The 125,754-nt window shown below is 42.7% G+C and overlaps 7 protein-coding genes across 10 annotated transcripts in view; all 7 read right to left on the bottom strand.

Moving 5' to 3' along the window:
• Positions 1–28,429: 28,429 nt before the first annotated feature.
• On the bottom strand, positions 28,430–33,598 carry LOC115404729 (angiopoietin-related protein 5-like). The gene is made up of 6 exons (XM_030114118.1): positions 33,593–33,598; positions 33,341–33,500; positions 31,350–31,441; positions 30,294–30,411; positions 30,006–30,185; positions 28,430–28,707 (listed from the first exon to the last, which is right to left on the bottom strand). The coding sequence occupies exons 1-6, from the start codon at positions 33,596–33,598 to the stop codon at positions 28,430–28,432; spliced, it is 834 nt and encodes a 277-aa protein (XP_029969978.1).
• A 1,078-nt stretch (positions 33,599–34,676) lies between these two features.
• LOC115404728 (angiopoietin-related protein 5-like) lies at positions 34,677–39,954 on the bottom strand. Its single transcript, XM_030114117.1, has 5 exons — positions 39,816–39,954; positions 36,545–36,636; positions 35,485–35,602; positions 35,092–35,271; positions 34,677–34,969 (listed from the first exon to the last, which is right to left on the bottom strand). The coding sequence occupies exons 1-5, from the start codon at positions 39,952–39,954 to the stop codon at positions 34,677–34,679; spliced, it is 822 nt and encodes a 273-aa protein (XP_029969977.1).
• Positions 39,955–44,010: 4,056 nt separating this feature from the next.
• Positions 44,011–62,506, bottom strand: LOC115404726 (NXPE family member 3-like). The gene is made up of 7 exons (XM_030114116.1): positions 62,339–62,506; positions 61,939–62,109; positions 47,182–47,622; positions 46,630–46,922; positions 46,216–46,291; positions 44,651–44,843; positions 44,011–44,564 (listed from the first exon to the last, which is right to left on the bottom strand). The coding sequence occupies exons 1-7, from the start codon at positions 62,504–62,506 to the stop codon at positions 44,011–44,013; spliced, it is 1,896 nt and encodes a 631-aa protein (XP_029969976.1).
• A 5,644-nt stretch (positions 62,507–68,150) lies between these two features.
• LOC115404725 (NXPE family member 3-like) lies at positions 68,151–74,669 on the bottom strand. Its single transcript, XM_030114115.1, has 6 exons — positions 74,646–74,669; positions 73,203–73,637; positions 72,010–72,302; positions 69,271–69,341; positions 68,783–68,986; positions 68,151–68,701 (listed from the first exon to the last, which is right to left on the bottom strand). Exons 1-6 carry the CDS (start codon positions 74,667–74,669, stop codon positions 68,151–68,153), a joined length of 1,578 nt encoding a protein of 525 aa, XP_029969975.1.
• Positions 74,670–87,035: 12,366 nt separating this feature from the next.
• LOC115404560 (NXPE family member 3-like) lies at positions 87,036–99,074 on the bottom strand. 4 transcript variants are annotated; one of them, XM_030113952.1, is made up of 12 exons: positions 99,005–99,074; positions 98,769–98,860; positions 98,471–98,545; positions 97,714–97,748; positions 97,502–97,613; positions 97,340–97,410; positions 95,336–95,475; positions 93,557–94,000; positions 93,022–93,314; positions 88,994–89,064; positions 88,540–88,743; positions 87,036–88,456 (listed from the first exon to the last, which is right to left on the bottom strand). In XM_030113952.1, exons 5-12 carry the CDS (start codon positions 97,561–97,563, stop codon positions 87,906–87,908), a joined length of 1,836 nt encoding a protein of 611 aa, XP_029969812.1. In that variant the 5' UTR covers positions 97,564–97,613; positions 97,714–97,748; positions 98,471–98,545; positions 98,769–98,860; positions 99,005–99,074; the 3' UTR covers positions 87,036–87,905. The 4 variants fall into 4 exon arrangements, with proteins under 4 accessions (XP_029969812.1, XP_029969811.1, XP_029969814.1 ...); XM_030113951.1 differs by lacking the exons at positions 98,769–98,860; positions 99,005–99,074 and having other exon boundaries at positions 98,424–98,557; XM_030113954.1 differs by lacking the exons at positions 97,502–97,613; positions 97,714–97,748; positions 98,471–98,545; positions 98,769–98,860; positions 99,005–99,074 and adding an exon at positions 96,181–96,223 and having other exon boundaries at positions 97,340–97,403.
• Positions 99,075–104,688: 5,614 nt separating this feature from the next.
• On the bottom strand, positions 104,689–109,380 carry LOC115404724 (NXPE family member 3-like). The gene is made up of 5 exons (XM_030114114.1): positions 108,994–109,380; positions 108,435–108,727; positions 108,138–108,208; positions 105,316–105,510; positions 104,689–105,233 (listed from the first exon to the last, which is right to left on the bottom strand). The coding sequence occupies exons 1-5, from the start codon at positions 109,378–109,380 to the stop codon at positions 104,689–104,691; spliced, it is 1,491 nt and encodes a 496-aa protein (XP_029969974.1).
• Positions 109,381–124,992: 15,612 nt separating this feature from the next.
• The window catches only part of LOC115404723 (NXPE family member 3-like), a 13,294-nt gene continuing 12,532 nt past the window's right edge, over positions 124,993–125,754 (bottom strand). Inside the window, exons 5-6 of the mRNA XM_030114113.1 lie at positions 125,617–125,754; positions 124,993–125,537 (exon numbers count right to left, since the gene is read on the bottom strand). The exon at positions 125,617–125,754 is cut by the window's right edge and continues 57 nt beyond it. Of these exons, the coding sequence (XP_029969973.1) occupies positions 124,993–125,537; positions 125,617–125,754 (683 nt within the window). The remainder of the gene's footprint in view (positions 125,538–125,616) is intronic.

Here is a 125,754-nt window from a genome sequence, read left to right as displayed (position 1 = left end):
GGTCATTCCTTTGTGTGTTTTTGACACTGTTTGTGTCACAAGATGCCACTGTTAACATTGTAGATTCGACTGAAAGAAAAAACCTAAACATACATCCTCCATATCAACAGTGTACCGACAAGAAGCCAAAGTTGATCTTTTGTTGTTGAACTGTACAATATTCAAGTTCAGAAAAAAGTGAATTCATCCAAGGAATTCCTTTTTGTCTTTGTTGCTGTGAACATAATATCCCGATAGATATTTTCAGTTCATTTTAACATATCGATTCATCAATAAATAATACTTCTGATCCTGCATAGAGAAATATTAATGACTCCCAACTAGTATTTAGACTCTGTATTGGGTTACACTGACCAGTTACCTAATAGCAGACTTTTTTTTTTTATGAACAAACAATACAGATAGACAGAGACATGCAACACGACAAGCCACACAACAGAAAACAGAGAGGAAGCAAAACTAAACAAAACAACAACAAAACAAAAAAAAAAAGAAACTAAACAACTAATGAGTAAGCTATTTGGTGTGTATGAAATGTGTGTGTGTGTGTGTGTGTGTGTGTGTGTGTGTGTGTGTGTGTGTGTGTGTGTGTGTATGATATGTGTGTGTGTGTGTGTGTGTGTGTGTGTGTGTGTGTGTGCATAACAGAAAAACATATGCGGTCCACCCCTTTTTTTCACATATAAATATATATAAAGATATACATACACATTCATACCCGCATACATACATACATTCACACATGTGCACAATACATACATACACAAACAATTGTAAGGAAAATAACACCCAAATAATCAAAACAACAATAATAACAGCAACAGAGCTCTGCCACCAAGAACAACCACAATATAACAACAACAATCACAACAATAACAACAACAATGATAACAACAATAGGAACAACAATAACAATAATAATGACAACAACAATCAATCACCATCACTGCTACCACAACACCGACACCACTGCACCCTCTGCCACCCCCAGTAATAATGATGACAACAACAACAACAACAATAACAACAATAACAATAACAACAACAACAATAAGTATGCTATGTGAGAGTGGTTTGCTGTGGGTCATGACTGCAGAAAGTTCATGAATGTTTGCCAGATGGGGTTGTGGGGGATATCAGAGGAGTTTGTATTTTCTAGAGAGATGTAGTCAATGAGGAGGTTTTTCCAGTCTGTAATATGTATGGAGTTCCGTGATTTCCAGTTCATGAGGAGAGGTTTCTTGGCAACAGCTAGCGCCACGAGAAGTCAACGGTTTGGTGTATGATCAAGTTTTGATGTCGATAGGTCTCCTAATAAACAGAGGGTGGGGGAAAGTGGGATGTGGCAGCCCATGATTTGTGACAGGATGTCTGTAATGTTTCTCCAGAAGTGGTGGACAGGTGTGCAGTGCCAGGTTGCATGAATGTAGGTATCTGTGCAGTTTTCTGTGCAGTGTGAACAGTTATCGGATGATGAGAAGCCCATTTTTCGCATTTTTTGTCCAGTCAGATGTGTTCTATGAATGATTTTGTATTGGATGAGTTGTAAGTTGGCATTTGTTGCCATGAAGAAAATGTTCTTGCAGATCTGGGGCCAGAAGTCGGCATCGGGAGCAATTGTGAGACCTGTTTGCCATTTTTCTGAAGGTATGGATGATATTGTATCGGTCTGTGAAATTAACTTGGATATTTTAGATCAGAGTTTTTTTGAAGAGGAGATATTAATGAGGGTAGAAGCTGAAGGGGGGAGGTCTAGGTTTATGTTTCTGTTTTTCATTGCTGATTGGATGGATGATGAAACCTGTAGGTATTGTAAAAACTGTTGGCTCCTGATGCCGAACTTCCGGACCAGGAGCGGGAATGGGACCAGGGTGTTATTGTTGAAGATGTGTTTGAGGTGAGTGATCCCGTGAATAGTTCGTGAATAGTGGTGAAAATGTGGTGCATTGAGTCCGCCTAATGTTTTTGTTTTCTGAAGTGTGGTCAGTTTTATTCTTGGGGGTTTATTTTTCCAATAGAATTTATTGATGGATGAATCAAGAGAGTGAAACCAGATGAGAGGTGGGTGAGTGGGGATCATTGAAAGGAGATAGTTACTTTTTGGGAGGATTGTCATCTTTATTGTTGCTATTCTGCCTAATAGTGATAGTGGTATGTTCATCCATCGTTGGAGATCATCGTTTATTGTGTTGAGTAATGGAGTGAAATTTCAAGTCATCAACTCTGACAGCCTGGGAGAAATATGGATTCCTAAGTAAGTGATGTGACTTACCAGCACCACGCCAGAAAAAGTGGCATGATCTTTATGTCAAGGTACGTTGGACATAATAACCAGCATTCAGTGTGCACTTATTAAGAATAAACTTAATTTAAAAAAGTGTGAGGCATTAAGATATATTCAGATTGTATTGTAGATTGAGAAATGCCCAATGCAGCGGAGGGGACAATCGTCTTTATTTGGCCAGACGCAAACTTGTAGCTGCGGTTTCCATGCAAATAAGGTATGTTGGTATCTCGAGAAATGAATGTGTGCAGGTGTTTTATTGTGTATGAATGAATTCCTTTTCCTTCCCGGTGCTCTTGCAGCCTTCCAGCAGTGTCCCGGTCACATCCCCCAGCGCTCCAGATCATCCAGGTCCATCAGCAGCAGCATCTGGACAGACTGCTCCCAGAGCCCCTTTGACTTTGGCATCGGTAAATATTAATGATGTTACAGGTGTTGGTAATTGCAAAAATATTTAGAGAAAACATGTTGAAGGAAACACTATCAAAACTTTTTCTGCAGTTTACAAAGTCAAGGTTTGCCACGTCTCATGGTGCTGCCTTTACACCAAACCTGAGTTTGGCGAGAAAACATGTCAGCGAGGTAATGTAGCAGCAGCACGGTGTTGTCCGGCTCATTTCAATGGATGATGTTTTTAGCTGTTCTCTCTCCCTCTCTCATCAGGCCTCCAGCTCTTCTGTGTCCTCCAGCACCCCTGCAAGTGCCACGACAAGCAGAGCACAGTCACCTGCCCGCAGTCCCAGGACATTTATTCAGACGGTCTCTCCTCTGTCTCTTCCTCCCTCACCTGTGGCAAAGCGGCCCTCTGCCACCTCCATCCCACCAGCGACTGAGAGAGCGCTGAGGAAGTTTTCACTCCAGTTATTTTCTTTCCATTGATGTTTTACAAAAGTCCTGTCCTCACCTGATGTGTCCAGCCCCAAGAGAGAAGACACAGCACCCAGAGCTATTTACCACATCACCAAATACAAAAATGGTTCAACGCTAACAAACTATCTTTGAACATCACTAAGACCAAATATATGATTTTCAGTTACAGAAGGACAGACGTTGACACAACACTGACAGTGGAAGGTATAGAGATCGAGAGAACAAACGAAATTAAGTTTTTAGGTGTACTGCTGGATGAACAACTAACATGGAAATCCCATATAGAGTACGTTAAAACTAAGATTTCTCAAACCATTGCTGTTCTGTACAAATTGAAAGAGTCACTTCACAATAATTCTTTGTTTCTGTTGTACAATTCATTGATTATACCATATCTGACCTACTGTGTTGAAGTCTGGGGAAATGCTTGTAAGACCTACATTGAACCACTCTTCCTCTTACAGAAACGAGCGATTCGTGTGGTGAATGGAAGTGGTTACAGGGACCCACTAACCCAATATTTATAAAATTGAAATCCTTAAAAATGAAAGAATTGGTAGAACTCAACCTTCTTAAAACAATGTATAAAGCTCACCGGAAAAAATTACCATTTAATTTACAGAATAGATTTGCAAAGCGAGACAGTCAATATAGATTAAGAGGCACTGAAGTTTTCAAACGACCGGAATCAAGAACCAAATTGAAAGAAAGATGCATCACAACAAAAGGAATCAATTTATGGAATAAACTTGACAGTGAAATTAAGAGGTCTCAGTCCATTCACATCTTCAAGAAATGTTTAAAAGCACAGTTATTGGGAGGGTACGACTCTGTTTTAAAGAATGGTCAAACTTAGAATGATTGTTTCTTTTGAAAATATTTCATTAAGGTTTTTTTTTTTTTTTTTCTTTTGTATTTACACTTGGGAAATGGTTGTATTTGATCTGCAATTATTTGTGAAATTTTCGTATTTATATTTTGATTAAGTGAAATGGTTGTATTGAATTGTGCTTTTTTTTTGTGATATGTTAACAAATCTTGACAAATTGTCATTTATTTTATGTTGATAGGGGCAGACATCATAAGTCTCACTTCTTTCTGTTCCTTTTCATTTCTTTCTTTTAAAAAAGAATGAAACAAATAAAATCAATCAATCAATCAAAAAATACATGGCATCATTTGACATGCTTTTTCTTTTTCCTGTCAATAATGATAACTTTTCATCAATAAGATTTGTGCGTATTCTTTTATTCAGACCACAATCCCCTGTTGTCTCGTCCGCAGCCCTGCCTTCCATCGCTGGATGGGAAGTTGATGAAGAGGAGGACCCAGAGCTGGAGTTTCTTCAATAGAAAAATCAATCACAATGCACACCAGCAACCAGGAACGTTTAAAAAGGAAACTCTGTAGCCGATGTATCCCCATGATGATCCACCATGGACATGTCACAAAATAAATACCGTGTTGGCCCAAATGTAGGCATTGTTTTTTTCCAAAAGTTGAATTCTCCAAATGGGGTCTCACTATCATCGAGGACCAGATTGTTGTTACACATCAGCGCCGCTAGATGGAGCCAAAATACCAGTGAGCAGGAAGCAAATGGAGAGTTCTGCAGTGATCTGATGAAAAATGGAGGAAGGTGACCATCTGGAACGAAGGGGCTGGAACGCTGGACAAGTGAGCAAACAACAGAGGAGAAGTTTAAACTGATGGTTCAACACAGCAGAGTCAACAAACAACTGCCAAGCAGCCAAGATATATTAGACTGAATTATTAATGCTCATGAAGTTGAATAGAACTTGAATTTGATGCTTATAAAGTTTTTTACATCATTAATGCAGTTGTTGAACCTTTGAGGAACTTATTTGTTGCTTATTCACTGAGTCACAGCCTCAGATTTTGAGAAAGGGAATGTAGTTTATTTAATACTGCAGGAATATTTCTTGATCTTTTGTTAAATTGATTGATAGACAGATGAAGGAAGGAGAGTCTGTGACTCTTGGCCAAGAACTTGAAATTGATGCAGGCGAACAAATGTTTTTCACCTCATTTATTGCAACACGTTCTCCATTGGTTGTCCACACACACACACACACACACACACACACACACACACACACACACACACACACACACACACACACACACACACACACACACACACACACACACACACAGAAAGCAGCTGCTTTCTTCTGACCAAATATGAGAAATGTAGAAATGCTTTCGGGTGACTGGGAGACTTCCCTCTTTCCATGTGGAGAATAAACACAGCTCTCCCCCGGTCTCAGATCAGCGTGACTTGTGGTCTGGTGGCGCCCCCTTGTGGGAAAAGGGAAGACGTGTGAATTGATTGAAACTCACACAGTCCAAACTGTACAAATGAGGATTGTTGTTCATGTAACAGATGATCAATGATCCACCTCAATATCTGAGGCCCTTACACCAACTTTGAAAACACCATGTTGTTTGTAGGTCACTTCAAATGCCATTTGAATTTCAGAGCAACATCAGAAAGTTGGTCAAACAGTGCTGTGGAGAAGTGATTTTGGCATTGAAGGGGATGAAATGCTTGACAGACACAGACAAAAGAAGAGTGGAGGTGGTGTGGCGTTGTTCACTCACACCACTGTGGAGTTTCAGGTGCTGGAACACATGTGAAGCATAGATTACAATGGATTTCTGATGTACCCTCTTCTTAACCGTCCCTTTTTACCGTCTGGAGTAATAGTCTAGTGGTAGAGCGTACGCCTCTCACCCGAGAGCTCGTGGGTTCGCGTCCCGGCTCTGTCCTGTTGTTTTTTTCACTCATTGAAATTCTGGAATTTACTAAAACATTCTTCAAGTCAGCTTCATCAAGAAAGCACAACACTTATTTTAAGTCAACATTTCTTACACCACAACGTTTCTTTGCTTGTTACAAGCAAATGTTCCCACATTTTGGACTATTTTTTTCTAGCTTTAAATGGGGCTGTATCATGCAAAATTCACTTTTTCTATGTTTTAACCTTGTTATATAGTTATGTACTCACCAAAAACACCCCCAAAGCGTTTTTTCTTTTTCCTTCATGCCTGCCTGTTTGAGCTTTGCTCGTTGCTGTGCTGCTCAGAGAGGCAGCCCCTCCCCTACCCGTGAAAACGCTCTGTTTCCCATGTTGACGTGGCACGGAGAAGATGGCTCCCCTGAGCCCCCCTCCCGCAGGCCCTCGGTCATCATTTGTAACTGGGATTACGGATGAAAGCAACAATGAAGCAAGAGCAAGAGTCTGAAGGGTCTGCGCTTGGTGAGTTTCTAACAGGAAAAGACGTTTTCGTGTGTCTTTGGGTGAAGAGAAGCTCGAGCAAAAGAGCTAAAGCTAGCCAGCGTTTTTGTTTTGAACGAGCAAAGCTCAAACAGGCAGGCATGAAGGAAAGAGAAAAAACGCTTTGGGGGTGTTTTTGGTGAGTTTTAGTTAATTAATTTTAGTTAATTCCAGAATTTCAATGAGTGAAAAAAACAACAGGACAGAGCCGGGACGCGAACCCACGAGCTCTCGGGTGAGAGGCGTACGCTCTACCACTAGACTATTACTCCAGACGGTAAAAAGGGACGGTTAAGAAGAGGGTACATCAGAAATCCATTGTAATCTATGCTTCACATGTGTTCCAGCACCTGAAACTCCACAGTGGTGTGAGTGAACAACGCCACACCACCTCCACTCTTCTTTTGTCTGTGTCTGTCAAGCATTTCATCCCCTTCAATGCCAAAATCACTTCTCCACAGCACTGTTTGACCAACTTTCTGATGTTGCTCTGAAATTCAAATGGCATTTGAAGTGACCTACAAACAACATGGTGTTTTCAAAGTTGGTGTAAGGGCCTCAGATATTGAGGTGGATCATTGATCATCTGTTACATTAACAACAATCCTCATTTGTACAGTTTGGACTGTGTGAGTTTCAATCAATTCACGCGTCTTCCCTTTTCCCACAAGGGGGCGCCACCAGACCACAAGTCACGCTGATCTGAGACCGGGGAGAGCTGTGTTTATTCTCCACATGGAAAGAGGGAAGTCTCCCAGTCACCCGAAAGCATTTCAACATTTCTCATATTTGGTCAGAAGAAAGCACAATGTGCTGCTTTGTGTGTGTGTGTGTGTGTGTGTGTGTGTGTGTGTGTGTGTGTGTGTGTGTGTGTGTGTGTGTGTGTGTGTTCTTGTATTTCTATCCTTGTTGGGGCCAAATGTCCCCACAAGGATAGCAAAACGTGGAACGACGTGCCTTGTGGGGACCTTTTTCCGGTCCTAAGTAGGAGAAACAGTGTTTTCTTGACCATGTTGTTGTTACTGAAAAAAGTAAAAGTGCAAAAACATTTCTTTAGGGTTAGGCTTTGTTGTGGTGTGGGTTAGGGTTAGGGTAAGGGTCAGGGTTAGGGGCTAGACATGAATGGGAGTCAATGGACGGTCCCCACAAGGATAGAAATACAAGACTGAGCGTGTGTGTGTGTGTGTGTGTGTGTGTGTGTGTGTGGACAACCAATGGAGAACGTGTTGCAATAAATGAGGTGAAAAACATTTGTTCGCCTGCATCAATTTCAAGTTCTTGGCCAAGAGTCACAGACTCTCCTTCCTTCATCTGTCTATCAATCAATTTAACAAAAGATCAAGAAATATTCCTGCAGTATTAAATAAACTACATTCCCTTTCTCAAAATCTGAGGCTGTGATTCAGTGAATAAGCAACAAATAAGTTCCTCAAAGGTTCAACAACTGCATTAATCATGTAAAAAACTTTATAAGCATCAAATTCAAGTTCTATTCAACTTCATGAGCATTAATAATTCAGTCTAATATATCTTGGCTGCTTGGCAGTTGTTTGTTGACTCTGCTGTGTTGAACCATCAGTTTAAACTTCTCCTCTGTTGTTTGCTCACTTGTCCAGCGTTCCAGCCCCTTCGTTCCACATGGTCACCTTCCTCCATTGTTCATCAGATCACTGCAGAACTCTCCATTTGCTTCCTGCTCACTGGTACTTTGGCTCCATCTAGCGGCGCTGATGTGTAACAACAATCTGGTCCTCGATGATAGTGAGACCCCATTTTGGAGAATTCAATTTTTGGGAAAAAAACAATGCCTACATCCTTCTGCTCCACAGTTTAGTAGGTGGAAAGAAAATATGCAGAAAATTGTAACATATGAAAAATTATTGGCGAGAGTTAATAATGACATGGATAAGTTTGTTGAATCCTGGGCTCAGATATTTGAAACATCTTAACCATTTTAGATACGGTGAATTAAAGTAGAGTACTCATTTTGTATGTTAGTTTGGCCACATTTTGTATTGTTCATTGCTGTCTGTTTTTGTTTGTCTTGTTCTAAGTTGTGAAAAAAATAAAAACTTGAATTACAAAAAAATACAGTCCAGAGCTGACCAATAACTGATGACCAAAATGGCAAAATATGTGGGCAGGCCCACAAACAATGGAAGAAGATACCAACATCAGAATGACATTTGTTACACATTTCAGAAAGTGAAGAATACATTTTGTGCCTCCTCTCAGGAGAAATAAAAAGCCAATGCAGAATTTTGAATTGTCTTTCCCAGATGGAATTAGAAACAAGAGCTTTGAAAGGCCGGTTACATAATTCGTCTCAGGATTCATATATTTCTTGCTCTTAAATCACATGAAATGTTATGTCTGTTGTGAGTTTTCCTACAATAATTGTACAATAAAACAATAAAAAAACATTTTATGAGTAACCTTATTGTCTTCAACATATTTTTATTTTCACAAAATGACATTTGAAAAATCGGGGTCGTCTTATAATCAGCATCGTACTATACGGTGCTCTCACTCAAGACTTTGGAACTTGTGAAACATATTTGGAAGGCAAAATGGAAGAAGTGTGTGTGTGCCTGTGTGTGCGTGTGCGTGTGTGTGTGCGTGTGTGTGTGTAACCTTCAGTGACTCTAAATTGTCTCTGTCAATCACCAATATATTTTATGTGAAAGGCTTTAAGTCTCACAAATCTCATTGTGTAAAAACAGGTGGAGACACATTTGTGGATATGAGTTGCTTTTGTTTGACGCTCCTTTCCAAATATAATGTCACTACACCATCACTCAAGGCAACTTGTTAGAAACTGTTTCTTCCAGCTGCGCAATATCGCTAAGCTCAGACCCATGGTGTCAAAGAACGAGCTTGAAATGATCCTTCATGCGTTCATATCCTCGCGGCTGGACGACTGCAGCAGCCTGTTCACTGCCTCAACCAGAAAGAGCTGCTCGTCTTCAGTACGTCCAAAACTCAGCTGCCAGGCTGCTGACCAGCGCCAACAGGAGGTCCCACATCACGCCTGTTTGAAAATCTCTCCACTGGCTCCCTGTTATTCCACAATGCATTAACAGACACATCTTCATCGCTTCATCTGCTTTCATCCCTGTAGAAAAAGACAAATGTGTTGTGAGCAACTGAGCTTCACAATTCCACAGCCACACAATGAAAGACCAACAATGCCAGTGTAGGGGCATTCCATCAAGAATGAGCCAAAACTACATCAAGAGATCGACACACATCTGTCCAAAATTGTTCCCAACAAACTGATACTGAACTACTAAATGACATGAACATTGGACTGATTGCAGGACTGCTGTAATATCCTATAGTTTCAGCTCATCAACTATGACATACAATCTAAAACACACAACGACAGAAACGTTTGAGTAACTTACTACAACAATGTTGACTCGGTCAACGTGGCAGCATCTGCAGAGTCAGAGGTAGAGTCCAGATGTTTGGAAGCTGCTGCTGAAGAGCTTTCCTCTAATGGATCATCGCCCTGCTCCAGATCCTCCTCCAGGTCCACAACACATCTCTCTGAAGGTCTCTTTACTGCTGTTGCTGAGGAACACAAAAGCTCTGCAGCGGATGGCCCAACACTAAATCCTTGCAGGACGCCGTGGCCTGGACACCTGTAAGCAGATAGAATCTTCACTACAGAAAGTCCACCCATGTGACACACAAAGACAGCCATAAATTACACTGCAAGTGAAAAGTATTACAACACAAAAATGATTCCAAATGATTCCACTTCATCACAAAGAACTGTAGTCAGGGTGGCTCCAGACCTGCTCCTCTCAAATGAGGCTGAAGAATCCTCAAGGATAGCTGTGTGCTCACAGAGGGGGTCTGCAGGGGGCCGGTCTGCCGTGAAACATCCCTGGATGCTGGAAACTGTGTGGATGCACCGCTTCGGCTGGCCTACAAAGAGAGGACAGAGCTGACACCAACATCTTCTCAAATATGGACTCACAACAGCTACCAGCAGGGCAACAATGAGGAAAACAAACAGACACAATTGTAAAAAGTGAAGGGTTACAAAGACTGTTTCACTCCCAGTGTAAATCATATTGTAACATAGCCAAAGCTTGTTCGTCCAATAAACGTCACCAGTGCAAAATGTGTATTGTATCAACCTTCCACTTATTTGCTGCTGTGACCTATAAGTGAGACTCCAAAGCCCTATTCACATGGCAGTATGAAGACCTCAGGACCAATGATGATTTGTAAGCATTGAGAAAGATGTTTGTGATCTTGAGCCCAATGCGCAAAGTGTGTCATTTGTAAAGTCAGAACACCGTAAATGACCTGTCATATTTCACCAAACACCAACGTGAGAATGTGCGTATCAGTGACTGGGGCTGGTCGTTGCCACCATAGACATAATAAAGAGTAGACCCCGCTTGGGGCGCTGCGCAACGAGAAATACGGCCGCCATCTTGGTCCGGTCCAGAGGCGCATACGCTCCAGTCATTTGTGTGGAGATTCAGCCGGAGCTCTGCTGTGACACCTGTGTGTGGGACGGTAGCGAGCAGGGCTCAAGGAATAACTTTTCACAGACAGGATTTAACGTTTTTTCAACATCACACCTGACTGTAGAGTCATTTGCAAACAGCTCGCTCATTAACAATTATAGCAACTTTTAGGAACAGATTTGCATTAACTTGAAAAATGAGAATGAGAGGTTCTAAGAAACTTTAAGGAATAAAATAGAATGAAAAAAGAAGAAAGTGAACTCTTGGATGATTTTGTGTTGATCTCCTGTTTCATTTTGCATATTTTCTAAAGACAGAAACGTGAGGAAGAAGTGAGAGATCGCTCTAAGGAGGGAGAATTTCCCAGCAAGAGACTCGTCTGTGCTGTATAGTGAGACTTCAGAGAGCAGGATTTCCACAGGACAGGACAAGGTTGTCCGCCTTAGAGATGGCGTTATTCCATCCATCTTTTTTTTTTTGTACATATAGTCAAAACAATATGACTATGTGCATAGGAACGAATAAAAAGCCAAAAGGCTTGTACAAATGCTGCTCCTGCACAAATTCAAAGCGAAAAAAAGAAATGACCATGTAAAAGTCGTACATAAGAAGATGACTTAAAATCCAGCACAAAAACAGAAAAAGAAAGAGAAAAGAAAAGAAAAAAAAGAGAAATCTTACAAAAATATAAACAAAGAATAAAAGAAAACAGACAATCTAAAGCAATTCCCATGTATGTCATGTGTTGTGTTTGGATTAGGTCAGATATTGCGATATTAAATTGTTCTTTAAGTTGCTTTTGTAGTTGAACATAGACGAAGCAGGGACAGGCACATTAATATAGATTGTCTCCCATTGGTGACAGAGAAATAACTGATTCCAGCGTTCACAATGATCACGACAGAGAGAATCTGTCCAAACAGATGATCTCCCCTACCCCCACCCCCCAAAAACAAAAACAAAAAGACACAAAATGAGTAGGAAAAAAGCCAAAACAACAACAAAACAAAAGAAAAGGGAAAAACAAGCAAAAAGACAACACGGAAAACATGCTTTAAGTGTGTTCCAAGTCTTTAAGTTTCCAGATCTCCTCCAAAGAGTAGGAGCATCACAATAAGGCTGTTAGCAAACAAACAAACCAAACCAAACTACAGTAAACCAAACTAAACTAAACTAAACTAAACTAAAACAAACCAAACTAAAGTAAACCAAACCAAACTACAGTAAACCAAACTACAGTAAACCAAACTAAACCAAACCAAACTAAACTAAACTAAACTAAATTAAATTAAACTAAACCAAACCAAATTACACTAAACAAAATTAAACTAAACCAAACTAAATTAAACTAAACTAAACTATACTAACTAAATACTAGTTTAAACAGTTAAGTATCCACAAAGCTGCCCCAGGAGCTAGAATGCTGTGGGAAGTACGGTGCACTGAGCCCTGTCCTCTAATGTCTGAATGTTATTCCCTTTAGTCCGTTCATTGCTTTTCACCTGCTGTCCCCCCCTTCGAGGGGGAGTCTTCTCCAGTTTCAGTTGCTGACTCCACTATTACGAAGGCCTATGAACAAGCTCCGTCCGGACCGGGAGGACACCCCTGTCGGTCCTGCCCGTGGACTGGCTTCGGTTCTACTGCTGGGATCCGTGGTTCTTGTGCTGGACCGTCCAACGAACTGTCCTCAACATTGTCCTAGGCTTTACTTCTTGTTGTCTCATGCTAGCTGTTGCCAAAGCTGTCCGTCCCTGGGAGAGGGATCCCTCCATACTGTGGTTCTCCCCAAGATTTCTTCTTTTCCCACTGGGTTTTTGGAGTTTTTTCTTGACGGATGTGAGGGTCTAAGGCGGTGGTTGCTTCGTTCTGTCTCGTTACTGTAAATATTGACATATTACCATTATGCTTATTCACTGTTTTTACTTTTACCGACAAATGTAACATCTTGAAGCCCTCTGAGGCAACTGTTGTTGTGATACTGGGCTATACAAAAATAAATTGATTGATTGATTGATTGATAGCATTGTTGAAGGGAAATATTCTATTGATTACATGGCATACATTACTTACTTATGACTTTATATTATATTATTATATTATATTTTGACATGTGTATATAAATAGATAAAGATATATAAAATTAAACAAAATAATTACAAATATTAAATTAGTCTATTAAAACCGCCAGTTATTAATAATTATTGAGACATAGCAGGAACCTAGCTCTAAACCTAGATATATCCCTGATTAATTATTATACTACGGCATACAGCTCTGCCAGCATCTTCTAAAATATTATTTTATTCATTATAAACATTTGAAAACGCCAAAAATTGTGGCCTCTATCATGCCTCTTTGAATGACGTTTGCAGATGAAAAAAATGCGCAGTATTGAGCGAACTATGATTGATTTAATGTGCAAATAAAGTTGTGTTGAAGTCCCCCTGATATGATTTAGTGTTGAGTATTCCAGTTTTTCTCCAGTGGTTTTTCGCTCATTTGTTGAAAGAGAAATGAGTTTGTGAAAATAAAATGTAGAAATGTCCAAAGTAACAGAGTATAATGAAGCGATGCTAGCAAGAGTAGCTAACATTAGCTGGCATGCTAAAAGCACATTGAACAGGTTACGGTGGTGGAAAGCTGGCAAACAGGATGGTGTAAAGAATGTGGGCAAAAGTAGCCCCCGCAGAGTAACTCTGCGGTTCTAAGGTGGTTCATGTGTGTCTCGATCGTATTGCAGTGGATCAGTATGTATGCTAATGCGGGAACCGAACTCGCTACCCTGCAGTCCCAGGCCTGTGTTGCTAACCGCAAGGCTACACTACGGGGGCCCAGTAGAACAACGACAGAGGGCGTATTTAACCCTACTGACGTCACGAGGATGCGTTAGCCTCCAGTGCGCATGCGCCAAATCTCACTTCATTTCAACACACTGTTTGCTGCATCAAACTCCACGTTCAGCTTCATATGAAAACACACCGAAAACCAACTAACAAATGTCACCTACACTTTCACAGCACAAACATGTCAAACACACCTGAAAAAGGGCCCAATCCTTTGCTCTCTGTGCCACCGACTCACCGGGATCAGCTCCTCTTCTCTGCAGACCCAACTAATCAATAGCGACTGGCTTTTCACAGGCTCAACAGGTAGATGGCAGAGTCCAGGCAGAAAGGCCAGATTTTTTTTTCATTGAAGAAAAAAGAAAAAAAGAAACATTTTCACAATGAACTTGAACAACAACGGGCTGGATGTGGGCCAGCCCAGCTCTGTGGTCACGCTAGTGAGGCTAAATGCGCATGCTCCCGAGAGCTTGGCAATACGTTCCAGCAATTTAAAGCCCCGTTTCAGCCCATTGATGGCAAATCAATGTGCTGGCTGATAAATTGTGGCCCGTTTTTGGCCAATCAGAACGTTTGTTTGGTTTTACATCGATCTCCAGCGCGCATGCGCGAAACTGGGTACATTTGCGCATTTAAAGTGAAAACCTGCCAAATGAAAGTTTTGAAATGTGAAAGCTGAAGCAGTATTGTGATGTGGGAAGCCTAATCTTTTATCTTTTCAATATTTTTTCCCAAACATCTCTGTAAATTGTTCAAGTGCAGTTCATGACATTTTCAAAATAAAATATGCAAACATGAAAAAGATGTTCTTTCCCTGTAGAACTTATCTCCAACAACTAATGTGTATCATAAGTTTGAGTTCTAAATGTGACATGTTGATGTGAAATGTGTATGTGTACTATTAAACCATCCTTTGACTTTGGCCAATATAAAACTGTGTCGTAAAAGCGTAAAGACATGATTTTGTGGAGATTGGAAGTTTTCCTGTGACCAGTATTTAGTAAATATTAGAATGAATCATCCAGGCCACTCATTTCTCTCATTCAGATGGCAAATATGGCAGTGTCATTTGTTGTAATAATCATGATTTCATTTGCTTATTTCCATCTTGTAATTGGAGAGAGTGCAGTATTCCCTGTTCACCCTGAAGGGAGAGTGCTGGTGCCCACCGCTGAGGCCAAGCAGAAGGAGAGGACCCGTTTGCACATGGACCAAACTACAGAACTTGTCAGAACTTGTGAATTTGTGCATTCCCGAGGTGGAGATCTATCTGACAGGACGCAGCTTCTGGCCAGCTGCAAGCTGCAGTTTGGCAAATACCAAGGGCCAGCCTTCATGTGGCTGCTGGAGAATGCCCTTGGTTTCAGCCACATACCTGGCCAGCAGCATAAATAAGGACTCGGAGAAAGTCCAGAAGGACAGCAACCTTTCTGCTGACAAACTGTTGTTCCTGGAAGATGCTGAAGAACTTCCAGAGATGCAGGAAGAAATAAACCGCTATCATTTGAATTTTACTCATATGTTTGATGTTGTCAATACAGGTGAAAGAACTCTGTCCTCACCTGATGTGTCCAGCCCCAAGAGAGAAGACACAGCACCCACAGCTATTTACCACATCACCAAATACATGGCATCAATTGACATGCTTTTTCTTTTTCCTGTCAATAATGATAACTTTTCATCAATAAGATTTGTGCGTATTCTTTTATTCAGACCACAATCCCCTGTTGTCTCGTCCGCAGCCCTGCCTTCCATCGCTGCATGGGAAGTTGATGAAGAGGAGGACCCAGAGCTGGAGTTTCTTCAATAGAAAAATCAATCACAATGCACACCAGCAACCAGGAACGTTTAAAAAGGAAACTCTGTAGCCGATGTATCCCCATGATGATCCACCATGGACATGTCACAAAATAAATACCGTGTTGGCCCAAATGTAGGCATTGTTTTTTTCCAAAAGTTGAATTCTCCAAATGGGGTCTCACTATCATCGAGGACCAGATTGTTGTTACACATCAGCGCCGCTAGATGGAGCCAAAGTACCAGTGAGCAGGAAGCAAATGGAGAGTTCTGCAGTGATCTGATGAAAAATGGAGGAAGGTGACCATCTGGAACGAAGGGGCTGGAACGCTGGACAAGTGAGCAAACAACAGAGGAGAAGTTTAAACTGATGGTTCAACACAGCAGAGTCAACAAACAACTGCCAAGCAGCCAAGATATATTAGACTGAATTATTAATGCTCATGAAGTTGAATAGAACTTGAATTTGATGCTTATAAAGTTTTTTACATCATTAATGCAGTTGTTGAACCTTTGAGGAACTTATTTGTTGCTTATTCACTGAGTCACAGCCTCAGATTTTGAGAAAGGGAATGTAGTTTATTTAATACTGCAGGAATATTTCTTGATCTTTTGTTAAATTGATTGATAGACAGATGAAGGAAGGAGAGTCTGTGACTCTTGGCCAAGAACTTGAAATTGATGCAGGCGAACAAATGTTTTTCACCTCATTTATTGCAACACGTTCTCCATTGGTTGTCCACACACACACACACACACACACACACACACACACACACACACGCTCAGTCTTGTATTTCTATCCTTGTGGGGACCATCCATTGACTCCCATTCATGTCTAGCCCCTAACCCTGACCCTTACCCTAACCCTAACCCACACCACAACAAAGCCTAACCCTAAAGAAATGTTTTTGCACTTTTACTTTTTTCAGTAACAACAACATGGTCAAGAAAACACTGTTTCTCCTACTTAGGACCGGAAAAAGGTCCCCACAAGGCACGTCGTTCCACGTTTTGCTATCCTTGTGGGGACATTTGGCCCCAACAAGGATAGAAATACAAGAACACACACACACACACACACACACACACACACACACACACACACACACACACACACAAAGCAGCACATTGTGCTTTCTTCTGACCAAATATGAGAAATGTTGAAATGCTTTCGGGTGACTGGGAGACTTCCCTCTTTCCATGTGGAGAATAAACACAGCTCTCCCCGGTCTCAGATCAGCGTGACTTGTGGTCTGGTGGCGCCCCCTTGTGGGAAAAGGGAAGACGCGTGAATTGATTGAAACTCACACAGTCCAAACTGTACAAATGAGGATTGTTGTTAATGTAACAGATGATCAATGATCCACCTCAATATCTGAGGCCCTTACACCAACTTTGAAAACACCATGTTGTTTGTAGGTCACTTCAAATGCCATTTGAATTTCAGAGCAACATCAGAAAGTTGGTCAAACAGTGCTGTGGAGAAGTGATTTTGGCATTGAAGGGGATGAAATGCTTGACAGACACAGACAAAAGAAGAGTGGAGGTGGTGTGGCGTTGTTCACTCACACCACTGTGGAGTTTCAGGTGCTGGAACACATGTGAAGCATAGATTACAATGGATTTCTGATGTACCCTCTTCTTAACCGTCCCTTTTTACCGTCTGGAGTAATAGTCTAGTGGTAGAGCGTACGCCTCTCACCCGAGAGCTCGTGGGTTCGCGTCCCGGCTCTGTCCTGTTGTTTTTTTCACTCATTGAAATTCTGGAATTAACTAAAATTAATTAACTAAAACTCACCAAAAACACCCCCAAAGCGTTTTTTCTCTTTCCTTCATGCCTGCCTGTTTGAGCTTTGCTCGTTCAAAACAAAAACGCTGGCTAGCTTTAGCTCTTTTGCTCGAGCTTCTCTTCACCCAAAGACACACGAAAACGTCTTTTCCTGTTAGAAACTCACCAAGCGCAGACCCTTCAGACTCTTGCTCTTGCTTCATTGTTGCTTTCATCCGTAATCCCAGTTACAAATGATGACCGAGGGCCTGCGGGAGGGGGGCTCAGGGGAGCCATCTTCTCCGTGCCACGTCAACATGGGAAACAGAGCGTTTTCACGGGTAGGGGAGGGGCTGCCTCTCTGAGCAGCACAGCAACGAGCAAAGCTCAAACAGGCAGGCATGAAGGAAAAAGAAAAAACGCTTTGGGGGTGTTTTTGGTGAGTACATAACTATATAACAAGGTTAAAACATAGAAAAAGTGAATTTTGCATGATACAGCCCCATTTAAAGCTAGAAAAAAATAGTCCAAAATGTGGGAACATTTGCTTGTAACAAGCAAAGAAACGTTGTGGTGTAAGAAATGTTGACTTAAAATAAGTGTTGTGCTTTCTTGATGAAGCTGACTTGAAGAATGTTTTAGTAAATTCCAGAATTTCAATGAGTGAAAAAAACAACAGGACAGAGCCAGGACGCGAACCCACGAGCTCTCGGGTGAGAGGCGTACGCTCTACCACTAGACTATTACTCCAGACGGTAAAAAGGGACGGTTAAGAAGAGGGTACATCAGAAATCCATTGTAATCTATGCTTCACATGTGTTCCAGCACCTGAAACTCCACAGTGGTGTGAGTGAACAACGCCACACCACCTCCACTCTTCTTTTGTCTGTGTCTGTCAAGCATTTCATCCCCTTCAATGCCAAAATCACTTCTCCACAGCACTGTTTGACCAACTTTCTGATGTTGCTCTGAAATTCAAATGGCATTTGAAGTGACCTACAAACAACATGGTGTTTTCAAAGTTGGTGTAAGGGCCTCAGATATTGAGGTGGATCATTGATCATCTGTTACATTAACAACAATCCTCATTTGTACAGTTTGGACTGTGTGTTTCAGTCAATTCACACGTCTTCCCTTTTCCCACAAGGGGGCGCCACCAGACCACAAGTCACGCTGATCTGAGACCGGGGGAGAGCTGTGTTTATTCTCCACATGGAAAGAGGGAAGTCTCCCAGTCACCCGAAAGCATTTCTACATTTCTCATATTTGGTCAGAAGAAAGCACAATGTGCTGCGTTGTGTGTGTGTGTGTGTGTGTGTGTGTGTGTGTGTGTGTGTGTGTGTGTGTGTGTGTGTGCGCGTGTGTGCGTGTGTGTGCGCCTGTGCCCGTGTCCGTGCGTGCGCACCTGTCTGTCTGTCAACCTGTCATTTCCCAGCATCCTTGTATTCCCACAGCTGAGCAGCCACACTTAGAGGAGGAGGAGACTGGAGACTGACTGTGAAGCAGCTTTGTCTGGAACTCCAGCTTCTAAGGTGTATGTCAGGTTCAGAGGTCATTCATGAACATGTTACTTGAAGTTGTTGTGTAATTATCTCCTACTTGAGTTCATTTACTGTAAAAAAACAATGTAAAAAAAGATTGTCCTATTGTGTTTGATATTTATATGAGAATATATAGAAAACCCCAGACCTAAACACAGAAAATCTCAATACAAAATCAGTTTCAATTATGTAACACAAAATGTTTTTCAGGAGCTTTTCCGTCTGTGCAAGATAGCCAGAGCCTTCCCAGTGAGCAGTGCAGCATGTGAGCGAGCGACCTGGGTGTCCTCAGCATGTCCAAGCCTCTTCTTGGGAGAGTTTCAGCGCGGGTGACACTGTAGCTGAGGTGGATAAGTGTTCATTTCTACTTGAACACTTTTAAGGTTTGAGCACCTGTGGAAGCACCATTTGTAGTTGTGTCAATTAAATTATTGAACAAGTTTTGAGCACTTATGAAAGCAGAACGTGAACCTGTGTATTGTCCCAGGAGTTAAGCTGATGTATTTACATCACATCTGTAAATAGACAAAAAAGACAAACTATGCATTTACATAGTTTTATGTTGTTTCTTTTTTTGACTGAAAATGTGACGTACTGCACCTTTAAACGCTGGAGTTTCATCTCCTGACATGTGACGGCCGTCTGTCCAGCAGAACATGACTCTGATCGGCGAAATCAACCAGCTGCGTCTGGCCAGGACCCAGATCAAGGACTACAAGACTCAGGTCTCCACGTTCAGAAGGTCCAGCAGGCTCCGGCCCGCCTCGGATCAAGGAGCAGCGGGGGGGCCGAAGGAGGACGACCTCTGACCCCGTCAGCTCGGGGATCGGCTGAAGAACCAGCCTCGGTTCTTTTCTCTTCGTCGTCATGCAGCAGCATCAGCTTTACAGTGAAATCAGAGTGGAAATGTGTTTCTAGATTGAAGTCCAAAGAGGCGGGGCTGATCAGGAAAACAGAAGAGTCGGCATGTCGTCAAACTTTTCATGAGAAAAATATGAAGACAAGTGATAAAGAATTTTTCCAAACACATGGTTGACTTGGTTTGTCTTTATGAATCATTAAACAGAAGACAAAACAGCATGAAACAGATGAGCTGTCAGACTGTGGAACCCCCCTGGTCTGATCAGGCTCTGAAAGTGAGAAGATATGAGAACAGTAAACAGGCTCAGATGTTTGCAGACATCTTGGCGGCGGCGAGCTTCAGGTCTCTGGAGTGAGCCTGGATGCGCTGGTGGAGCTTGTCCACGGCGGCGGACAGGGTGTTGTAGATGGCCTGGAGGGGACAGGAGGAAGGCGTCAGCGTGGGAACAGGAAGTGGCCTGCCGCTGCTGCGGGAGGCCGCCGGTACCTGGGCTTTCTCCGTCTCCTCGCCGCAGACGTCCCTCAGGCTCTTGATCTCGGCCCTCAGCTGCTGCGTCTGGCCGGAGATCTTCTGGATCTTGTCGGCCATCTCCTCGCGCCTCTGGTGGATGTGGGTGCACTGGCTGAAAGAGCGGCTCGGGTCAGCGGGGGTGTGAGCGCGGTGGACGGCGTGCGGCGCGGAGGAGCGCAGGCCCGTACCCGAGCACCTCCTTCACGTGCTGCTCCTTCACCTCCTTCTTCTGCCGCCGGATGTTCAGCTTCATGTCCAGAGCTCGCTTCAGCTGGCCCTCCTCCACACACAGGTTCTTCAGATCCTTCTGCAGCTTCGCACGCACCCATGCACGCACACACACACACACATACACACAACTGATAAACACAAGAAACTCATTTCCTTCAAAGAAAGCTGAGAAAAGAGCCACGCTCACACGCCTGCGTGTGTGTTTCAGTTTAACTATCCTTCCTAACCCTGTTGGAACCAGAGACCGGGAGACCATTTCCAGGACCAGGAGGTTGGTCCTGATGGCAATGACCACCTGGAGTAGGACGTGAATCTAGGATTTGTGGACCTGCACTGACCCAAGAGGGGGTGGACAGAGGCATGTTGGGACGGAGCGTTCCAAGTGACAGCCCGGACGACCCATGCTGTCTGACTGAAGGAGAAAGCAGCCAAGTGGTATCACATCTGTCACACTCGCCTCTCTAGGTTGAAGAGCTCCATACCTGGAGGAGAGGACACACCGGCCTCCTAACCTGAAGAGAGGACTGTGGGAAGTCAGTTGTCCACCGAGGCAGTTGAGTATCAACACTCATCTCACCATTTTGTTTTAAACTGTTGCTTGTCTGAACATTGCTTTATTTATTCATTAATTGATGTACTTATTTATTTATGTACTTGGAGACATGCTTGAGACCATGCAGAAATGTATGTTTTGCAGGAATGTTAATTTTGTGGTCCTAAAATCTGTTTTTGGCCAAGAGGGGGATTTGTGGGAAATCTTACATTTTATTTGAGTGCTTGCTTGCTTACATATAGTCTAGTGGAAATGGACTATAATATGAATGCATATAATGTGGCTTGTAAAACTGCTTGTGTAGCTTTAATCATAACCGGACGAGCCCCCAGAAACTGGGGACTGACTGAGCCACGAGGCTGGGAGTGAGGATGGCAAGGTCTGATGATCAAGGTTTTGTCCACTGTAGGGACGTTACTGTTGTGTTTCTGTGTGTTTGTCTGCTGTGTTGTCCCATGTTTGAGGAGGATGGTAACGAGAACGATTTCACAAAACACTGTGTTGCTTCCATCATCTCCAGCTGCAATCTGATGTCAGCGTACATGCAGGCAGTATCAAAATAACATATTGTGTAGTGGAAGCCAAAATGACCTTTCACAGTAAATGTCTCTTCTTATATTAACTATGTTATGCATTGTATGACATATAACAATCATCGTGAATTTCTTCAAATGAAATTAAGCATATTTTACCACAGAAAATGGACAGAAACAATAAGATCAGAGGGTGTTTAAGATTGTGGTTACGAGTGTCATTCAGTGTTCAGTGAACCTTCACAAAGCAATCAGGAAGCAGCCATGAGCAGTCAGTCCCGCTCTCTCACCAGCACTCTGAAACATGTCCGCAGAAAAAAGGGATCTGCATCCAGAGCTTCTCAGGTTTACAGTCATGCCCTCCTGAAGACACACACTCACACTGCAAAAAGGATTTCTAAGAAAGTAAAAATAATCTTATTTCAGGGATATTGTTCTTATTTTTTGTCTAAAAAGTCAAATAATCTTGACAAGCAAGTTTTGTTCTAGAAAATTATTCTTGTTTTAAGAAAGTATATCTAACATTTTCTCAATAAGACACTACAGCTAATATTGAGCTAGAATTACTAGTAATAAGCTACAACAATGGTATACATGAAATGCGTTGGATGCCATCATCCAGCCAATCACGAAATTCAAATGTAGTAAAGCTGTTCAACCACTTCGGTTTTTGTCACAAAAATAGGATTTTAAACAAGTTTGCACTAAATTGTAAAAGTAATGTCAGAAACGAGTAGACAGCAATATAAAACATGCATTTATACAGTTTATCAGCAAAAAAAAGAGTGATTTTAAGTAAATATTTCTTACACGACAAAGTTTCTTTGCTTGTTAGAAGCAAATTTTCTTACATTTTGGACTCTTTTTTCTAGTTTTAAGACACATTATGGTCTTAAAGTGGCTAGATTTATAGTCTAGTTTAAAGAATTCTAGCCAAGTAAATTTTGCTTACCCCATCAGCAGATTTTTTTGCTCAAAACAAGAAAATTGGCCCAGATTTAAGAATATTTAGCTTATTTCTAGTAGGGCGTTATTAAGGAGGAGTGACAGTGGAGCAGAGCTGGACTACTCTCTCTGATCAGAGCTGATAATATATGAAGTGTATCCTCCAGACAAATACAAACTGACCATTTCTAAGTACTGTGAATACTATCACTACCAGCGGAAGTGAAAGATTGTGGAAGATCTTACTTTGCGAAGTCCAGATAAGCCATGTGGCCGTGGTAGAAGCCGGGCTTCTTCTCTTTCCATGAGGTGATGTTTTTCACAACACGAATCTGGAGATGACAGATTAAAACAAGCTTAATGTGGGAAAGAGTAGCTGCAGTTTGGTGCTTGAGATGAATGTAAAAGTTCTGAAGTCACTGAAAGCTTCTACCAGATTGACATTTCAGTGAGACCGAGTCAGCTCAGCTGTCTTTCCCCAAAGGAAACAGAAAGCAATGTGGGCCCAACAGTGACTGAGGAGGACTTCTGTAGACAAATTAAAGTTTTCCAGATCAGTGATGTTCAAAAACAGAGAGTTGAGCGCTGTGTATCCAGGCAGTCAAGATTAAGACTAATAATACTGGCTCACAGTCGCACATCTCAACAAACCAGTCCAAGCTAAAAACAACAAATGAGAGGTTATTTGATTGTCATTATAAAATTAAAAAAATGAAAATTCAAAGTTCTCTCTCAGGGTCAAGAAGGGATAAAAGCCGGCTGAATTTCAGTTTGTGTTTCGAGAGTTTTGGGAGATTGGTTGGCATCGCTGGGCGGAGTGCGGTCGCAGCTTCCTGGACGGTGGAGGGAAGACTGGAGCACAGTGAGAGCAGGACAGGTCGTCCCCCCACTGCTGGGGTCCACGGCTGCAGCAGGCCGGCTGCTCCTCGGCATGGCTCTATTCCAGACACATGATCGGTTCAGCAGGGAGCAGCTCTTTGTCATTATCCGTCAAAACATTGAAATATGGAATCTATCCAAAAGCTTATTGGCCGTGTTTCATATGTCTACGGAGGAAAAGTTATTTAGTGATCAGTATCTACGGTATATAGTTTTATTACCCAGCCCTACTCAGGGCGTGGTTAAAGCTTTGTCATCTGAAAGCAGAACTTTTCTGAAGCAGCACAGCAGCGTGCAACCACGCCAGAGAATGTGTTATTGAACCCTTTGTCTCTGCTGCATCAGAAGCACCAGGGTGAATGGAAACCAGCTGGTGTGGGAGCTGGAGTCCTGCTTGTCCTGCTCACTCACCTGGTCCTGCAGAGAGAGGACAGGGTTGTTTGGGGAGATGTTGACGTGCAGGACGTGGAACTGGTTTTTCCTGCAGAGGTCGTAGGCGATGTTGGTGAAGGACGTGCTGGCCGTCTGGGGCACTCTGTTGTAAATGATGACCGTGTTGTGTCTCCTCTGGCCGGCGGCGGCTGGTCCTCACCGACACGCCGCTCAGTCTCAGCCACCTCTGGCTTGAGGAGGACGCTCTCTGAGAGGGACGGAGAGCAGGACATGTGAGGACTCCTCAGAGACTGATGGCAGACACCATTATATTCTTGAAGAAAGTTGTGACTAGCGTTTTGAAATGGTAACAAATTTAGCAGGAAGGTTATTATTAATGAACCGCCTCCCCCTATATCACTGCTGGCCAGTTAGCTGTTAATCATGTCAGTAAAAAGTTGAATTGACGTTTGTCTCATGGTACATGGCAGAAGCGGACCCCCCTGGGAGATGTCTGCCTGGATCTACTGAGAAGCTCCCGGGAGGCCCAGAATCAGACTCCTCGCTGCGATCAGGTGTGGTGAAGCAGGACCGAAGTTCTCCAGACCGAACACCACCCGCTGTGTTTCTGCGACGCCTCTCAGAACGACTGCTCCACGGCCGGGAGCGTCTCACCGAGCTTCGCTCTCCACTCGTCCAGTTTCTGGATCTGCTTCTCGATCAGCATCACGGACACCCCGAACACCAGGACCGCCAGGAGGAGCAGAACAAAACAACATCAACCAGCATGTTACACCAACGCTGTTTGTGTCCATATATGGGAAGAGCACCTGAGGCCCAGTCTGCATGTCCGCCCGCGGACAATCAATCCCTGAAGTCCTGCATGGAGATTTATTATTATGAGAATAAAGTCAGAATTCTGAGTAACCTGTGGCAATCAATACTGGTACAGTAGAAAGGTCAAACTTTGTGAAATAGAACCAAGTTTATGAGGGTAACACATGATGGAATTACTTATTGCTTCAAAGGCCTGACATCTGAAAAGGCCACAAACTGAAAAACAAAAACTACCCAGTCATACTTGATTCATTCCCATTGGGAAATTGCTTTTTTCACATTGACCCATCCAGGATTCTGGGGTCACAGTGAGGGAGCACAGGGAGCTTATGGGGGTCAAAGTTCAGGGCCAGAGACCCACAGTGTCTGCGCCTCCTCCACTCCTGCCCAGCTCCATCGTCCCTCTTCTTCCCTACAGGGCCTGTGGTGCCTGAGCTGAAACCCGCTGCTGTCAGAATGGGCAGCAACACACACTGTACACCTGCTTCCATCGTTTGGTCCCTCCGGATGGAACCACTGCTCCACAGCAGGGCTGTCAAACACACAACCTGCAGGCCAGAACATTCAAACCACAATGAGGCATTGACTTTTTTTAGTTGTCAGCTGTTTTCACTGAGCCAAGCCTGCTGATGAGGGGCGGGTGGGCAGGACGGGGCCCTCATGAAGTTATCCAGTATTTAAAAACAAATTCAAACACTAACTGAGAAAATCATACATATTCAAATAATACATAGAAGCTCCTAAAATACCTTATTTTTCTTGGCATCAATGCACTGCTCCCGTGAAGTCCAGAAAAAGTCAAGCAGTGCACTAAATTGTACAGATGGGGTCAAAATAACCAATACGAAATCCTGAGGGTGGGTGTCAAACCGTTTTACAAGGAATTATCGCCATCTACTGTTCAGCTATGTGAATAGACGTTCAGCTTTTTCCCCCTGGACTCTATTTTCACTGGCAAACACCCACGTTGTCCGTGGCCCACCAGGTAGGGCTGCACAATATTGGAAAAAACTGACATTGCGATTTTTTGGGGGCTTGCGATATATTGCGATATATATTGCGATATTAAAAATAGAAGAATTTTCATCAGATGACCTGAATAGCTCTATTTGGGGAGATGGCCACTTGAGAGAAATACGTGGTGCTTCATACCGCTTGTCGAGCATGCGGATCATTTTTTAAAATCCCTCTTTAACGATCCACGGTGTTCAATGGCACCATGTCTTTTGCTAGGTAAAAAGTTATTGCATCCGTGATTTGTCGATGCTGTTTGGAGTTCCTATCATACGGTGTTATGCCGGCAAAGGCTTCTGTAATTGTTTTTTGAGAAGATGAAGTTTCACCTGGGGTCTTTGGTTTTGCACTGGAAATACAGGAGCTTGTGATGGCGTTTCAAATAGTCCAACAGGTTTGACGTATTACCTCGTGTTGAGGCAACCACGACGAGGCACTGTCGACAGAGGACGTTGTTTTGCTCCGTATCGTCTTTTTTTAATAGCCGAAATATATCCAAATTTCACATGTTGGCCTTCTCTTGGGGACTAAATCCTCTGTCGCTTCCTCCTGCATGTCGCCTGTGTTCAGAGTGTAGCCCGAACCCCCCTCTCTCTCTGCTGTGGAGGAGGGAGGGAGGCGGTGAGTGCTGAGCAGGAGGGAGGGAGAGAGTGGCTGTGCGGAGCATGGAGCAGCTTGCTGCTTTTATGAAGCAAAACCAAAGTTAAAAGTAATAATAATAATAATAAAAATATTGCACATCCTGCGATGTGACTATTGCACATGCGCACATTGCGATGGCAATGTTCAAACGATATATTGTGCAGGCCTATTATATACGTATGCATAAATCTAACTAAAAGCTGACCTGACAGTGTCCAGATTGATCTCAATGCGATGCAGTCAGCAAATGGCAAGCAACTTTGTATTTTTCACTGAGTTTTTTGCGAACAAGAAAAGATACTCGTGATTAACAATCTAAAAATGAGTGCTCATGTTTGCAAGAGTCACCATGACAAGTCAGTGAAATATAAAATTCATCAAGACTTACCCTGATGTTTCTGACAGGACATTTCTTACTTACTGCACCTTTAGATAGATAGATAGATAGATAGATAGATAGATTGACTTTATTGTCTGTCTCAAGTGGTGACAGAAATTTTTCTTAGACAGGCTCCAACAATAACACATATAAACATACTGAGATGGAAGCTTCGCAGGTGAAACATCTCAAGAGGTGTTAAAAGAAACAGCAGCTGATAAAAATAAATATGTAGTTCTCAGTGTCTTATTTTATTTTGATCAGGGTGGTCAATGCAAGATCTTTACGGCCAGTGTTGCACGTGCACAAGGATGACACCAGATGTCCACGTGCCAATGGAATTTATTTTCCATATAGGGGCTCTGCAAGTACAATACAAACAATAAATGTTTGGAGAAACATGCTGCTCTCTGCCCCGAGTCCGCTCCTGTACTGGCTTCTTTGAGGGTTTGAGTTTTCTAACACAAATAATGCAAAACTAAACAATAATACTACAAAGCATAACATGTGCAGCCTCTACTATTAACTATTAACATATACTCAATGAACTCACAATACTGTCACATTTCCGTAGTGGCTCACATATACTTAAGCTTATGTATCACTATATTGATTCACTATATCAAAATCCATTAGAAAAAGAAAGGTTCTCACTGATCTCGGGTCAAATATCGATATGCGATTAATTGAGATTAATTAATTACAAAGGCCCTAATTAATTAGATAAATTTTTTTAATCGAGTCCCACCCCTAGTAACTACTAATTATGATGGTGGATGGAAGGTCATTCATTAACGCACTGGAGATATGATACTTCCCATTCTGTGGTAGGCGGAGTATTCCTGCAAGAACATTGGTAGTTCATCTAAAGTAAGGGATAAACATGCATACAAAAACCTGTCTGGTACAGATGTAGGAACTGTCTAAAATGTTTTGAAACAGCTCTTTGACAGAGGATTGTGATGAGGAGGAACCTGACTTTGAGGCATTCTCAACTGATGGGAATGAAGGTGCTGACTGTCCAGGTGTCACTCAACTGGCTGCAGACACCATCCCTCTAAAAAGTGGAAAGAAACTATGTTCCCTGTCCCCACTGCAAGAGCACGGTAGACCTAGCGCTGCTCATATTATCAAAATAATTCCAGGCTCTTACAGAATGTTAGTTGTGACGTGACTGAGTTCAATTTTGACTGAGCATCGACTCCAGGAAGAATAGTTCTTGGGTTCTCTGCTGAAAGGACATCCTATTTCTGGCTGATTTGGAACGTCTGACACCAACCATTCATTCATTTTCTCACCACCAGGATACTGCTGGCAGGGCCAGCACATAAAGACAACCACTCACCCCTCGGGGCAATTTAAGGTCACCAATTAACCTGACATGCATGTTTTTTTGTCTAATTCCAAAATGTAAAACAAGTAAAGCACTATATTCCAAATACATATTTATTATCTTCACTTGAAATGTATTAACTATGTATTTTCTGGTTTTTATTGTCTTTTATTGCCTCTTTTGTTGCCCTTATCTGTTGATCATTTCAACGTAATTGCTTTTTTGCTTCTCTCTGTTTGTGACACACTTTGAATTGCTTGCTGCACACCTCAACTTGCCTCCTCACAAAATATTAACATGAATGTAGGGTGAACAAAAAAATCTTTTTATTCAATGCACAGATTATGAGTTATCAGTTATCGATTAATGTCACTCTGCTCTTCTTGATTTTTGACTTTGTTTAATTAGGAAAAAAAAATCAGATGAAATACAAGGCTCCTCTCACTCAGATTTTATCATCATTCTGGTGGCCGCGATCGGTGGAATCCATGTCCTCCACTGGAGTCTTGTTCCACCGAAGATAGGATGGTAAAAACCATTCAGATTCGCGGAGCCACAGTCGCTCAACCACCAGCCGCCGCCAAAGAATTGTGTACATATGTCAAAAGGAATGTGGCCGAAGGGGTTGCAATTGTCGCAGCCGTCATTGTCTCTGTCGGACGTACTGAAGCCAAAGCCATTCTGGGATTTTTCAGATTTGGCACCATGGATGGCATCACCTGTAGACAGGAAGGTAAAAATTTTTTTTTAATAAGTTTAGATTTAAGTCTTGATTATAGCTTTCTTGATTAGGAAATGAGATTAACTGTATATGTTAATATCATGACAGGTATAAATACACTCTCCATTTCTTAGCCTTAGGAGGATAGGAAACCATTTGTTAAGATGGGAGACTGTCTCTCTGAACATCTGCATATAGTGTGTGGATTCCCCCAGGGCTCACTGTTGGGACCTAAACTGTTTGCATTGTACATCAAGGACATTTATATTATTTGCTGATGATACAAGTGTTTTAGGAACTGGTGGGAATTTAGAGCAACTTTTTGGGGAAAAAAATGGTTTGATAGAAATAACTTACCATCAAATCTTTTAATCCTAAACCTAACACTATTTTAGGAGTATTGATTAATGGGAAAAAATAGCTACAAACATCACATAAAACAAGTTAAAAACTAAATATCCAGAAACATGTTGGTCCTGGCCAAAGCCAAGTAGTTCATAGAACAAAAATCTCTCTATATTCTGTAAAAGTCACTGATACGACCCTATCTAACTTAAAGTGTGGAAGATTGGGGAAATATTTATTCAGGTTCCTTGAAAAGACTTATTATACTATTGCAAAACAGAGCAAAAAAATTGTACAAAAGGTTTCGAGAACACACCATTCCAATACTCTTGCAATGAAAAACTTAAACATTCATGGATCTTGTTTAGTTTAAAAAATTAAAATAATTAATAAAGGAAAGATAATATCAATTATCTAATATTCAAAGATTGTTCTGTAACAGACAAAATGGTTATTCATAAAAAGCTCTAAAAACTTTTAGTGTCACATATTGTGGTATAAATTTGTTGAATAAATTATATGTGGAGACGAGATGCTTACCAAATGTGCTTAAATTCAAAAAGAGCCCATCATTGTGGGGAGGCACACAGCTTGGTGGACAGGAGGTTTGTTTATTTATGGTGCTGTTTGAGTGATGGGTTTGTTTTAACTGTTCACATTATAGTATATTTGTAGGATTATATATATTAAAATGGATGATAATTATAAAAGTATATCGTTTGGTAAATTAAGATAACAACAATGATGTGAAGGGGTATTATTAAAAAAGTACTTCTTACTCCTTTTTGGACATGTGAAAGACAGGAACATATGGCGGTGACATTTTTATGTTATTTATATAATCAATGATCTGGTCTTTCATATTTTCATTAACTGATCAAATGTATTTTTTGATTCCAAATTCAAAGTAAAGCTTCTAAACTTGTTTTGATTTTAAAGTTCAGCCATTACCTGCAGTTCCTGAGTATCTCCCGATGTTGAGTTTATAAGCTGTACTTGGACTCCCCAGACTGAAGTCCTCATACTCGGCATAAGCAGTTTCCCTTCCATAGTCCCACAGGTCCACCCTCAAGCTCATCCTCTTGGACTGGGTCAGCCAATAAATTTTCCTCAAACCAAGCCAGTGGTCCCCTGAATTCACCAGAAAGCACAAAGAGTTGACGGCGCCTTTCTCTCACTCGCTGCGTTTGAAATCATCTTCAATTGTTTGTCCTCAATTTTTGTGCATCCTTAACTTACACGTCAGGTGACCAAAACCATGGTCATATGAAGCCCAGTTTTGATCAAAAGAAACTGCAGGTCCGGTGCGTTTTTGAATCACCGTCCAGCCGCCATCTGGACGCATCTCACAGTACACCTGAGCAGAAGGTCCAGAGAGAGAAACCAAGAGTGTTTAGCTGTTTGAACTGAACCTCTAATTCTGTTATTACACAAATACTCACATGTGGAGCTTAAATGTTCCGCCCCATACATCGGCGTCCTCTTGGAGGTGCTGTAACCTACTATGCTCTGTTTCTGCTTCACAGATGGGCGGTGCTGGGGAGGCTATTGACAGAAGTGCTGGTCTGCCTCATCACTGGGATGGCTTTCGGCTGTGTATCGTTCGCCCACTATTTAAGAGCCGTCCTGTCTTCACGGATAGTGGCTCACTACTCAGTCAGTTTGATGCGATTATCTTCTGCGCTCAGTTCTTGTGCACTTGCTAACTCTGAGATTCTCTGTTCCTAGTTTTATGGCCAGCCTTGTCCTCGGGGGAAACAGATCAGATGCCTGAACCAAGCTCCGAGCATTAAAGGAACTCGTTCCTCACTTGTCCTCTCTTCTGGAGAGAATTAAATCTGCTCATCCATCTCACCTCCATTTCCTCTTTGCTGTCTGCTCCTGAGCCTCTGACTTAGCCATGACACAAAACAGAGCAAACACACTCATATATCCTTCTCTCACAAAATCATTTCATGAAATTTGCTCATTTAATTTCACTATTATTATTGTATATTAGTGTATATAAATAGTGTGTATTATTATCACTGCTTTACCTGAATTTATTTATTTACCTGAATGTACATTAAAAAAGTCTCAACAAGTTATTGCTGCTAAAATGAATGAAAATGGTTGAGATAGTGAAATATAGTGAAGTATAGTGAAATATGATAAAGAGTGCTAACAGCCCATACGTGTTAAAGATTAAGGTTGAAAACATAAAATGTGATTAAATTGTGCAAAATCAGCTAAATGAAGTAAAACTGCCGAAGTAACTAAAAACCTGTTTGATCTTGCTGAAATGTGGTTTGATACCTTGAAGGGGATTCTGCTTGCAGCAGGATGGATCATATAAACTCCGCTGCGTGACTCTGGCAGGAGCCTCTTAATCTCAGTGCAGTCCGATCCTGATGTTTCACAATGAAAGACAGGGAGAAAGAAAATAACAATTATTCCAAAGATTTCTGGTGTTTGGAGCTTACAAGAGGAAATCAGGACATGTGCCATACCGTGAGGAAACACATCAACCGGATGTTTCTAGGAAGAGAAGAAAACAGCTTTAGAGAGAAGTTTGATTGTGTGTGAAGACAGCAGAAGAAAGCAGTTTCCAGAGTTTACCTGCGGTTGTGCTGTGACGCTGGAAAGAAGGACCAAGATCAGTCCACAAAGTCCAATCAGCATCTTCATTCTGACCTGAGGAGCAGCGACCGGTTGGTCTGAATAGTCTGATGTCTTCCTGACCTGATCCCTCAGGAAGAGTGTGTCCGTCCTGCTGTTGCCTCAGAATATATAGCAGAGCTGGAACCAGGATGCTCCTCTGTATTATTCACTGAATGTTGCTCATCTGGTTGCGTCTTTCTGCACCGACAGCATTCCAATATGGACAAAGGATTTCTGGAGAGGACTGACCAGTGCAACTATGAAAGGTGAAAGTCATAAATCTTGTTCAGGTCAAATATCTCCTGCAGACTAAAAGAGTCCAGTCAGTAAAATTAAGAACTCCCAACGAGTTGATTATTAAGAATACAGACCTGTTGAACTGCACATATCACTCCTCTTCCTCGTTAATGTCCGAGTATTTTAATCAACATGTCAGTGGGAATCTGACAACAACACAGAAGGATTTAAGGTCTGTTCCTAAACTTAATTTTCTCATTAGATTCAGGTTGGATTAATTTTCATTTTCAGGAGGCAATTTTCTGCATCGCTTAGAAAGAAAAGCAGCGGTCACTGGAAGGGGAAAATGCAAGATGAAGGAAAGAGAAAGTATGTTGAATATTTCTGAAGTAGCAGAACAACAACATGTCTGCTACTCATTACCAAAGGCTGGACTGAATGTCCACCTGCACATAAAGGGACAAAAGGTTGCAACATTTACCCTGAAGTGAGGAAAGGGGAAAAATGCTCCTCGTCCAGCGTGATCATCTTGTTTCTCACTTGAGGGCAAGGTTTAACTTGGAAAAAAGGTCTGCACGTCATGATGTGGTCGATTAAGAGGTGAGCGTTTTACAAAGGTTGTTGTTCTTCACCCAAACCTTTTCATTGCATTCAATTGTTTTTCTCCCGCTATCCCTCTCTCTCTCTGTTTTCCATCACATTTATCAATAAAAATGTATTTTCCAAAGTTCAGTGAACAGTCAAAGCTAAACTTAATAGTGAACATTGAAAACAGAACAATATCTTTTTGATTTTAGGATTACGATTCTTGCACATGTACAAGTACAGAGTTAACAACAAAACTGCCATGTAGGAGTAACAATCATAATCAGGTACAATCAGAAGATGAATTTCCAGCTTAGCTATTATAGAGATGTGTTCCCTTTGCTCCCTACTTGGCTTTTGCTTTTTTTTAACACTGTTTTTTTGTTTTTCCTTCTTAAGAGAGCTTTTCAAAGTATACTCGCATTGAGAGAAAAATTCCTCATGAAACTGATAAGAGGAACAAAACTTCACTTTGGGAGATGGGACTTTCTCAACCAGCTGCCTGAAGAGTGCAACAAACTGACCAGTGAAAGAATGTCATCCAGCTGGAAGAACTGAGAGAAAATGGCTGATTCGATAAAACAGCTTTAACAGAAGACTGACTTACTGTCTGAAATGTGTGAAAGTTATGATCATTGAGTCTATAGTCGCCAGTGTACATGGAGGCAATGTGAATGACCACACACAGCTTGGACTGCATCGGAATTCATTTGATGCTGAGAAACCCACCAAGGACATGACAGCAACTCCATGAATTTACCTTCCCCTGGCCAGCTGCGATTAGATGGCACTGTCGCCGGAAGCCCAGGGTGCACCAGCAGCACCTCGTGGCCCTGGCCCGTGGGAGGACAGGTCCGTCTGGTTGTTGCAGGCCTTCCAGTGGCGTCTCAGGCGGGGTGTGACCTTTCTGGCCAGCCTGCGGGTCTTGTATCGGCAGCGGCCTGAACTCGCTGGCGGACTTCCTCTCACACCAGAATCCTCCACCTGGTGGTTTTCCACACACGGGTGGTGCGCAAAATTGGGGTCGCTTCAGAGGAACCGACCCACAGTTTGCCTTGGTTCCCTTGGACCCTTACCCCCATTTTACCATATTTATCTGTTTCATGTCACAATCCAACTGTTAGGGAGGACTGTTTGACTCATGTAAACGTGGCCACTGACAGATTCATATGCGACAGATTCTTCAGACTGAGGCAATCATTAAAAGTTCTAATTGATGATGATGTGCATTGTGTGATCTGCAAGGTGTTCTTGTGGCTCTTGCAATTGTTAAATTCCCTTTCATACTTAGGTGCATACCTGTTCCTAAAGAAAAGGGAATTCCTTGTTTTTTTCTTCACATTGCCAATGCAAAATGCTTTGAATGTTTTATAGTTTGCTACAGGCATATCATGTCTTCCTGTAATTGTGACTGTCCAAAAGGGACAAAAAAATGTGACTTATACCCTTTTCCCACTGCAACTAGCAGGTTGAACTGTGCTTTTGACCCAGTACTCAAACAGGAACATGACGACAGGCATCAAGGACAACAGCGAACAGGCTGACTGTGACAGTGTGTTTAAAGATTTCAGCATAAAATGTGTCAAGCAGGCACAGTTCATCCAGAGTCTCAGAATATGAACCATCCAGACCCCTGAGGACCTCAGGAACAGGTTAACTAAGTGTTCTGAGAGTCAGAAGAAACAAGGTGAAGCAGCTTTTAGCTCCAAAAATCCTCAACTGTGGAGCAAACTTCCTGAACACCTGAGGACTGCTGACACACTCTTCTTTGAAATCAGGACTTGAAACATTTTTCACTTGCAGAAGCTTTTCAGCAAACAAGACTTTACTTGTTTTGAAAATCGCTCATTGAGAACAGTTTTGGGTTGGCCGTGATTTGTTTAAATGGATTTATGATCATTTTGTTTATTTCTTTCTCATTGTGACCCACTCTGAATTTTTTTGTGTATCAAAGGTGCGATAAAAACACACAAAAAAAACAACAACAAAAACTTGGCTTATCTTCTTAACACTGACTTGAGGAATTTGGGGGATTTAGTGGGAATTCAAGAATTCAGTGCTCAGACAACAATTATCAACCAGTATCACTCTGCTCTTTATTTTTGACTTTGTTTAATGAAATAAACACACTTTTTCTTCACATGGAATAAAAGGCTGCTCTCACTCAGATTTTATCATCATCCTGGTAGCATGGATCCAGGAAACGCCCTCCCAGGTGTTCCAGTGCAGTCTCTTAGCATCAGCAATATTGTGAAAACCATTGAGATTGGCAGAGCCACAGTCACTGAACCACCAGCCGCCGCCGCCACCATTGCCATCAAAACCACCGCATTTTTTTACAATATTGCCATAGTAGCTGACGCAACTCTCGCAGCCGTCATTGTCTCTGTCGACCGTGCTGAAGCCAAAGCCATTCTGGCTTGTGTCAGAGTTGGCACCACGGATGGCATCACCTGCAGACAGGAAGGTACAAAACATTTCAGGAAGTTTTGATCTAACTCTTGAATGTAGCTTTCATAATTGCTGAGAATGAGATCAACTTGCTTTGATGTTAGAGTCTGAGAGTGACCATTACCTGCAGTTCCTGAGTATCTGCCAACATGGAGTTTATAAGCCGTACTTGGACTCCCCAGATTGAACTTCTTATACTCGGCGTAAGCAGTGTTCCTTTGATTTTCCCACAGGTCCACCCTCAAGGTCATCCTCTTGGACTGGGTCAGCCAGTAAATCTTCCTCAAACCAAGCCAGTGGTCCCCTGAATTAACCAACAAAGCACAAAGAGTTGATCGACACAAATACTTTATTTCAATTAATTTTTAATCATTTGTCCTTGATTTTTGTGCATCTGATGCTGTGGCAACCGTGAAATGAAAATAGATGGATTTACACATTTATAATTTCATTACTATTTCAGCAAGTTAGTTTATTCATCATCTCACATGCAGGTATTACTTCAGCCTGTACTTACATGTCAGGTGACCAAAGCCATGGTCATATGAAGCCCAGTTTCGTTCAAAAGAAACTTTATCTCCGGTGCGTTTTTGAATCACCGTCCAGCCGCCATCTGGATGCATCTCACAGTACACCTGAGCAGAAGGTCCAGAGAGAGAAAACGAGAGTGTTTAGCTGTTTGAACTGAACCTCTAATTCTGTTATTACACAGATATTCACATGTGGAGCCTAAATGTTCCGCCCCACACATCGGCGTCCTCTTGGAGGTGCTGTAACCTACTATGCTCTGTTTCTGCTTCACAGATGGGCGGTGCTGGGGAGGCTATTGACAGAAGTGCTGGTCTGCCTCATCACTGGGATGGCTTTCGGCTGTGTATCGTTCGCCCACTATTTAAGAGCCGTCCTGTCTTCACGGATAGTGGCTCACTACTCAGTCAGTTTGATGCGATTATCTTCTGCGCTCAGTTCTTGTGCACTTGCTAACTCTGAGATTTTCTGTTCCTAGTTTTATGGCCAGCCTTGTCCTCGGGGAAACAGATCTGATGCCTGAACCAAGCTCAGAGGATTAAAGGAACTCGTTCCTCACTTGTCCTCTCTTCTGGTCAGAATTAAATCTGCTCATCCATCTCACCTCCATTTCCTCTTTGCTGTCTGCTCCTGAGCCTCTGACTTAGCCATGACACAAAACAGAGCAAACACACTCATATATCCTTCTCTCACAAAATCATTTCATGAAATTTGCTCATTTAATTTCACTATTATTATTGTATATTAGTGTATATAAATAGTGTGTATTATTATCACTGCTTTACCTGAATTTATTTATTTATTTACCTGAATGTACATTAAAAAAAGTCTCAACAAGTTATTGCTGCTAAAATGAATAAAAATGGTTGAGATAGTGAAATATAGTGAAGTATAGTGAGATATGATAAAGAGTGCTAACAGCCCATACGTGTTAAAGATTAAGGTTGAAAACATAAAATGTGATTAAATTGTGCAAAATCAGCTAAATGGAGTAAAACTGTTAAAATGACTAAAAACCTGTTTGATCTTGTTGAAACTTGGTTTGATACCTTGAAGGGGATTCTGCTTGCAGCAGGATGGATCATATAAACTCCGCTGCGTGACTCTGGCAGGCGCCTCTTAATCTCAGTGCAGTCCGATCCTGATGTTTCACATTGAAAGACAGGGAGAAAGAACATAACAATTATTCCAAAGATTTCTGGTGTTTGGAGCTTACAAGAGGAAATCAGGACATGTGCCATACCGTGAGGAAACACATCAACCGGATGTTTCTAGGAAGAGAAGAAAACAGCTTTAGAGAGAAGTTTGATTGTGTGTGAAGACAGCAGAAGAAAGCAGTTTCCAGAGTTTACCTGCGGTTGTGCTGTGACGCTGGAAAGAAGGACCAAGATCAGTCCACAAAGTCCAATCAGCATCTTCATTCTGACCTGAGGAGCAGCGACAGGTTGGTCTGAACACTGATGTCTTCCAAACATGACCTGATCCCTCAAGAAGAGTGTGTCCGTCCTGCTTTGGCCTCAGAATATATAGCAGAGCTGGAACCAGGATGCTCCTCTGTATTATTCACTGAATGTTGCTCATCTGGTTGCATCTTTCTGCACCGACAGCATTCCAATATTGACAAAGGATTTCTGGAGAGGACTGACCAGTGCAACTATGAAAGGTTAAAGTCATAAATCTTGTTCAGGTCAAATATCTCCTGCAGACTAAAAGAGTCCAGTCAGTAAAATTAAAAATTCCCAGCGAGTTGATTGTTAAGAATACAGACCTGTTGTATTGCACATATCACTCCTCTTCCTCATTCATGTGAGTGTTTTAATAAAAACATGATAACGACACATTTCCAGGCTGCTGGTTTCAGGATCCATCAACACAGACAGACTCTGTACCTGAAAAGCCTGTTTGAGCAAATATTCAGAGGAAAGCTTTCTGTCACTGGTTCTTCGTGTTTGAAATAAAATCAACTTAATTCTTTAAAATTCCAGAATCCAGTTTCATTTCCATATTGGTTCATAAACGACCACAAAGAATGAAGACTTTTAACTTTTCCCAAAGCACACCAACAGGAACCATGGACTTTCATCTACCGGTAATACAGTTTTATAGAAATCTCACCTCTGCTGTTTGTATAAATTGTAGATTGTGGCTGACAAACTTTTAATTTGTGTCAGGAAATATAAATTTTGACCATTTTATATTAATTGATTTAATCAGCAGCGCTGCAAAAAAAAAAAAAAAAAAAAATCAGTTTCTGACATTTGCTCACCTGCAGCACTGATTTTTCACACTTCTCTCTTCATATCTCCCCTTCTACTATTAACCCACAGTTCCAGATTATATTAGAATCTCACCAGATCAATTTAATCCAGATGTTTGAGTTCGGAGGATCCCAGCAGTGAAGGTCGGAGATCTGGGCGGATTTTCAGGCCCAGGATGAACAATCAAACTTTGAATCAGGAGATGTTGAAGAAATGTCTGGCTTGTGTCTTTATGCCTGCAGAGAAGGGAAAATACAACCAACCTGAACCAAGCACATCCAAAGAACTAGCTGGAGAACACATTTATATCCAGTCAGGTGTTATCACTGCAGATATGAGATGATGGAAACACGTCCGCCATGTTGATCAGCTCGGGGTTAAAGCAGCCAACAACTGGTACAAGCTGCGTTGTCTGGAACAGAATGTGAGAGCTGCAGGCAGATGAGCTGACAACACAGTTATCGTCATGTGTCGGGATCATTCCAGTAAAACATCAGACTGACACGAACCCAGGGTATCTTCAGTGTGTAATGTGTTTGCATGTTTTGCATTCCACAGTGGGAAATTAGACTGTGTACGTTTAATCATCAGATATAGATGTGTTCAAACAATATAGCAGTGAGTTGTTATCAGCAGGGCCGAGTGATAAAGTGTGCCTTTCATTGTAGGTCAGTTCATCCAGATGAAACTGGTGACATTATAATGTGTTTATTTAATCACTGGAGTGTTATAACACTGAAAGGGCATCCTGATTCCCTGAATGGCTCCAAAGGGAACATCCACAACAACTAAAAGTAAATGAGTTATTCATGATTTCATAATGACCTAATGTTTGAAAGACCGGCGCAGCGCGCCATTTAGCTCATTTTCTCAATCCCATCTCATCTTCTATAAACATCTTCAGCAGTCAGGACCCAACCTGCACTCTTTATGTGGAAACAAATGCTCTTTTTGCTCTTGATTTCACGAATCTGGACTCCTCCTTGCAATTTCTTTTTAAGACAACATTTCAAGTGAAAACGCACCGTTTTCATGTATTTGTTTCAGAAAACTTTAAAATTTACACATATATTTTCACAGAAGGCTCAGAAATACTTAAAGCCATAATTTTTCATGTTGGGTGGTTGCTGTTTTCTTTTTTTTTTTTCTTTTAATAAAAACAACCCACATAAGAGCAGAGAACAATTTGTCATAAGCATTAACAACGGTGAGATCAGTGACATTCGAATGAGCCCACAGCAACGTTGGATTGTCATTATGGGTGACTCTCAAAAATACCGAGCCCCAGTAGAATACGGACTGGGAGTCGTTACACTCTGGACTCCACTGTTGCTGTTATTGCATTTACACCTGCTCAGAAGAATGATTTACTGGTGCAATTAATTTATTTAATGAAGCTAAGCACTCATGTTAGTTATTTCACCAGTAAGCAGCTGTGTAACATGTAAAGTTAGCTATTAAATTATGGACAGAACCTGTAGACAGAGCAGAGGGACTCAATCTGTCCTGTTTATTTAAAAACCAGCTGTCCTCATATTATTCTTTACAAACAAGTCAGTGAGTCCACGGGATCTGGTCTGTATGTTCTGCTCATTAGAACAACCATAACAGGAACAAAAATCCAGCATCTTTTCCACTTATATTGTACTTTTATGGTTATATATGAAAAACAGGTATGATTACTTTGAATGAGGTTTGTCAGTTGCTGAGCAGTGTAAAAGCAATTGGCATCTACTCATGTATTACTATGTGTCACGCCCTGTGCCCCTGCGACCTCGTGGGGGCGCTCGGGTCCTGTTCTGTGTTTGTCTGCCCTCATGTTCTCCTGCCTGGTCACCTGCCTGCTCCTCTTGTTCTCCTGTCTGGTCTCTATCTCGTTAACTACCTAATGTGCTGCACCTGTCCTGCCCCGTTGATTAAGCCCCGATGTCCTGGTGTGTCTTGTCGACTCCTTGTGGGTCTGTCCGTGTGTTCGCGTGTCCTGGCCTGCACCTGCTGTGTTTTTTGAGTTTCCAGAGTTCCTGGTTCCCTGCCCTCCTGAGTTCCTTTTGGAAACAAAGACCCTTTTTGTACTCTGCCTGCTGCCTGCGCCTGGGTCCTTCCACCTCGCACCCGTGACAGAAGGAGCCGACCATCTCTGGACCCAGCAGGCAGTAAGTCTCCAGCCCTTCGGTGGCGGTGCTCCACCCGCCCCAGATCATCTGCCTCTGGCCGCCGCCAAAGCTGCTCGCCCCCGGACCGTGTGCCTATGGCCCCCTGCCGACGACAGAAGCCTGCGCCCCCCTCTGGGGCGTGTGGCGGCGAGGCTGCTCACCCCGGCGAAAGAAGCCCGCAGGGGCACAGGGCGTGACACTATGTGTATCTACTAGCTGTTTGTGTTCATCATACCAAATTTAGATATTAGTTACATTTCTCTGGATGTTACAGTTACCACAATATATCTGTTCATCCCTTATTGCTCCACCTCGCCAAAAATCAGCACCATGGACAGCTCCTACCGTAACGCGTCTTCCTTGATGAGCCAAACATTCATGGAAGTGTCTCACAAGAAGGGTGGCAATGTGGCTGCCAGAAGGGATGATCAGAGGGTGCTTTTTATTGTGTGAGTTCAGCAAAAGAGAGACGTCCACTGAGTTGTAATAGACTATCTTTGTCCACAACTGGACTGAGCCTTCTGAGTGTGCCATTTTTGGACTTGATCCTTTTTCCTTCTTTAATTTGTTGAATGTCTCTAGATATGCTTTCTGTTAGACTGAATGAATGATGAGCTTTCGGCTTGTGTGCGTTGTTTCATATTTGTACATTCTTTCAGACCTTTACATCCTTTTTGTCTTTGACTTTTTTTTTTTTTTAAAGATGCAGAGACAAGAACTAGTCTGGCGACTGCTCTGCATAGTGTTGGTCAGCTTGAGAATCTTTTCAAATGTTCTGCAGTCAGCTATGACTCCAATACTGCAGTTTCAGGACACATGACTGAATGTCCACCTGCACATAAAGGGACAAAAGGTTGCAACATTTACCCTGCAGTGAGGACAACTGAAAAATGTTACTTGTCCAGTGTGGCCATCTTTTTTCTCACCTAAAAGCAAGGCTTAACTTGAAAAGGAAGTCTGCATGTCATGATGTGGAGGTGAGAGTTTCACAAAGGTTCTTTTATCACAAACATTTTCAATGCATTCCATTGTTGTTTTTCTCCATTTCTTTCTGTTTTCCACATCAGATTCATAAATAAACATACATCCATAAATATACACCAGTCAGTGATAATCATCAAATTAAACACTGAAAACAGAACAATATATTTTTGGTATTAGGATTCTTGCACATGCACAAGTACAGAGCAACATTAGTGTCATACAAACTGCCATAAAGGAGTTAGATTGGCAATCAGGTACAATCAGAAGATGACTTTCCAGTAGCTACTGTGGAGTTGTGTCCTCTTTTCTCTTTTTTAATACTGTTTTTTTATTTTCCTTCCTTTCAAATAGTAAGTAAATTTTATTTGTATAGTGCTTTTCACCGAGCAGCCATCACAAAGGTCTTCACAGTGGTAGAGAATCATGTAAGGATCAAGAAATAGGGATAAAAGAAAAGATCATATAAACAGAGCTTTATTCATAATACATAAGATAAGAGTATCATATAAACAGTGCAGAGTACATAAGATACTGAGAGATATCATATAAACAGTGCATAATACATCGTACAGCCAAGACAACGCTCTGCCAGTTTGGACTAAAATGCTTTTTGGAACAGATATGTTTTCAAAAGGTTTTTGAAAGCATCCACTGAGTCCAGGGAGTGCAAGCCTAGAGGAGGTTCTTTCCAAAGGTGAGGCATGAGCTATGAATGAGCTGTCCCACCTAGTTTTTAAGCAAGTCCGGGGAACTCTCTGCAGGTTCTGCTCAGATGATCTCAGGCTTCGGGCTGAGCTGTCGGGCTTGATAGTGATATACATGGGAGCCTGGCCATGTAGGGCTCCAAAGATCAGCACCAGGATTTTAAACTGGACATGAAATACAACAAGGAGCCAATGGAGAGATTTTAAAACTGGTGTGATGTGGGACTCCTTTTGGAGCTGCTTAACAGCCTCGTAGTTGAGTTTTGGACATACTGGAAGCAAGCAGGCACTTTCTTGTTGAGGCAAGTGAACAGGCTGTTGCAGTATAGCCACTAGGATATGACAGCATGCATGATCATTTCAATACCTTTACAAGAGAGCTCTCTAAAGAAACACGTTTGTTGACAGAAACATTCCTCATAAAACTGACAACTGAGTGATATGAAGGGAGAGAAAATAGTGCAAAGCGTTTATGAGGTCTGACTTTTTTCTGGACAACGGTTTTGTGATTCAAATATATCACTCTTTCCAACACATATTGGTTTGAGAAGAAAAACGCTTTATATTCGTGACCTCAGCAAAGTTGGAACACATTGTCTTTCTCTGTGCGGTCTGCAGACAGCCTCTTTAATTTCAAAACCCAGCTAAAAACATACTTTTTCCCTCTGGCCTTCGGCCGAACACAGTAACCGCTAAATGTTGCGATCTGCTTTTTCACTGTTTTGCTGCCTTGTTTTTTTGTTCTGTTCATGTTTTGAGGGTTTTAATTGTCTTGAAAAGCACTGTGGTTGGCCTCAGGCCTAATTTAAATGTGCTCTATAAGTAAAGTTAGCATTGACATTGACATTAACTGTACAGATAGCCTTAGCAGAAAACAAAACAAAACAAAAAACTGGAGTTGAAAACTTGATTCACATAGTGTCAAACATAGCAGGAATTTTCTGTTAGACTTAATTCTTCAGGGTGAAGGTTTTTTTTCTTTTTTAGAGAAGTTCTAAGAATATCTGTCACATTTTATCAGACACACCTGTTGGGCAAGACTCAAGTTTGAAAGAAGACGAGGTAAAATTTGAAAGAGTCCTAAAACTGATTATCTTGGTGTTCGGTGAGAAATCGTCCTGTTCTGCTGTGTCGCCCATGAAGTCTCAATACTTTAATAAAAAAGGCAAGAAAGCCCCAAACAAACTGCAGAAGCAGCTGCTGGCTGATTTGTACATTAGCATCTGTTTGGCAAGATGTCTCACAAGAATGGCATCTTAATAGCCGGGATGGACACGATGCGCACAATGGTTTAAAAATAACCATTTAATTGATGAAGGAACTGCATAATATTTCCAACCTTTTCGGGAAGTATAAACCTTTTTTGGACAATCACATGAAATGTTTTCAAGCATAAAATCTGAATTCTATGGTCCGTCTGTCTTCACCTCAAACATGAAACTGCTCGTCATGGCCGCGAGAAAGAAAATACAATAAAACTAAAATCAAACAATGTCTCCATAACACACAGCATTTTGAACAATTCCTTAATGACAAACTGTGCTCACTTTCCTTTTCATAGAAACAAAAACATTGATTGTCTTTAATGTTAAAGTTAAAAGTGCTTTATTAATCCCCAGAGGGGAAATTCAGGTGTCCAGCCGCACACAGCGTAGCATACACATCAATACGCATTACAGACACATGAGTTAAACAGAAAACAGACCATCATTTAAATACACCTTAGCAGGATCGATTTAATGCGGTCGGTACAAATTACCTCCTGAACCTCTCAGTTGTGCACCGCACCAACAGGAGGCGTGCACTGTGGTTGCTTTGCTGAGCATAGCTTCATACAGGGGGTGCCTGTTGTTACTGAGGACGGACTTCATCATCCTCCTCATTCTGTTCTCCACCAGTTCACCAACGGAGTCCACCCCCCTCCCCATCACCGACACACACCTTTGGACCAGCTTGTCCAACGGATTACCAGGTTTGACAGCCATGCAGTTTCCCCAGCACACCACAACAAAAGAATACCGCAACGGCAACGCTTGAAAAAAGGAACAGCATCAAAAGATATTAATCTCCTGAGGAAGTCCAGTCTGCTCGGACTCTTTTTATATGCTGCATCAGCACCAACCAGTGCAGTCTGCGGTCCAGGTGGGCACACAGACATTTATAGGTAGTGACCACCTCAATATTGAAGAATAAGGACATTGAATGCTGATCCAAGAACTGATATATAATGCCCTGTCCACCACACTGGCCTGCTCCACATGATTTTTCACTCAGTAACTCGAGTGATTTCCACTGTAACTCAGCAAAATACTTTGATCAAAATGTACTTGAGTAAAAGTATTTGAAAATTGCCAATTCCTCAAAATGCTACTTAGTGACAGTAACATGAGTACTTGTCACCTCTGTTCAACAGATGCTAACTGCTATTTCCAGGGCATATGGAGGAAAAAACAGCATTCATCATATTGCTGATAATGGGAGGTTCAGGGTGGGTGTTGTGAGGCAGCCAGTGGGCCAGAGTCATTTCCCAGGCATCCACCAGGTGAACGTTTATTCCTTTGAATATGGTACGAAGAACCTTGTCATGCTGCATTATGTACCAGTCACTGGCAAAAATCTCCTCAAATCGTGCTAAATCTTTGGGGTTTGCAGTTCTGATGATGATCAGAGTGTCTGGAGCCCTGGTCAACAGGCGCAACACTGCCTTCCGAATGGTCATCAGCCGCCGGATGTACATCTCAACAGGGAAAGTGATGACATGTGCCCAGATGCCAATAATGATGACAGTGTTGGGACCTCCAGCTACTTCGTTGAGTTCATTGGCAATGTAATGCATCTCAATGGTTGAAACACTAAAACGGATTGGAGGACCATGGCAGCGGAAAGTCACTTTGATGTTGTTCTCACTGTCCAGAGCAAAGAATGGACCGGACTTCGGGTAACTTGACTGGAAGTCAAGCTTCTGGAGATCTAGATGTAATTGAGACAGGGGGGGAAAAAAAATCAAGTTGGAAAGAAAATGAATACAATACAAGAGATTCTCACAGAGTGAATACCTGGTTGTGCTTTGAGGAGGTATTGAAACCACTGCCTGATGGTGGAGTCTCCATACATGTGGATCTCCTTGTTTTTCAGACACTCAGTGATGGCTGATGTTGTGTTGAACTGGTGAACTGGAGTGTCGCGCAGTGATCGCCAAACACCTTTGTAGTAATAACCTGCTGCTCCAGACACACTTCTGCTTCTTGCCTCTGGTTGATCTGTGGTAGTCAAACCCAAGTCAATTTTTGAACGTATAAAAAAAATAAATAAATCGACCAGAATCTCTTTCTTTACTTTAACTGAACAGAGTATAGCACTGTAGTATTTTTTAAACTTTTCTTACATGTAATTATAGGGCTCTATTTTCGTAGACCAGAAGCAAGTGTGGGTACCTGCCCTGCACCTCCTTTTTAGCTGTGCCAATCTGGTGGTCCAGGGCATTTTGCAATTTTTGAACACGGCGCGATGCATCTCTGCCTGTGTTCCTCCAACCAGGGCAAGTGGTCAAGTGGCAGGAGTGAAGGCATGACTGGGTTTAACACAGCCGATCTACAATACATCTGAGTGACCACTTGTGTTGTCAGTCACACATTTGCATGTGCAATTTTGCATGTGTGGCTGACTGCAATTTGTGTCGCCCATTCGCTTGCCTGGTAGGCCCCGATCCTGGTTCCTTTGGTAGGTTGAGTTCACCCACGATTGTAGTAGATTTGGATTTTACTTTGTCTTCCCTCATTTATGGTAAACCCCCTTTTTTTTGTTGTGATAAAATTATTTATATATTTTTTGGGAAATCACATTGCTGGCACTCTTTGTACATGTGAGAACGGATCTGTGTGACCCAGATTGGTTTTCCTTGAGAACATTCCTCTTCAACTATGTCCTGGGGCAAAATTCCCCAGGTGGCATTGTCTGCAGCCCCAATCTAAAATGCCATCGCCACGCCACATTTGCATGTCTTTTGAGATGTGGAGAGGCAGCCAAATGCCTGCTCCTCCCCTTCTGTCTCAGGTGGGCATTGAGACCACGGACCAGGAAAGAAGGCTCTCCTCAGGCCATCCAGCAGTCCAAAAGGAGGATGAGGAAGGAGACGTATTTAAATGAAAAGCATTTGTTTCATGAACATTTGTGTCATGAGTGATTTTGTGTATCTTTAATGTGACTGAGTAAAAATGTATAAATATTAGGCTAATACTCACATTTAAGTACAGAACTACACAGCCAGGTGGATTGTTCTCTCCCATGCACACTGCATAGCTGTCACCTAAATTATGACAGCCCCAGGCGTGCTTCACATGGGCCAAAAATAGACGAGGCTGAAGATGGCAAGCTTTTAGCGCACCTTCCGCATAGTATTTTGGCACTAAATTGTCACTGCGTCAAGCTGAATCTGTCAAAACCTCCATCTGGTGCATGGCTACACCCATCCTAGCCGTGTCTAATCACTACTGTGTGGGTTATGCTACGGTCTGCCACCCTGCACCACCCTGTGTTGTGCTACCAAATTAGAGCCTTTAGTCAATGCTTTGGTGCTGTTTATATCCCCTTGTAAGGAACAATCTTTTTTTTTTCTTTGCACATTACCTTCCTTTTTTGACAGCACAGTGACTTGAGCAGGTCCTGATGTTCCAATGAAGACTTTTAGGTTGACGTCTCTGAGGGAAGAAACACAATATCAAATGCCTGACAGCACATGTGCATGTACAAAACTTCGACCTACAACCAATATTAGTTTGCATCACACGTTTTCTGTATGAAATACTGAGATACACAGCAGCTGTTGGCAATAAAATCAAATGTTTCAACTAAAAACTATTAAAAGTGGCTTAAAAGAAGGAAACAAGATTTTTGCATGTGTTACAACACAAACGTGGTGACTGTTGGTCAGACTTGTTCATGTTTCTCAGGCATTCAGGTCATTCAATTCAATCTTCACTGTTCCAAAAAATGGCAGACAGATATCTCACAATGCTCATAAAAAGTGAACACACACCTTTGAAAAAAATCTCTGTTTACAAAGCTTGTTTCTTTGATTGGGCCTGCTGACTGGCTGATTTTATGATCACAGCTCAGCGTCTTTGGCTTGTAGCAGAACCACGGTTCACCTGTACGGACATCAGTGTAGTCACAGATGGGTTCCTGGGTTGGAGGCAGGCAGATGTTGCAGATGGTGGTTTCTCTGACTGAACCTGACCGGAACTGGGTGTTGTAATCAAGTCGATCAGGCTGGTAATAGGTCAGCCAGTGGAGTACAGCGACTGCCTCACTGGGGTGAACCAGAGTCATCTGACGAGATGGAGAAAGAAGCTCTCACAATTTTAAAATAAATCAATGTTGCCATCCCTTTCATTCCTCCATCTGTCAATATACACCTTCAGAAAAATCTATAAGATGGTTTTTCATTTGACCATTAAATAAATTATTCAACAGACTTTCAGGTCGGTCAGTTAAAAAAAAAAAAAAAAAGTAATTTTGCCGTTAGCCTTAGTTGCTAAACATCACATCATGTACGAGGTGGTTTTAACATCATCCCAACAGCACTTACCTCCACCTGTGCAGATCCTTCCCAGAGTAAAGGGAAAACTACGGAGTAGGTGCCGTTGAGATGGTCCAACACTTGACCTGCAACACCTGCATCAAGAGCAGGGCTGTGCAGTCGAGCAAGTATGAAGTCTCCTCCGTATTTCTTGGGATGACCGTGGTAGTCAAACATTTTGATCCTGACCTTCAGCTGATCCCCAACGATCCACTGACCACCTCCCTTCTTTGGAAGAATGATGAAGCTGCTGTGGGCCGGATCGCTGGTGTCGTTTATTGAACGAGGAGGCAGCAGAGGCGGAATTTTAGGCCAAGCAATAGAGTTTAATATGAGGTTTTCCTCAACAGCCTCTTCTGGAGAAAGATGTCGGAAGGAGCAGAAACTGAGATTCCTCTGATGTTTACTGGTAACTTGTAAGGTAGTGATGGGGTCAAGTTCATCCTCAACCTGAAAAAGCCAAAGTTTGATTGCCGAATTATACAGACTGGCCCACAGTTTGTGCTTTCACAAATAAAACAGGATATTTTCAGTAGTATTGTTGCTTTCTGATGGCATTTTCAGTGATGGGATATCAAAAAATGATGCATATCGAATACATGTCACAGAACCCAAAAGCCAACCAGAGCCAGTTCAGAGGCAGAAGCAGGTTTATTGAGGCAAATAAGGCCAATGGGTTGATCCAAGCTAGAGTCAAAGTCTGAAAACAGAGTCCAAATAAACCAAAGAATCAAATGAAATAGGTAGACAAAGAAGGACCTGGATGTCCAAACATACAGGATACATCAGAGTATCTTGTCTTGGGTAAGTCACATCAGATGACCCGACGCAGACAAACGAGGGAGACAGGACTGAACACATTCAGGAGGAAAGGAACTGCAAGGGGATTGGCTAATAAGATGATTGGAGCAAGAGGCGAGTCAGACAGACACAGACAGTAGATGGGACTGACTGGGTACTCAGGAGAGATGGAGGGAAATAGTGTGGGACATGGACATCAGGCAGAGGTGGAATACACAGAGAGGGTGCTGGACTAGACGCAGACAACAGGTGGGCCAGACAAACACAGACCTGCCACTATTGGAGCTTTTCCAAGCTTTTTTTTGATTGTTTTTTGCAGCAAAAATGTGCAACACCTAGTACATTAATACTGGAAATGCCTTGTTCCCAGTCCAGGTGGGGCATGTAACCTTGTGTAGATGACTTTATGTATTTTTTTCAGCTCCAGTAACATTTTCCACTTTAAAACAGTTTTATATTTCACTACTAATTATTCAGTAAATTCTCACCTTCTGAACATTCTTAGTAAACTTTATGAAGACGAGGAGGCACATAGTCAGAAATAGGAAAGTGATGGCAGATTTCCAGACGAACTTCATGGTGACCAGCCCTGATCACAACTTCATTTGAAACTGTTCTGCAAAGTAGAAAAACAAAACAAAAAAACAATCAAACATGAAAGCATAAGACAAAGACACTACCCAAATTCCACATCCTTCATGTGCGCTCCAGTCAGGCTTTCTGACAGGAAGCTTTCATCACTCAAGCCAGCCTTATGTTTGAGCTGCAGCCTCAAGCATATACAGCAGACAGGTCACATATCGTTTATCTCATCTGACTCCTTTCTGGATCAGCAGAAACCTGGGGAACAGCCGTGTGGAAGAGCCAATCTGCCAGTCCTATCAGGTTGTCACTCAAGAAATGAAGAACAACTTTGTTTAACTTTGTTCAACTTTGTTCAACTTTGTTCAACTTTGCTCAACTTTGTTGAAGGGAAAGACGCCTTCCATTGTCCAGGCAGTGTGGCCGAGCACGCCATCAAGTTCTGGACCATTTCTGTCACCAGTTCTGTTGGAAACGGCTGGAATGACTGCCCTCTCCAGGGCATTTCGTATTGGGGACTCCATCATCTAAAGGATGAGCTAGCCACATGTTAGTGACTTCCCGATCTGCAGAACCTCATTTCCCTATGCGTCAGCATATTTAACAAGCCCAGCTGTCTATGCAGGAGAGAAGACATTGCGGAGCCACCAATGCCTGACTTCACTGCAGTGGTCTGGGGCATTACATTTCGACTCCCCCAAGTGTCCATTAAAAATTGGACTCCCCAGTAGATGAAGGGCTGTGGGTGAGCTGAACCAACTCTCTTCATTGCTGTCAGGTAACCGGAACTCTCTGTTGACTCAGTCTGTCCGTGTGGTGGTGGGGTGTGGTTTGGGCACAGCTGTGGAAGACAGCCAAGCAGGGACACCTGTGATCAATAATCAGTGGTTCTTTCTCCCACTGTCTCCCAGTAGCTGGTGGGGTTTAAAAGGATCAACCACTCCAGGTGGGGGCTGTTGCATTGTTGGGCACTATGGTGGTCATGCGAGTCAGTGGAGAAAGTTCTCCTGCCCTGTGAAGTTGCTAAATGGATCCATCGAGCTGAGGTCAGCCGTAACACCAGGCCAGGTACTCTGGTGCTCGCTGGTAACCATCAGGAAACTATTACATTCAATCTAATTGAGCACTCTCAGCCTCCGTTGGTGCTGTGTTATCCCCGGCTGCGTAAACACAACCCCCATATTGAGCGGATCAGGGAGGAGGTTAATTCCTGGAACACATTCTGCTTGAATCACTGTTTACGATCGGTGCTCACTCCTGGTGTATCTCTGCAGTCACCTCCACCTGAGCCTATTGATCTGTCAGCTGTTCCTGAAGCGTACCATGACCTGGCACCAGTATTCAGTAAGTTCAAGGCTCTGTCTCTTCCACCAAACCATCCTCATGACTGTGCTGCTATGGAGTCTTACATTCAAGAGTCCCTGGTGGCTGGAACTGCATGTCCGTCTTTATCTCCACATCTAACATTTGGAGGCATTTCTTTCAGCATTGGGGGCTAAGGTACGCCTCTCCTCTGGTTTCCATCCTCAGTCCAATGGCCAGATGGAGCATCCAAGAGATGGAGACTCTACTCCAATGTGTAACTTCTGAAGAACCTTCAGTCTGGAGCACTCTCCTTTTGTGGTTGGGTTAGGCACATAATTATTTGGTCTGTTCTTCTGGTCTGTCTCCATTCCAGTGCTCTCTGGGATACCAGCCCACAGGATTTGGCTGTGCTGTCAGTTGTGGTGATCATGAAGAGGTGTGAGAAGGTCTGGAAGAGAGCGTGTGCTGCTTTACTCAAGTCCTTCCAGAGGATGGAGCGGCAGGATAACTGGAGATGCAAGACCACCCACTCTTATTCTCCTCATCAGAAGGACTGGTTGAGGGCGAAGGATCTTCCCCTTAAACTTGAATTCAGGAAGTTGGCCCCTCACTTTGTGGGCCCTTTCAAAATAGAAAAGATCATCAACCCTTGTGTGGTACGTCTCAAGCTTCCCTCTTCCATACATATCCATCCCACCTTTCATGGAAGTCAGGTCAAACCAGTGAGGGAAAGTGATCTGGCCCCCCTGGTTAGTACCCCACCACCACGCAGGACACTGGATGACAGACTTGCTTACACTATGTTGGCTTGTGGATATTTGTCACCGGAGTCGGGGAGTTCAGTATCTGGTGGACTGGGTGGGTTATGATACAGGGAACATTCCTGGGTTCCTCATGGACACATTGTGGACCCTGGTCTCATTCAGGAGTTTCACCAACTGAACTGTCACACGCTATGCACAGCGTCCACTTAAGGGCGTTGTGGTCTGCCCTCTTCTCTTTAATGCTTCTCAGGTGGGCGGTGCAGGGGTGGCTGTTGATGGAAGTGTGGGACTGCCTCATCACTGAGATGGCTTTCAGCTGTGTCCTCACTATTAAAGTGGCGTTCTTTCTTCATGTTGACAATGGATAGTAGCACTTTACACAGTCAGTTGTATTCTCGTTCTCAGCTCCGCTGCGCTATTCAACTCTTGAGTTCTGTGCTCCTATTTCATGACCTATTCACCAGTTGAAAGGACTAGCCTTGTCCAGCCTCCCGGCTGCCTCCGACCCACTCTCGACTGCATCCTTGAGGAAACTGATCTGATCTTTGCCGCCTTCATTCCTCAAAACTGTCTACGAGCTCTCTCAGGATCCAAGGAACATTCATCTCTCTCTGTTCATCTTGGATGAAAATAAGTCAGCCAATCACTCTCACCTCTGTCTCCTCTTTGCTGCCTGAAAAGAACAGGATATGTTTGAAGGTACTGAGTTGAAGGAACAGTTGGAACAGATCTGCAGGGTCAGAGATGATGTGATCCCCATAGTAGTAGGAGCACTTTTGGCAGTGACCACAAAACTGGAAGAGTGGCTGCAGCAGATCACAGAAACAACACGTGAAGCCTCAGTTCAAAAGAATGCAGTCCCAGGAACACCCAAGATATTGCACAGTTGCCCTTCTCAGCAGTATTTTATGAATTCCTGGATCCAAGAGAATGTTTTAGAGCTCAACCAGGACAAAACTGAAATTTTAGTAATTGTTCCTAAGGCTGAGAGAGAAACACCTTTTGAAACTACACAAATTGTCAATCAATACATCTGAAGAAGTCCGAAACCTGGCTGTTATATTGAAATCTCAGCTGAGTTATATTGCACTTCTTAAACACTTTGTGAAAACAGGTTTTTGATCATTGAAAGAACATAGCTAGAGTCTGCTGGTTCAGTTCACTGCAGTTTTAATTATATGGCATCAACAAAGAACGACTCCCTGCTAAAGAATTTTAACAGGACGAAACCTGCAGAACCAGAACTGAAAGCTGCAGCCTTTTTACTTTTCTGGTTCTGATTACAGAATGAAAATAGACAAAAGAATAGAACAGAGACAGAGAGAAACAATCGACTGATTGACAGAAAAAAGTCAGTTGCAGATTGTGGGAAGGGTTTTTATGACATATAGGAATGAGCTGTACTTCTAGAAGGCTAAAGTATACATTAATTTTCTTGCAGTATTGGAAGAAGTGTAATTTCAGGCCGTTTTTGTCCTCCACGTTGCATCAACTTTCTCACACAGAGTCATCTATCAATTTGCCCGTCACAGACAGTAAATCTTATCAATAAAATTCCTTTACATTTGTGATCTCTCCTATTTCAGATATTTAATAACAATTGATATGTAAATTCAAGCCATCTGTTTATTCAAGCATTACCCCAAGAAAATTAAAATTTTAAGTGTATTTATATGAAATTATTTTCAATGCAAGGCCATTTCAGTACTCCCACTTATAGTTGTTTTTCATAATAAACACATTTTCTTATCTTCAGGTCTGGGGGGAAAAAAACCCTATTGTTTGTAAAAGAAATTTGGGTCAGTCCAACTTTTATCAGAATAATAAAAAAATAAATTCACTTTGTTTTCACTTTTTTTTCGTGGGGATTTGAGGACCCCCTCGAAAACGATATGGTTCATCTCAAGGAGTTTATCTTCTCAAGAAAAAAAAAAAAAACTGTCATAAGAGAATCTCTGTGGTTCAAGAGATTATTTTTCAACTGCTATTTCTTTTTATGGAGTATCTATATAGGGCAAACAAGAAGAAACAAACCTCTAACAATATTCAGTTTGAAAGATCTTTGATTTTTAGCTTATTTACAACACATCTGAAGCAAGTTTAATGTGTCTTACCTCATTGGAGACTGAGTTACTGAAGAAGTGAACACTGAAAGAATCCTGATACTGATTGTCTTCATGTACGATGAGAGAAACACATTATTGACAGGGAGGAATGTGAAAACCATCCAGCAATGCAGTGACGAATGTTAATCTGGCTGCATCAGTGACATATCTTTCATACCATCCATTCAACAGGTTGAGCCGACAATGGTTCACACAATTTAGCTTTATCATGGAACGCCCTTTAATTGGAAACAGAAGTGGTGCAGCTGGATGGATCAGCTGTCAGCAAAAACCACCTGACAGAGACAGCCTCGTTAAAAAGAAGAAATGAGATCAGGTGCAATGCAGGCACAGTCTTTAACACAGAAGATTATTAGAAGATACAGAAGTTTTTCGTGAAGGACCGAAATTTTTCCCATTGTGAAGTTAAAGGCTTGCCCATGCTTCACATGTCCGCGTCCCTGCACCACCAATGTGCACGCACTCGCTCCCATTCTACATTTCTGAACGCATGACGACATGCGTTCCACGCATGCGCACTGATGCCTGCACCCTCTCAGAGAAAACAAGCTGTGCGCATGCACACAATCAAAATGGCGACCAAGGGAAAGCAGACGGGGACGCAGCTCCTGTGTCTGCTGTATTTAGCTAAAGAAGAGGATAAAAAACAAGTGTCAGCAAAGTGTTCGGTGGCGGTACTGGAGAAAACTCTGGCTGGCGCATGTGCGATGGTCTCCGGCGCATGCGCGACGGATAAAGCCACTCGGCGCATGCCCGACTGCGGTCACAAAATCTGGGTGCAGCGTGGACGTCCACGGATTGATCCGCACAGACCCTCGCGGACACGTGACGCATGGACGGGCCTTAAGTGACCCCACCTAGTTCATGTCCTGAACAAGAACATGTGAAATACAGTTCTGGAACAACATGTTCCTTTTCTCAGGGGATGAACTCTTTGGGTTAAGACACCATCTCATTGTGTTTAGTTGGTGCTGCTTCAGATTTTAAACTTTTTTTCACTAGGTTTTCACCAGAAAAAAAATGCTTTACATTTGACCATTGCTTCAATCAAGCTATATTCTCTATAACTTTGTTTGTTCCATCTCTTTGTTTTTGACAGATCTTAGATATCTTTCTGTTCAGTCAGACTCACCACCATTTTTTTTTTCCTGCTGTTTATTTTGCCTGGCAAGATGGCTGCACACGTAGACAAACTGACCCGGTTCTTCTTTTGTCAGCTACACATTGACAAGAACTTACACTCTACTGAACTTTTAAGTCTGAAACCACTCTGGACTGACTGGACCCTCCCACAAGGGTTCGACTCATTCCTGGAGAGGATAAGATGGCGAGAACGGATAGAAAAGAGGTGACAGCGGCTCTGAAAAAGATGCTGGAAATGAGGCAAACGAGCCGGCATTAGAGCTTGGCTTACCATGACTCAGTATAAACTAACAGTTTCAAGTGTCTTTCTCACCAACATCCCCTACTTTTTTTTTTTTTTTTTTAGTGGAGCAGTAGTTTTTCAAAGTACCAAATTTCTTAATTCATTCATTTGCACTGTGGAGGTTGTGGTGGAGAGGAAGACGCTTAGAAACTGTAACCCCGCCCACCCTCTCCAAACTGTGGAGCTCCTTCTCCAACAGACTGTTGCAGCTCCGCTGTCTCAGGGACAGATACTGGAAATCATTCCTGCCACAAGTCATCACACTGCACACGATCTCACACCTGTCTGCTGTATGGTTGTTTTTTCTGGACTGTTCTTTTTTCAACACTCCACCATACAGCACCTTATTTACTATCCATTATTCAGCACCTTAACTGTTCACTTATATTAGCTCCTGGGTTCATATACAGCCTTACTGTTTTTCATATTGGCTGTAGGGAAGGAGTGATTCCTTTAGGGAGGAATCTAGACCGACCAGTCTAACTCTGTTCCATACCATCAGTAGATTTCATATTTCTTTACCATCTGTGTATTTTAACATCCCATATCTTTATCTCTATTCATAGGTCAGTACTTTTTGTATATATAGTCTTAATTGTACATAATTCAACTTAATTTTATGTCCATATTTCTATTGATGCTGCTGTAATATAAGAATTTCCCACTTTGAAATCAATAAAGTAAATCTATCTATCTATCTATCTATCTATCTATCTATCTATCTATCTATCTATCTATCTATCTATCTATCTATCTATCTATCCATCTTTTTTTTTGTTGAAGATTAGATCAGAATCAAAACATTTTTTGTGTGGAATACTCAAAATGGCCTGCCATACGCCAGTCTCACTCTGAGCTGTCATGAAAAGGTGAGAACCATGAAATAGTAAAAAGAAGAAATGCAAGACAACAGGATGCTGGAGTCTGTGGCATTAGATGCTTGCGCTACAAAAGACAGCCTGAAGAGGGTGCCAGAGTAAACAGAAAAAGGCCCGTTTGCAGAGAGAAATCAGTTTGAAAAGAGCAAAGCTTTCTGAGGTGACTGCAAAACTGAATAGAATAAGTGGATTGAAGACAAACAGTGATGATCCAGATACTGTTGATGAACATTTGAAGGAGTTAGTAAAGCTCATGAGTCATGGGTCGGAACGATGCTAATCAGACATATTGGCATCAAGCTATAAAAAGAAAAAATAAGCAGTTTCATGATGGATGCTGAAAAATGGAAAATTGATGCCACACAGCAACAACAGAACAACGTGGGACCAGGTGACAGCACATCTTCGACAGGGCGATGGAAAGGGAAGCGGCCAGGATCCTGCATGTCGGGGGCCATGTCCAGCCACGGCAGTTCAGCTACATTATAATCATCATCATCATCATCATCATCATCTGCACCTCCTAAGGAACAAGCTGAAAGAGCTTCTCTGATTGAAAGGGCACTGAAATTAAAAGAGAAACAAACCCTGGAGAAGGAAGAACAACAGTTAATGCAACCAATAACAAATACAACAAAAACAATATGACATGACAAGAACGTTTGGGCTGAATGCGCTAGCGTAGAGTTTCGACTGTCTATAGTAAAGGTGAAGAATCCTACCAGAAGGTTGTGGGTCATCCAAGAGCCACCCCTGAAATTTCCACCACACCAACACAATGGGCTGCTCCACATTTTTCACTCAGTAACTTGAGGGATTTCCTATGTTAGTCAGCAAAATATTTTGATCAAAATGTACTTGAGTAAAAGAAACATTACATTTTTCAAAAAGTCCTTGAAAATTACAAATGACTCAAACTATTACTCAGTTACAGCAACAAAAGTAAATACTCTTCACAACCTTCCGTCTCTGCTCACCAGACACTAATTGCTTTTTCCAGAGAATATGTAGGACAATATAACATTCATCATATTCTTAACAATGGGAGGTTCAGGGTGGGTGTTGTGAGGCAGCCAGTGGGACAGAGTCATTTCCCAGGCATCCACCAGATGAACGTTTATTCCTTTGAATACGGCACGAAGAACCTTGTCTTGTTGGATTGAGTACCAGTCAGTGGCAGAAAACTGCTCAAATCCACGTACACTCTTGGGGTTTGAAGTTCTGATGATGATCAGAGTGTCTGGAGCCCTGGTCAACAGGCGCAACACTGCTTTCCGAATGCTCATCAGCCGCCGGATGTAGATCTCAATGGGGAAAGTTTCATAATGTGCCCAGATGCCAAAAATGATGAGTGTTGGCTCTTCCGGCGACTCCGTCCAGTTCGTTGGCAATGTAATGTAATGTTTTTCAGAACATGTATGGGGCACTCAGTTAACAATATTACAAACTGACAAAAAATTGGATTACCTAAACTGTTATACATGTAATTATATTTGAAATTACCCAATCTTATTGGTAGGAATCACTGGTAATAGTAATCCAACTTGACTTGTGTTTTGAAATTTGTGCATCTTTTGCAACTGCAGGTGGAGAATGCAGAAGAAAGCTACATGCAGTGAGTGACACTGCTGAGGCCCACAAGAAAAACAAATGCTGAGGAGATTATCAAGTGAAACTGCTTTTTCATTTACTTTGAGTGTCCATTTGTTTTTGTTTTGTTTTTTTTTCTCTGATGTTTAACAGTAATAACTTTTTGTCTCCTCTCTTTCTTTTTTGGTCTTGGTAGGCCAGAAATGTATCACTGCAAGCACTGTTCCCATGAGAGTAGAACTATCATAGGTTTTACTTATATGAAACTTCAGCAAACTGCCTTTTTACCTGTGGTGCACCTAAGTGTGCCCGTGCATTTAGAAAATCTCCACCATTCAAGTCTCACTTGTACAGAGATCATAAAGGGTACAGATTTGACAAAGGTACTACAGATGAACATACCAGTATAACACTGATTTGTGAGATTAAATTTTGTCAGAGTAAATTTACAAACCTGAAGGAGTTGCTTAATCATCTGAAAGGCCATATAACCTGTCCCTTCAAGGCTTGTGAGAAAACATTTGGTGTAAAATCCACATTTGCATCTCACATTTCAAGAACACACAAAACAAGTTTGACAAGATATGTAAGTGAAGTGCTGTCTCAACACCCAGCTCAAAAAATGCAGCCTGAAACCCTGCGCCATCTTGTGAGTCAGCTCTCAACCTCTCACCAAAAATGCTGAACAGCCTGATAGACAACTTGATGATATTGTGGATGAAGACCTTTTTTTCGAAGAAATTGTCTGTTTTACTTGAAGCTTCAGGCTAACTTAGTTTTACCAGCATCAGTAATTCAAACTATCATTGAGGAAGTCAAGGACATCCATGATTCTGCTCAGTTGCACATCTTTTCTAAACTGAAAGAGAAATGGTCTGTTTGGTGTACCTGACGCTGGTATTACCATAGAGGGGCTCACAAAACATGACATATTTAAAAAAAAGGCAACAACATTTTGTGTACAGATCAACGTCACAAGTCAGTGTTCAAAAACCATTTCAACTACGTTGAACCTCTGCCTTTGTATTTAGGTACAAATGTTACGGAACGTGAAACGGAGGCTCGGCGCAGAGGGCAGCCAGACACAGAAAGTGAGTGGAAACAGGTTTATTTAACAACTGGGTTATCAGAAGTAGTCCGAAGGCTGAGTCCGAGGGCCGAGGAGACGCACACCAGCAACTGTGAACGGGTCAGAGGCGAGGGGCTGCTTCTGTTGCAGCCAGGTGAGCAGGTGGCAGGCGAGGGAAGGACAGGGGTGGACCAGGCTGCAGCAGAGAAGGTACGGAGTCAGTGGCAGCATGAACAGAAGGCTAGACATACAGGAACTCTGGTAGTACTCAATCAATCAATCAATTTATTTTTGTATAGCCCAGTATCACAACAACAGTTGCCTCAGAGGGCTCCAAGATGTTACATTGATTGGTAAAAATAAAAACAGTGAATAAGCATAATGTTAATATGTCAAATCCACAGTAACAAGACAAAACGAAGCAACCACCGCCTTAGACCCTCACATCCGGCAAGAAAAAACTCCAAAAACCCAGTGGGAAAAGAAGAAATCTTGGGGAGAACCACAGTATGGAGTGATCCCTCTCCCAGGGGCGGACAGCTTTGGCAACAGCTGGCATGAGACAACAAGAAGTAAAGCCTAGCACTATGTTGAGTATAGTCCGTTGGACGGTCCAGCACAGGAACTACGGATCCCAGAAGTAGAACTGAAGCCAGTCCGCGGGCAGCACCGACAGGAGTGTCCTCCCGGTCCGGACGGAGCTTGTTTGTAGGCCCTCGTGATAGTGGAGTCAGCAACTGAAACTGGAGAAGACTCCCCCTCGAAGGGGGGGGACAGCAGGTGAAAAGCAATGAACGGACTAAAGGGAAGAACATTCAGACATTAGAGGATAGGGCTCAGTGCACCGTACTTCCCACAGCATTCTAGCTCCTAGGGCAGCTTTGTGGATAGTTTAGAATAGTTTAGTAATTTAGTATTTAAACTAGTATTTAGTTAGTATAGTTTAGATAGTTTAATTTAGTTTGGTTTAGTTTGGTTTAGTACTGACCTGGGGTAGTTCAACGGTCCAGCATCGGAGAGCGGACTGCAGCCAGCTTAAGTAGGCAGCAGCGCTAATGAAACAGACGAGGCCACTCTCCGGACAGGCGACTCCAATTCGCTGATGAGCTGCTCACACAGCCTGCTCACCTACAGGTAGAAGGGAGAGAGAGAGAGAGAGCAGAAAACAGACCCGCTCCATAGTGGCAATGGAGCGGGCATGACAACAAATGACTCAGGAAAAGAATGCTTTTGCACAGTATAACCGAAACTATTACTTCTCTCTTTGAATCTGAGGGTTTCAAAAAAACAGTATGAAGAATCCCACTCACGACTCTCATCCTGTGATGTGTTGGAAGATGTATGGGATGGACAGAATGTGACTGATAATGCCTTACTTCAAACGGAAACCTCATGTTTGGCCTTGATTCTCTATCAAGATTCCTTTGAGGTCGTCAATCCTTTAGGATCAGGACGAAAAAAACACAAGGTATTGGCTGTTTATCTGATGCTTGGCGATGTTTTGCAGGAAATAAAATGAATGGAAAGAAAAACAGTAAAATAAAACCAAAACCAAACATCCACAACACAGAAAATGTTGAGCATTTTTTTAAAGACAAACTGAGCTCTTTTTCGTTTTTAGAGACACATAAAATATTGATTTTTTTTTTTTTTGTTGAAGAATGAAGACAGTGACTGCTGACACAAGAACTGAAATAAAATGCCCTCCCACAACACAGTGGCCCTCATTTATCAAATGGTCGTACAGCGGTATATGGGCGTACACCCGTCGTACGTCCATATGAAAGACGGGTTGGTTATTTATCAATTTGGTCATGATCGTTCGGAAAGATGAAATCTCACGACAGCTCTGACATCGTGTACGCAAGTTTGAGTCAATGCGGACTTGCGGTGCAGCACAGAGAAACGTGGCGGAGCGTGAAAATAATTATAAAGCACATCTCAAACACCCATAAAGCAAAAGCAGCACACATTCAGGACAGATTAAAAGTAAATAAATAGAAAATAAAATCATGACCTTTCAGGATATCTAATAAAATTCTTCTTTGTGGGATTAATAAATGATTTTTAACTTTCAATAAGTCCGCTGGTCCATCCTGCCACGGAGAGGAGCGCAGTTTAACAGTGCGCAACGACGCACACGCGCTGCTGATCCAGCGGGGGAAACACTGCTGTTCCTGTTCATCCCCGAAATGGTGTGTGACTTTATTTAGGCAGTTTTACACAATAGTGCATTGGCCGATAGAGTTACTTTTGATGCGCTTGCGACACGAGAGGAGCTGATGTGGGAACCAGCAGAGCCTCCACTGGGTCTGGACGGAGGAGACAGGACCTGAAGAACCGCTACTGAAATGGAAATAAACTCTAAATTTTAGCAAATGATTTATTTAATCAGTGATGTGATACCAGTAACCTAGAAAATAACATGAACTAAAGGGAGATTAAATACAGACAGAGGACGTGTAGTCAAACATTTTATTAAGACTTCTATAAATTGTCTTTCATTTAAAGGGGCTGTATCATGCAAAATTCACTTTTTGTATGTTTTAACCTTGTTATATAGTTATGTACTCACCTAAAACACCCCCAAAGCGTTTTTTTTCCTTTGTGCCTGCGTGTTTAAGCTTTCCTGGCGTTTGTGCTGCTCAGAGACGCAGCCCCTCCCGCACCCGTGAAAACACTCTGTTTTCCCACGTTCACGTCACACTGTGAAGATGGCTCCCCTGAGTCCTCCCTCCCGCAGGCCCTCGGCAATCAGCGTTGCTGCTTTTTGGAACTCCGATTTCGAGGATAAACTTTGACCATCGTCTGAAAGCAACAGTCAAGCAAGAGCAAGAGTCTGAAGGGTCTGAAGGGTCTGCGCTTGGTGAGTTTCTCACAGGAAAAGACGTTTTTGCGTGTGGAGAAGCTAGAGCTAAAGAGCTAAAGCTAGCTAGCGTATTTGTTTTGAAGCGCTGATTGGTTGAAGTTCGCTGTCAGTCAAAGTCCACAGGGGGAGAGGCGGGATTTTCAGTGAAACAGAGCGTTTTCTCTTCCGGGTTTCAGAATTAGCCCCAGAAAATCTTTTATTTCACACAAAATTACTTTTCCTCAGCGCCAAAAATAAACTATTACCATGTTAATGGCATTTCTAGGGTTTGGACTAGCTAAAAAAGCATGATACAGCCCCTTTAAGCAGATCCGGCAGCGGGTGGCACGCCGCCCTCGGTGGCTTGAGTCCCGGGTCCTATTCGATCCTGTGTCCTGCTCGGTCCGGGGTCCTGCTCGGCACCGGGTCCGGTGCTGGGTGTGTGTGTCTCGGTGGGACCGTCCCCGCTGTGGGGAGGAGACCAGGCCGCGGTGCCGCTGTCCGACTTTAAGACATAATTAAACAAAACAATAAAACTCTGAGCTGCACAATATGAATCAGCCTTATTATTTGTAACATCAGGGTTAAATTAACTGAACGTATAATCTGTTCAGACCTCAGCCGGTGTCCGTTCATCCGGGGGACGCTGCTCACGGCTGCCGTGAACGGCTTCCTCCAGACAGCGTTTTTCTTTTCTCCTTTAATTTCAGTTTTTATTCTTCCAAGGAGCTCCTCCTGATTTACCTCCACCTCAGACCTGAGAGGATCCATTTCCAGCTCTCAAAGTTTCTTCTTTCGCCAAAATCGCTCCTTTTCCGTGTTTGACCTCAGTGGGCGCGGCTTCGGAATTATGAATATTTCAGGGCGGAACATTGTTAATGACGATCAAATTCAGCCATCGCATTTATCAACACCCGATCACTCAAACGCTGGGATCGGCGAGGTACGGAAGTTTCTGTAATGCCGCGTGAGCCCCGTCGTACGATGAGCTCACCGCTCAGATATACACCCGTTTGAAAGATCGTTTGATAAATGAGGGCCAATGTTCATATTTTTCACTCAGTAGCTTGAGGGATTTCCAATGTAAGTCATCAAAATATTTTGATCAAAATGTTCTTGAGTACATTTGTGAGTCATTTGTAATTCTCAGGAACTGTTTGAAAAACGTAATGTAACATTACGTTTTTCAACGAGGACTTGAAAATTACAAAAGACTCCAAATTTTACTCCTTTACAGCAACACAAGTAAATACAGCAACACAAGTAAATACACCCCACAACCTTCCGTGTCTGCTCACCAGACACAAATTGCTAATTACTAATTGCACAGCTCAGCGTCTTTGGCTTGTAGCAGAACCACGGTCCTCCTGTACGGACATCAGTGTAGTCACAGAGGGGATGCTGGGTCGGACGCATGCAGATGCCGCAGATGGTGGTTTCATTGACTGAACCCAACCTGAACAGGGCGTTGTAAGCAATCTGATCAGGCTGGTCATAGATCAGCCTGTGGAGCACGGCTAGTGCCTCACTGGGGTGAACCAGAGTCACCTGACAAGATGGAGAAAAAGAACTTTCACAGTTTTAAAACAAATCAACGTCATTGTCCCTTCCATGTGTCTCTCCATCAATGTGCAGCTTAAGACAAATCTCAAAGTTTTTTGTTTCCATTTGACCATTAAATAAATTTCAGGTGATGATGTAATTCTGCCGTTAGCCTCAGTTGATAAACATCACATCATGCATGAGGTGGTGTTAACATCATCCCAACAGCACTTACCTCCACCTGTGCAGATCCTTCCCAGAGTAAAGGGAAAACAACAGAGTAGGTGCCGTTGAGATGGTCCAACACTTGACCTGCAACACCTGCATCAAGAGCAGAGCTGTGAAGTCGAGCAGTTAAGACATCTCCTCCATATTTCTTGGGATGACCGTGGTGGTCGAACATTGTGATCCTGACCTCCAGCTGATCCCCAACGATCCACTGTCCTCCTCCCTCCTTTGGGAGAATGATGAAGCTGCTGTGGGCCGGATCGCTGGTGTCGTTTATTGAACGAGGAGGCAGCAGAGGCGGAGTTTCAGGCCAAGCAATGGAGTTTAATATGAGATTTTCCTCAACATCCTCCCCAGGAGAAAGATGTCGGAAGGAGCAGAAGCTGTGATTCCTCTGATGATGAGTGGAAACAAAGTTTGATTGCTGAATTATTCAGACTGGTCCACAGTTTGTGCTTTCACAAATTAAACAGGATATTTTCAGTAGTATTGTTGCTTTCTGATGGCATTTTCAATGATGGTATATCAAAAAATGATGCATATCGAATGCATGTCACAGAACCCAAAAGCCAACCAGAGCCAGTTCAGAGGCAGAAGCAGGTTTATTGAGGCAAATAAGGCCAATGGGTTGAGCCAAGCTAGAGTCAAAGTCTGAAAACAGAGTCCAAATAAACCAAAGAATCAAATGAAATAGGTAGACAAAGAAGGACCTGGATGTCCAAACATACAGGATACATCAGAGTATCTTGTCTTGGGTAAGTCACATCAGATGACCCGACGCAGACAAATGAGGGAGACAGGACTGAACACATTCAGGAGGGAAGGAACTGCAAGGGGATTGGCTAATAAGATGATTGGAGCAAGAGGCGAGTCAGACAGACACAGACAGTAGATGGGACTGACTGGGTACTCAGGAGAGATGGAGGGAAATAGTGCGGGACATGGACATCAGGCAGAGGTGGAATACACAGAGAGGGTGCTGGACTAGACGCAGACAACGGGTGGGCCAGACAAACACAGACCTGCCACTATTGGAGCTTTGCCAAGCCTTTTTTTTTTTTTTTTTTTTAACAGCAAAAATGTGCAACACCGAGTACATTAGCACTGGAAATGCCTTGTTCCCCGTCCAGGTTGGACATGTGGGGCATAGCACCTTGTGTAGATGACTTTACATACATTTTTTTGGGCTCCAGTAACATTTTCCACTTTAAAAACAGTTTTATCTTTCACTACTAATTTTTCAGCAAGTTCTCACCTTCTGAACATTCTTGGTATACATTATGAATCAGGACACACATTATGAGGACACACATTGTCAGAAATGGGAAAGTGATGGCAGATTTCCGACAGACGAACTTCATGGTGATCAATCCTGATCGCAGCTTCATTTGAAACTGTTCTGCAAGTGAAGAAAAAAAAATTAAACAAAAAAACATAAGAGAAAGACATTGATAGATAATGGAGACATTATCACAATGTGTGATCTGCTTTTGCATATATCCTTACCTCTCAGGCTACAAACTGAACCATTGAAAGATTCAGCTTTTTCCAATTGACCTCTTGAATGGAGTATATTTCAAATATCTGTTCACAATACATGGGAATATGTTCACATACATAGAAATTAAAGTTACCCACAAGATGGAGAATTTGGATACACCTGACTCACAATTTCTACTTCAATAAATATGTGCAACGGCCTCTCAAATCAAACGTAAATGACGAGATGTTTAAAATCCACAGGCATCAAATGCAAAAAGCAACAAGGCATAAACATAGATACTAAAAGGTAAAGTGCTAACAAATGTCACAGATAAGAACATGGGATTGCTCGGGCCTGGTTGTGATCTTTTGACTTTATGTCATTATTAGAACAAACAAAACAGGGACTTCCAGGTTGAACTCATGTCGTAGTCATGTTTACCAGAGAACACGCTCCTGAGAAAAGCTCTTATTTTCCCACTGAAAACTCTCTAACAAAACTTTGTGTGGAGAAAATGTTCGATGAGTGGGAAGAGACTCACATGGGCTGAGAAAGTCCCATCCCTAGCTACGGCCTGATTCCCATTCTCCAAGCTCTAAAATGACTAAATATACCAATGTTGCTGGGGCCGTGGTTATTGCCTGCCACGAGAGCCATTAAGTTGTATTGTTGACGTTTTGGCGAAATCGCTTGAAAGCATAGAACATGTGGTTCTATTTTTCTTAAAAACAACACAGCTATTAATGTTTTGGAATAACTGGTGGAACCAACTAAAAGCTTACAAAATTTCCTTCCACATGACACCAAGCACATACACAATTAGAGGATCTGGAATTCTCTATATCCCTAAAATATGTACATTATATGGCTTTGGCAAAGGTGGAAGGAAATAGGCAGTTTACATGGCCGATCACTTCGTGGCTGAGTTGCTGTTGTTCCCAAACTTCCATTTTCTTATAATAAAGCAGACAGTTGACTGTGGATATTTGGGAGTGAAGAAATTTCATGACTGGATTTGTTGCACAGGTGGCGTCCTATGACAGTTCCACACTGGAATTCACTGAGCTCCTGAGAGCGGCCCATTCTTTCACAAATGTTTGTCAAAACAGTCTGCATTCCTGCTGGACTTTATACACTTGTGGCCAGGCCATGTGATGAGAACACCTGATTCTGATCGTTTCGATGGGTGAGCAATTACTTTTGGTCATACAGTGTATTAAACACACAACAATTTCCATCACAATGCCGTCGATCACATCAAAATACAGTGATGTTTGAGAAGTGAAATGAAGTTTATAGGATTAACAGAAAGTATGCAATAATTACTTAAACAAAAGTAGGCAGGTGCATAAATTTGAGCGCCCTTGTTTCATTGATTTGAGCAACATGATGTACGATGAGAAACATATTACTGACAGTGAGGAATGTGAAATCAAAGAAGGAATGCAGATGGATGGATCAGCCTCCAGCAAAACCACCTGACTCAGACAGTATTGTTAAAAAGAAGAAATGAGTGCAGAGACCCCACCTAGTTCATGTCGAACAACAAATGTGAAATACAGTTGTGGAACATATTCATTTTCGCTTGAAATGAACTCTTTGGGTTAACACACCGAGAGTTGTTTTGAAAATGCACCGTGAAGGAGATTGTCTAATGTGCAGTGGCAGCTTGTGCCATAATCTTTGAGTAGCAACAGAAAAAGCCAGAAGTGCTGATGTTTATATGGATATTGATGATTATTGCCTGGTAAAATCAATACTTTAGAACTTATGTTTGTGTTTTTTTTTCTAGTTTTCTGGTAAATAAAACAAAAGGTTTTTTTTTTTTTCAAACAAACTTGAGTTTTCCTGTTTGCCCCCACTGCCGGACTGTTTGGTCCATGACAAGAACGTTGGGGCTGAATGGGCGAGTGTCGAGTCTCGACTGTCTAAAGGTGAATAATCCTACCAGAAGGTTGTGGGTCTTCCAAGAGCCACCCCTGGCCCAAGGTCCACGACATTCCTTAAAGGGCAACTCCGGTTTTTTGACACCTGGACCTTATTTATAGGTGTGTGCATGCTCATATACTCACTCAGACAAACATCGTGCAGCTCGGAGTCCTTCAGAAGTTATTTAGATCCAAACGATGTAGCCGCACTAGCGGGGGTGCCACAGCAATGGAGCATTAGCGCTGGACATAATCTCTGCAAAATTGCTCATTTCGGCTGTATTTCTTCATCCATCGCCAGTGTTATCATAAAGTCAGCTCGTCTACCGTCTTCAGGTGGGTCAGCTGAAGAGCTGACAGTTTTCGCTAACTTAGCCACAATTAGCTCGGATGGGAACGTTGCGGCACTCCTCTTGTCGTGGAATTTTATTTTAAAAAGTATCCTAGGCCAGTCACGGTGCAAAAAACCCCACAAACATATATTCCAGAAAAAACGTAAAATCTTCAAGTATATCCACTCTTGGTTCTTGAAGTCTTCCATCGTAGTTCTCCTCAGAAAAATCAGGCAGAGTCAGAGTCAGAATGCAAAAGGAGGACTTTATTCCCAAAAAACCCTCCTGGCAGCCAGGTTGACCAAAAGAACTGACGCGCCGATCGCTCTCCGCTCCATCTATTTATACTATTTCTTGGGAGTTCGTCAACTCTCCATGGACTCTTCGTCAAGACACAATTGTTCCCCCCTCCCTACAAAGGTCAAGGTCCGTGACCCCTTGGGAGGCCCTCTCAGCCTCCATCAAGTCTCCATCAAGTCTCCATCAAGTCTTCCCAAATGCCAGGTGTTGTGCAACAGATCATAGTATCACATTTCTTGTCCAATGAGCCTCATTTGCACCAGAGGGAGACAGAGAGACAATTGGCCTGTAGTCTTAACTTTAGAAAAAACAAACTGTCCAGCTGCCAAGAGGCTGCCGTAAAAATGAAACATGGCATGCTGGCGAACAGAAAAAGGATACATGTCTTTTCTACACCTGCGTCTACTAGCATACTATAACTAACAGAGACATGCATTACATGAACACATGAACAATAGCAAATAACATAATATAATAAGCATGATGTAAAGAATATTATAAAATTATTCTACACTCTCCCCAGCAGAAAGGCACTTTGAGTCGGCCTCGGCTGTCACAGTGCCCCGGCGTCTGACTTCCAGGGGCCGAGTTGGAAAACGGCCCTCAGCTGCTCCACGGAGGCTCCGGACACCGGCGAAGACGCACGGCTCACGCGCGGCCGCTGGGCCGCTGGATGTCTCTCCTCGCCGGGAGGATGCGTATCTCTGCTCCCCGGCGGATGCGCGCTCCGGGCCGGCCGCGGGACGCGGGAAGTGCGACGGCCCGCCGCGCCGAGGCCGCAGCTCTCTCCTCGCCGGGAGGAAGCGTATCTCCGCTCCCCGGCGGATGCACGCTCCACGCCGGCCGCGGGACGGGCGATGGCCCGGAGCTCTCTCCTTGACGGGAGGAAGCGTATCTCTGCTCCCTGGCGGATGCGTGCTCCACGCCGGCCGCGGGACGCACGACGGCCGGAGCTCTCTCCTCGCCGGGAGAATCCAGATCTCCGCCGCCCGGCGGATGCGCGCTCCAGGCCGGCCGCGGGACGCGTGACGTCCCGCCGCGCCGCGGCCGGAGCTCTCTCCTCGCCGGGAGGAAGCGTATCTCCGCTCCCCGGCGGATGCGTGCTCCACGCCGGCCGCGGGACGCACGACGGCCGGAGCTCTCTCCTCGCCGGGAGAATCCAGATCTCCGCCGCCCGGCGGATGCGCGCTCCAGGCCAGGCCGCGGGACACCGCCGGAGGCCCTGCTTCCGACCGAAAGGCAACCCAGCGCCGATGGAGGAAAAATACAGCCGAAATGAGCGACTTTGCAGAGATTATGTCCAGCGCTAACGCTCCATTGCTGTGGCACCCCCGCTAGTGCGGCTACATCGTTTGGATCTAAATAACTTCTGAAGGACTCCGAGCTGCACGATGTTTGTCTGAGTGATTATATGAGCATGCACACACCTAGAAATAAGGTCCAGGTGTCAAAAAACCGGAGTTGCCCTTTAAAGACAAACTGTGCTGTTTTTCCTTTTTAGAGAAACATAAAACATTGATTGTCTTTATTAAAGAGTGAAGACCCAGACTGCTGATCCAAGAACTGAATAAAATGCCCTGCCCAACACAATAGCCTGCTCCACATTTTTCACTCAGTAACTTGAGGGATTATGTAAGTCAGCAAAATATTTTGATCAAAATGTACTTGAGCAAAAGTAACATTACCTTTTTACAAAAAGTCCTTAAAAATTACAAACTCAGTTACAGCAACAAATGTAAATACACTTCTCAGCCTTCCGTCTCTGCTCACCAGACACTAATTGCTATTTCCAGAGCATATGTAGGACAATTTAACATTCATCATATTCTTGATAATGGGAGGTTCAGGGTGGGTGTTGTGAGGCAGCCAGTGGGCCAGAGTCATTTCCCAGGCATCCACCAGATGAACGTTTATTCCTTTGAATATGGTACGAAGAACCCTGTCTTGTTGGATGGAGTACCAATCACTGGCAGAAAACTCCTCAAATCCATGTGAACTTTTGGGGTTTGGAGTTCTGATGATGACCAAAGTGTCTGGAGCCCTGGCCAACAGGCGCAACACTGCTTTCCGAATGGTCATCAGCCGCCGGATGTAGATCTCAATGGGGAAAGTGCCATAATGTGCCCAGATGCCAAAAATGATGACAGTGTTGGCTCCTCCAGCGACTCCGTCCAGTTCGTTGGCAATGTAACGCATCTCACTGCTTGAGACAGTGAAACGGATTGGAGGACCATGGCAGCGGAAAGTCACCTTGATGTTATTCTTATAGTCCAGAGCCAACAATGGGCCGGACTGTGCCGGGTTGTGCAGGTCAAACTGGTGGAGATCTGGGTGTAATAGAAACATGACATGAAATCAAATTGGAAGGAAAATGAAAATCAAACAAGAGATTGTAACAGAGTGAATACCTGGTTGTACTTTGAGGAGGTACTCAAACCACTGCCTGACCGTGGAGTCTCCATACATGTGGATCTCCTTGTGTCTCAGACACTCAGTGATGGCTGATGTTGTGTTGAACTGGTGAACTGGAGTGTCACGCAGTGATTGCCAAACACCTTTGTAGTAATAACCTGCTGCTCCAGACACACTTCTGCTTCCTGCCTCTGGCTGATCTTGTAGCAAAGAAACCCACTGAATCAATCCATTTGTTAACGTTAAAAATAAAAACTGTACAAAAATATAATTGTTTTCTCAATGGAATGTAGTGCTGCATTCTTTTTCAACCTTTCTTACATGTAAATATCGAGTCAATGCACTGTTGGTATTTTTTTTATCTCCTTGTCAGAAACAATGTGTTTTTTTCTCGTTTATTTGTACACATTTTTTATTTGTTTTATCAGTATGTTATGATGGTGGCACTATAAGTTTGTCAATGTCAGCTCAAGTTTGGATTTACCTTCCTTTTTTGACAACACAGTGACTTGAGCAGGTCCTGATGCTCCAATGAAGACTTTCAGGTTCACGCCTCTGAAGCAAGAAAGACAGTATAGTTTCTGATAGCACATGAACATGAACAAAACTGACCTGTTTTAACTACAGTAAATGTCACTTTTTGAAAACACCATGGGTCGATGGACAATAACAAAAATGGCTGCCTCAATAATGAATCCCAGTCTACATTCTCCTGGGACTTGGTAATGATGCAGTGGTAATGTTTGCATTTTTATGAATAATAGAATTTAATGATTTTCACCAAGATAATCTTCGTTGTGTGTCCATATAAGTCTGTGTACTCTCCATTGTTGATGTTTATAGAATGCTGTAACTGTATGCATATGTGTGTGGTGTCTTTATTAAAACAAACAAGAGCACCGATGATTTCCATGATTTCAGTGTTTCTGCCTATTTCAGAGTTGCATTCGTATCAATGACTCATTGCACGATATGCCCCCTGCATATACCTCAGAAGCAGGGGACATCTCATTCATAAAATCCTGATTGGCTGTGAGATTGCAATTCCAGCATTGAACAGACCCACCTAAAGCACCTCTTCTCGCTCCATGTAGCAAATCTCAGCTATGCCACATTAACTGCCAGCTGGCTTAACTGTTCATGGATTGGAGTTGACTTGTTTATTACTGTGTCGCTGAATGCTATCCAGCATCAAACCAGCAGAATGGAGGTCTGGCTGTTATAATGTGCCTGACACATTTCAGGCCAGAAGACTACTTATTGTGGTTGTTTGTGGTTAGCCGCCAGCTGCTTGCCGGCTGCTGAAGCCGGAACTTCCAGTTTCAGTCCACAACAATCAGATGAGGCGGATTTTATCTTCTGCCAGTCTGATCATTGTTGCCTTCAGGTGCCCCCAAACAAGCACCTGTTGCATGGATGTTGTCCGTGTGTTTGGTCTGCTCTCAAAAGTACAGTCTGAAAGTGAGCCAAACAAAATTAACGTGTGAAAATGGTGGATCATACTACCAGATGGTGTCAAATGGTGCCAATGGTCTCAAATGCTGGGACATAATACCAAACTCTGTGCTTTCTGCCGAGTCCCTTTCTACCTTTAAGAGACAATTGAAGACTCGATTGTTCAGAGAACACCTAGGCACTTAATATGACTCCACCTTAGGGGTAGAATAAGTCAGGTGGTCCAAAACCCAGCACCTATTTAGCACTGACTAAGTGGAAAAAAAAGGGGGGAGGGCTGGCACTTCTTCTGCAACTTGATGGCAACACCTTTGACCAATTGCACTTGAAGCACTTTTTGCACTTACTAAAGGTTTTTCCTTATGTCTGAATTCTTGCTTGTGTTGTAAGTTTTTTTGGACAAAAATTACTACAAGAATTGTAGAATTGTAGAATTTGAAGCAATTTCCCCACTGAAGGATTAATAAAAGTCATCTTGAGTTTTCTCATCTTCTCTTAAACTGTTTAGTAACTTTATAAAGTGGCATTAAATAGGTGAATATGATTTTTGCATTGATAACGACACAAACTTAGCGACTGTCAGCCATACTTGTTCATGTTTCTCAGACGTCATTCAATTTAGTTTTCACTGCACCTCAATATGGCAGACAAATATCTGACTATTGTAACCCGGTGAACACCATGTTTAAAAAAAATGTATAATTTGTACATTTATATATATATATATACACACACATATATACACACACACACACACACACATATATATATATATATATATATGTACACATATATATGTATATATATATATATGCATACATATATATATATGTGTGTGTGTGTGTGTGTGTGTGTATATATATTTCAAAAAAGTTATCATTTCTGTAAAATGTGTCTGTTAAAAAAAGAGAATGTATTTCATGTCATGTGAAATTGTAGTGTAAAAAAGGGAGCCTGCTGTGGACTCATATGTGTTTTTTCCGTCGGCGAAGTGGATCAAGTGAGGCTGCCGTTCGTTTGCTGGTCAAAGAACGGACTTTCAGCCACGTTTGTCACTAAAACAGGCTGCAGAGTGGTTTTTTCCCTGAGGAAACTGAGGAGTTGTCCCTGTCTGCTCCGGACCATCACTGGGATGCTGCTCTTAGCTGGCTGGGAGGTGAAGGATTCTGGACCTGTGCACGTGCGGAGGCCTGCAGTCTGGAGAGTCCTGCATCCAGCTAAGACCTGCATCCTGTAGCATTCAAGGCCAAAGGCTGGTAATCTTCTGACGGTTCTTTGGAAAAAAAGGTACTAATTTTTATTTCCATTGCTCTTCGGAGTGAAGCGGCCATCCAGTTTTAGGCCTCGCAGATCACAAGCATTACTTCAGGCCTGCAACGGAACTTTTATTTTGATTATTAGTGTTTTGCAGGTCTGTGTGTGCGAGTGAGAGTGGGCCCACTGATTTTTGTTTATTAATTTTAATTTTACTGGCTTTATTTGTGATTTGTTGACTGTGGGATAAGAGAGATTTATTGTTCCTGTATAGTTATAATTACTAAAAGACATGGGTTAGTACAGTTTGATCATGATAAATCTTGAGAGAGTGATGGCTGGTCATTACATTTCATGGGTTTTTCTATTTGTTTCTGCTGATAAGTTTCTCAAAAAATACAACTCAAGCACTAAAAAAAAAAAAAAAAAAAGTAAAATAGGAACTCAGGACCCTCCCCAAAATTATATAAGGAATGGAGGGGCTACACTATACTCAGGAAAACTGAACATACACCTTTGAAAAAGATTGCTTTTTAGAAGGGTTGCCTCTCTGACTGGTCCTGCTGTGTGAGTGATCCTGTGATCACAGCTCAGCGTCTTTGGCTTGTAGCAGAACCACGGTTCTCCTGTACGGACGTCAGTGTAGTCACAGAGGGGATGCTGGGTCGGACGCATGCAGATGCCGCAGATGGTGGTTTCATTGACTGAACCCGACCTGAACAGGGCGTTGTAAGCAATCCGATCGGGCTGGTCATAGATCAGCCTGTGGAGCACGGCGACTGCCTCACTGGGGTGAACCAGAGTCACCTGACAAGATGGAGAAAAAGAACTTTCACAGTTTTTAACCAAATCAACGTCATTGTCCCTTCCATGTGTCTCTCCATCAATGTGCAGCTTAAGACAAATCTCAAAGTTTTTTGTTTCCATTTGACCATTAAATAAATTTCAGGTGATGATGTAATTCTGCCGTTAGCCTCAGTTGATAAACATCACATCATGTATGAGGTGGTGTTACAGCGATACTTCAACATTTTGGCAAATTGGCCCATTTAGGGCAATTCCTTAGTCATTTAGAACAGCCTACTTACTTTTTTTGTGAGGGTGAGCTGTTGTTTATTCAGCGGTGAGTCCGAGGAGAGCTTCACGGCAGACATAATGGAAGTGGATGGTACAGTTGCTTCCCTCGTCAAACTCATCAAATACACAATCCAACAACCCCCAAACACTTTGGTAGACATGTTATAATCCGCACATTCACTACGCTGTGAAATATTAATGCAAAATTCCGAGATTGAGTGGTTTTTGTGAAGATTGCTAAGACGGAACTACTTACTAAACATGGCGTCTGGGCGTAGTGATTTAAAATGAAAAAGTAGTTCCCAGTATTTGCTTCAGTGTCGTAACGCTACAATATTATTTGTAGGTGTTTCACAGCGTAGTGAATGTGCAGATTATAAAGTGTCCACCAAAGTGTTTTTGGGGTTGTTGGATTGTGTATTTGATGAGTTTGACAAGGGAAGCTACTGTACCATCCACTTCCATTATGTCCGCCGTGAAGCTCTCCTCAGACCCACCGCTGAATAAACAACAGCTCGCCCTCACAAAAAAAGTAAGTACTCTGTTCTAAATGACTAGGGAATTGCCCTAAATGGGCCAATTTGCCAAAATGTTGAAGTATCGCTTTAACATCATCCCAATAGCACTTACCTCCACCTGTGCAGATCCTTCCCAGAGTAAAGGGAAAACAACAGAGTAGGTGCCGTTGAGATGGTCCAACACTTGACCTGCAACACCTGCATCAAGAGCAGGGCTGTGCAGTCGAGCAGTTAAGACATCTCCTCCATATTTCTTGGAATGACCGTGGTGGTCGAACATTGTGATCCTGACCTCCAGCCGATCCCCAATGATCCACTGTCCTCCTCCCTCGTTTGGGAGAATGATGAAGCTGCTGTGGGCCGGATCGCTGGTGTCATTTATTGAACGAGGAGGCAGCAGAGGCGGAGTTTCAGGCCAAGCAATGGAGTTTAATATGAAGTTTTCCTCAACAGCCTCTTCAGGAGAAAGATGTTGCAAGGAACAGAAACTGAGATTCCTTTGATGTTTACTGGTAACTCGTGCGGTGGTGATCGGGTCAACTTCATCCTGAAACTGAAACAGCCACAGGATAGTTTCAGTATAGTATTGTTGCTTTCTGAATGGCCAGACAGACACAGACCTGTCAATATTGAAGCTTTGCCAAGTGTTTATTTATTTATGTATTTTTGTTTTTGTTTGTTTGTCTGTTTGTTTGTTTGTTTGTCTGTTTGTTTGTTTGTATTACAGCAAAAATGTGCAACACCTGGTGCATTAGTACTGGAAATGCCTTGTTCCCAGTCCGGGTTGGACATGTGGGGCATGTAACCTTGTGTAGATGACTTTACTTTTTTTTTTCTGCTCCATTAAAGGGGATGTATCATGCAAAATTCACTTTTTGTATGTTTTAACCTTGTTATATAGTTATGTACTCACCAAAAACACCCCCAAAGTGTATTTTTCCTTCGTGCCTGCGTGTTTGAGCTTTCCTCGTGTTTCTGCTGCTCAGAGAGGCAGCCCCTCCCGCACCCATGAAAACGCTCTGTTTCCCACATGGACGTTACACGGTGAAGATGAGCCCCCCTCCCGCAGGCCCTCGGCAATCAGCGTTGCTGCTTTTTGTAACTCCGATTACGGAGATAAACTTTGACCATCGTCTGAAAGCAACAGTCAAGCAAGAGCAAGAGTCTGAAGGGTCTGAAGGGTCTGCGCTTGGTGAGTTTCTCACAGGAAAAGACGTTTTTGCGTGTGGAGAAGCTAGAGCTAAAGAGCTAAAGCTAGCTAGCGTATTTGTTTTGAAGCGCTGATTGGTTGAAGTACGCTGTCAGTCAAAGTTCACAGGGGGAGAGGCGGGATTTTCAGTGAAACAGAGCGTTTTCTCTTCCGGGTTTCAGAATTAGCCCCAGAAAATCTTTTATTTCACACAAAATTACTTTTCCTTAGCGCCAAAAATAAATTATTACCATGTTAATGGCATTTCGAGGGTTTGGACTAGCTAAAAAAGCAGGACACAGCCCCTTTAACATTTTCTACTTTAAAAACAGTTTTATCTTCCACTACAAATTAGCAAGTTCTCACCTTAGGAACAATCTTGGTATACATTCTGAAGATGAGGAGGCACATAGCTGGAAATAGGAAAATGATGACAGAATTCCTGGAGACGAACTTCATGGTGATCAGCCCTGATCACAACTTCCTTTGAGACTGTTCTGCAAATTAAAAAAAAAAAAAAAAGCATAAGACAAAGACACTAATAGATAATGGAGACAAGATCACAACGTGTGATCTGCTTTTGCATATATCCTTACCTCTCAGGCTACAAATTGAACCATTGAGAGATTCAGCTTTTTCCAATTGACCTCTTGAACAGAGTATATTCCAAATATCTGCTCACAATAGATGGGAATATGTTCACATATGTAGGAATTAAAGTTACCCACAAGATGGGGAGTTTGGATAAACACAATTTTATGTCATTATTAGAACAAACAAAAACAGGAACTTCCAGGTTGAACTCATGGAGTAGTCACATTTACTAGAGAACACCCTCCTGTGAAAAGCTCTTATTTTCCTACTGAAAACTCTCTCTCGTCTTTGTGTGGAGCATTATGCTAGATAAGTGGGAAGAGACTCATGGGTCAAGAAAGAACAAAAGAAAAAATGTCAGAAAATAAATAATCGGAATGGTGTACAAGCTGTAATGTAGGGACTAGTTAAGGCCACGCAGTTATCTTGTATGAGAGCCGTACTACAGATATGCGCATGTGCAATGTAGAATGTTTACCCTAGAAATGGAGAGCTCCGACATGTGATTGGATTTCATTTTCATTCATTTATTAAAGTTCTTGGATTAAGACACTTGGACTGAATCTTGAACAGTGTCAGAAGTTAACCATGGCAAAGTTCCCACCGCCGGACAACTCTGACTTCACCCACCCGGAGCTGTGGCCTGAATGGAAGCAGAGATTCCACAGGTACAGAAAAGCGACCAAGCTCGACAAAGAGGAAGAAGACGTGCAGGTCTCTACTCTGTTGTATTCCCTCGGGAGTGAAGTTGAACAAATAGTTAAGACTTTTGTCTACGATAATGCTGCGGATGCAGAAAGGTTTGATGCCGTAATGGAGAAATTAGACCGCTATTTCGTGTCGAAAGTGAACGTGATCCATGAGAGAGCAAGATTTCACCAGCGGGCGCAGAGACATGGCGAAAGTGTGGAGGAATACATCCGCAGTCTGCACAAACTGGCCGAGAAATGTGATTTTTGGGCTGTAAAAAACGAGAATATAAGGGACAGACTCGTGATTGGCATCCTGGATAAAGACTTGTCCCAGAGGCTCCAAATGATGTCGGATTTAACCCTGGATAAAGCATGCAGACAAGCGAGGCAGTCGGAGCAGATCAAAGGACAGATCTAGGAGCAGAGTGGAGCTGCAGCATTGTGTGAGGTGACGCGCACACATACAAGGGACTACGCAGTCTCAAGCCAGAGAAAAGGGATCACCAAGGTCACCACCAATCTACCAGACAGCAGCCCTCAGGTGCGGCCAGTACAGTCCCGGGAAAGTGCTCGAGATGCGGCAAACAGCATGGCAAGACACGCGGACTGCCGTAAGAGAGGCCACTACGCTGTCATGTGTCGCATCCTTCAGGTCAGTGCCGTATTTACTGAAAAAGATGAGCAAGAGAAATTTTTCCTGGGAGCTGTCCCTGTAAAAGACATCAACACACCGTGGCCAGTCACACTGCAGCTTCAAAGCAGTGAGGTTGAGTTTAAAATAGACAGTGGAGCAGACACCAGTGTTATTTCTCAAGACACCTATGACACATTAAAGACAAAGCCCGAACTACAGCAGTCACATGCTGTGTTGGATTGTCCAGGAGGCAGGCTCAAGAATAAAGGCAAATTCAAAACCTTCAACTACAGAAAAGGGACAAAATACTGCTTTGATATACATGTTTTCGAAGGTCCTGCAGTCAATTACCTGCTTGGCAGAGAAGTGTCAGTGGCTATGGGCCTCATCCAAAGAACGCAGCTCCTCAAAAGGGAGAGGCCTGAGCCAAGAGCCACACCGGTTGCCTAGCGGCAATACAGAAGCTAAGTTAGGCTAAAGGTAAGCTAACTTAGCTGCAGGAGCCCTGCACCCCAACAAATGAAAAATACGCTTACCAGTGATCGTGCCGCGAGAGGCATAGGTCCGCGTCTATGTGAGCGAATGTCCTAGCTAGAAATAGATGCTCTAATTAGAAAGAGATTTTTACAAATTTCCAAGAAGAGCAGAGCTCCTCTTACTACCGCGAGGCACCGAAGGACAGGCAAGTGAAATGCCAGTCGGCGAGAAGATGCGTGAGGTCAAAGGGGGAGCAGCTAAAGAGACAGCACTTTTATGGACCACCCGCTGGTGCAAGTGGCCAATGAGGGCCCAGGCCCTCAATAGAAATCCCACCTCCAACCACATAATGCCACAAATGCATTGGTTTTATGTAAAACCAGTGAAATATTATGTATATAGCGCTTTATTGGACACTCAAAGACGCTTTACATTGCATTATTCATTCTCTCCATACTGGGTGGTGGTAAGCTACTAATGTAGCCACAGCTGCCCTGGGGTAGACTGATGGAAGCGAGGCTACCAATCTGCCCCATCGCCCCCCCTCCCCGACCATTCACTCTCACACTACTTTCATATTTAGGCAAGGTGGGTGAAGTGTCTTGCCCAAGGACACAACGACAGTTTTACGCCTGCGGGAGCAACCAGACACTCTGATGAGGAGAATAAGAGTGGGTGGTCGTGCATCTCCAGTTGGCCTGCCGCTCCATCCTCTGGAAGGACTTGAGTAAAGCAGCACACGCTCTCTTCCAGACCTTCTCACACCTCTTCATGGTCACCTCAGCTGAGGGCACAGCCAAATCTTGTGCCTGGGGAGGGAACAAAGGGGGCTGGTATCCCAGAGAGCACTGGAATGGAGACAGACCAGAAGAACAGACTGAGGAATTATGTGCCTAACCCAACCACAGAAGGAGAGTGCTCCAGACTGAAGGATCCTCAGAACTTACACATTGGAGTAGAGTCTCCATCTCTTGGATGCTCCGTCTGGCCATTGGACTGAGGATGGAAACCAGAGGAGAGGCTTACCTTAGCCCCCAATGCTGAAAGAAATGCCCTCCAAATGTTAGATGTGGAGGTAAAGACAGACATGCAGTTCCAGCCACCAGGGACTCTTGAATGCAAGACTCCATAGCAGCACAGTCATGAGGATGGTTTGGTGGAAGAGACAGAGCCTTGCACTTAGCGAATACTGGTGCCAGGATATGGTACACTTCGGGAACAGCTGACAGATCAATAGGCTCAGGTGGAGGTGACTGCAGAGATACACCAGGAGTGAGCACCGATCGTAAACAGTGACTCAAGCAGAATGGGTTCCAGGAATTAACCTCCTCCCTGATCCGCTCAATATGGGGGTTGTGTTTATGCAGCCAGGGATAACACAGCACCAACGGAGGCTGAGAGTGTTCAATGTTGTGACCCACACTTGGAGCAGCTGATCCTTTTAAACCCAACCAGCTACTGAGAGACAGGGGGAGAGAGATGTTGTGTGGTTGTCCATGCTCGGAAACCTTCAAACCTCACTGAACTGGAGATGTTTTGTAAAGAAGAATGGTCAAAAAAACCTTCAGCCAGAATCCAGACCCTCATTGGAAGCTATAAGGAGGCGTTTAGAGGCTGTTATTTCTGCAAAAGGAGGATCTACTAAATATTGATGACATTTTTCTGTTTTCTGCTTTTGTTTAAGTAATTATTGCACACTTTCTGTTAATCCTGTAAACTTCATTTCACTTCTCAAACATCACTGTGTTTGTCTGCTATATGATGCATTTAACTGAAATTGCTGATCCGAACAACCAGTGATTTATAAAGGAAAATCTTGAAAATGATCAGGGGTACCAAGTTTTTACAACATATCTGCAGCAAGTTTAATGTGTCTTACCTCAGTGGAGACTGAGTTGCTGAAGAAGTGAATGCTGAAAAAATCCTGAAACTGATTGTCTTTACCGGTGTACGGTGAGAAAAACATACTACTGAGAGTGAGGAATGTGAAAACAATGAAGGAATGCAGCTGGATGGATCAGCCTCCAGCAAAACCTCCTGACAGAGACAGTCTTGCACTCGAGTAGTTTCCCAACCCAACACTGGTTACATATTGGACCTGACACATGCTGGGTTATTTTAACCCAACAAGTTGGGCTCGTTCATTTAACCCAAAAATTGGATTTTTTAGTTTATTTAACCCAACAAATTGGGTAGTTCATTTAGCCCAAATAAGGGTCCACATAGACCACCTTGTTGGATTATTTGAACCCAATTTGGGTAATGTATAAGTATTCTTTTTCATTCATAAAAATTATATTTTTCATTATTATATCAGTTATTTATTATTAGTTACTATTATATTTTTCAGTATTGTTTTAATTATTAGTTACCAATATTATATTTTTCATTAAAATATTATCTTATTTATTATTAGTATGATTCATTAATCAAATACATTCCAAAAATGCAAAAATATAAAACATTTATTCAATTCAACATGAAGAATGAACAATTCAACAACTCCATGGTGTGTATGTGTGGGGGTAAAACAGCTACATTTTGAAATGGAGAACAATCTTAAAATTTACACATTTTAAACACATTCACAACTGAGGCCAACTAAAAAAAACATCCTAACCCAATCTAAAGATATAAAAGGCATACCGGTAAGTAGTACCCACCCTGAGGGGTATAGGCATGAACAGAAATTTAAGGATACAACAGAAAAAAAAAAAAAAACAAAGATACCCGCTGTGGAGTGAATGAGCTAAAGACACGAGGTCAATCTACCTGCACGTGAGTATCTGAGTTTTCAGAAAGTTCACTGAAGGCGTAACCTTTCCCTCTAAATCAAATACTACCCGCTGGAAACATTCCCAGGTCGGGTTCGAACCCGGGGATCTTTCTGCATGGAGTTTGCATGTTCTCCCTGAGCATACGTGGGTTTTCTCCGGGCCCTCCGGCTTCCTCCCACAGTCCAAAAATATGCTGAGGTTAATTGATAACTCTAAATTGAGGTGTGAATATGAGTGTGATTGTGTGTCTGTATATGTAGCCTTGCGACAGACTGGCGACCTGTCCAGGGTGTCCCCTGCCTTCACCCGAGTCAGCTGGGATAGGCTCCAGCACCCCCCGCGACCCCTTTGGGGATAAAGTGGTGTTCAGAGAATGGATGGATGGATAGTCTGATCTAATAGGCATTCCTTTTTGGCATAGGGGCGGAGAAATCTGCTGGCCAAATCTGTACGGCAAGCCACCATTACACCAGATTTTGCAGCCTGTTTTTCCTGGATTTCCTTTGGAGCTGTAAATGAAAGCCTGGGGTTCAAGGCTAAGCAATGAGCAACGGTTTCCATTCTCCAAACTGGCTAAATCTGTCCCCTTCTGGAAGAGAGCAAGGCTTCCATTTCACAAACTGAACTACCTTATGGTGAAATGATTCATAGACCTGTGACAGTAGTTCAGTTACTGTGGCAGACTCTAGCAGAAACTGAACTTAAGTCACCAGGCGACCAGGTGTTTGAGTTTTGACATACCATGCCTGGAGTGGTAAGCCTGGTGAACTCTTCCAGGACTTTGGGAATTGTTGACTCCATGTTGTCACGGATCCATGCTGGCCTGAACTGACATGTGTCCCACATATAAGCCTGCACCTGGGCGAGGGGCTGTGTGTTGTTTTTCAGCCATTCAGCCAACAGCACAGCTGCAGTTGCAGGGACTGACATACTACTTTGCCTACTACTATCCATACTACTTGAGCTTTCGGATGCAGCCAGTGTCTTGCTAAAGGACACTTCAGCATGAGCTCTCCAGCCCGCAGGATTGAATGGGTAACCCTCCGGTTACAAGATGGCCACTATAACAATAGAAAATGTCTTGACCTCGATTACAATAGGACCCCGTTTTTGAGAATATGAGTTCTAGAATAAAATATCATCCTATATTCGGGTCAGTAAGGTAGTATTCCAATATTAAAATGCAGGCCACATTAAATGAAGCTGCTTGTGGCCCCAGGTTGCTCAAGAGTGCCATGGATGCCACTTTGTTACTCGTAATCCGACAGCTTTGCAACAGTCTACACTAGAGGCAAACCTGGGATATTGCATGACCTGGAATGACTAGTCTGTTGTGCACAGGCTCCTGCTCCCTCTGTGGCCCATGCCCAGATGAGCGCCTCAACATCTTCTGGACATTCCTGAGTCTTTTTTCCAAGAACCCTGTTTCTGGTCTTCCGACTCACCTCTTGGAAAACCATGTGTCCTGAGAAAACAGAAAAAAATTTCCCACATCAGCCCTTGAGTCAAAAATGTCGAGTTTACAATTTAGGCATGTGGCAGACACTCTTAATCCAGAGCGCCTTACAATAAGCATAAAAGTAACAAACCAGAAATGCATAGGCTCACAGGTAATCCTAGAGACTAACATCACTACCTGAAATGCTAAGACACATCTAAGACACATCACTTACCTAACTAAAATGCATAACTACCAAACATGCTGTCACACTACCTATCATGGTATCTAAAGTGTAGTTAAGTGTTATGGGCCAAGGTGACTGTGCTTCTCACATATACATTAAATTTTCACGAATCAATCAATAAATAAATATAAATCGAACAACTTAGTAATTTTGCTTCAAAAAAAGTACTCACAAAGCCACTGCCAGCAATATCCCTTAGTGGGGATCAATCAGTGGCGGTTCAAGCCTTATCAACCCCCTAGGTAAGTACCTTGCTGACACCCCCCCCAACACACACACACACACACACACACACACACACACACACACACACACACCTCTCAAAATAATAGAAAAAAAGCTTTTAAAGCGAAAACAGTAACAATCAAATTATGAGCAAACACAAATACTATTCTAATAATAATATGGCAACTTATGTCATGGTTACATATTTTATTGAAGGTCAAAACGATGCCAGTGTTGACACAAAGATCATTTGACAGTACTTAAACATGTTGGCAATGGCTATGGATAATAACTATAGGGCGTCTCAAGAACTGAACCTGACTGGAAAAGACTGAAGGGGATTCTGTCGGACTGTTCACGGTTCAACCAGCGAAACACGGTGACTGCTTCACTGGGGTGGACCAGAGTCACCTGGTTAGATGGGGAATCCACTTGAAGATTTGGTCTTCATGAAAAACATCTGCAGAATGTCCAGCATTTAAAATGTCTCAGATTTACCTCCACCTGTGCAGATCCTTCCCAGAGTAAAGGGAAAACCACAGAGTAGGTGCCGTTGAGATGGTCCAACACTTGACCTGCAACACCTGCATCAAGAGCAGGGCTGTGTAGTCGAGCAGTTCAGACATCACCTCCATACTTCTCAGGACAACTGTAGTAGTCAAACATTGTGATCCTGACCTTCAGCTGATCCCCAATGATCCACTGTCCTCCTCCCTCCTTTGGGAGAATGATGAAGCTGCTGTGGGCCGGATCGCTGGTGTCCTTTATTGAACGAGGAGGCAGCAGAGGTGGAGTTTCAGGCCAAGTGATGGAGTTTAATATGAGGTTTTCATCAACTGCCTCCTCAGGAGAAAGATGTCGGAAGGAGCAGAAGCTGTGATTCCTCTGATGGTCGGTGTGTGGGACGATGATGGGCTCAAGCTTCACCTGGAACTGAAAAAAACAAAAGAAAAAGAAAATAAACAGAACCCGAATCAGATAAAAGTGCTCTTATATTTTTGGACCAATATAATATTTCATTGATTCGCGATCACAGTACAATTTGTCCCTCCTAAAAGAAGTATTAAGAAAAGAACCACTGGTTTTGTTCAGGTATTTATTATTAGAATCATATATTTAGCAATAAACGTCCTGCATATTTAGGCTTGGTCATAAATTCATAATTACTCATCTCAAATATCAAAAAAATCATACTTCAAATGCCAAGAAGTGCTGAAAAATGGACCTTTAATTTAATTACTTTCTTCAATAGCTGAATTCATGCCAACTTAATCAAGTTTTTGTCTTTGAATGGCTAAAGTGTGGATTATTATTGCTTGTTGCACCCCAACTTCAGTATTCGTTTTGTGTGTTATTCTTCTCTGCACACATATGTTTGACGTATTTATAATTTGAAGCATGATCTCAAAGTTATCCATAGCATTCAATAGGAAGATGAAGAAAACCACAGTGAGGAACAAAAAGATTCTTCCAAACTTCAGAGGTTTGGTGTTCATGACGATCCATTTCTTTATCATGTCGATTGTGGACCGCACTGCAAAGTAGAACAAAACAAACAAATAAATAAATAAAATTAATGTTTGTAAATATTGTGGTCACAGTTTCTGTGGATCTGGATCCGTTGTTTGTGATAGTTCCAGTTTATCTCCATCAAGAGGGTGTCGGACTGCTGGCACTTCAAAGTCCTTCACCTTCACCCTCGTGTTTATTTTTTGTTTTTCCTGCCAGTCACAAGCGCTCCTCTGCCACCTTTCTTTCAGTGAGTATGGAATCTTATTATTGTCCAAGTGTTCCATGTAACTAATGTTTGACATTGTTTTGCAGCAGCTCCTGAGGAAGAATGTAAATTATTGTAGAGCAGCACCATCTTGTGGTTTCATGGCCTCCACAATCTCTTAGTCATCTCCAACAAACTCCTTTTGTCTTCATGCAGCCAGCTGTGGAGTCCATGTGGACTTCACTGCAAAAATAAACTGTATGCATTTACTTACACAGTTTACTGATATGTTTTTGTAATTTGCTCATCATTTTCTTGATTGATCACTCAAAAACTGAAATTGCTGTTGTTGCTAGTGAGTCAGACACAGGAAATAGTAAAGGCTCTGTCCTGTGTTCAGGCTGCAGCACAGCTGTGCATAAAACTCATCAAGCACAGTCCTACTTGCGGCATTTTTCATCTTCCACCACTGCCTGATCAGCAGGTCTTAGATCTCCCTCTGCCAACAAAGAACCAACTTTATTTTCAGTTGCATGGTTTCACTACTTGTCAGTCAACCTACCAAGTTAAATCACAGGTTTATCAATGCCGCTGCTGTTTGATAAGAACACTAAAGTACTTACAAATCTCACAACTCTCACAAAAAATAAGGTGAGTAGTTGGACAATAATGTCACCCAGAATAGCAATCCTACTTGTCTGTACACTCACCATTCAATTTATAGAGAATTGTTCTGTTTGCAAGGTTTCAGTAGAAAAACTGCATCCACCATTGGCACTACAGAAAAACTAGATTGTTTCTGTGCTGTTACATTTCATTTAAGGTGATCACTGTATTCGTACTGTAGTGGGATGGAGGAGGTAAAGTGTTTATTATTTTATATAATTGAAAGCCAGACAAAACAAGGATGAATACACTCAAGAGCAAGATGATACAGGAGGAGACAGCACCACCCGGGGGCAGCAGCTCCACCCCGCCACACTCAGCTCCTGAAAATAAGGATAAAGGACAAAAACATTGAAAGAAGGGCTTCCCTCACATCAGTCACACAAACTGAACAGAAACTGAAGATCACCAGAAATAAATAGAGTTCATAGAGTTCACCAAAAGATAAAGAAAATGTCCAGCAAACAGCCTGGCTGTGCATCAAAGAGAGAAATACAAACTCAGAGTGTCTGGACACCAGAGAGAGAAGGGAGTCACCAAGCAGAGCTCGATCACAGATAAGAGATTTTTTTTCTAAAGTGACAGTAAAGACTTAACAGGTGCAGGAACTGTGCAGTCACCATCTCCTTACCTGCAAACAAGGAAACAGGAAATGAGATGGCCAGTGGGCGGGGCCTGCTGCAGACTCCAAGCAGGTGGATACCTGCTTTTATAGACTCCTCCTGCAGGGAATGGTCAGTTACTGCCAGCATGAAGGAAATCTCCTTTTGCTAGTCAGAAATGAATGTATTAATGAATGTATTAATGTTCTGTCCCAAAAAAAACAAACAAAAAAGATGCACGACATTGTTCTTAAGCTTTATTGACCTGGGATAAATTAAGCATCACTGAGTAACATTTAAAAAAGGAATAAACAAGCTCACATGATATAAACAGCCACTTTGACATGACTGGAGGTCTGTCGTCATCCATCATCCTGCAGCAACACTGCAGCTCAGTCACTGTTGTCAAAAGTCAGACTGAGTTTTAATTCATTTCAGAACAGGTTCTTCTGGATCTTTGTTCTTGTCCACATCAATTCTTCTTCTTCTCCTTCTTTTTGGAGTTTTAGAGCCACATCAATTCTGACACTGACGATCAAATTTATACTTTTATTTCAGTGTCCAGTTGGAGGTGAAATCTCTGATGGTTCATCATCCAGCATTTAGTTTTACTGGTCAGGTCAGCTGATAAATCTGCCCCAGCTGAGGTCAATAGAGCCCTCTAGTGGCTGGTACATGTTAATGATTACCTGGAAAGGCAGGAATTTCATATGCGCAATTCTCCCTCCATGTAGTGTGCGCCAGTGGATCCCGAAGCCCTTCACTGTGGAGTTTCATGTGTTCCCTGAGTATAAATCACTTTCTCCAGGTAAACTGCATTCAAACCACATTCCAAAATCACCAGTAATTCCTCAGTTGTGTATGATCTGCACAAGACATGGGACATTCAGGGTGACATTTTACTCGTTAAAAAGAGTGGATGAGTGAATTAAATGATCTGTCAATATAAAACTGTAAATGTAAGTAACTGGTGAAACTATTTTAAGTAAAAGATGGAGTTCCCACGACATTTAATGCAAAAGCCTTCTAAAGCTGTCTTAATCACAAAGATATTTTTACACCAACAATAACTCAACATCTTCTATTTTGAAATACAGGAAGTTGGTTCTTTTCTCATTCTCATAGACTTGGGCCACTCTCTCTACAGCTGATTTCTCCTCTGTATGTTGTTACATCTCTAATTGTCCAGGTTCAAAATCACAAACAGACCTATTGGAGTGGGCAAAAATAAATGAAAATATAGTGATATGTGTGTTCAATTGCATTGACTAAGTAACATGCTTTGCTGGAATGTGGACTCAAGACACAGTCCAAAATCCAATAGAGCAATCCAAAAACAGGATTATCTTTGCTGAGATGCAGCCATGTCTCTCTGCCTCCAGCAGTAGGTGCATTCGCGATGGCAAAGCCAGAGGTAGACGGAGCTAGACGAAGTAGACGGCGCAGCCATGGGGCGGAGTTATAAGTCTGCCTCCAACTCGGACAACCCTATGGTTCTCCATGTTTGTGTTTCTCATTACTCCCACCGTGGAGGGTGTTTATTTATGCAAATGAAGCGTGTTATCATTGATGACGAGTGGGCTGGGGTCCAATCCCCTGCCTGTATGAAACAGAGAGGTGGGCCAGGTAGCCGCGGTGAGTTGCTCTCCAGCAGCTCACAGTGGCTACCTCTGTGACAAATCTCATTTGGGTCTCACGAGTTTTCGATGCTCTACGTAGGTCCTACGTATCAGTGACGTCAGGCCACATCTGGGCAGGGCGGCTCAAAAGTCTTAAAAGTCTGCCTCTGGCTTTCTCACGTCGAACGCACCTATTGTCCTGTCCACAGCACCATCTCATTAGTTACACTGAGAGGCCAACAGTGGTAACAGCCAATCAGCAGCGAAAGCTTCATGCACAGTGCATTCAGTGCCAATGTGTATAGATGCTTTGTCAGTGAAACAAGCTCTAGAGAAGAGATAAGTCTCCTGACTAGCATATTAATCACGTGAAGGCTGATTTATGATTTCCGCATGGATGTGATGCTCAAAAACACAGTAAATTACAACACGCGATGTGAAAAAAAGGCCTGCTAGCTTAATGCTAACCTGGATGGGTAAATCCATTAACATGCTAACAGTCAATGCAACAGCCGTTTAACTTGCTGGAACAAATTAAACTGAGCAACTTTGTACCTACCAAATACAAAGCACAAACAGTTATTTTTTCGATACTCATAGGCATATATTTTCCTCACTCACAAATAGATGAACAATGATCAGAAACTCTTAAAACTCTGCTGTTAGCCTACAAAACACAAACAGGAAGTAGCTACAGAATCCAGAGAGGCTTTGTAGTATTCTCAATTTTGATATCAATATTTGCACTTTCACTGCAAATGAATGTTGGCTGTGAATATTGGTCCTCAGCCTCCTTTATGAACGATAATCAGTATCGGTCCTGAAAAACATGTCAGTCTTTCTCTGGTGTGGATGCATTGTTGGTGAAGGTATTTGAGTTGGTTGTTAGTGTAGGTGTGTAGGTGACTGGGTGAGCACACAGATTTGACTGCTTTGTGCCACATCATGCATAGTTCTTAAAACAGTTTCGTAAACTGAATAAAGAGTGTTAATTAAACGTTTGGATGAATGTTTGGAGTATGCACATCAACTGGTCCTTTATCCAGTCACAGAAGTGACAAATGCAGCTGCAGTCACAACACTACTGCTTTTAATCAACATTCAATGAGGAATATTACAGGAAGGATTATGTGTATGAATTCTTCAGACCACCCCATAAAACATTTTCATGCACAATAAGTGACACGAATTCTGAATTCTATGGTCCATGTTTTTTTTTTTTTTCTTCACCCATAAAAACTGCAGCTATACAGCAAATGAAAGCCACTAAAGCAGACTTCTAAATGGCACGGAAGCCAAACTCAAGGTGTCCACGACACTCACAATGGTTTCAAAACAACCAGTTTGTTGACAAATGAACTGCATAATGTTTACAACCTTTCAGGAGGTATAAACTTTTTCAGACATAGAATATTTTCAAGCACAATAAGTGGCACAGAATGTGAATTTGACAGTCTGTCTGATTTTCTTCACCTCAATCATGAAACTGAATGGAAAGAAAAACAGTAAAATAAAACAAAAGCCAAATATCCACAACACAGAAAATCTTGAACAATTCCTTAATGACAAACTGTACTCTTTTTCCTTTTTAGAGAAACATAAAATATTGATTTTTTTTTTTTTTTTTAAAAGAATGAAGAAACAGAATGCTGACACAAGAACTGAAATAAAATGCCCTGCACAACACACTGGCCTACTCCATATTTTTCACTCAGTAGCTTGAGGGATTTCCAATGTAAGTCAAAAATATACTTGTCAAAATGTCCTTCAGTGCATTTTTGAGTCATTTGTAATTTTCAAGTGCTGTTCGAAAAACATAATGTAACATTACGTTTTTCAACGAGGACTTGAAAATTACAAAAGACTCCAAATTTTACTCAGTTACAGCAACACAGAAGTAAATACACTTCACAGCCTTCCGTCTCTGCTCACCAGACACTAATTGCTATTTCCTGAACAAATGTAGGACAATATAACATTCATCATATTCTTAACAATGGGAGGTTCAGGGTGGGTGTTGTGAGGCAGCCAGTGGGCCAGAGTCATTTCCCAGGCATCCACCAGATGAACGTTTATTCCTTTGAATATGGCACGAAGAACCTTGTCTTGTTGAATGGAATACCAGTCACTGGCAGAAAACTCCTCAAATCGTGCTAAGCTCTTGGGGTTTGGAGTTCTGATGATGATCAGAGTGTCTGGAGCCCTGGTCAACAGGCGCAACACTGCCTTCCGAATGCTCATCAGTCGCCGGAAGTAGATCTCAACGGGGAAAGTGCCATAATGTGCCCAGATGCCAAAAATGATGACAGTGTTGGCTCCTCCAGCGACTCCGTCCAGTTCATTGGCAATGTAACGCATCTCACTGCTTGAGACAGTGAAACGGATTGGAGGACCATGGCTGCGGAAAGTCACCTTGATGTTATTCTTATAGTCCAGAGCCAACAATGGGCCGGACTGCGCCAGGTTGTGCAGGTCAAACTGGTGGAGATCTGGGTGTAATAGAAACATGACACATGAAATCAAATTGGAAAGAAACTGAAAATCAAACAAGAGATTGTAACAGAGTGAATACCTGGTTGTACTTTGAGGAGGTATTCAAACCACTGCCTGACCGTGGAGTCTCCATACATGTGGATCTCCTTGTGTCTCAGACACTGAGTGATGGCTGATTTTGTGTTGAACTGGTGAACTGGAGTGTCACGCAGTGATTGCCAAACACCTTTGTAGTAATAACCTGCTGCTTCAGACACACTTCTGCTTCTCGCCTCTGGTTGATCTGTTTGTGGCAAAGAAACCCATTGAATCAATCCATTTGTTATTGTTGAAACTGAAAACTGCACAAAAATCCAATTGACATTATGTTAATGGAGTGTAGGACTGCATTTTTTAAAATCTCTTACATGTAAATATCAAATCAATGCATTGGTACCGTTTTTATCCCCTCATCAGATACAAAGGGTTTTTTTTGTAACTTTGTTTTGTTTCATGAATATGTTATGATGGTGGCACTGTACATTTGGATTTACCTTCCTTTTTTGATAGCACAGTGACTTGAGCAGGTCCTGACGCTCCAATGAAGACTTTTAGGTTCATGCCTCTGAAGCAACAAAAAACGTGTCTGACAGCACATCAAGATGAACAAAACTTATGTGTTCAAACAGCAGTGATGGTTGGGTTTTGAGAAAATGTAACTCTCTAGGACATAAACATAAATAATGACAATGGCTGCCTCAATAATGGCATGACTTCCAGTCCATATTCTCCTGGTACTTGGTAATGTGCTGTGGCTGCCCCCTTCATCAGGGTAGCATCACGGTGCGAGGTAGAAGGACCCAGGCACAGGGAGCAGGCACAGTTGGAAAGGGTCTTTTATTTCCAAAAAACTCAGGAACAAAAGGCAAAACGGAGCTGAGGTGCAGGCAGGGACACGGATGCAGACAGACCCACAAGGAGCCGACAAGACACACCAGGAGCGCAGGACTTAAATACAGGGCAGGGCAGGTGAGGCACATTAGGGAGTTAACGAGACAGATGACCAGACAGGAGAACAAGAGGAGCAGGCAGGTGACCAGGCAGGAGAACATGAGGGCAGACAAACAGAACAGGACCCCAGCGCCTCCACGAGGTCGCAGGGGCACAGGGCGTGACAGTACCCCCGTCTCAATGTGCGCCTCCTGGCGCACAACAAGGCAACCATCCCAGGCAGAGGGGGGCAGACTCGGACGGGAAAAGGACTCAGGCACGGGACTGGTGTGCTGCGCTCCCTCGGAGCACAGGACTCAGGCACGGGACTGGTGTGCTGCGCTCCCTCGGAGCACAGGACTGGTGTGCTGCGCTCCCTCGGAGCACAGGACTCAGGCACGGGACTGGTGTGCTGCGCTCCCTCGGAGCACAGGACTCAGGCACGGGACTGGTGTGCTGCGCTCCCTCGGAGCACAGGACTCAGGCACGGGACTGGTGTGCTGCGCTCCCTCGGGCAGCCAGCACGGACAGGAATAGGACGGGTCGGGGCTGCACCTCGGCAGACAGGATGAACCGGAACAGGACGGGTCGGGGCTGCACACCGGCAGCAAACAGGAACAGGACGGGTCAGGGCAGCACCTCAGTTGACAGGACGGGTCGGGATTGCAAGCCGACAGCAAACAGGAACAGGACGGGTCGGGACTGCACGCCGGCAGCAAACAGGAACAGGACGGGTCGGGACTGCACGCCGGCAGCAAACAGGAACAGGACGGGTCGGGACTGCACGCCGGCAGCAAACAGGAACAGGACGGGTCGGGACTGCACGCCGGCAGCAAACAGGAACAGGACGGGTCGGGACTGCACGCCGGCAGCAAACAGGAACAGGACGGGTCGGGACTGCACGCCGGCAGCAAACAGGAACAGGACGGGTCGGGACTGCACGCCGGCACACGATCTGGCGGCGAGCTTCTTTCGCCGGCGGGGAGCCACTGGCATACGGTCCAGGGGAGAGCAGCCTCGCCGGCACACGCCCAGTGGGCGCGGGCTTCTTTCACCGGGGCGAGCAGCCTTGCCAGCACACCCCCCAGAGGGGCGCGGGCTTCTTTCACCAGGGCAGGGGGGGCCATAGGCACAAAGTCCGGGGGCGAGCAGCTTCGGCAGTGGCCAGAGGCAGATGATCCGGGGCAGGTGGAGCACCGCCACCGACAGGTTGAAGGCTTACTGCCTGCTGGGTCCAGAAGTGGTCGGCTCCTTCTGTCACGGTGTGAGGTAGAAGGACCCAGGTGCAGGCAGCAGGCACAGTTGAAAAGGGTCTTTTATTTCCAAAAAACTCAGGAACACCGGAACAAAAGGCAAAACGGAGCTGAGGTGCAGGCAGGGACACGGACGCACACAGACAGACCCACAAGGAGCCGACAAGACACACCAGGAGCGTGGAACTTAAATACAGGGCAGGGCAGGTGAGGCACATTAGGGAGTTAACGAGACAAATGACCAAACAGAAGAACAAGAGGAGCAGGCAGGTGACCAGGCAGGAGAACATGAGGGCAGACAAACAGAACAGGACCCCAGCGCCTCCACGAGGTCGCAGGGGCACAGGGCGTGACACATAGAAGTGCAGTCTATGTAGACACACACTGCATCCCAGCTGAACATGTTTTTACTTGCAATAATGGCGACCTCCAGATCCTGTTCTGAAAGGGAAAAATTCCCCTGAGTCACAAAGAAAAAACTGCAACTCCCTGTGTTCCCTGAGCTGCCTGATAAGTTGTCCTCCTTATGGAAGAACCCCTTATTTATCAACAAAAGCCCGATACACAGAGCTTCCTCCTTGGACTGTGAGGGGCAGGGAGAAACTTGGAATTCTCCGTATGCCTTCAATGGAACCATGATTGGTCGTACACCTGCACCCATGGTTGCCAAAGTCCTGTAGGAAGCCCACAATGCCATCCAAAGCAGATTACTTCCAGTTCGCCATGATGGAGTGACCTTACAGGGAAGCAGCGCTATCTTTCAGAGTGCTTAATTTTTCCTCTTTGCTCCCAGTTTACCATGCTGAGCTACATGAAGGTATGGCCCAGAACCAGCAGTTTGACACAAGATCACTGTGATAATGGGCACCTGCCTCTGTGGACAGCACTGTGTGGTGGAAGCCATGGGTAAACCTCTGAGATTGATGGTGTTACACAAAAGAGATTGTCCACCTCGACAGAGAGAAGGAGGACATTTCCCTGCTGCTGCATGCACTCATCAAAGTCACATAAGCACAAACAATTATTCTGGTTTAATAACATCTCCAGTGCAGCATCAGAACATCAGCTCTGGGTCCAGAGGTGAACTGAGGGAGCTTTCACAACAGCCCTGTATGATCTGAACCTGAGATCAATTCAGGCCTTTCTGGGAATGTCCTCATCATTTATGCATGTATGCAAGCTTCTCTGAACTCAGATCAAGATCTTCCAGGCAAACTATAGTCACCCTGAATCCGCAAGTCTTGAAGTAGACTCTCCAGTAGCTGCAGTGATAGGATACGATGTGGAGTACTATGTATCTGTGTGAGCAGACATGGAGTGGTGAAGAATTTCAGGTGCTCATTGATTGAAGGGCAGAAGACTTTTCTTTTTTTTTTAATCTGTCTTGTCCAGCATCAAAGCAGCAGGATGGAGGTCTGGCTGCTTTCAGGTGACCAACACGTTTCAGATCAGAAGACTATCGCGGTTGTTTGTGGTCAGCCACCAGCCACTAGCTGGCTGCTGAGGCAGGATTTCCAGTTTCAGTCAGATGAGCTCGATTTAATCTTCTGCCAGTCTGGTTAGTGTTCCTTTTGAGCATTCCCACCAGATTGAACCAAGCTATGGGCTTTCCTGGTGTGAAAGCAGCCTGAGATAGTCACTGTTCTAAGAATCTACACATGTGCAGTGATGCTCTCAGGTCAAAACCATGTCCTGCAGCTACAAGGTCTCATAAAAACATTATTGTAGGCCCCGGTGACCGGCAGTGTGTCAGAGACGGTCACATCCCTCTCTGGGCTGTACTTACCAGCTCAGCCTCAGTTCTGAGAACGATCTCATGGGGTTACTGGTTTCACTTTTACTGTTCCTTCTGGTTTCTCTGATATAGTGCATTCTGAAGGGTGTGACAAGTTCACTAATGTCCTTCAAGAGGAAATTTACTCACTGTTGACATAGACAGCAATGTGCATAATGCCTCATGAACAATGTCAGAGTGATTATGCTATGAGTGTTTTCTGGTTCTCAAATGAGGAAGGTCCCGGCTCCTTCAGAGTGTGACAAACACTGTTCAGAGTCTATTGCATTGATAAGTGTAAAGCCTTCTCCACGTTTAAGGTATATTTGGATGCTACTGCAGCATGCCATATAGGAATTGAAGGGAAAATGGCCAGCCCAAATCCATTGGTCTGCCTTTTCATGACAAGAAAGTGCCATTAAAAAGGTGAGCATGCAAAACAAGACAAACTTAGTCACTGTCAGTCAGACTTCTTCATGTTTCTCAAACGTCATTCAATGAAATTTTCACTGCACCATAAAATTGCAGATAAATATCTGACCATACTCATAAAAACTGAAAATACCTTTGAAACAAAATGTTTTTTCGAAGGCCTTTCCCTGTGATTGGTCCTGCTGTGTGAGTGATCCTGTGATCACAGCTCAGCGTTTTTGGCTTGTAGCAGAACCACGGTTCTCCTGTACGGACGTCAGTGTAGTCACAGAGGGGATGCTGGGTCGGACGCATGCAGATGTTGCAGATGGTGGTTTCTTTGACTGAACCTGACCTGAACAGGGCGTTGTAAGCAATCTGATCAGGCTGGTCATAGATCAGCCTGTGGAGCACGGCGACTGCCTCACTGGGGTGAATCAGAGTCACCTGACAAGACGGAGAAAAAGAGCTTTCACAATTTTTTAACAAATCAACGTCATCGTCCCTTCCATCTGTCTCTCCATCAATATGCAGCTTAAGACAAATCTCAAAGTTTTTTGTTTCCATTTGACCATTAAATAAATTATCCACCCAACTTTCAGGCGATGATCTAATTCTGCTAATAGCCTCATTTGCTAAACATCACATCATGTATGAGGTGGTGTTAACATCATCCCAGTAGCACTTACCTCCACCTGGGCAGATCCTTCCCAGAGTAAAGGGAAAACAACAGAGTAGGTGCCGTTGAGATGGTCCAACACTTGACCTGCAACACCTGCATCAAGAGCAGGGCTGTGCAGTCGAACAAGTAAGACATCACCTCCATATTTCTTAGGGCGACCGTGGTAGTCGAACATTGTGATCCTGACATGCAGCTGATCCCCAACGATCCTCTGTCCTCCTCCCTCCTTTGGGAGAATGATGAAGCTGCTGTGGGCCGGATCGCTGGTGTCATTTATTGAACGAGGAGGCAGCAGAGGCGGAGTTTCGGGCCAAGCAATAGAGTTTAATATGAGGTTTTCCTCAACTGCCTCTTCAGGAGAAAGATGTCGGAAGGAACAGAAGCTGTGATTCCTCTGGTGATGAGTGGAAACTTGTAGAGTGGCAGTGATGGGGTCAACTTCATCCTCAACCTGAAACAACCAAAGTTTGAGATCTGAATTCTACAGATTGGTCCACAGTTTGATGTCAAGCTGACAAAAATAGCTCTTTGGTGAAGGTGATAAATGTCTGTTCCCAGGCCAGGTTGGACACGTAGGCCCTCTTTTATCAAAAGGTAACACGGCGATATACGGGCATATGCCCGTCGTACGTCCCTTTGAAAGACGGGTTCGGCATTTGTCAATTTGATCATGATTGTATGGAAAGATGAAATCTCATGACAGGACTGACATCGTGTACACAAGTTTAAGTCAATGTGAATTTGCGGTGCAACACAGAATCCTGGCGGAGCGTGAAAATAATTATAAAGCACATCTCAGACACACCATAAAGCACAAGAAGCACACATTCAGTAGAGTTTAAAAAGTAAAAGAATAAAAAATAAAATAATGCCCTTACAGAATATCTAATAATATTCCCCCTTGTGTGATTAATAAAGGATTTTTAACTTTCAAGAACTCCACTGGTCCATCCTGCCATGGAGAGGAGCGCAGTTTTAACAGTGCAAAAAGACAAACAGTAGCATTTTACCTAAAGGGAGATTAAATACAGAAAGTGGCCGTTCTAGTTTTACCACATTTTATTGAGACATCTATTCATCTTTAATTTAAGCAGCACTGCTGTTCATCACCACCATGATTGTCCTCCAGACAGCATTTTTCTATTTTCCTTTAATTCCACTTTTTATTCTTCCAAAGAGCTCCTCCTGATTCACCTCCACCTCAGACCTGAGAGGATCGATTTCCAGCTCTGAGAAACTTCTTTTTTCGCCAAAATCGCTCCTTTTCCGTGTTTGACCTCAGTGGTCGCAGCCTCAGAACCATGAATATTTCAGACATGTTACTGACGTTAATGACGATCAAATTCAGCCACCGCATTTATCAACACCCAATCACTCAAACGCTGAGATCGACGAGGTACAGAAGTTTCATTAAAGCCACGTGAGCACCGTCCTACGATGAGCTCACCGCTCTGATATACACCCGTTTGAAAGATGGATTGATACATGAGGATCTACACCCAGTGTAGATCTGGGCCTCACAGACCACTGACCATCAGCTCAGCCCCATTTACATAGCGCCAGTTACAACACAGCCATTTCCAGGCAGATTTACATTTATATTTACATTTTAAAATGATTATCTCCCTGTCAGAACTTTGAGATTTTTTTAAATATAATGTGCTCAACAAATAAAATTTACTTTTATCATTATTATGATTATTGTTTAAGATTGTCAGCAACAGTAATATTTCCCAATTTTCAAACAGGTTTTTCTTTCATACTTTCCTGTTCAGCAAGTTCTCACCTTCGGAATATTCTTAGTCATTCTCATTATGAAGATGAAGACACACATAGTCAGGAATAGGAATAGAAATGTGATGGCATGTTTCAGGTGGATCAACTTCATGGTGAGCAGTCCTAATCCTCTGGTGGTTTGGAATTGTACTGCAAGGTAAAAACAAAACACACAAGTCAAGCTAATGAAAAAAATTGAAGACGTATGACAACAATCACAAGTTCTGATGACCTGCGATTGTATATGCCCTCATTTATAAATCTGTAGCCTAGTGTATGCATAAATGTGTATAATGTCAATAGTAGAGACCTCTCAGGCTACAAACTGAACTATTCAGAAGAAGAAGAATCTGCATCTTTCTGTCTCAGCCTGCTTCCTTAGCAGGAACGTTTGGGGTCTGATATGACAGGCTAATGTTAACAACTGGACAAGCTTATGGAGCAGCAATGAAAGAAATGCTCAATTACTGCTGCAAAATCAATGGGTTATTTCACAGAATTTACTCGAGCAAATCTTTTAGAGGGGCTAAAACAATGTTGTTTTTCATAATGATACTGTGTGTTCTTTGGTGTCATCAGTACTTTATTTATTCATTTATTTATTTTTGTGAAGGTCTGGCTGCTTTATTGTGCTAAACAGATTTGCGCTTCCAGCGGGAGCTTGTATAAGGCTTATCTTGATAAAATATACAGTAATTTGATTTCTTGCTCTTTGTGTTTTTGTCCTCACAAGGGCACAGAAACTCAAGAACAGAGAGAGAGAGAGAGAGAGAAAACAAATAACTGAGAAAGAATGGAGAGAAGAAAGATAGGGTGCAAAGAAACAACAGCATCTTTCAATCAAAACCGACGCACCATCGAGCTGTTATGCCTCGGTTGATTGTTCGGACTGTGCGGGCTGAGGAAACATATCAAATTACAAACGAGAACAGCAGGAGAGACCAAACACAGTGAGCCATTAGTCTAACACACCACAGGAAAACATGGTGACTGAGTCGCCATGCGGAAAAAGAAGAGTGATTAAAGATCAGTGTGATCATACAAATATGATTTCTGACCTCTGAGGAGATCAGAAGCTGAAAGAAAACAAAAAGCGTTGCAGACACATGCCAATATATGCACATCTCAAAATCAAGGCCACTATTGTTTAGCAATACAAAACCAGCCAAAGCAGCATGACAAGTATGGTCTCTGATTATTTGAATTTTGATTTAATTACACCATTTGTTTGCATCTATGTACCTCCAAAAGGTTAGGGTAAAAAGATTATTCACTCAACTCTTTAAGAAAATTATTTTCAACACACAAGACTGTGTATTGTGTCACATGATAATGTTTTAAATGACAGAGGTTTGACTGTCTGTGCACAACTGTAATGTGCACATCGTGGTGTGCACACATTGTCGGTGTTAAAATAAAAAATAAACTAAAGATCCCGAGATAAAAAGTTCCTGTTCGAACCTGCAGAACCAGACTCAGTGGTGAAGAGTTTTTGCTGTTCTGGTTGTGGTTATAAAATATAAACAGACAAAAGTGTAGAGCTGAGACAGAGAAAAGCAAACAATACACGTATACCAACCCTGGGTTTCACAACAGAAACAGAGCATCCTATTCTAGAGAGTTCAAGAAGGATAAAGTTTCACGAATACTCCTGCAGTATTTATTAATATGCTGTGTATTTTCCTCCAAGTCACACCAAATTTCTATCACAGTCAGAATCACCGAATGTGGGTCTGAGCAATAAATAAAATTCCTTTTTTCATGTGACTTCTCCGTATTCAAATATTCTCTGGATTATATGTCAATTCAAGTCAGCTGTTTATTCAAGCGTTACTCAAAGTGAAGTACAAAGTGAAGTTATTTTAAACTTAAGGTAATTTCAGTATCCCCACTTTTAGTGGTGTTATTCAGGTATGGGAAAAACAAAAGCCAAAAACTGTAGTTTAACAACTGTAGTTTAACAAATATTTTGGGTCAGTCCAACTTCTTTCAAAACATTTCCAAAAAACCTTACTTTGAGGAATGAGGTCAAAGAGAATCTGTCCAAAAAATTGACTTTTCCAACTATTCCTTCTCATGGGCAATCTATAGAGTAGAAACAAGAAAAAAGATGCAGCATAACACTCTGAAAGATATTTTTGAACATATCTGATACATGTTAAATGTTTAATCTTACCTCAGAGGAGAGTCAGTTGAGGAAGTGCGTAAGCACTGAAAAATCCTGAAACTGATCTTCATCTACAGTGAGAGATATCCTATGTTTGACTTCCTGTTCATGATGGCGAGGACTGTGAAAACAATGCAGTGATGCACATCTGACTGAATGAATGACACTACGATGGAAAACCTCTCACTTGGAAACAGAAGTGGTGTAAATGGATGGATTACCTCAAGACAAAGCCACAGGACAAACAGGATTTATACTGAAAAACACACACAAAAAAAGAATCACAATCCATTCGACCAAAATCATTGAAATAGCTCTCAGCCTAACTAGCAAAAGAAAAAGGATCAAAAAGGCAACTCCTGATTTGAACTCGAACTGACAAACAGGAGAAAAGTGGGTGGCAAAAAAAGAAAAAAGGAGAGGCCGCAGGTGCAGAATCCAATATGGAGGTGTGGTAATGATGGGTGGGATTACTTATTGTTTGAAAATGTATTGAGAAGCACAACAATGCCACCCTGGGAATTTCACCCAGAGAATTATTTAAACTAGAACGGTACACAGGTTTGTTGCTCAATGGCTCAGAGAAGCATGAGACGAGGTTTCGAAAAATAAAAATACAGACTTTATTAAACAAATAGGTTTAAAAGAAATATCCCACGTGCATTAAAACTCAGTCAGGTTGAAAAGGGAAGACTGAGTCTGGCTGAGGCCTAGTGGACGGATCCAGACTAGTTTAGGGGAGGGACCTTCCAAAAGAAAAATAAAGCAACTTAAATCACCAAACCGGTGGCAAACAAGGAAACCCTCCAACTATGTAAATAATTTTACGACAAAAACACAAAAAAAGATAAGAAAAGACAAAGCAAAATCCAAATTCACTGGGATTGTGGGTGAAGTCAACCTACACAAAGGAAACAGGATCGGGGCTTACCAGGCAGCCAGCAAATCAAAAGACACGGGGGGGGGGAATCTACACACCACGTGACAACACGTCACTGCAACCAATGGATCACCATCCCCAAGGGATCTGGCTTGACTGGGGACCCACAGTTCCTGTTACAAAAAGAGAAAAAGAAGGAAAAACAAATAAAATACACAAAACCCACAGAGAATAGACAAGAAAAGAAACAAAAATGAGGGTGGGGGGGGACAACAATAACAGACATTTTAAACAATATAACCAAACAAAGAAACAATAACCACAGTGTAGACTTCAACAATAAACACACACACACACCAAAAAAAGAATAAATAAAATTCAGCCTGGCATCCTGACGTGGACTCGGGATCCCTCGTCGTTCCAGTCCGGCTGGATGGCTGAGCCAAGCCAAAGCACACCAGCAAGGGGTGTAGAAACAGGGTAAAATACTGGTGTGCAATGTCGGGGGAGAAAAAAAAAAATCAGCATTTCTGGAGGGAGAAGCTGCCGGCCTCGGCTCTAAGCCTGCAAATAACATTAAAGTCAGTATTCTGAAGTGCAATATTGTTCATTGCCAAGGAGCCAATACTCACAAGTGAGCCAAGTGAAGGAGTCATGGATAGTTGTACAGCCACGCAGAGAGCCTGAGAAGGGGAAACAACTGCAACCAGCTACACCAAGCCAGCCCCAGCAGCGAACGAGCGATGCAAATTGCCGTCAGTCACACATGCAAACGTGCTGCAGAAACAACACGAGTATTGTGGATCGGTGAAGTGAGAGGGAAGCAAAACTTACACTTTTCAATAGTGCAAAGCCCTCAAAGCAGACCAAAAGCTACCATGCAGAACTACGCCGCAGCCTGATTCTGCCCAAGCAGCACCACCGCAGCAGTGTGACATGAGGAAAGCAGGGCAGGTGTCAGCCAGCAGGTAAAATGCCCCCTGGCCCCTCAAGGCAAATTCCCACAATCACACCATCAGCTGTGCGGGAGAGCCAGCAGAGAAATGGGGCAGAGGTCATCCTGCTACATATGCATTGTCAATATATCATCATTTAGTATTAGAGTTTATTTTACCTTCTTTTTCTGTTTCTGAATCGCGGGGGTGGCGCCCTCACGATACTTTCGCTTTAGTCGGCAGACCTTCTCATTCCTCCCGATAGAGTCTGCTCTCTCCGTCCACCAGTGTTTCACTCTCTGGGTGTTTCTGTAAACGAAGTTCCAGGCTGATGGCTTCACACAGTCACTTTTCAAAGTTAGTGTCCGTCATGATTTGTTTGCTGTGGTGCTACATGGGCAACATGGGATGATACCAGCGTGATCAGCATGTACGCGCAACGCGGTCACAAAATTTAGGCTGCGCGTGGACGTCCGCGGATTGATCCGCACGGACCCTAGCGGACAGGAATTCATGACGATTTTACGCCACAGGGACCACGCACCCACGCGGACATATGAAGCATGGACGAGCCTTTAGTGGAGCTGCAACCCAAACAATAAACTAAACTTAACGAAAAAGATACAAGTAAACTCATCAAAAATTTCACATACACAACCCACACTTTCACACTCATTCAGTCATAATTGCAGGGGTGTGTGGGTGACTGGCAGTAGAGTAGGGGACTACCATCTCCGTGTCAAGGAAGGCACACTCCACTATGACCGCAGCAAGGGTGAGCCACACAGATCCGCTGAGGAGGACCACCGAACAGTCCGTCCATGGAGCAAGCGGCAAACCAGGCAACAGCTGGCAGAGGATGTCCCAAACCCCACATGCACCAGCCCTGTGGCGATTCCTCCAGTCCCAGGTCCACGCAGGATGGTGTGGCAGACTGGGGAGTAGCAGCAGTTGGCGGATGGGGTCTCTGTCCCCATGAGCTTCATACCGGTGGTGACTCTGCCGGTCTCAGCTTCAGGCAGAAGGGCTATCAGACTGGGGCCTGCAGCAATGAGGATGAGGCACACAGCTGCGCTGAGGGGGTCCATGTGGAGGACGTCAGTGGTGGCCCGCCACACATCCATTCCGAAGAGATCCCGGGCGTTGACGGCTGCGATGGTTCAGAGTACAACTGGTTCGGGGTGGGGGGTGCGACAAAGACAATGGCACCAAAGAAGGCAGCTCTCCCCACATCTCCACGACACCAGAGGAGCGGCCTGCCTCACATTTTCGCTGAGGGGGGCAAGTGGCGTAGAGGTCACCCTTGTGGCCAGTCTCCAGGGGTGTACTGCCTCGAAGCTTCTCTCTCCCATCTGTCTTACAGGCTGACATGTAGGGCAAAGGGCTGGAGGCCATTTTGTCCCGGTGACACTGACTTCTGGAACACCCATTCACCCTCTGCTTGGGCTTCACTCTGCACCAATAGCTTTGCTGCGTGGACAGAGCCCCTGCCGGGGCCATCTGATGGCATCTGGCTTTCGAGCCCGTTAAAGTCCAGGTGTTCCACAGGCTGGGGGCAAAGACAGCTGTGGTGGGCTCCCTCCCCTCCTCCCGTGGGGGTGGGGGGTCAGCTAGACCAGACGACTCCCTGGGCTGAGTCGACAGTAGGGGTATGTGGTGGTGGCAGGCATGGCTAAACTTGGATGCATGGCAGAGACAGGGAGAGAAGGAGGTTCTGGAGCTGGCTAGGATAGGAGTGCAGGAGGGATGATTGCACTCAGCTGTGAGTAGTTAAGTGTCTTTCCCTCTTCCCTCTCCCAGGGCTCAAAAGAGCTCTCCAGAAGGGGAGTTGGTGAACCATGGAGAAGAGTTGTATGCATGGACAGGAGACAGAAAGATGTCACAGACAACGGTCTGCAAGTCTCGCACTGTCAAGGAGACAGGTTTTTGTGTAAGTCGGAGGGTGACCTGAAAAGGGATTCCAGTTAATGTTTGGGTTTTTGGTTGCTCAGACAGCACCACCCGGGGGCAGCAGCTGCACCCCCGCCACACTCAGCTCCTGAAAAGAAGGAAAGAGGACAGAAAATTGAAAGAGGGGCTTCCCTCACATCAGTCACACAAAGAAAATAAAGATAGCCAGAAATAAACAGAGTTCACGAAAGGATAAAGACAATCTCCAGCAAACAGCCTGGCTGTGCATTAAAGAGAGAAATACAAACTCAGAGTGTCTGGACACCAGAGAGAGAAAGGAGCCACCAAGCAGAGCTCGATAAGAGATAGATATCTTTTCTAAAGTGACAGTAAAAACTAAACAGGTGCAGAAACTGTGCAGTCACCATCTCCTTACCTGCAAACAAGGAAACAGGAAGTGAGGTGGCCAGTGGGCGGGGCCTGCTGCAGACTCCAAGCAGGTCGAAACCTGCTTTTATAGACTCCTAATGCAGGGAATGGTCAGTTACTTCCAGCATGCTACATGACTAGTGAAATAAATTTATTATGCATTACAACTCTCCAATGGAAAGAGTTAGAAAAAATATTTAGATTAAGGTTGTAGCATAACTGTTTGTTAGAAATGTGTTAATACACTCATTTGAACTAATTTAAATAGTTGTGAAATAAATAATTATTAAAACCCTCAACATTCCTTTACATTTATATCAAAATTCGTTAAAAATTTCTTTCATATTTATGAGACTGGTATTGAATGACTCAAATGTTGACATATGTTGATTTAGACTTGGCTCAAGACTTGAGACAAATTTTGTGACTTTGTTGCAACTCTCCAAAGACCTCTTATTAATGTTCTGTCACCAAAAAAAAAAAAAAAAAAAAGACACATGACATTGTTTTTAAGCTTTATTGACCTGGGATAAATGAAAGCATCACTGATTTTTTTTCTTAAAAAGGAATAAATATGCTCACACGATGCAAACAACTACCTTGAGCTGGAGGTCTATCATCATCCTTCATCCTGCAGCAACACTGCAGCTCAGTCATTGTCGCCAAAAGTCAGACTGAGTTTTGATTCATGTCAGAACAGGTTCTCTCTGGATCTTTATTCTTGTCCACATCAATTGTGACACTGACTATCAAATTTATACTTTTATTTCAGTGTCCAGTTGGACGTCAAATTTCTGCTTGTTCATCATCCAGCAATTGGTTTTACAGGTCAAGTCATCTGATAAATCTGCTCCAGCTGAGGTCAAGAGAGCCCTCTAGTGGCTGGTACCTGTTAATGATTAACTGGAAAGGCAGGAATTTTATATGCACAGTTCTCCTTCCAAGTAGTGTGCAGCAGGTGGATCCCGAAGCCCTTCACTGTGGAGTTCCATGTGTTTCCTAAGTATAAATCACTTTCTCCAGATAATCTGGATTCAATCACAATCCAAAGTCACTAGTAATTTCTCAGTTGTGTATGATCTGGAACAAAACATGGGACATTTAGGGGGACATTTTACCCATTAAAAGTAGTGGAAGACTGAAGTTCAAGCTCTGCAAAAATAACACTGTAAATGTAAGTAACTGGTGAAACGATAACTCAACATCTGACAATTTTAAAACAAAGGAAGTTGTTTTTTTTCATTTTCATTGACTCTGAGCAGTCTCTCTACACCTGATTTTCCCTCTGTGTGTTGTTACATCTATAGTTTTCTAGGTTCAAAATGACAGACTTTTTGGAGTGGGTAAAAATAAATGAAAATAGATGTGTGTGTTCAAATGCATTGACTAAATAACATGCTTTGCTGGAATGTGGACTCAAGACACAAAACGCCATTGGTGGAACAGGACCTTATTTTATTTTCACACACCTACATTCAAATAACCAAAATTCCCAAAGCACAAAATCCTCAAGATTACAGGAGAGTAACACAGAGACAAGTAGACCTAAGAAGAACCAACAGAAGGTGCTCAATGTACCCCAGTAATTAAGTGAAGGCAATCACACAGTCAAGCACAGGTGAAACACATCAGGGCAGGGAACAGCAATCAGACACAAAGTAGGCTGAGGAGATTGGAGGAGGTCTTGAAGCCAAGCTCCTCCAGACATTGTGCAGGAGAATAGCATCGATGCCACAAGGAAACCCCTGGGGATTCGCCACATTCCCCCTCTGAGACATGGAGAGGCAAGTCACCATTGTGATCCACCTACAAAATGCGGAGATAGGTGGAACCAGTCTGGGAGACTGAGAGGGTGGGTGATGCACTGGGCTATTTACTGGAGGACCGACTGGCAGGATCGGGAGGCAGTGGGGAGACATGGGGAGACCCTCTCCTAGACAATAACTGGCTTTTCTATTGATGATGGGAGATGACAGACTAGACGATAACTGACTGCAGCGTCAGCTCGGCAAAAAGATTGGGTGCTCTAAGTACCAAAAGCTTCATGCCTCACTATCTTTATTCTTTTGAAAGGACAAGTGCATTTCCAAAGATTCTTCAAAAGGAACTCAAACAACAACAAACAATTAAAATGAAATTAATGAAGAATTTGTTGCAAAGAAAAGAAAAGAGCTCATGGTCCAATATGTGGTCCAATAAGAAAAGTGGTGCACTTTCATAAGGATCAAAGGATGGATGCAAGTTTCACTGATGCATGTGGGATGTGAAGATTTGGGGTCTAATTTAGTTACCATTCAAACTCGATCACAGAACACTGAAAAAGGTTGCTGGCTTGGCTTGTGTGTTTTTTACTAGGGCAACAACTGACACCATGTAAGATGATTTAAGTTATCTGCTTGGGACAGTTTAGACAATCTTCTGTTCAGAAACTCCAGATTCTTTCATGGAAATTGTGTCCTTGGCCTGTATCAGGAGGGTAATTCAAAGCAACCATGTTTACTTGGCCTATAAATTCCCTAGATCTCAACCTAATCAAGCATCTGCAGGGTAAACAAGACAGATACACAAAACTCCCACCCTTAAAAGACCTTTTGCTAAAGTTCCACATACCACAACACCTTCAGAGGCCCAGTTAGCCAATGCCTTTGAATGTTCAGGGCCTTTGTCAGGGCCATCTGTCAGGTCCAAGCAGAATCACAGCCGACGATGTACATAAGCAGGCGTGTATGCGGAGCAGGGCAGTGGGGAACAGAGCTGGGAGCAGAAAGAGGACTACTTTAAATTTACTTTGTATGAATGTGGCATAGTTCAATCATCTGCTTCAGCTGGTGGCTCCATACATTTCCCCACATTTCTGACACCGTCAGAACTTTAAAGCAGGTAATCATTGGCTACAAAAGATGATGTTGGCTGTCCTTGACCCGGTCTCACAGTATAATGTGGGGCTACGGATTTAGAGCCAAAACCAAAGATATAACAATGATTCTCTCGGGATAATCTTTTTTTTTTTTTTTAATCTTTTTGTTGTTGTTGTTTCCAAGAGTCCATATCCACCCTTATTTTCAAGGGCAAATATATGACAAAACAACATCAATCATATTCTTAATGATGGGACGGGGTGGGTGGATGTCATGCTTGAGATAGTGAGCCACAGTCATCTCCCATGCATCCACGAAATAAACGTCAATTCCCTTTAACATTGTCCTGAGTATCTTGTCACGTTGTAGTGAAGGCCAGTCACCACCAAGCTGTGCCAAAAAGGGGGTTGGAGAATGTTTCAGGTTTGCTGTCCGGATAATAACACGAGTATCGGGAGCTCTGGCTAGCAGTCGAACAACTGCCTTGCGGATGCTCATTATCCGACGGATGTAGTACTTGATGGGGAAAGTGGTAAAATGTGCCCAGACACCTATAACTACAACTGTGTTCTTCCCTCCAGTTATTCCGTCGAGTTCATTGGCAACATAATGTAGCTCTGTAACAGGTGAAGGCACAATACGAATAGGAAGGCCATGGCAGCGGTACGTCACAAAGATGTTCTTGGCATAGTCCAGTGCCACGTACGGTCCAGACTGCTTCAAGTTGTGCAGGTTATATACCCTGAGATCTGAAAGAGTTAGAACAGAGCAGATAAAAGTCATTACCAACAATTAAATTGAAAGTGTGAGAAGTTCTTGCAGGGAAATTACCTGATAGTTCTCGAGAGAGGAATTCCAACCACTGCCTGACTGTAGAGTCACCATACATGTGAACCACCTTGTTTTTGAGGCACTGGCTGATTGCAGAGGCACTATTGAACCGTTTAACTGTGGTGCCACTCAGTGAACTCCACAGACCTTTGTAATAGTAACCAGCAGGTCCAGGTATGTCCTTGTTGCTGGTCGCTGCAAGTTGACCTATCAAAAGTATATGGTTTTATCATGTCATGTTCATCATGGTCTCATTAAATATTCTGTTTTATTGGATTATCAAATCATTTTCTGATGTTTTCATCAGCACATGCACTAGTTGCCTTCATGGAAGACTGCTCCATATGGATAGTTATGATTAAATCTGAAGTTGATTGGAGTTTTATGGTGAGAATCATCCATACTTCTTTGATACGGCTGTAAGTAAAGGTCACAAGCAAAGGATCCGCTTATTGTGGAGGAGTCGGTGCTTGATTTTGACTCTCTCTAAGAAGGCTGAGCTCATCATTGTATCACGAAGATTGATGCTTGCCATCCTGCATAGAAAACTTGCCACTTGTATCTACAACCTCATTCTTTCAGTCACGAACTTTGAGTCATGACACATGACTGTAGGTGAGGGTGGGGATGTAGACCAACCAGTTAAAGCAACACTAAGGAACTTTCAGTTTTCGCTGATTTTGGCGGCGCCAGTGGACAAAAGCGGTAGTGTTTTGCCTGAACGAATACTACAGTTCCCATGAGGCCTAGCGCGTGGCGTCATAAAATGCTGCTCCCGGTGGCATGCTGTCGGACTGAACTCGCCTTCATTTGTTTCCAGTGGCTGTGTGAAGGATGGATAGCGACGAGGTAATGAATCTAAATGAATCTAATGATGGCTAAACAATGTTATATTGTGACGTGACGCACGCCGTAAAGCAGTTCGCACATTTGGAGTTTTTTAGTGTGCAACGTTCCTACCACCCTCCTCACAGCTGCTTAGTCCAAGTGAAAGCAATACCGACGCCCTCAGCCCGTGACAGAGGGGTCATTCAACTAGTTGTAAGTCGATGTATCATCACAAAAGATATTAAAATGTTTTATTAAGGTTGAAAAGTTCCTTAGTGTAGGTTTAACAGAGAATTCTTCTTGAAGCTCAGTTTACTCTTCAAAACAACAGTACACTACAGTCTGTTCTTGGCTGCAGCCACCTCTCCTGATCTGTGGCAGATCTTGATAAATGAGACCCATAGATACTTAAACTCCTCCACCTGGAAATTTTGTTTCCCTCCCTATCTGGAGAGAGACTGGCATCCCTTTTCCAGAAGAGAACCACTGGCTCAGATTTGGATGCACATCCCAACCATATCAAACTCAACAACAAACTGTTCCAATGAATGCTGCCAGACAGATAACATCATCCACAAAAACAGAGGTGTTACCCTTCACTGTCCCCATGTGATGCCCTCCTCGTTTCAGTGCACTTTTATACCCTGTCCATGAAAATCATGAACAGAAGGGATGACAAAAGAAAACCTTGGTGGAGTCGAGTGCCCACCTTGAACAACTCAGACCTAATGTCAAGTACGATCATGAAGCTGCCACAATGGAAGTGCAAAGATCAGATAGCGTACAGCAGCAGTCTCGGTTCTCTATACTTTCTAAGCACCTTGCACAGGACATCTCAGGAGACACGGTCATCTTTGTAGACCCAGCTTTCTTCAGGTCAACAAAGCACATATAGACTGGATTGGCAAACTCACATGCCCTCTGGATAATCTGTGAGAGGTTTAGGAACAGGTCTGTTGTGTAACAGCCAGGACAGAACCCATTTTGTGGCTATCAGTCAGTCTCCTTTCCATTACCCCTGCACAGACTTTCCTACTGAGGCTGAAAAGCATGATACTCGTTGGTCCACCTTGTTGAAAATGGGAACTACTAACCCAGTTTGCCAGTCCAAAGGTACTGTCCCCAAGGTTCATGTGATACTCTAAAGGCACATCACGCAGGACAGCCCCACATTATACAGGGTCCTAAGCATCTCTAGTGTACTCATCCGCTCCTGAGGCATTGCCAACACGTTTTTTTTTTTTTTTTTTTTTTTTTTTTTTTGACAGTCATGGTGACTTCCACCCAGGAAATCGATGAGCACCTATGAGCATCCTTATGATCATGAATGGTGTTCTTTATGGACAAACCACGATGAGTACAGTAGTCCAAAAACTAGCCACCATTCAGATTCAAATCAGGCAAGCTGTTCCTCCCAAACACCCACTTACAGATTACCCAGTCATTGTCAACGTAACTTTTGAAGTCACCATTTAAGATGATGGAGTCCATTGATGGTGTCCTTTCCAGGACCCACTTGGTAAGAAGGCCAAACACTCTGAGCTACCATTTCATACATAAGAACAAACAATAGAGACAGTTTTCCTCCCTGCCACCTTAAGCCACAGGTAGGCCACCCTCTCATCCACCTCAACAAACTCCAGCTGTGTTGTCGGCAGCAGGGGAGTTCAGAGCATCCCCACTCACGTGGAGCTTCTCATCTTGTCTAACCTGAGTAGGAAAGAGTCAATACCTACGGGTGCAAAAGCTGTGCATAAGGGTGACTACCATCAGGACATTTCAACCTCTCACACCAGCTTATTTCAATTCTTTGTGCTCCTCTTTTTTCGAATCCCATAGCTCCAGACTCCAGACAAATGAATTTATAATCCTCTGAACAGACACTCCCGTTCACTATTGATTGCAACTGTAGTTTAGCCCATTTGAATTTTGATTTTTTTTACTCATTGGATTGTAATTGGGGCATGTTGGTGGGAGTGAAAATTGGAACTTACCTTTCATTTTAGGAAACACAGTGACATGAGCAGGTCCCGAAGCTGGAATACCAACGTTCATGGTGACACCACTGAAGCAAAGCAAACATATGAAAATGGTTACAGCACAACGCTTAATGCCTTTCAAGAATTTAGAAGCTGCAGTTGTGGCTTGGTTGAGATAAGTACTGCTGGAATATCAAGTGAAATTAGAAGTTTCAAGAGTCTTGCCCAAAACAGTTTTTTTTTCATGTCCATTCATCTGTTTTCATCAATACTCAGTTTAGCTCAAGAGACATCGACAGATGAACCACTCACTTTTTAAATAGTATGTCCTCCTTGGAATTGAGGGGTTTTTGGTAAATGCTGAAGTGGTTGATCCTGGCATCACAGCTCAGATTCTGTGGCTTGTAGCAGAACCACAGCTCACCTGTATTGAGGTCAGTGTAGTTACACTGTGGCTGCTGGGTTGGAGGCAGACACACACTGCACATGGTTTTCTGAGTGAGCAAGCCTGAATGAAAAGTGCTGTAGAAATCCACTCCATTAGGTTTTTCACCAGCAAACCTCTGCAGGAATGGGATTGCCTCACTGGGATGTACCAATGTTATCTGATTGAACAAAGAACCAAAGAAGCCATTCAGAGCCAATCACTAAGCTTTTGCTTAGAAATTGGGCCAAAAGCAATAAATATTGCTTGAATTATTTTTTCCTGTCCCACACCTAAATTCATAATAATCATGGTGAAATCTGAACAATATAACTGCCAACCAAATCAACGATCATTATGTGATGATGGTAATTTTGAAAATGTATGTGCTGTCACGAAAGTTAAGCTGACCTCAAAATAGATTTAAAACTTGACTGAACTTATTACCTCAACCTGTGACTTTCCTTCCCAGGGTAAGAGGAACACAGCAGAGTAGGTGCCATTGAGATGATCCACCACTTGACCTGCCACTCCTGCTTCAAGTGTCCGGTTGTGCAGCCGAGTCAGTAAGAAATCTCCTCCATGAGTCTTGGGACGACCCTTGAAATCAAACATCTTGATGATTACCTCCAGCTGATCCCCCACGAGCCACGATCCACCTCCTGGCCTTGGGAGAATGACAAAATTGCTGCGGGCTGCATTGCTGGTGTCATTCAGTGAAACAGGAGGTGGTACAGATGGAGTATTTGGCCAAGCTATGGAATCCAAAAGAGTGTTTTCCTCATCAATCTCCTCTGGAGACAAAGGTCGGAAGGTGCAGGATTTTCGATTCATTTCTGGATCTCTGGAACTTCTTATGTTCTTGAATGGAGGCTTCGGTGTTTTCTGAAACTGGCAGAACCAAAGCAGGTATTCTCTGTCAATGGAGGCTTTTCCTTCCTTCTATCCAGTGGTATGGTTCTTAGCTCCAATAACATCACTTAAAATGCAACATATCAAACAGGATCCTCAATGCTCTCCATAAGTTCTCACCTCCATAAATTCGATGTAATAAAACATGTAGACAAACAAACTCAAGGACAGAAAGATGATGAGAGACTTCAAAAATTCTTTCCAAGCTCTGTCCATGATCGATTCTATTCAAATAGTTTATCTGATGAAGAGACAAGAACAAATTTAAAAATGGCAAAAAAGAGTTGCAAATCATGAAAAATAAAAATAAAAGCCAAAATATATTTCAAATTAGGTAGGCAAAACTTTTAACTGATTCCAAATGAATTCCTTCTATGATCTAGAGCAGACCAATGTGTTTAGTACAGTTCAAAAAATGTACTCACCTTAGCGGGCCATGTTTATTTTTAACCTGTTCCCTATTGTTTGAAGATTATTTGAATTAAAGCTTAAATCGCACACATAGTTAGTTTGGGTTGGAACAGACTTTGTGAATGCGACAACGTTGCTTAGCAGAGAATGGGTTAAATGTAATGATAAGGAAATAAGGATGTGCTTTCTCGCAGTCTTTTTGTTGAGAACTTGCATTGATGTGTCTGCAAAGAGAACCATATGGACACGAGCGCCTGGAGTGAAGAGGAACCCAGAAACATTCATCTGTTGTTGCAGCTCCATGGCTGAATGTAATGTAGAATGTTGATCTGTGATCAGTGAACATGCTGCGTCGTACTGAGCTGACCTTGAATGAGCTGCAGATGCTGTTTCTCACTCTTCCTCATTCAACGACACACACACACACACACACACACACACACGTGACAAAAAAGTAGATAAAGTTACTGAAACCAAGTTTCTGGTGGTGAAAACTGACAACTGACAAGACAGCAGGAAACTTCGCATCAAATACATTCAATCCTACGGAGCCCCGGACATGACATGGTAAAAAAAAAAAATTAAATTGTGGCCACGAATTACTAATTCGTTCCCTCGAAATAATTAAATCGTGCGCACGAATTACTAATTCATTCCCACGAATTAGTTATATCATTCATATACTGAACAGTTCAGTAAAGTTGGCAGCATATTGACAGATACAGACTTTCAGTCTCAATAACTCTTTAACAAAATGTCAGTAACATACAAAGGGCGCTGCATCCCATCGTTGTGAGGTGGACGATATGCTACAAGCTCATTTTTATTAAAAATATCTGTCTATCAAGCAGCAGAAACAATATTGATTTCAATCAGCACCCGGTAGTGCTGCGGGCTTCAGGGACCGTCTACAACTTACAAGACGCAGCAACAGTGAAGACAAATACCATATCCAATAAATTTGATAGGAGACAAATGAAGGTTGTAGCGATTATGGTGACACTGTAGTAAGTCCCAGTGGTGGTATTACGTTTTTTTTTTTTTTTTTTTTTTTTTTAGTTGTTGGGTTTTTTTTGTTGCTTCTTTTTAGCTATGTGTCTTCACTGTTGCTGCGTCTTGTAAATTGTAGATGGTCCCTGAAGCCCGCAGCACTACCGGGTGCTGATTGAAATCAATATTGTTTCTGCTGCTTGATAGACAGATATTTTTAATAAAAATGAGCTTATAGCATATCGTCCACCTCACAACGATGGGATGCAGCGCCCTTTGTATGCTACTGACATTTTGTTAAAGAGTTATTGAGACTGAAAGTCCGTATCTGTCAATATGCTGCCAACTTTACTGAACTGTTCAGTATATGAATGATATAACTAATTCGTGGGAACGAATTAGTAATTCGTGCGCACGATTTAATTATTTCGAGGGAACGAATTAGTAATTCGTGGGAACGAATTAGTAATTTGTGCGCATGATTTATTAATTCGTGGGAACGAATTAGTAATTCGTGGCCACAATTTAATTTTTTTTTTACCATGTCATGTCTGGGGCTCTGTACATTCATGATAGGTATTCTATATTTTTTTCACGAATATCGCCATGCTTCAATTACTGCATGGAAGTTTGAGGCAACGCATAAAAACAATTCTTCACTCGAATCACATATTCCAGAAAAGAGGTTTCCAGGACCACACTAACACTTGAATTTAGAGATTCTGAACAGCTAAAACTCCCTGATCTAGCCAAATTTGAAACTGCCAAACTTATGCAGAAAGAAAAGAAACAGATGACAGTCTCTCCAGCAGCCAATGATAAAACCAGAGTTTACATCCCCAAGGCAATGAATTTCAGTCTCACCACGTTGGACAAATAAGCTGCCGAACATTCTCGATCAGACTCACCTTCAGTATTGAGGCAGATCATAGCAACATGGGCCTGAGAGTATAAAACAGGGTGAGAAACATGATTGTGAGCAAATCACACAACAGAAGTGTCAGACAAACACCAATTTCACCTCTCATACATTTCAAAAACCTGATCTCACTATCTCACAAAGAATATCCAGTGACTTTTTAAAATGTGTTATTTTTAATTTGAGAGTAAATTATCTTCAGCAATAATTGACGGGTTTTGAAAATGGATTGAAACAATTCCAACTATGCATCCTGTTGAAATGACAGTAGTGTAACCTTTGGTAAAAGAAATAATACCTAGATTTGACATAAAAGAACAGATCTATAGTGATAATAGACCACATTTTGACAGGTCATCTTCACAGGTTCAGGAGGTCCTGCTGCAAGACCTGGACCAAGTCCAGCCCACGCCAGGGACAGTGGGAGGACGGGTCCGAAAGAAACAAAACTGGAGAAACTAGAACAAACCAAGGGATCCAGGTGGCTGACAACCACACTGTTAAAGACTGACTAGACGATCACAGACTGACTGGTGGTTCAAGACTCAGTGTGTCCTCACAAACCCGCCCACTGATGTACACTGACAGACATGTTACAACAATCAAAAAACCTGGACAGGGAGCATGAGGAGGAGAACAAGACATGTCTCGGAGGAGGTATGGTGAGTTCTACAGACTAGGTTGTGGCATCCGATTAGGCCTGATCACCCGGTTCAGTGTGCGAACTATACCGCAGCTGTCGGGGGGGCTCACTTATGAGTGTGTGTGTGTGTGTGGGGGGGGGGGGGGGGTGCCTTAAGCTGGCGCTTAAAGCATAGCGCCCCCACGCTTCAATGGTAAGGGCAAGTACTGCATGCAGTTCGGCATCTTCATTAAAGTGAAATAGTGATGCGCAAATCATACATTAATAATGGTCTTACTCTGTATATGATTCATGATCATGATCATACAAAAATAATAATAAGAAAGCAAAGCAAATACACAGGGAAAACAGCATTTTGCCAATATTTATGCCCCCCCCCCAAAAAAAATTTCACAAATCATCTTTTCAGGGGGGCTCATGTCTCATCAAGGGGGGCTGAGACCCCCCCGGCTCCCCCGTAGTTCGCATCCTGACTCGGTTGGTAATCACAATCCTGGCTGTCACACCCATTTTGTGGTGGGAGGTCCAGAAACATGATAAGAGAATAATACCAAACAAATAAATAATGTTTGCAGCCTGAATAATCTTCCTTGAAATGTGTTTGATCATTGCATTCTGTGTTGGCTGAAGAGTGGCGGTGTCTGCAGCATGTTTTGTAACAGTCTGTGGCACATTTTTGCCAAACAACACTCCTGATAAGTTTCTCACAAAGGCCTTTTAAGGTCTGTGCACAATGTCAGAGGAACTGCCTGAACACTCTGGTTAATAATCCTCCCACAAAAGGGAAGATTATAACCTTTGTGAAAAGGAAACCAGATATCAGCTTTTTTTGTGCCACTCATTGTAGTCATAGTGGTGCTGACACTCTGCGTGTGCTGCTGAATCCCTCAGGGCAGAGCACTCTGCGTTAGATGCACTGATTTGGCCTTTAAAAAAAAGAAGAGAAATACTCTAAAACCACCACCTTACCTAATGACCAAAATTGCCCCACAGGTGTATCCTTCTGCCTTCTGAGCCCGGAGATTCTGGCGCTCAGGAAGACGAACATCTGGACGAACATTCCTTAAGGTAGACAGTTGTCTTTATGATGATTCAAATGAAATCCAGGCTAATGTATTTCCTGATTAATTTATATATTAGATTTACACCTCATAGTGAAGACCTTCAGGAGGGCTTCTCACAGAGAAACATAATCCCAAAATAAGCAATCATCCATCCATTTTCTAAGCCACTTCATTCTTTTCAGGGTCACGGGGGCTGGAGCCAATCCCAGCTACTTCGGGCAAGGGCGGGGTACACCATGGACAGTTCGCCAGTCTGTCACATATGGACAGACATCAATTCACTCTTAAGGCCAATTTAGGGTGACCAATTAACCTGACATGCATGTTCTTGGACTGTGAGAGGAAGTCGGAGGGAACCCACACACTCACGGGGAGAACATGCAAACTCCACACAGAAAGGCCCTAAGCCCCGACTGGTGATTGAACCCAGGACATTCTTGCTGTGAGGCAAGATCGCTAATCACTGCACCACCGTGCAGCCCAAATGAACAATCACACTTCAGAAAACACATCTGGCAGCCTGGTGACATTTGAAAGTGGCTTTGAGCAGACTTAAGAAAGCACGCCATGCAACCTGATGACGTTTGCATGCAGCTTTCCAGAAAACAAAGGCCAAATGCTGGACCTGGAAACAAGATCCACATCTGATATCTCATCCATTTAACTCATTGCTCTAAAAGCCAGACACAAAACACACCTTTGCAGGTTGTTATAAAACTATAGCACCAACATCATGAACAGAATGTTTCATCTTTTCAAATGCATAATGAGATATCTCCAATTGAAGATCTCTCTGTCACATATATAAAATATGAATATTTTAAATTCTTACACTGTTGCATGAGTGTAATATGTTAATATTCATTATTCATTGAACTCCAACATCACATTTCCAATCAGATTGTGTTACATTGCTCAGAATTTTCATGAAGTTCAGTAAAGTTAATCTTTAGATGAAATACAATAATAATGTTGCTACTTGTACGTTTGTGTATAGACGATATCTGTGCATACTGTTTTTAACAGATAATTCATTTTGACTCATACTTCAGATCCTTTAAATAGAGTACAAATTCACAGCTCATTCAACCTACTGCTGTGATAATAGTGTCAAGATTGAATGAACGAATGAATGAATTTATTTCGAGATACAAAAATACAAAATAAATTAAAGATGTACTGTACAATATTCCATACAAAAAAGCCACATTTGGTAAACCAAAAAAACAAGAAAACAAACAAACTGTACAGTACAGCATTAGAGCAAAAAGTGTGTTATAAAAAGATTTCTTGTCTGTACCTTGAAAAGGAGTGGGAAGAAGACAAGCTTATAAACTCCCACCCCTTGCACATTCAATGTAAGTTTCAGTCAGCTGGGTTAAGTAGAAATTTTTTTTTCATAATCTACAAACTACATACCTGTTATTACATCCTATATTTACAAATAATATTATACACAACAACTATTACTATATGTTTTTATAATAACTACAATATATAGAAAAGGAAAGCAAATTACAATTTTCTACAGTTGTTATCCTTATTACTGCAAACATCATCACTGCAATAGAATGGAAATGGATTTTGTTAAACTCATCTGAAGCACAAAAAGACAAACTTCATTTAGGTACAATTAAAAGCAGCAGTTCATTTTGAAAATATATATAGGGAAAAACAATACAGTGAGTTACCTTGGCTGAACGTGGTGGAAAACAAAATGAAATCCAAGAGCTCTGTCACAGCTGTCCTCTTCTCACTTGGGGGCGTTGCTAAGCAAAAGGTCTGTTGGGGCACAGGCCCTATACATATCCTCTTCCTCCTACATGCGCACACATGCGTGCACATCATGGATTTTGCCGCACTCTTACTGAAATTATTGCATATTGATGAGTGTATGAAAATGTTTTTTTTTTTCTTTTCAAAAATCAGGAACATTTAAAACACACACAAAAAAAACAATGACAAGTCAGAAAGCTCTCTGTTTATTATGTGAGGATTTTTTTTTTTATCTTCTTCACTTTAGTGAATCTTGATTGTGATGCATTTTTGAAACTTTTTCTGTCTCTAGATGGTGAAGCCTGGCATGCCCATAGACAATAAAAAGGTGATGCAACACCTGGCTACAAAAATGAAGATGACCTGGAATTGTCAAAAACTTGCAATAATAACACCGTCCACCAGGGGCTGGCTCCAAAAACGCATTGACTCCACAGATTCCAACTCAAAGTGATACACTTCCTTTTACTTTTTTGTATTCTATTGATTAATGGCTTTATGTATTGCTTCTTATGATTGTTGTATTCTGTGTATTATGTTCACTATCTTAGTATTTTATTCTTGTGTACTTTTACATTTTATGATTGTTTAAACCGACACTAAGGAACTTTTCAACCTTAATAAAACATTTTAATATCTTTTGTGATGATACTTTGACTTACAACTAGTTGAATGACCCCTCTGTCACGGGCTGAGGGCGTCAGTATTGCTTTCACTTGGACTGAGCAGCTGTGAGGAGGGTGGTAGGAACCCTGCACACTAAAAAACTCCAAATGTGCGGACTGCTTTACGGCATGCGTCACATCATGATATAACATTGTTTAACCACCATTAGATTCATTTAGATTCATTACCTCGTCGCTATCCGTCCTTCACACAGCCACTGAAAACAAATGAAGGTGAGTTCAGTCCGACAGCATGCCCACCGGGAGCAGCAATTTACGACGCCACGCGCTAGTTCTCATGGGAACTGTAGTATTCAGTCAGGCAAAACAGTACCGCTTTTGTCCACTGGCGCCGCCAAAATCAAAGAAAACTGAAAGTTCCTTAGTGTTGCTTTAAGTAGCCAGGGACCTCAGAAAAGGTAGTTGTCACCCTGGTGACAACTAATGGGGATCCAATCTCAAATAAATAAATAAATAAATGCCCACCTGACCCAAACTTGAACTACGCATTCACAAAGGAAACATTTAGTGCTCTGAGCACAGCCTTCTGATGGTCAGTATTGATGAAATAGAACATCCATAAAACTAGACTGGTTGCATTTCCACGGCTCAGGATTGTGTTTAGATTTCATGGATATATAGTTTTCATATTCACACAAGGTTACTTGATTGACAGTCTTGCTCTGGAATGATCGACATACTTTTGTGCGAGGCTGTCAGGAAAAATATTGAGTGGAAACAGTTACCTAGTTTGTTGAATTGTTTTCTGTAGTTTTAGATGAACGGTAACCATGGCTCGTTCCTCGATGAATCATTCGAACAATCCTGGAGTATGGAAATGTCTGCGTTTCATTCGCAATTTGATGTGGACAATGTACCTAAAAAGTTTAACATTTTTCGAAGGTGTTGTGGCCTGAACATCAAGTGTAACCAAATTCCAGTGGGGTGTTAGCAGGGATGGTCCGGGCCTGGCGAGTTGGCAGGCCACACGCCACCAGGGATTCTCAACCACAAACCTCAGAGCCTGTGAGCCTCTAAACAGAGCAGTGTCCAATCTGTGGTACGCCCACCTCCCACTTGACTACGACCGCAGATCAGACAAGAAGAGGTGTTGATTTTAAGGAAAGGAAATTAAACTTAACAAGCAGCGAGCGAGGAGGAAAGAATCCAGCAGGGAAATCCCCAAATGACAGGTGGGCAAGAAATATCGCTTGCCCAGTGTATCTCAAGGACCTGAGCACTGTGGATGGTCGCCTGGCCCGGTCAAACACATAAACAAATTAAACAATAGTAATCATGACATGTGAGTGAAATGAAAGACTATGCAATCAGTTTTTGGTAGACCACTGGGACGACTCCTTAGATCTCAGGCAGTTCTGCCCCTTGTTGCTCTCTGGCCCCGCCCTTTTTCTTTCTTTTTTTTTTTTTTTTTGTGTCTGAATCCAAAAATCCAAGATAGCAACCACCATCATTTTCTGAAACAAGCAGAACCAATGGGTGGCATCCCAAGTGCTCCATTCATACTTCACGGAGTCTATTGTCTTGTGCAGCTCGTAGTAGTCTCAACACATTGACTGTAACTTGGGGTAAAATCACTGAAATAATCAATAACGTCTGGAAACAACTCTGGCCTCAACATTTGGTTCATTTCTTCTCAAAAATGTTTTTTTCCCAGAAGGTTAATAAACCTACTCATTATTTCAGTCACACCCTTGATCTTGATATTGATCAGTAGGGGTGAGCCGAATACTTGTTTTAAACGAGTACACATTGCGGATATTGCATTTTTGTCGAATCCAAGTACAGCCCGAGCATCGTCATTCTTCATACTCGTGCTGATGAGAAATCCTCATTGGGCAAGAACTACTGCCTTTCATTCTGCTCCGTGCTCGACCAAGACGACAGGATCCTTGTGAGGGAAGCCAATCGGTGCTCATAAATTCAAAATTCGGTATTTTATTTCTTTGTAGCGTGCATTGTGCCTGAGGAAGATCTTTTAAAGTCAAAATGTCGTGCGACTGTGCACGCTCGGGTTTTTTTTTCCGGGGTTTTTAAGTGTCGTTTTCCCTTGTGGTTTTGTTTTTCCCTTTACTCTTCTTTTTCATAATAATTTGGGCTTGTGCTCCACCAGGAGGGTGTGAGCTTGTGTGAGAGAGATGATAACTGGACCGAGGTCGACTATGGTCGGCGCCACAGCCGCGGACATGACCAGGAATCTCAGCAGGGGCGTATGAGAGATTTTAAGGGATGCCGGGAAGATTCCTGTGGGGATTGTGGTTGGAGGCAGTCCAAACCTAGGAAGGCCTGGAGTCCAGACAACAATTATAGAGAAGCTGTTATGTAAATTCATTCATACACTTAAAAATATTCATGTTCTGACTCAATAAAAAATACTTGTTCTATAAATAGTTCCTTTACTGTTGTGAACATAAATATTCAAATCTTAGTTCTGAGGCTGTTGTGTGAATAAATAATCATTTGTATAACTTTAAAAATATTCATGTTCTGACTAAAATAAAAAAAAAAAGTGCATTGTATTATTGAGACTGTTCTGTAAATAATTTTCAAATAAACAATAAATATAGCAACTTCTGAGCAATCCATATTCAGAAATAGTGTACCAATTTCTGCCCTATTTCCAATTAAACCACGCCCACTTCCACTATTTAGGCCACGCCCCCTCTGAGTACAGATACAGATACATGTAATTTGGATGGGTAAACAGATACAGATAGTGGTGTACTCGCTCATCCCTATTGATCAGTTTGCTGTTTTTCAACACAACCCCCAATGTCTGATCACTTTCTGATATCATTTGAGTTTGCATTAATTGACTTTACAGCAAATGCGGAAAAAAAATATGAATATAGAAGATGTCTAATGCAAAGCTGGTACCAAATTCAAGGAAATAATCCCATTTATGTTTATTTCGTTCCATCTGTTTATCAAACAGAAAGCAGTTGTTTAGCATTAGTCCCACTCAAGTTGATTTTCATTGAGATGGTGGAGCAGCATGAAATGTCCATTTCAGACAATGATGGTCCACAACTATTACTGCAGTCTTTAATTAATAATGTAATTTCTGGCTGCTTCTGTTCTCCAGGTCGCACCAACTTTCTCACAGTCAGAATCACCCATTAATGTGTCCTTCAAACAGTGAGTCTGGCCAACATTTAAAATAAACAAATAAATGAATAAAATTCCTTCCCTCATGTGAGTTCCCCTCATTCACATATTTTCTATTGAAAAAGAAACTAGCCTGTAAAAACATTTAGGTCAGTCCAACTTTTATCACTCCTGAAAAACCTCCCTTTAAGGAATAAGGTCAGGGAGAATGTGTCCAGTTCGAGAAATTGACTTTTCTAACTGCAATTTATCATCATTGACTATCATTATAGTACAAACAAGAAGAAACTCAATAACAATCCTCTGAAATAGCTTTGATTTTGAACATACTGTATTTATAAATTATCTGGAGCATATTTAACATGCATCTTACCTCAGTGGAGAGTCAGCTGAGGAAAAAGTAATCACTGAAAGAATCCAAAAACTGATATGATCTTCATATACAGCAAGAATTATTCTCTGTTCTTGACTTCCTGTTATTGATGGCAAGGACTATGGAAACATTACAGCAATGCATCAGTAATAACTATCAACTCTGACTGAATCACTAAAAGATAATCTTTCATATCATTCTGTCCACAGGTTGAGCTGGCAGTGGTTTTCACTGTTACGGTGCGTGAGACAGAGGCTCAGGTGCAGATGAGTACCAGACACGGGTTGTTGAGGGTTTATCAGATTTATTGAACAGATGGTGAGTTATCAAGTCTGAGATATGGGTCCGAGGGCCAAATCACTGACAGGCGCTGCCTCTCCGGCAGCCATGGGGGGGTTCCGAGCTCCAGAGCAGCCAGGTGAGCAAGGTGGCAGGCGAGAGAATAGACAGAGGTGGTCCAGGCTGAAGAAGGTCAGTTGCAGCAAGGACTGAAGGCTTGACACACAGAAACTCTGGTACAAACTGACTCAGGGAGCTCAACGGTCCGGCATGGGAGAGTGGACTGCAGCCAGCTGAAATAGACAGAGGAGCAGGTGGAACAGATGAGGCCACTCTCCTCCGAACAAGTGACTCCAATAAGCTGATTGAACTGCCCACACCACAGCTGGCTCACCTGCAGACAGAAAGGGAGAGAGACAAAAACAGCAAAGCAAACCCGCTCCATACTGGCTGAGGAGTGGGCATGACATTCACAATACAACACTAAAAGACTTCACTTGGAAACAGAAGTGGTGTAACTGGACGGAGAGTGCTGTTTTGGAGCAAATGTGATCTATTTTAAACTGCTTGCATTGGATGTTTTTCTTCATTGTAAATAAATATATAAAACAAACAAACAAAATACACATATAACATGTTAATTAGGTTTAACAGAAGAGCGACATGACAATCACTCCAAGTCCATCCCAGTTTTTGTCATTTTGTCTCGATAATGTAGTAATTGGCCGCTGTGTCGAATGCCATCGCTGTCTGCTTCAGTGGCAGTGACGACTGAGAGATGTTGAGCGACAGTTCCTTGCACCAGGTCCACGCCGTCTGAGGCATCCTCTCTCACGCAGCTGCGATAATGTCCTGTCAGAAGAGTAGGTTGCTTAGACACTTGTTTTCTGCTGCTGTCCCCATCTTTTGCAGTTTCTCACTCTTCATCCTCTTTTTGCACTATCTCTACAAACTCTTTTTGGTGTATGCTGTCCACTGCGTGTAATGCATTGCATTCACTATGGACAAGTATTCTCACAACCTCATTCTGTCTCATCTGTGTTTAACTGCTGCAGAATTCTGATATTAGTGATCAAAAGATTCTGACAATACATAAACTGATTGCATTTTACCTGCTTTTGATGGCTTGAATGTAGTTCCTCCATAAACTTGTTGCTTATAAATTGTCAGGGATTCCCCCAAGCCTGCCTCGGGCAAGACTTTATTCTCTGTCACCTCCTGAGACCCCAGTCATGAAACAATATATCACGCTCATGGTGGGACCATCAGACCCTCTTTCTGCTGGAGCAGAAAAATGATGTTTCCTTATGCCCCTGCATCGACTACCATGGACTCAACCACATCACGATAAAGAACTGTTACCCTCTCCTCGAGATGTTTTCTGCTTTTGAGCTTTTGCAGGGAGCCAAGGTATGCACAAAGCTGGATCTTTGGAAGGCATATCACATGATGCCTATCAGAGAGGAGGAAGAGTGGAAAGATGGCATTCAACACCCCCACTGGACATTATCAATATCTGGTAATGCCTTTCAACCTCCCTTAACGCCCCTGCACTATTCAAGGGACTTTTTAATGACGTTTACGACGTGGATTTATTAAACATCTGTGTTTTGGTTCACTGGGGTGACATCCTAATCTTCTATCCTGCTCTCGCCTCTCATAAGCAGCATGTCGGCCAATTGCTGCAGAAACCCCTCACCCGCCACATGTTTGTTAAGGCTGAGAAGTGTGAATTCCATGTTACCTGGGTATCATCCTGGGACATGTGGTGGGCAAGGGGCAGGTGGTTCTAGACTCGGGGAAGGTGACGGCTGTCAGGGATTGGCCCAATCCCATGAACCGGAAAGAGCTCCAGCATCTTAATCCCGTGTGAATGCGTCTTGTCTGTAATTTGCACAGTAATAATTCCACCGCAAATCACCTGCCGTATTTCACCAGACACTGATGCCCTGTGATAATACTAATTCCATCCAAATCTGCACCTCAGTGATTCAGGGGTATTTAAGTAACTTTTTGGGGTTTTTTTACATGTTATTTTATCCCTTTTTCCTGGGGTCCATTTCACCAAGCAAGTTGAAAAAACAGTGAAATCCTGAACTCTGTGTTGATCTACTCTGAAATGGAAAACGCTGGGTTTTTGATTTCACAACCGCTGATTTAAGTTGGATTACTCAACTCGAAGTAGTTTCATCTGAAGTTAAGCGTGTGCACGACAACGATAAAAAGCCAGCATCAATGGAGCGCCGATTCGAGGAGTCACCATGGCAACAGAGAAGCGGAGAGCGACATATGGTGAGCTGGAACACATTTTTAGAAAAAAATGCAACACTGCTGCAGCAGCGAAGGAGAGGGAGATGGCGTGGCAGAAAAGTGCTGCCCGTGTCAATGCGTACGTTTAAATGTAGTCCTTTCTATCAGAATATTATTAAATATTAAATATTATTACAGGGAAACTGTTTGAATGGTCACCAATTAAGGTATTTCATTTACGTGTAATCCCGCAGGGAAGAAACGCAGCAGCTAAAGATGAAATATAAAAACATTGTTCAAACAGGTAAGACCTCGGCATAAACTCATTGAGGTACATAATTTTAAGCATGTTTAACATTGTAAAGTAATGTAAATATTAAGTGGCTGATGGACTGTGCAGTTGTTTTATGTCACACATCTATATCATGATTTGTTAAATAATCAATCCTATTTGATCTAATATTATGATCTATTATATGAGTATAATATTTCAAAAATGTTATTGATACAAATATTTATTTTTTTTCTTTCATGTCCTTTTCTTCTTTTGGCCCAGATTGTGAAGGTTCTATCTGCCTGCTGGAGCTCCTTCATGCTACAACCAACCTGAAACTGTCAGGAGGAAATACTCAGAATATTTTTGCCAAATGTTAGTTTGGAAAAAATATATGCAAATATACTGAAAGATGTTATTTATCCAGGATGAGGAGGATGAAACCGTGTCTGCTGCCTTCACAGAGGATCCAGAAAGTCATATCGAGGTACGTTACTGATTGTTCTCTTCCCATTAAAACTCTGAATACTCCTGTGGAACATAGAGCTTGACATTTAGCCGACACTGAAATATTCAACATTGTCATCCTTTTTAACAGATCATGGCTGGTCAGCAGCAGGATGGTCCCTCAGCTTCCACATCACCGATCAACACTGTGAGATGATGTTCAGTAAACACCAGAGGTTCATTTCATTCAATTCATGTGCAGCTGTATAATTTAATGTCCTCTATGTATTCCCAGTTACCAGTCAAAGAAATTTACAAAATCCACTTACTTAACAAGATAGAGAAATCCCTTAAAGAACAGCAGTATCTGGACCTCCAGATGAAGAAGACGAAATTGGAAATTGAGATACTGGAGCACAAGTTGCAGGTTTGTTCCTGGTCACAGGTGAATTATGTTCACTATTGGAACATGAACTAAACCCTTTTTTTTTTGTAGGAAATAAAGAAGACAAAATGAAATGTGTGTCATGTCTTTTATTTGCTGTGGTGGTAATGATGATGGTGATTTAAACTCCTCAGTGCTCTGCATCTCCAGTGTTATATAAAATACTCCCATTTGCGAAGAACCGCAGCGCAACACACAATATCTGCTGGGATGTGAGTGCGCGACTACGTTTGGTTATGTTGCAAAATATGGATGGAAAAGATTGTGAAATGTAGCGTATGGATGGAGTCGTGAAGTGGTACCGTTCAAAAATATAACTGTCCGGAAACGCCAAAACATCTATGCGCGGTCTGTAAATAATCTCCCGACGAATATTCAATTCACGCTGCAGTAATGCCGCTTCTTCATCCACAGAATCTCTATAAAAGGACATGACATTTTGACAGCTATACAAAAACACGCCAGCTGACTGAATGAATGCGGAAATGGAACAGCGCCTGTTGCTGAAAGGGAGCGGAGCCAGAGAGAAACTTCAGGGTTGACTCAGAAAAACCTGGTCCCGACCAGGTTAGAGTCACAGAATGTGTTACTGCGGTAACTGACTGACAGTTTAAGATACCTCTCCTAGTGGAACAGGCTGGAGTTACTCCTCTGTCTCTGGTTTGAGTTCTCTCCCTTTGTGTAATGGAAATCTCAGAGTTTCCCTCATTTCTGGGTTATTGAACACAGAGTTTTCTTTAAACCTGCTTGGAAAAATGGACCTCAGGTTCAATAACAGAGGCTGCTATGGAAATAATTTTGAAGGATATTGAGATGGATGACATGCATAGCAACAAGTGGTAATAAAAAAAAAAATTCAACAGGTTTGACACAAATGCACAAATTATGGACTGTTATCCTATGTGATTGGGGAGGGGGATTCTAAAATTACCAGAGACTTCACAAGTAAAACCAATTTAGTGTAAATAATGCATAAGCCTGTAAAATAATAATAATAATAATAAAAAAACGTCACAAATAAAAAGCATGTTCATTACAAATATTGAGGTCAATTTTTTTTCCCAAGAAAACAACATATCCACCCTTATGCCGGGTTCACACTGGATGCGTTTCGGCTGCATTGTGGCTGCGTTCCGTCTGCGGTACGGAATTGCCGCAGCACTGTGACTCACACCACCTCCAGTCAGCTGCAGTCTGGACGTTGTCAGATCCGTCACTCTCCCCCCAAACAATATGAAACCCGTTTAACTCAATAGAAAGCAGTCCAAATCACCATATCTGTTGAAAATGCACGGTACAACTGTAAAAAAAAAAAAAAAAAAACGTATTTGTATTTGTCTAATAAAAAAGCACGTCACAAGCACAAAACCATTTCATCGTGTTAAAAAATAAGCTTGATTTGGCAGAAAACAATCCAATCTGGCAAGACAGAGCCAATCCGGTCATAGAGCTGTTTCGTGCCATTTTGGAGTCGTTTGACTTTCCTGCAGTGACGAAGTACAAAACTGTTCTTTCTTCTAAAGCGTATAATGACGACATCATGTTGTTTGTTCAGTATTTTTACCAGAAGAATTCAAAAAATGGAATATTAGGGCAAAAACACGACCCAGATTTTATTTCGAAATCACTTATTTTGGAACACATATCACGTTACCTTCCGGCACCTTCTGTCTGGATTGACGCGGTAGGGCTACGGCGTGCGAAAAAATAGGATCGTTGCGGAAAGAGACCGGAGCTCGGCAAGGGCGCCGTAGCCAGACGGCAGCCAGACCGTAGCCAGTGTGAGCCACTGCCTTGATTTTAAAGACCACGGATTAGCGGCGGTGTCCGTTCCACAGCCGGAACGCATCCAGTGTGAACCCGGCGTTACTTTCAGGGGCAAATATAAGACAAAACAACATCAATCATATTCTTAATGATGGGACGGGGTGGGTGGATGTCATGCGTGAGATAGTGAGCCACAGTCATCTCCCAGGCGTCCACGAAATAAACATCCATTCCCTTAAACATGGTCCTGAGTATCCTGTCACGTTGTAACGAAGGCCAGTCACCACCAAGCTGTTCCAAGAAGGGGGTTGGAGAATGTTTTAGGTTTGCCGTCCGGATAATAATTCGAGTATCTGGAGCTCTGGCTAGCAGTCGAACAACTGCCTTGCGGATGCTCATTATCCGACGGATGTAGTACTTGATGGGGAAAGTGGTAAAATGTGCCCAGACACCTATAACTACAACTGTGTTCTTCCCTCCAGTTATTCCGTCGAGTTCATTGGCAATATAATGTAGCTCTGTTACTGGTGAAGGCACAATACGAACAGGAAGGCCATGGCAGCGGTATGTCACAAAGATGTTTTTGGCATAGTCCAGTGCCACGTAAGGTCCAGACTGCTTCAAGTTGTGCAGGTTATATACCTTGAGATCTGAAAGAGTTAGAAAAGAGCAGATAAAACCTAAGATATATTACATTAAAGGTGTGACCATTTCTTTCAGGGAAATTACCTGGCAGTTCTCCAGAGAGGAATTCTAACCACTGCCTGACTGTAGAGTCTCCATACATGTGAACCACCTTGTCTTTAAGGCACTGGCTGATGGCAGAGGCGTTACTGAACCGCTGAACTGTGGTGCCACTCAGTGAAC

Source organism: Salarias fasciatus, chromosome 17, assembly GCF_902148845.1.
Source record: "Salarias fasciatus chromosome 17, fSalaFa1.1, whole genome shotgun sequence".
NCBI lineage: Eukaryota > Metazoa > Chordata > Actinopteri > Blenniiformes > Blenniidae > Salarias > Salarias fasciatus.
This window is presented reverse-complemented; position numbering and strand designations above follow the sequence as displayed.

Coding starts and splice junctions, on each gene's coding strand:
- LOC115404726 (XM_030114116.1), bottom strand. CDS start 62,506: ATGTTCGACCACCACGGTCATCCCAAGAAATATGGAGGAGATGTCTTA. Junction 46,923..47,181: donor AAGGATCTGCACAGGTGGAG/GTAAGTGCTGTT, acceptor CCATCTCGTCAG/ATGACTCTGGTTCACCCCAG. Junction 44,844..46,215: donor TGTCAAAAAAGGAAGGTAAT/GTGCAAAGAAAA, acceptor GATCAACCAGAG/GCAAGAAGCAGAAGTGTGTC.
- LOC115404725 (XM_030114115.1), bottom strand. CDS start 74,669: ATGTATACCAAGATTGTTCCTAAG. Junction 73,638..74,645: donor ATACCAAGATTGTTCCTAAG/GTGAGAACTTGC, acceptor TTTCAGTTTCAG/GATGAAGTTGACCCGATCAC. Junction 68,702..68,782: donor CCTCCTCAAAGTACAACCAG/GTATTCACTCTG, acceptor TATTACACCCAG/ATCTCCACCAGTTTGACCTG.
- LOC115404729 (XM_030114118.1), bottom strand. Junction 31,442..33,340: donor CCACGGGCCAGGGCCACGAG/GTGCTGCTGGTG, acceptor GTGAAACATCAG/GATCGGACTGCACTGAGATT. Junction 30,186..30,293: donor TGGTTTTGGTCACCTGACGT/GTAAGTTAAGGA, acceptor TGGTGAATTCAG/GGGACCACTGGCTTGGTTTG.
- LOC115404560 (XM_030113952.1), bottom strand. CDS start 97,563: ATGAAGATCAGTTTCAGGATTTTTCAGTGCTTACGCACTTCCTCAACT. Junction 89,065..93,021: donor AAAAACATTTTGTTTCAAAG/GTATTTTCAGTT, acceptor TTGTTGCTTCAG/AGGCATGAACCTAAAAGTCT. Junction 88,457..88,539: donor CCTCCTCAAAGTACAACCAG/GTATTCACTCTG, acceptor TATTACACCCAG/ATCTCCACCAGTTTGACCTG.
- LOC115404724 (XM_030114114.1), bottom strand. CDS start 109,380: ATGAATCGAAAATCCTGCACCTTCCGACCTTTGTCTCCAGAGGAGATT. Junction 108,728..108,993: donor AAGGAAAGTCACAGGTTGAG/GTAATAAGTTCA, acceptor TTGTTCAATCAG/ATAACATTGGTACATCCCAG. Junction 108,209..108,434: donor GAGGACATACTATTTAAAAA/GTGAGTGGTTCA, acceptor GCTTTGCTTCAG/TGGTGTCACCATGAACGTTG.
- LOC115404728 (XM_030114117.1), bottom strand. CDS start 39,954: ATGATCTGGGGCGGGTGGAGCACCGCCACCGAAGGGCTGGAGACTTAC. Junction 35,603..36,544: donor CAAGCAGAATCCCCTTCAAG/GTATCAAACCAA, acceptor CCTTCTGCTCAG/GTGTACTGTGAGATGCATCC. Junction 34,970..35,091: donor CAGATACTCAGGAACTGCAG/GTAATGGTCACT, acceptor TCCTGTCTGCAG/GTGATGCCATCCGTGGTGCC.